Below are 144,179 nucleotides of genomic sequence, written 5' to 3' on the forward strand. Positions count from 1 at the left end.
TCTCAAAATATGAATGTTCGCTTTTTATTTGCATAAACTAATTCTATATGCAAATTATGTTGTTCAAACTTTCATGTAATACACTTCAGGTATTGTATGTATCTCACAAACACATTTTTTGTACTTTTGCTTCACTTCTTGATTGCAGAAAAAAAACTCGTTATTAACTAACAAGGCTTCATGTTGAAGCGACTAGTCTGTGTTTACTATAAATATTCAAAACAGATCGAAGGTTAATGCAAACAAAAAGGGTCAAAACAAGTGGTACCTGAAAATCTAAAAATGAAAGCTGTATACTACTTTCTATTTACACATTATTTAGGCTTGCACAGTAAACTATTATACAAGTACACTTGTGTTCAACCGCCACTATTTACAACATGTAAGTATCGTAAAATGTTTTAGCGTCGATAAAAGCTGTTAATTTCGAAATCCTAAAATATGCAATTTTTTCGCGTTAGCTTAAAGCAACGGGTTCGTTCTTGCATCTTTAAGTAATGATTTCACATTAATATTCTATTTAAATGTGTTGTACAGTTCAATCTTTTGCATATATTTGTGAATGTTATAAATGACACTTATATCATTACCCTTGCTTTTTGTAAACCGGCGCCAGTGTTTTATGCTTATTACGTATTTTGTTATTGCTATTAAGGCCTTGTGTGCGATGAATGTTAAATCATTGTAACAAGTGTTATTATACAATGTATATGTCAGTCCTTTTTTCACAATAAACATGGGAAATCTTTGTTTGTTTTATATTGGTTCAAACTGTATATAAAATGTGTTTTAATTATGCGTATTATTTAATAAAGATTACTTTATTGGTGTTATATTGCAAACTTCATGAAATCAAACACGAAATCTTTTACATGTTGGTAGCGTATATTTTTTTTTAAATAGATCCAAAAGAAATTCTGCCATTAGCCCATTAATTAGATAATTATATTTTCAATACAAGACGAATAAGTAAAATGTGTATCCGAGTCTTTGTTCTGTTCAAGCCCAAACGTTCATGCTTGAGCATTTTTCCATTCACAATTGTTTCCGGTTTTATCTTATCTATAAACACGTGTACACAAAACGAAGACAAGTCTTTGACATCATTTTTCTATCGTTATAGATAATTATCCAAACTGATTACGTTTGAAACGTATTTTATTCGCGACGTTTCTACAGGACTTTTTGCAATTTATGTCCCTTATGCACATTCAAGTGATACTAATATTTTATCACACAACATTACCTCTGACGATTTAAATTGGTATGCTTTTATAACAAACTTAATCAACAAATAACTATGAATATTGAGTTAAATTTTGATGCCTTTGTTCTCTGACTTGAATACAGAATTGTAAACATTACAAAATTTACCGGTAATAATTATATATGAAATACTGTCGTGTACGCTATATTAGAACTTGTTTTGTTCCTTAAATGTATATGTTACTTTAAAGGGCCCATCAACCGCGATTGACGAAAAAAAAAGTTCTAAAATATCTATTTTTTACAATTATTAGTTTATATTGATTAATATATCACGACTGGTATATTACATTGCTTGAAAAAAGTTGTTAAGTTTTCATATTTTCAGTATATTCGGTAATTAATTTTACTGGGAACAGGTACCAGGTAACTACCATTTAACAATAAATAACGCAAGTAGATTGATCATCATCGGTAAACCCAGGAATGCAAATTGTGCATGCGTAGTGAACTGTATATATTTTATTTATAAAATGATCAATCTACTTTCGTTATTTATAAGTGTGTATATCGTTGTATCACCTATTTTCGCGACGTACTTTCGATTTCACATCGCGAAATTTTATTACCGAATATACTGAAAATATGAATTTTTTGCAAGTAATGTAATATACCAGTCGTGATATTTTAATCAATATAAACTAATAATTGTAAAAAAATACGGTAATTTCGAACTTTTTATTTTTTGTAAATCGTGGTTGACGGTCCCTTTAAACTAAAGAGCCATTTTTGCAACGCTGATTTTATTATCATATGATCCTATCACATTCAACGTTCAGTATGCGTGGGTAGAAATATCACCGTTATAATTTGACAAATGGCATGCTTTTTACTATATTTGTCTTAAGTGATCAATTAAATTACCATATTGCAAATATAATGTAAATAATCATTAATTTATTAGATATGACTTAATGGCTTTGAATTATGTGTCGTAATATTATCCCCAAAAGAAAAGCAGTGATAATTTGAAGCTATTATATCCGGAATATTTCCATTCTTGCGTTTGTTTTATACGCCTACATATGTAATCAGAACTTCAGTTTCTGTAGTTTTAGGATTCATATATCTACATTAGTACTTTCTGCGATGAATACATATGTATACAAGCAGTATGTAGCGGTTTTCAGGGATGCATACTTTAAATAAATATATGTGGTATTGTATGCACAATTATTTTCTATACAGAGAAGAATAATGGGGTAGAGTTTTTAAGTAAAAAATGTGACACTTAAAATGCTAAACACAAAACCAAATTATATAAGTGAAAAAAGATGTAATTACATGAAAACAACTATGCTAATCATGCACGTTCTAAAGCGCAAACCGAACCCAAAACAAATGTGAAGAAAAATCAATCGAATGCCCTAAGGACGTGTGCCCTATGTTCCCTCAAACACATACTTTAATGATAAAAACAACATAGACGTATTTTTAACTACATCCGCGTGTAAAGAGAAACCTTTTCAGCAGATCGTGTTTTCGTCTGTCAATTTTCCACCATTGTATACCTTTTTAGTAAGGTATATTTTATCAGCTCTATGCATAAACTAACTGCATTTATGTATCAATGGGATTAACAGTAGATGGCCCTTTGTCTGTATACTTGACTGATAAATAATCTAACACGATAAATATTGGAGGAAATGTGCAAGATTTACATTATTATGTAATGAACAACGTATTTTCTATATTGAATTATTAATGCAAGTGTCTCAGTAACGTTTCGCGGTGGACATATGTCTATGCTTATTTAAATTATTATATTTCAGCACTGCACTGCGCTTGAAAGTTTCTTGAACATTTGCGTTTTCAGTTAACATGCAATCAAGTTAAAAATATAATTTTGTTTTTATGCACATGTTTTTGATGACAAAGCAGATTGTTTAGTAAAAGTAATCACTTATATTAATGATTAATGATAAATGGCGTTAATGTTTGATTCGATTCAAATGATATTAAATAATATATAATTGACAAAACATTATTTATCAGCATGTGAAGTCCGTGTGTTTAACGATTAACACATAAGATAAACGCTTCGCAGTCGTTATGAATTACTTAACCTTGTTCACGAACATTTACATTCAACGACAATAAAACATGCACAACCATAGTCGAATGGCAGCAAATGTCTTTTGAGCAATAATAGCTATTTACAAACGATGTTTCTTTATTGTATATTTTAGCGATTGTTATAATGTTTGCATGAAAGATTCACGTGTAATATTATTTATGTAATGATAGTGTTATTTAAATTTCAAGATGAGTGATTTTTAAAAATACAAATAAGCTGAGGATAAAATTTATTTCATTTCGCATAAAGTCCACGTCTTAGTGAGAGATCTTGAAAGAATTACACATATTTCGTCTTAGTTGTATGTTATGCTAGATGGAAGATGGGAGATTCAAATACATTGCATGTATCTGAAAACAAACGTTTTTGTTGCAAGTATGTAATAAAGATAAACGCTTTTATTATATACCTGCTTTATGATCCCAAAAAATACAAGTTGTATCAATCGGTAAAATTATGCTAGTCTCTAGTTTTCCAATTCCGTATTGCCATACTAGCCGCACTACTTTTAATGACGTCACTTTGAATGCAGAAAATTATAAGAGCATTATTGGTTAAATATGAACACTTAAACTCATTTTTTTAACTCAAATGATTCAAAGTTGCATATAATAAAAGGAATATTACGCAAACAATTGTTACAAGTGTTTATATCAGTATCGTGGCTTGCGCTATTCCGTATCACACTCGAGGCTCCGCCTCTCGTGAACTACGTCTTCACACAAGCCACTCGACTGATTCAAAGACATGGAGCAATTGACTGGCGTAATATTCCGTATATATTCAACTTTTATTATCAGGCACGCCCAGGATACCTAGAACACCCCAAAGGGTATCGTTGCCCTTCGTGACTTCATAGAAATATAGCGCCATGAGACTCAACGATTATTTGTTAAAACCTGTGTTTTAAAAAGTATGCTCATTATTGTTTTCAAAATGTAACAACATTGCAAGCAGTAATTTGAGTTTATCTGATTGCATGGACTGAACATGATCAACGACCTTCGCATAAACAAACGTAATGCAAACGAAACATTTATTTAATATCGCTGATATCGATATGAAGGGTTATGAAACAATGAAACATTATTGTTTCTTATGTTTAATAAATGTTATGATTACCAGCTTCTTAGTGATGTGTTAACGAAACGTGTTTTCCTGTGTTACGTTTTCTTTTATATTGTAATAGTAATAATGTTGATGAATCCCATTTTAAATTGTTATTTAAATGCATTCAGCTTCAAAAATTGTATTTTAAAGATGTAGTAAACACTCTTAGCAATTATACTTGTTGGCATCGTGTTTTATGTGAGTGTGTTTTCAACATCAAGTTTAGAACTGAAAACTTAAGTCTTTTCCCGATTCCGTTTCCATAGGTACCGCATCGTACTATGACCTGCCTTGATAGGTTACCAGCATTATGCGATCTTAACGAACATGAGTCGCATGAACATGTATTGCTCTGCTTGATGGTTGCATCCGCGGTAGCAAGGTTGTTGTTACAGACAATATCTAAGTACATTACATGCCTATGTCATCAAAAAACGATAAATCGTCAACATCCACAATAATAAATTCAGAAACTAACATTGAACTGTCTCAAATAACACTTACGAAATCAGTTTGAATTATTTATTTTTTCGCAATTGCGTACAATGTCGAACATGTACTTAGGCATTTAAGTATATGCATCCATCATTTATATTGTTTCCACACATAAGTTATTTAATAAACGAACATACGACTGACATAATAAAGAAGAATAAACATATAATTTACTTTAAATGCATAATATGTTTGATTTGTAAAGATACAAAACATGCAGGTTAATGGAAATTATAGAATGATAAGGTGATATAATTGTTTACCTTGTTAGAAAAAAAACAGACATCTCTACCTTATACGAAGAAAATGATTTTATACAAAATTCGTGCGTTTAATACCTATATCGAACATTCACACAATCGTTAGGAAATTGTAACATGTACTTAGTTTAAAACTTTTTAAGAAAGTTAGGATAATAATAGTGTGATACCTTTCGCCCACGGCTTTGTAAATGGGAAGAAAAGCATAACCGTCAAACTTTCCATGTGTCATTTAACATACAAGTGTTCCATATGCAAAACATTTTAATAACTTAATAAACATAAACGTTTCCTAATTAACTACGATTTGGGCGCAAGTTTAAATGAACGAACTTGATATTACAGTATTACCGTAATGTCACATGTGAGTAAAATGAATAAGTTATATTTATCCGCATATGTGACAAATATTATTTTAGCAACATGCGCAATACGCTTAAGGCATGTAGTGCTCTTCCTTCATGCGTATTTACAATTTAAATCATACTGATTGTACAATTTTGCTGACAAAAGCGATAAATTCCTTTCAATATTTGATTGTCATATTACAACAGTACATGTTTTCGTCTTGCAAATAATGAATATGAACAATAGTGTGTTGACAATACATACAATATTACAAACAGTATAACAAATGACACTGTTAATTGTTAATTCCACAACGCTTACAACACGTCATATTTACGCTTCAAAGTTTTTATTATACGTCAAAACAGTTCTAAAATAAAAATGTGGTAACAATCTCGTAAAGATTGTCTGTTAAGACACATTTCGAGGTATTGTAAGACCCTGTGTCTGTTAAGAAAATCATGCTCTTAAAAAGTAATTCATATAATTTACGGCGTTTGAAATTTGTCTAATGAACAGAAAATTAAATTATTGTTTGTTTGATAAATACGGTATTGTATGTGTTTTATATATGCTATTTAGAAGAGAGATTATGGTAATGGTTAACGCGAAAAATGCACGGTTTTTTGTGGGGGATTTAGCGCAAAAACGCACGGGTTTCTCGTTTTGGGGTTTTTATGATTTGCAAATCTATTGAGTCGCAATTCGAGGTGTGTATTTGACAAGCACAAGGTATGGAAAAGGAGAACGAAAGTATGAAGGGCAGTTTGTCAATCATGACAGAAATTCAGAGCCGTTTTGACAGATTTTTTTCTGACCTTCGAAAGGACTTTAAACTGGAAGCAGAATGGGTTGCGGAAAATTCAAGGAAAAGGGTTAGACTTGATAATTCTGTTTCGTGTAATAACATAGGAAACAAAAGGCAATTTGATTTTAATAATTGATTAGTTGACGTTGCAAACATGTGTGAAAAGCCTTTTTCTTTGAGAGATGTATCCAAGGCCATTTAATTAATGAAGGAGTTTTAAGAAATTAAGTATATAGGGTTATGTTTCTTCTAAATATGGACTTCATTCTTTTCGTGCTCTAGACGCATTATTACGTGTAGACTAATAATTATACTGTGGATAGACTGTGGCGTAGGCAAAGTAAATGGAAGTGTTTCCACTAAAGACGGTTATGTAAAAAAAAATGAAAGACCGATTATCGGTGTCACTAAATTTAGATTTGTGAAGAAGTCATTATTAATGTATGTGTACTTTGAATTGTATGATGTGTTGTTGGTACATGTAGCACATGTATAGGAACTTTAAGTTATTTTGATAAAAATTATTCAAAAATGCTTTTTATATGTAGTAAGTTATGTGTGTGTTATTTGTGTGTGTCTCTTGTGGTCATTGGACCAATTTTGTTAAGTCCATTTGTACTGAATTCGAAAGTCAGTTGGCTTTTTTGGTCAGTTGAACATTATTTTAAATCCAGTCGATCTGGTGTCTGAAAGCCAGTTGGCTTGTGTTGTCAGTTGACCGAACTTTCTTTGAACGCATGTCCACATTTAATGAACAATCTTTGCAAGTTATTTGTTGCAGTTACTGGACGATTCGAATGGTATATTAAGTATTGGAGAACATAAATGTAAGGTTTATGGAGTATATTATAATCATTACTGTGATAATGATTTTTTTATAATTATAATTAATTGTATAAATATTGTTTTTATTATATCTGTTTTATTCTCTTTTGTATTATTTGAGTGGTCAGGTGACCGTTGTTGAAGGCCATAGTGTGCCTGATGTGGATAAGCCAATTAGTTTGTGTGGTCAGTTGACCGTTGTTGAAGGCCATAGTATGCCGAATTTGGTTCAAAAACCTAACTGTTTTGCTTTTGTTAATGTTTAAAATTTATCTTTTCAGTTAAATGACAGTTCGAGAGGTATATAACATGGTGGAAAATATTTAGGTATTCATTTTATGTTTTATATTGATATTAATAATGTGTATTGTAAGTCCTGTCAAATACAAACACCCACTCCTATTTTGTCTTAGGATTATGATTTGTATGGAAAACATTTATTAAGATTAACGAGGATAACAAATATGTTTTTATCGATGATTATGATGATGATGACATAAATGATAATGATGGTAATAGGATGATAATGATATGATTGATAATGATGATGAGAATTTTATACAATTTTGAGAAGCAGAATATTATCATAAAGTTCTATGAGTACATTACTTTTCCTTCATTATGTATTTGCCGCTAGGGTGCGATGTAGAAGCACGAGGATATTCGTGCTTGGTTGAACAGTGGTAAGTGTTTTGCCATTCAGCCTTGGGAACTCACATGGTGTACATGTTTTGTAATAATTTATTAATATTTTATATTATGAAAATGATATATGGAATTGAATAGTTGATAGAGGTATCAAACTAAATTGACATAGAATGATACTGTATGATGACTTAGGAAAGATTGTAGTATTATACGCGCTATTATGCGCTATTATGTGATGTATGTTTTACGGTTTCATGATGGCTATAAGGATGTTAACGTTTAATAATAAATGGACAGCCGGTATGTGAGTCCGTCGGCTAGTACCAAAATCCAAGAGTTTTGTTTGTTCGTTATATAGGCAAACGAGGGATATAAGGGAACGTGGGTTAAAAATCTTGAGGTACTACTCTCGGTTTGCAGATCAAAGAGTTTAACAACGTAGTATCCTCGTGTCAAGCCACTGACAAAACGCAAACATGTAAGTGGTTATACTTTTCGTTTGTTAAGACCAATGTGACTCGATATTGATCTCGACACTTAATTACACTTAATATTTAATATTTCCTGAGATATTATAACAAAATGTATGAGAATACGGGATATTTTCAGTGTAATTATACTTTATGTAGGGAATTTCATGACCTTGACAACTGTTAACCTTAAGTCTAGATTCGTGGTGTTTTTGTATTAGCACTTATGAACGAATGTATATGTAAAAGCATCCTAGAAGCAGAAAATTCAGCAACAATTAAAAAAAAATATCGATCAATTCTAAGTCAAATGCGTAAAAATAAAATAAGCTGCGGTGGTGACTGAATGGTTGTTTTGCAAAATTATCATATTTTCTGGCTATTTTCCATTCGACGCGTATTTTTAGTTTACTTATCTACTACTTTATGTTACTTTAATGCTGATTGTGGTCAATCGTTCAACCTAATTGTAAATTTTTTAATTGTAAATATACATTTACTTCATGTTGTTTACTCTTCAATCGATTGTTTTGATTATAAAAACAACCATCACAGTATGTAAGAAATATCATCAGAGATAGGTAAGTAAACTCTTTATTACCAGATCAGTTTCCAAGAGATTTGTTTCCTTACACTGAACACGGATGATGCTTCATTGAAACAGATAATTACAGGGTGCCCCAAAACGCAAATAAATGACTGTTCCTGAAGTGAAGCCAATAATTGCTGGATTCTCCTAAAACGCAATTTAACTAGTCGATGGAGTTAATCGACCTTAATACGTCTTGGGAGTGAACAGAGTGAAGAAAGCACTACACTTATAACATTATGGACATACGTTTTGTTGCATCTAAAGTGCTTTAAGTAATGAAGCTGTATATTCAGAAGCAAGTTATTTTCCTTCATGAATTAAAAAATAATAATAATAATGCTTTTACATTTATACATTATGATTCGCACGTATACCTTACCACAACTACTTATAACTTAATCCGTCATTTTTCACTGCAGACGCAGATGCATTTATTCTTGAGTCAAATGCTACCAGTCACCATATTTTAAAGGTACCGATATATTATGGTATTTTGAGTGATATTCGGATCGAGTTGCAAGAAAAAAAATCGATTTATATGTGATTTCCTCTTTGTCTAATGTATTTTCATTAATCGACAACCCATTTAAATAAGTATATAAATGCATTTAAAGTTAGATAGGAAAATAAGACGTTTGGATTTTAATTCATTTATAAATTATATGGACGTGTGGCAACGTATCCAGGCAAACTGTTTTGCCTCGAGCAAAATAGAAACCTCAATTATGTTTCATGTGTCACACAATACAGGGGGGATCTCACCATGCATATACTTTAATACTGAAGATGCGGACTTTATTTTTTATTTATGTTGAATATATTTCATACAGCAAATTGTTTTCTTGAAGAACAATCACTTTGGAACAAAAGAAACCAAATGTTGCAGTCTGTATATTACTCCATAAATACTCCGTGTATTTATACAAGGCAATGTTCATACACATTCTGATCAGCTGATGTATTGTTTTGTTATTATTTGCAAGGTATTATCAAGACGATTTGCAGCTCATATTCAATATTTCTTTAACAAATGCTCAATTGTGCGGTTTGCTTGCAATGGCAATGTTATCCTAAAAAGTTATGTTTATTTCTCTATTTGTATTAGGCTAGCATAGATAAAACCAAAAGAAACATTTGTACATTATAAGTGCCGTCCGCTATGGGAAAAATGTTTATTATATATGGGAAAAATGTTTATTTATGTTAAAAGATTATATATTTTAGAATAGTTTAAATGTTGTGCAATAGGGCAATACGTGATTTAATTATAGTGAGTTGGTATTCATATATCTTTGTTACATGTTATGTGGGCACTGGCGAAATTTTATAACCGTGACTTGTACCAGTCTGAGAAGAAAACTCAAACTTAACTCTACTGACGGAGAATAATACAAAACTACAATTGTCAAGATACACTGTTGTTTTCCAGTTTTCAATAAATATACTTCATAATATCGTCCATGGATTTGCGCTTAAATGGAAAATGTCTGCCTAAGGTGTTCTGGCAATCAAACATTTACACAATTACCATGATTTGATTTGTGCCATAACGCTTAGAATGACAACATAATCTGATAATTTATTTGATTAATAAATCTCTGTCATTTTTTACGTACGGAGTGCATACCCTCTGTAGACTTGATTCTAAAGTTTGGTTCAGCATAAAACACTCAAATTTCAGAAACTAATCAGGAGGGCAATACTGTTTATTTATATTTGAGAGAAGAGTATATTATTGTATTTGACATGAGGGTTCTGGTGTACCAAATATCTTTTTGCAAATTATATTTTCCTGGCATGCGTGTTAAAGCAGCTCGGATTACATTGTAATTAATACGGTATATATCATGCACATATAAAACAATATCATTGTCTTAAGACAATTATAAGGCTGTTTCACTTTAAACCAAGTAAACCGTTAAAGGGAAGTAAAATCAAAAGTACATCGCGAAAATAGGTGCCATAACGATATACGTACTATAAATAACGCAAGTAGATTTATCATTATATATGCACAATTTGCATTCCTGGGTTGACCACGTGACGATGATTTATAGTTAACTGGTAGTTACCTGGTACCTGTACCCAGTAACATTTATTACCGAATATACTGAAAATTTTAAAACTTAACAACGTTTTTCAAGTAATTTAATATACCAGTCGTGATATTTTAATCAATATAAACTAATTATTGTAAAAAATACGGTATTTTAGAACTTTTCTTTTTTCGTCAATCGCGGTTGACGGTACCTTTAAGTTGTTTTAGCTCAATTGTATTTTAATATGGCTTTTTTCGCGCTTTCAATTAGAATAAGAATGGTACATGTATTATTAAGAAATTCTGAAATGTGTACCATTCAATGTATGTATTAAACATGTATGAAAGATATTTTTAAATCGTATGCCAAATGAACAAACATAATTTTAAAACGTTTCAAATGTGCATGTCTATATAGGATTTATAAACAGTATGTAATGTATCTATATATGTTTTTATTATTTCGACACGGTTCAGAACTGTTATCATTACATATCTTATTTTTACTCATTAACAGACTCTCATACATACATTTTTCATACAGTACCATTAATAAAAATATTTCAATTTAAACACCTTTCGTTTTTTATTTACTTTCCTTGCCAAAGTCATTTGACAACGGTTGTTTGGCCGATGGATTAAAGCATTATTCTATTCAACAATTTAATATATCGATATTTTGTTTTTATCATTTAAATCCAAAAACATAATGTTTTTAAATGTTTTCGCTCATTTGAAATTGAATGCCATGGGGGTGTAAAACTATTGTTTCCCCGAGTGCTAGATTTAAAGATACCTTTCAAAGTAGCATGGGTTTTGTCAAAAGTAACTTTTAAACCAGAATATTCGGATTTTTGATGTAAAATATCGAGGGTTATATAAACTGTGTGTAAACTTCGATCTAGCATTAATGTTGCATCATCTGCAGACTGTGTTATTTTACATTGTTCGATTGATAAAACTACCTTTTAAGTTCATTGTTGAAGAATTCTAATGTATCTTTTGAGATATATTTACAGATATTAAAAAATATTTAACCACGCACTACCACCAGCAGTGTGTGGGTGTGATTGTTTCGTTACAACGCAGCTAAAAGGTATCAAAATGATAATCGGACGCCCACAAAAGGTCATGAACGATTCGCGGAAGTTATTGAGTTCTCTTTGCTTTTGTCTGGAAACAAAACCTGCATAAACTGGCGATGAGCAAGATTATTTATTAACAAGCCCCATTAAATTCTGAATCTGTACCTTTTCAGAAATTGTTTGAAAACTCGTGTTTATTAACATAATTTTGCCACTGTTTCTGATTGCATAGGATATAAATAAATCCCTTCTTGCAATGTTGATAATTATGAAAAAAGCGATAACAAACTATTTCGAAAATAAGCCGCCAGCCGTTTCTGTCCTTCTATAATTACCTTGAACGGAAAGCTGCGAAGACTAGGGGAATTCATCGACAACAATCAAATAACCATCGCAATGAAACCTTAAGTACGTTTTGACTCGCCAGATTGATAGATAATAAATCACTCTTTAGTTGTATGATGACTTCTAATCCTTGCTCACTTTTCAGTTTCAATGTATATATTTCTCGAAACGAATGCTGTTATATGCAAAACAATTATATTATTATACAGGTACATCATTAATATACGAATACAATTACTTTGACCTTGTGCGTGTTTACAAAACTTGATTCATTCCGCCAAAAGTAGGTTTATATATCTAAACGATTTGAAACTCAATTCACGCGATTAACGTTTTCTTTTTCACATATGTTCGTTTGCAATTTTTTCCAATATAAAGCTATTCAATCATAAAAAATATCTAATCGAAAATAATGCATGTATTCATTCGTTAATGTTGTTGCATGGAGAAAACACCAAACAGTAATTTCAATCAACTCGTCGTATGTGTTCATATACCCGTTGTGTACTCGCTTTATCTCAAACTAATATTACCATTTACTTCTTGTGACAAAGTCTCTATGCATATACAAACACGTGCTAAAAAGTCGCGAATACTGAAATAGTATGCGAATTGTTATTCAATAATATGACTTCTGTTTGTTACTTGATTTTAGTCAATTATTTTACTTTAAATACAAATATTGGAAAATTACTTTATTTGTTTGAGAAACAACAATGTTCATAATCGTTATCACAGCCTTCAAGTAACAATAATAATATTATTTGATTTGTTAATTGTTTATAAAACACAAATGCACATTTATCGCGTGTCATTCTTGCCCTTCTCTTTACCGACGTCTGATATAGTGCTTTCATGTGTTGACACTAATTTGGTTAGGATAGACGTTGTGCGGCCAAAAGCAATATGTCGATGATCACTACGTTAAATATTTCATGATCGATGTGACGAACGGTCTTTGACGGAGTTCAGCATTTACTCGGAACAAGTATTTATTTTGAGTGTTATCAAAAACATAAATGCATTATTATCCGAAGTATAGAGGAAAGAAACATTAACCGACGTCTTATATAATGCATTCATGTGTTGGCACTAATTTGGTTACGATTGACGTTCTGCGGCCCAAAGCCATATGTCGATGATCACTACATTAAATATTTCATGATCGCGTGTGACGAACGGTCTCTGATGGATTTTAACATTTACTTGGAACAAGTATTTATTGTGAGTGTTATCAAAAACATAACTGCATTACAATCCGAAGTATAGAGGACAGAAACTTCTCAAAAGAACAAGACCAAAGACCTGGCTTCAGTATCAATACAAATAAACCCAACGTAGCAATAGTAAAATAAGGTTCATGTAAATAGAATGTTACAATGCAATTGCACAATGGGTTTTCTGATGTTGAATAAATGTCATGATTATGTTTAAAAAATAATCATGTTTCGTGTTACTGTTATTCTATGCTAGACAGTGTTTCAAATACATGGCGTGTATATTAAAGAAAACGTTTTTGTTGTAATTCAGATAAAAGCTTATACCCAAATAATATCAACAGGAATTTCCATGATTCAAGTCATCACCCAGAACATCCGAAGGGGTATCGTGGTCTTTAAGAATTTATTATGTCAAAGAAATAAGATACAATAAGAGTCAACTATTATTTGTACACATGTTTTGAAAGGTAAACCGATTATTGTTTTCCAAATTAAACGCACTAGCATAAACTAATATTAGTTTATCTAAATGAAAGGACTGCACAAGATCAAAGACGTGACATTAGCTTCCATGCATGTAAAGCAAACGAACAATTATATCATATGGTTCTTATTTATAGAATTGGTTATGAATAAATTGCACATAGATGTGTCTGCTGTTGAACTAATGTCATGATTATCAGCTTCTTGATGATTTTTCCATTCATGAATTTTAATGTACCGTGGTTTTCAATGTGTCGCATGTTCCTATTGTTATACATATAACCTTTTTACATATTTTGGCATGTATTGAAGTTTGTCATTAAATGCTTTATATTGGTACATGTAAGCATGGTAAATCTTCAGTATTACTGTTTCCCCACAAATATCCTAACTACTGTACAACGAAAATGTGACAATCTTTAATAAAACAAAAATAATATGTCAATTTACCAAAACGTGAAAAGGTCCTTTTTATGTTGTTATCTCTCCGTAAACGAGGTATTCATAGTATTTTTAAATGCATGCAACCTCCACAATTGTTAGTTTTATATGCGCATAAATCTCCCATCAAATTAATGTGTTGTCATCATGTTTTCCCGACGGCGTTCTTCCGCAGCAAACTTACAGCTGAGAGCTTAAATCTTTACCCAATGTATATATAAATGTATCGCATCATACCGTGGCTTGTCTTGATAAGTAACCAGCATTATGCGAACTGTAAGAGCATGTGACACATTTATATAGCTTCCTCTCCTTGTAGGTTTTGTCAAGTGACGTGGAGTTGTTGTTACAACCAATATCTAAATCACGTGACATTTGTATGTCGGAATGTTTCATTCCGAAAAAGCTATGACACTGTAGTCCACACCAGTGACATTCAAATTAAAGCCCTTTAAAACAGACACCAAATTATTTGAAATGACAGACAGACAGACAATTTTATTGGCGAATACAATCAGTACATAGCCATTTAAACATAATACATATTTCAATTAAATAGCATGTCAAGGAAATGTGATTGATAGAAATTAGTTTACATACGGAGAATGTTCTTAACATATTCGATGTGAACTTAATATTTGGAATCTTACTTTTACTGAAACAATAGATATTGAGATATAAGTATTATAACTGCTATAACATTTAAACGTTCCTATTAAGAGTGACAAACGAAGACAATACCAAATAGATATTAAATTAATTATAATAATTACTGAAAAAAAAACATTATTCCTATATAAAGAATGACAGTATATTTTTCACCATTGCCTACAATTTACATTAAAAAAACGTTGTATAGAGAATGATTCCATCATCATTTGTTTCTTTAAATATATGTAATTTTAAATTAGAAAAAAAACGAATGACGTATCAAATGAAATATGCATAATATGTTTTATTGTGAAGACACAAAACACACAAGTGAATGGAAATTATATATTGATAAGATGGAAGCACAACTACCCTTGGTAGAAAAAATGCAAACAGTGTTGACTTATCAAGCAAAACATTATTTTAGAATGTGTGCGTTTAATCTCTTTATGAACATTTACAAACGCGTCGGAAAATATTCACCAAAACTCAGCAAAAGACTAGTTTGAAGTGACAGAGTTAGTCCACGGCTTTGTTAATGAGAAACAAACAACTAACAACATCAAACTTTAAACACTGAATTGTACATACGGGTGTTGTATGTGCAAAACAATATTGAATTAAAACATATCCATTGAAACGAACTTGCATTACATCAACTGAGCATAATGAGTGAAGATATTCGCGACAGTTAAAAAGAACGCACTTGCTATGCATATACATTCACGTTATCAAATGATGATTATGAAAGGGAGTCATAGAGACGCTTTTATCACAAGAAAATATTGTAATAATTTGAACAAAGAAAGAAAAGCATTGATTTTAAATAAAACAGTTCTCTGTAAGTGACAAATTTTCATTTTCGCCATGTACAATGTTCAGATATAATTAACCTTTGACGACGTACGTTAAAATAGTAAATGATTTAGTTGGTTTACGAAATTCAACGTAAATATGAATGCTGAAAATTAGCTTAAATTCGATATTACGAAAATCATCAACAAATTTAAGCGTGATTACATAGCAAATATATAAATGATGTAAGAAACCTTAAATATAACCACTTAAAGGTTTATGATTCGTTATAAACGTAATGCTATTTGTGAGTGACATTAATGAGTTTTATTTAACAGAATACAACAGTAACACAATTAATTGGTTCAGCGCATATATTTTTCACCCTACATGTGCTTGTCCTGATTTAAAGACTGCTGAATTATTTTTAAAAAAAACAACACAAAAACAATTATTCTTTTCCATATATGATCGATGCATTACAACAGTACGTGCTTTCGAACCGCAAGCAGTGAAAATGTGCGATTGAAAGTTGATCAAGTATGCTTTATTACAAACAGTATAACAAAGAATATGTAAACGCAACGCGTTAGATTTACATATCAATGTTTACGGTAGACTCCAACATAGTATGCTCATGGTTAGTGTTAATACTATGGAATATCTTATTTTCGCTGATCTCGCTACACGCCCAAACCTTTGCGCGAATTCGTGACATCCTTTTAATTGATAACATTATTAAGATAACACTGTTTTAATGAATCGTATTTTGTTTTCAATTGAAAAGACATTACCCTCTCTTGTTCAATATATATGCAATTTTATATGAGTTTAAAATCCCCCTCCCCCTATAATGTTTAAGGGTAGGTTGATAAATGGAAAAATAGCACACGTGGAACCTGCAAACTCTCTTGCAGTGCAAAGATTTTATGATGCTATGACACGTGTCTATTATCATTAGTCACTTGTGTCATTTTAGAAAATCATTTTAGCAATTATGAAGTTATCACGCGGGTTACACGATCGTAAGTTACTATACTCAGAGTGCAGATCGACCCGTTTTGCAACCCCAGTTCCTCGTCTCAAGCCTCAGACACAAAGCAATCACGTTGTTGCAAGATTGCCTTTGCTTTTTGTCTCTTTAGAGAAATGTGACACGAAATTGATATTGACACTTACGATTCCAAGTTTCCTGAAATGCGAAAACGAGATTTATTATTAAATTAACGAGTTCATGCGAAGAGTAATTATACTTAATGTCTTTTATCTCTTTTAACTATTAAGTGGACATTTATCTAATTTCGTGTTGTCTTGAATCCAAGAGTGTTCGAAAGTACAAGTAAAACCACTACACAGGATAGCACAATTGTAAATCACTTTCAATCGAAATATATAAATCTTATCACAGACAAATGTATACAAATTAAATAAACTATACGGATGACTGGGTGTTTTTTGTACAGTTTCCAAGTTATCCTTGTTATTGTCCATTCGTAATGTACTTCACGATAACGCTGATTCTGGTAAACTTCTTGATCTTATTGTAAATTCTTTCATTCTAAATATACATTGAATTTCGCCTGCTGATTTTGTCTATCGAGTGTTCTGTGACAAAAAGCCATTTACATAGTATAAAAGAAATATCAAGAGAAAGATAAGTACACACTTTATTACGAGATTAGCTCTCTGAGAGACGTATGTTGCCTTTCACTGATGGTGCTTAATTGAAACCAATAATTACCAGACGCCCCAAAACGCCAATAACGGATCGAGAAAATCAAGCTCAATACAATGAACACAGAGTCCGTTTAATAACATATCTCTACTGTTATAACATAAGGGCAACACTGAGTTGAGCAGCATCTTTAGTGCTGCAAGAGATTGAGCTGAAAATATGTAATTTATTTTTGTCGAGGAATAAACGCATTGTAAGTTTATGCACTTTTACACTTACTCATTAAATATGACATAAAAAGCCGACCGAAAAATACTTTTCAAGTATATCCGTCAGTTGTCAATTGAGACGCAACTTCGTTTATTTTGTAGTCAAATGAAACTAGTAGCCATAACATAAAGGTACTTCCATGTCTATGGTTTTCTGATTTATATTCGGACAAATAATCGAGCTTTACCTAATTAACAATTTTGTCTAATCACTTTAATTCAAAGAGTCTCACAAGACATCTTAAGAACTTGTTAATTTGGATGTATACCCGTGTATTAAGAAGCCACTGTTTGGTCTTCTGAAGATATATAGACTGCAATTAGTTACTATATCAATCGATTGGTGTTTCGGTGGTCGTTGTGACGACATTATTTAATTATGAATTATCATGGCATGGAAAGACTATTTAATGAGTTTACCGGAAATAATAAAATCTCATTTGCGGCCAGTGTATTTTTGCTAAACACTACACATTATATCAGGGTCCTTTATTTCGAGTTTTACACACGACTTAGTCCGCCGAATCAACAGTGGAAGAATTCAATGTAAATCATGAAATAAAAGCTGGTACTTATCACAATACAACTTGATCTCATCTGAGAAATATTTGAATATATAATTTTCATTTTTAATTATGATGGCTCTTGTTTGCTTTTCTTACTTTACGAGCTGAAACAATTGTTTTGATGATATCGACAAATCATCAAAATGTCTCGAATGTGGAGATTTGAGTGTGGTTTTCGGCTTTGCTGCAATATTGAGATCACATCTGAGTTTTTAGAGAATGTATTGGGATTATTATTAAGCAGAAGATTAATGAAAAAACAACAGAACAGAAAAAAAACAGAATTGCATTCATATAAACCAATTTAAATGTTAATGGTTTATGTGTAACATGCACACAAACTTTCATATTTGGAAATCATTTAACAGTTTATGGATTAGAACGTTTTATTTTTAAGTTGCAGGATATAGCAAGACTTACTAAATTAGCGAAACTCCGATTCAAACTACATTCCATTTTGATGGGACAAAATACAACATAATAATGGGATATAACATACAAATGCAATTGCAAACGAAAGCCGTGTTCGAACCAGTGTAGTTGTCTGTATTGAAATCAGTTACATTTAGATTTTGATATTGTAATCAGATATTATATAACTTTAATAAACTGTTTCCCAATAACTAAGAAACAATTACAGTAAGCATTAATTTGATCAAAACTACAAATAAGAATGGCAAAAAAAACATCGGATAAACATTATTACTTTTTTCCTTTTAAATATTAGTTATTGCATACGCTGTCGATAATTTATGTATACGATTAAGTAAATTGTTAGGCTATTAAATATTTTACTAAATAACTCGCAAGTTAATAGACGGTTACCAAGAGGTTAAATTATACAAGTTTATAATTTATTCTGACAATATAATTTGAGAGGACGATTTCAATTTGATGTATTCTGCGAACTATATAAACAGTGATGTGGCACTATTGTTTCGTTTACTGCGTGCATACAATATCAGGAATACATATTGTGTTAAGTCTTCATACATAATTCAATGTATAGAAATTATAATGCTAAAATCCATTGGCTGGGTGGTATTATCGTCACCGTTGTTTTCTTTACGATTGTAAATTAATATTTCAATTGTCTTTTCGTGTTCATACCTTCTGAAAAGACCAGTCAAACAATTATGGCCATGCTGTCTTGAAATACTTAAAACTGTGTCCGGAATAACACTACAAAAGTCTTTTTTAAAAGATGATTGGCGATTAAACAAAGATATTTGGAATTTTATCATTCTTGTCATTAATATATACAAGCCGGTACAATGTGAATATATAGTGTTGGTTCATACTAAACTTTACTAACAAAAAACAAATAACATTCCAATTGAAATAATATTGTTTATTCTTAGACTTAAGTCTAAGAATAGTTTTACGTAGTTTTTCCTTTCGGATAATATCGATTAATTGGAGAAAAATAAAATGTTCTTAATCCTGTGTATTATTTATTTCCAGAGAAGGTTATGTTTACTACACTTTCTAAGAAGGTAGATTTGAAAACACCAAATTAGAAGTAAATTAACACAGCCGTGTAATATGATCAGAAGAAATCGCCCGTTTAAGGTTTTTATTACGCCGTGGTAAATACAGAATCAGGTTGAGAAGTCCGTTACAACGTGAAATAACAGTTATACACAAGAATAGTAGGTTATATAAGCTCTTTCTCATTTGCTTTAATAACATGTATTGCATCTATATTTGAAAAATTTAAGAAATTTAACATTTATGTTAAAATCCTTTTAAAAATAAATGAACATTAGTTATAGGCAGAGCTGGGGCACTCGGAATAACGGTTTATAGTAACCCTCTTCACTAAAATGAATACCTTCATTGAAATTTCCATGTATACAATGTGCCTTTATGTAGGAAAACAGATAAGTCATTCATTTCTGTGAATGAATAAAACACTCTAATAATAATAAACATTTAGTAAAACATATTTTTAAATAGTTTCAAATGTAGAATAAACGTAGAAATATAAACCGATACGATCTCTTTTTTAATTGATTTGAACTGCTAATCTTGTTAATTGTACTGAAATTTAAAATTCACGCTGAATTAAATTATCGCACGAAAACTTGGTCAAATCTCATCTTAGTCAGTGAGTTGTGTCAGACATTTTCAACAACAAAAATCTGGCGACATACCTTTTCAACAGAGACTCACTACATTGTACCAGCATAGTTGGATTTCAAAGCAAACAAAAGTATACATTTTGCCAACCTCCAGTTAAGCCAACTATAGCGGGTATTCTTGACTTTTACAGTAGAGTTCAAGTTTATTCAATGGCTTACTTCCATTGATGTTTGCCTGGCATTCGTGTTAATAGATCTCAGCTATATTAACATTAGGAAAATCATGGTAGTATATATCAGGCATATTTTAAAAAAAGACAATGTTGTTTCACTTTAAACTCAGCTATGCCGTAAGTCTTAAGTTTTATTAGTTCTATTACATTTGAAACGGCTTTGTTATTTGTTGTGTTGGACCACTAAAACAATCAAAATTATCAATATTAATATTTGCTCATCTTGAATTCCAACTTTTCAAGAAAATACGAAGGTTTGAATAGGAAAAACTGAAAATATTTGCAAATGACGACAAAATGGGAAAGACACATTTTCCGTTTAATATTGTTGAGCAGAAAAGGCCAACTCAATTAAGATTTCATAAGCTAGATACCACAAAATACATTTCGTTTAACTTTCGTTCCCCATGGTGCCATATTTTTAGAAACCAGTCCAAATGGATTTTCTCAAAATTACTTTAAAACCCGAATATTGGTTAAATTGATGCTCACTTCCATCTAGCAATAATGTTGTAACATCTGCAGACTATGTAATTTTTTATTCATTGCAATTGATAAAAATACCTGATTACTTTTGAAGAATTCTATTGTATAAAATAATACATTCGTTCCGATATAGATTGCAATATTTTCGTTTTAACCAAGACAACAAGCAGCAGTGAGTAAATGGTCATTTAAGCCACATCTATTTAGAGGTAGAAATATTAGTCGAAATAATTGCCCCAAAAAAGGCCATTAGCTATTCACCAAAGTTATTGAGCGAGCACTCTATTTCTTCGGAGAGAATATTAAAGATATCCGTTCTTATTGTTTTTATCTGAGGAAACAAAAACAAGCAACAACTGACGATAAGCAAGATAAGTTATTGCCAAGCCTCTTAAAGAGGCGTAATGTGTATATTTTAGTAAATTTGTTGATATCTTTGTTTGTTTTTTACTTCTTTTTTAATCTGGGTAACATTCTAAAGAGTATCTCCACTCGAAGTATTGACACCTTGAAAAAGGAAAGGATACAGAATAACTTTCATAGAAAAAAACTTCCGGCCTTTTCTGTCTCTCTTTACTTACATTTCGAATCGCCCATCTTGACGATTATCTCGGAAGTATTATTGACATAATTGTACTGTTTACTAGTGCTCAAACGGACACCCGAAAAAAACGAAACCGTGGGTAAAAAAACCCGCGATTCCGGGTCAAAGTTTTCGCAAACGGTACCGGGTTGGGTCAATTTTTTTCAAAAGAACGGCGTAAAATCACCTCTGCCGTTTTGTTCTGGACGTTTTGACGCGCAGTGTTTACCGACGCGCAGACACGGAACAACTCGATATCCGGCATTCATTGATAGCAATCGGATAACCATAACCATTACCTAACAGACGGTGTCACGGGCCGGATTAATATAAAATAAATCACTCTTAAGTTGTAGGATGACTTCAAATCTGTGATTTATAGTCATGTCAATGTATATGTATCGGAAAGTATGCTGTTATCAAAACAATAATATGTGTACATCTTCAGCATATTAAAGGCTCATACAAATACTTCGACGGTGTCCGTGTTTACACAAAACTTAATCATTCCGTCAAAAATATGTGTCTGAATGTTTTCACCTGTTTTCATTATAAGGTGCTGTCCCATAGAGAAGCTTTTCAAAAATTAAATAAGATCGTACCGAAAATAATGCATGTATATAGTATGTATATTTAAAGGAGAAAACACCAAACAGTAATTTCAATAAACTAGTCTTGCGTGTTGATTTACCCGTTGTGTAGTCGCATTATCTTAAAATCATAGTACCGGTTACTTCTTGTCATGACAAAGTTTTAAGGCATACATGCACATGCTGAAATTCGCTGAATAAAGATAACTGAAATTATATGAGCATTGGTTGGTCTTCAATAATATGAGGCACGTTTGTTATTCGTTTTTAGTCAATTCTTTAGTATGTCTTAAAACAATAATGGGGGACTCTCTCACGGTTTTACTGGATCTTAGGAAAGTGTTACATTAGCTTTATGTGTCTTAGGAGACCATTTGTAAAGAAAACTAAACTACACTTGGAGACTTTTCTAACGCATCACTTAATCATATCAATATAGCTCCCTTATTTTTGAACGGATTGTGTTGACATTTGGACCAATAATAATTCAACGCATATCAAATATTTCCTGAAAATTTAATTGAAATTGAAAAACAACAAAATATCAAGCTTATCAAATTAAAAACATCACTTCAAAAGTCAAATTCGCAAACTTGTACAACGTAAAATAATAACAATGTGAAAAGTAAAACGCATAAACTAACACGTCTCAGTAACTGACCGGCTTGCAACATGCCGATTGAGCCGTTGCGCTTCTGAATATTCATACGAGCCATATGTTTTTTTTTAATCAATGTTAGTTTTTTCTTGTTTAAAAACTCACCTAGAATAATGAAATTGAAATTAAATTGGAATACCATGTATATCGAGTTTCAATACACTTGGTGACTTTTCTAACGCAACACTTTTAAAACTTACATATCTCAGTAATAAGTTAATATTTTTATTTAAAATTGCACATGTGATCATTTGACTACATTATGTGCAAGCTAATGATAAAATCATTCATCCGTGACGATCGGGCGCTTTAACAAGTGGGGAAGGTAGCCTGCAAAATGCAAAGTGCGCAATTGCGCTGCTGAATATTCATACGAGCTGTATTGTTTTGTAAATTAATTTTATGTTTTCCTTGTGTAAGAACCCACCTAAAATAACTAAATTGAAATAAAACTAGAATTATATCGCGTTTCACCATTTTCACGTGCAAAAATATGGAACCACACCTACGTCACTTGCTAAAGCGTCCAATCGTCAAGGATGAATGATTTTATTGTGAGCTTTCATAGAATATAGTCAAATGATCATATGTAAAATTTTAAATCAATATCTTTACTCATAACTGAGATATTAAAGTTTGAAAAGTGATGCGTTAGAAAAGTCCGCAAGTGTAGACAAGTTACCGGAATCAGGCAATCTACTGCTCACAGCTTGTCGTTATTCCCGAAAAAAAAAGAGAGATATATTCTTATTATAAGCAAGTCAATATATTTAGTCCGCGTATTAGTTTTGAAATAGGTCATGAACTCGCTTAAATTTAAAGATAAGAGGGTTTAAATAAGAATCTCTCTATCGATAATGATTTTATATAAGGAATTAAATCCAGTATTCGAAAGATCGGCTTATATTGATATTGTTGAAAATAAAAAAAAAACATATAGCTAAATTACGTTTGTCATCTCACAAATTATTTATTGAAACGGGTAGACACCAGAACATTGTTAGAGATCAACGTAAATGTGTTTTATGCAACCTTAATGATATTGAGGATGAATATCACTTTGTTCTTACATGTCCTTACTATGCCGATGTTAGGAGAACATTTATTCCAAAGTATTACAGATGTCGCCCAAATATGTTTAAGTTTATCGAATTACTTAATAGTTCAAAGAAAAATGTGTTAAGAAAATTAGCCATGTTTTGTTTAAAAGGCTTTGAAATGCGAGAAAATGTCTTATATATGTGAACATGTTTCATTGTAGTATATTTTATTTACTTGATTGTATTTGTAATTCATAGATGCACTTTGACTATACTGTGTTTACTTGTTTGTCAATGGTCAATGGCGTTTTGCCGATTTTTCCAACAAAAAAACTTGAAACTTGCTATATATTATATATCTTTCATAAAGCCACTAAGCGTATAATAATGTAATACGTGTTGCAAGCATTAAACAACGTTTTTACAGTATGTGGTCACCCAGTATTAACCTCTGCTATGTGACATTCTCACTTAAACATGTTGTATTTCATTCTTTTTTAATCGATCTTCCTTCGAATGATGTATATTTTGTATTTAATTGTAACGCATGCTGTTATTGTATATGTATGTTAACGATGATGAGCTGTATATGCTTAAGTCAAATAAACTATTCTGTTCTGTTCTGTTCTGTTCTGATAATGTTTGGCTTCATTATTCTGGCTATTATATTCAATAAACAGATCATAATGTTTGTTCATATACTTATGTTCTTTGTTAACTGCAGCAAACACAAAGGTAGATGTGATAAATACAAATTTTTGACAAGATTTAAATAAATGCAAATATATCGAGTGCAATTCTTGCCTTTCCGTGAGCCAACGTAAAACGTTATGCAATAATTGTTGGCACTAATTTGTATGGAACGCCATAGCTGTCTTACGTTGTTACATTTCTTTCTGTCTTCTTTAGAAGGTGTCTTATTATGTCAAATCGTCGTGATATTTTGTCAATATTTGTTGTTGTCTTGTCAAAACACAGTCGTTTTATGTCAAACCGTCTTGTTATCTTGTCTGAATGTGGTGCTGACTTGTCTAAATACAGTCTTATTATATCAAACCGTCGTGTTCTCTTGTCCAACTGTGATGTTGACTTGTCATAACACAGTCTTATTACATGTATGTCAAACAGTAATCATGTCCAAATGTGATGTTGACTTGTCAAAACACAGTTCTACTATGTCAAACCGTCGTGTTATCTTGTCCAATTCTGGTGCTGACTTGTCATAATACAGTCTTATTATGTCAAACCGTTGTGTTATCTTGTCCAAATCTGATTTTGACTTGTTAAAACACAGTTCTATTATGTCAAACAGTCGTGTTATCTTGTCCAAATTTGGTGCTGACTTGTCAAAATACAGTCCTATTATATCGGACCGTCGTGTTATCTTGTCCAAGTGTGATGTTTACTTGTCAAAATACAGTCGTAGTATGTGAAACAGTCGTGTTATATTGTCCAAATCTGGTGCTGACTTGTCAATATACAGTCCTATTATGTCATACCGTCGTGTTATCTTGTCCAAATCTGGTGCTGACTTGTCAAAATACAGTCTTATTATGTCAAACCGTTGTGTAATTTTGTCCAAATCTGATGTTGACTTGTTAAAACACAGTCCTATTATGTCAAACAGTCGTGTTATCTTGTCCAAATTTCGTGCTGACTTGTCAAAATACAGTCCTATTATATCGAACCGTCGTGTTATCTTGTCCAAATCTGGTGCTGACTTGTCAATATACAGTCCTATTATGTCAAACCGTCGTGTTATCTTGTCCAAATGTGGTGCTGATTTGTCAAACTACAGTCTTATTATGTCAAACAGTCGTGTTATCTTGTTCAAATGTGATGTTGACTTGTCAAAACACAGTCCTATTATGTCAAACAGTCGTGTTTCTTGTCCAAATCTGGTGCTGGGTTGTCAAAATACAGTCCTATTGTGTCGTACCTTCGTGTTATCTTGTCCAAATGTGATGTTGACTTGTCAAAATACAGTCTTATTATGTCAAACGGTCGTATTATCTTGTCAAAATGTGGTGCTGACTTGTCGAAATACAGTTCTACTATGCCAAACCGTCGTGTAATTTTGTCCAAGTCTGGTGCTGACTTCTCAAAATACAGTCTTATTATGTCCAACCGTCGTGTTATCTTGTCCAAATGTGATGTTGACTTGTCTAAACACAGTCGTATGATGTCAAACAGTCGTGTTATCTTATCCAAATCTGGTGCTGACTTGTCAAAATACAGTCTTATTATGTTTTCTTGTCGTAATCTGTATGGCGTTCCATAAATTTGGTTAGGATTGGCGTTCTGTGGCCAAAAGCCGTTTGTCGATGATCACTTCGTTTAATATTTCATGATCGCGTGTGAAAAACGGTCGCTGCCGTATTTTATCAATTACATTACACAAGCACGTATTATCTAAACATAACTGCATTAATAGAGAGTGAATATTTTCGGAGCTGCTTCAAATGTGTCCTCATACTCAACGTGTCTCGAAATATTCGCTTCGGCCACTTCTTGGTCGCCTCAATAATAAATTAATAATACATAAATGCTATCATATGTCGGTTCAAATTATTTCTTAGAAAGTACAAACACCGCATCCAGGCGACCTTGTACCACCAAAATGTGGCACTCTGGATTAGTAGACGATTTATTGCATAAATCTGCGGTGGGGTCCGGAGAAAGCCGATGTATCACGATTGCAAAATGTGGGCGTATGCCGCCCAGCGCGTGGTGTTAGACGGTTTAAATTCTTCAACGTTTTCTTCAATCTCCTGGTTTCTACGCTAGACTCGGGCCAACAGTTTCAACAACATTCATACAACCTGCCTATGCCGTCAACAGCATATGGCTGGACAAACATTTGCCGGTGCTGTTTGGAGAGTCGGAAAGAATTTCGTTGGGCAATCGGAATTCAGTTGACTCATTGTATCGCAATTTGATGTAGCTCCCCAGTGGGCATCAAACGTTTTGCGAACGTTGCTGCAACGTAATGTTTAGGTCGCAACGTCGGCAACCATTACCGAACGTTGCCACAAAAAGCATACAAAACATTATCCGGACGTTTCATCAAACGTTGCAGTTTGGTTGTCACAATGGTGTATATAAAAGTTTTCCCGACGTTTTTTTCCAACGTTGCTGCAACGTTGTATTTTGGTTGCATTCAAATTTTCAGTGCCCCAGATAAGCTGCGTATCTGCGTCTTTCACCCTATTAAAATGTTTAAAAACGCAAAGAAATACAATATCATGCGTATTGAAAACGCACCCGATTTGCCTTTTACGCACATTCGTCTTATTTGATGCGTACGATACAATAGCTTTGATCGAAAAAACTTTGCTCATTTTCGGTATTTTTTGTGATTATTTTTGTTACGCGGCGACGCTTTTATTCAGCAAGCGCCTGGATGACGGGGCAATAAAACAGTCAAAGCTATTCAAACGCTCTGCGGACTAGATTCCATAGTTAAATAAAGCGGCTGACAAAATTATTTACGACGACATAACTGTTACAAGCGTTTTCAATCTGACTTAATCCGTCGTTCATTGTGCAAATATTTGTTAAGTGTCTGTACTTTCAGTTTCTAATACGATGCGTAATAAAAATGTCTAAGAGAAAGACGTCCGCAATTGTTGCGCCAAAATATGTGTCGATCGCTAACTTTATCGAACCAAGAAAGCAAGAGTCAATAAGTGCCGAATCATTCGTGTTATCGATTTTTTTTTAAGTTTAAAGTTTATATTATTGACAGTTTCAAGGATTAAAGATGTTATGAAACATCAGTTTATTAAAGATAATTATATTAGTTTACGGTTTTATTGAATCAATACAATTGTGTGCAGCTTCAACAGAAGTAAAGCAGCAATGGTTTTACTGTATGCATCTTATAACTCATTTCACCCTATTCCAAGAATGAAATCACCCTATTTTTCAAAATCAGTGGGTGAAAACCCTATTACCGAAATAATTATCTGGGGCACTGCAAATTTTGCAGTTTGGTTGTCACAATGGTGTATATGAAAGTTTTCCCGACGTTTTTTTCCAACGTTGCTGCAACGTTGTATTTAGGTTGCATTCAAACGTTGCAGTTTGGTTGTCACAATGGTGTATATGAAAGTTTTCCCGACGTTTTTTCCAACGTTGCTGCAACTTTGTATTTTGGTTGCATTCAAATGTTGCAGTTTGGTTGTCACAATGCAGGGCTTCCGCTGTCGTTCGCCAAATTCGCCGTTGGCGAAAGTTTCGCAAATTCGGCGAATAAAATTCTCGGTTGGCGAAAATGCTCGGCGAAACGTTTTTAAAATTCGGCGAATAAAATTCTGAATATGAAAGTTTTCCCGACGTTTTTTCCCAACGTTGCTGCAACGTTGTATTTAGGTTGCATTCAAACGTTGCAGTTTGGTTGTCACAACGGTGTATATGAAAGTTTTCCCGACGATTTTTTCCAACGTTGCTGCAACGTTGTATTTAGGTTGCATTCAAACGTAGTATTTATTTATTATTATTTTTTTTAATAATATAAAAATAAAAACTATTTACTGCCAACCGCCCTTTCGGGTATTATCGGCAGATATGCACACTGTCGAGTCCGTTTCCTAGAAAGAACAAGTACTTGGTGTCTATATAGGGGATAAAGAAACGCTCCCCGAGTAGGAATCGTACTTTATAATAATAAAGTTCATGCATAGCATCAATGAAAATATGATTTCTTGTAAATTTTAGAAATTCAATTTTTTAAATTTTTTACAAATCAGTTGCTTAAACTTAAAGATGCTAAAGATGAACTTTAAAGGGGCCTTTTTTAGCTTTGGTAAATTGACAAAATTGACAAAAATTGTTTCAGATTCGCAAATTTTCCTTGAAGTTATTATATTTGTGAGGAAGCAGTAATACTGAACATTTACCATGCCCTAAAATATCCATTATGTGCATCTTTTGACGATTTAAAAACCTGAAAATTATAAAGCGTTGCAACGCGAAACGATTGAATAATTTGAAAAATTCTGTTGTTGTCGTTGTATTTTTTGATACTACGAAGATTGCATATATAAAGTAAAAAATACATATTTCATGGCTGAGAGCGGATGGTCTAGTGGATAGAGCGGTAGACTTTTGCGCCATGGCTCAAGGGGTCAGTGGTTCGAGCCCCGTTAAGTGTTACTTTTTTTTCTTAAATTTAATTATATTCTTCTTTTTTACTTGAGATTTTTAGAACCAATGTTTACATTTATCAATATAAAGCATTTAATGACAAACTTCAATACATGCCAAAATCTGTGAAAAGGCCCCTTTAACTCAAAATCGCCGGATAAAATTCCGTTTCAACCAAGAATAAATAGTCAACATTTTTGTCTGAATCTTCCAACAGTCGCCATGGTGAAGTGGATTAGGTGTCCGCCTAGCGATCGGGAGATGGTGGGTTCGATTCCCAATCGGGGCACATTTATATATATATAAATACTGCGTTTTTATGCGACCTAAATACAACGTTGCAGCAACGATTGGAACAAACGTTGCAGCAACGTTTGGAAAAAACGTCGGGAAAACTTTCATATACACCATTGATACAACCAAACTGCAACGTTTGACTGCAACCTAAATCCAACCATGCAGCAACGTTTTGGTGCCCACTGCGTTGTGTGCTGCGATGTATCAGATTAAGTAAAAATCTAATCTCAAAGAAAGCGTTGAAAATGCTGACTTTCTGACCAATGAAATTTCCTTTAAAATATTCATCAATATGATAGTACAAGCATTGTATAATCTTTAAACATTTGAATCGCTCATTACACTTAATCATTCAAATTCGTCCAAAGTAGTGGTTTGTTAATTGTTTGACACATATCTTAAGATGCAAAAATAAAAGCAAAGAAACATAATTTGTTTAAACATTTTTCTTTTAGCTTAGATTGGATCAACGCCTTATGCTTATTTGAAACGCTCTCGAGTCCGTTTCCTGGTACTATATAGAACCAGTAGGTGTCTATGGGGGAGTTCTAAAGAACGCCCCCGCAGTGGGGATCGAACCCGTGAACTCCCTGTCGCTTTGTGGACACCCGAGCCACTACGCCACGGCGATTTGAAAGCTAACTTGAATAATATTTGTTCATGTTCAGCTTGTAATTTGTAGGAATGATGTCGTGAGCCAAACATTCAATAACAAGTCTATAATCAGCCCGAGGGCGTTACACTGTAAGGGTCGATAACAGACATCCGGCTTAGCTAGGTCGCATGTTATCCTGTATATTACGTATCGACATATTTTGTTTCTTTAATTGAATTAATTACGTACTTATATCCTCATTCAACTAATTACACAAATTATGCAAATCCTGTGACTTAATTCCGTCGACAAAACATACCAGATCCGACCCAATTTACGTAATTGTGTAGAACAAAAAAATATGAACGCAAGCTAAAGAACTGGCAACGATCCGGTTTAAAGCACTATCTAGACCTGTTCCGTTTTCTTGCACAAAGTAACAGCATTTAGATTGCGAAAAATGTTGGTTATTAAAACCAGAACTGCATATGTACGCAACTGTAAGCGCAACTTAAGTTTGCGATTCGTTCTGTGAGTCCGAAAATATATTTAGTTTTCTAACTGGGAAAGCTGTAGGCAAATCAGCAATAGATTCTGTCGAGCTCACATTTTCGAGTCATCTGTTTCTTGCCATCGATTGCTGGCGCTTGTTTACATTTCACGTTTGTTTAATTCAGTATACGCGGTGACAAATGCGATCTGTCTTATTTCTCCTCCGTTCGTCGCCCGTGGTAATTTCTGGCATCAATGGAATTCAATTACAAATGTAAATGGGGCTTTTATATTGGTTAACACCAGTATACCAGAGCTTGCATTGACCTAATCGTCGGGTCACATGGGATATCAAAACGTTGATGGACTCAAAATGCCACGTGTTTATTTTTTATTAATGTTAAATTCCACTGGGACGTTCCATTACTGAACTTCGCGTATCTTGTCAAACGTTCGTGGGCATGCTATAGTCTCAACCTCTTTCAATTATTCAACGAAATGTAACTCAGAAAACAATTCGTAGAGAAACGTTCTTTGAAGAATGCGACACCAACATTACAATTTGTATAAATACGTTTATGAATTTTTGATGGAGTACTTGCTCTTAAAAGAAAACCTAACACACATTACGAAGAAATTTTAATACTATAACACGACTTTTTTTATCTAGTAATAACCCTCCTCCCATATAAACAAGGTTTTGACAGTATCGCACGCAAACACTAACGGTCGGTTAAAAACCATCATCATGGAAGATGAATCATGAACAACCTTACTTCTAAAGGTATCTTTAAATGATGAGATCTAACTAATGCTCATTTCCCAAAAAACAAATTTTAAGGTACATACTAGCCGAAAAGTTATACATTTTGAACTAAAACTTGTTTTTGCTAAACAAAAACGCAATGGGATTTCAACGCGAAACAAAGGTTGCACTGATAACGAATTGACATAAAGAGTTAAATAATGCTCTAAGCAAGTCAGTTTGATTTCAAATTCACTAAAGAACTGTCTAAGAGAAAAAAAATCGTTATTTATGTTTCGATACAAATCTATACAAGTAAATGCAAACTATGGTTTTATATGGACTTGACGAAAAAAATCGATTCAAAGTCATACAAACGTACGGAAGGATAGACCACGCACATAGACATGAAAGACAAACGGTAAACTAAAGATCTATAAATACACGTGTTTCTTGATAGATCTTTGGGTAAACCTACATTTCCCTCCAATGAAACATGTTGGGAACTATAAAGGAACTGGGGTGAAGCGTGGGAGATTTCAAAAGCACCAAATAGTGATTAAATGAATTATTCTGCATTCTTGAAAGCGTTTGTAAGTGGTAAGGCTGTTGCTGATTTATTACATAAGGAAATCAGAATCAGCTGAAATATGCATGATGGCTTTAAAAGAAATAGACACATAAGCTTTAATCGCATAATCCTCAATAAAAGAATGAAGAGACACATATTTAACGCTTATAATTTTATTTCTAATAAATAGCACAAAGTCAGATCTGAGACTTAAAAAATATATATATATAAACGTATCGTAACAATATGATGAACTTATCAAATAACTTTATGTATGCTTACAAGTATTTCAAAATATTCCAGTTATAAGGCATAATTCTTCAGAAAAAAAGCACACTAATACCTAATACTGAGCAATCTTACGGCAATTTTCACTATAATAAACTACTATACATTACTGATATACAGATACAAAGAACAGATCCGGTCGATGTGGCCTACTATATATGATGACTGCATGTGGACGCATTTATAAGTTTTTCCCCTAAGAAACTTACTACTGATTCTGCCAACAAAACAGACTCGGTAATGCTGCAATAAGCCGTATAAGGCTTTCCATGCAATCGAGCTGAAATAAATACCAGTATGTTTAAACTACACTAAGTACAGATCATGGTGTCACAACGCGCATTTTTCACAGTAATTATTCTTGAATTGAGCAATAAATAAAGAGAAATAGTTAAGCATTTACATCAGCATGTATAGTTTAAATCAATGGACTTGAAAGCCCTTGATTTATTCTTCAATCAATGTAATTTATACTAAATATGTACTTACATTTCAAAGAGATGCTTACAGCTACAAAAATAGCATCAAAAGCATATTTATAATAAAAATAATATGCTAATTAAAAAACAAATCAGTTAAAGCATCAGTGCTTCATGGAAAACACAAGCTATCAAAAGTACTTTGTCTCCATTAATTAATACACAAATATACAAATATTACACGTAATGGACGGACTTAATTAAAACATAAGCAATTATTATCAATTTTTAAAAAGAGAGAGTCTTTTAAACTGGCATTTCTGCATTTAAAGTGTGACAAATAGGGAATAATGGTTGTAAATTTGCAACAGCAACCTTGTCACAAAACTGTCTACAATGCCATTAACATTCTAACAAACTATACCAAAATTGAAAAATATCAATAGGTAAGCGAACACCGCTCTCTGTACACTTATTTGCAAAATATCTAAAAACATGTATTTAGTAAGCTGCTTAATGCCAAACAGTTATGATGACACTGGTAATATCTAAACACTACATTGTTTATTTGGGTATGAAATGACATTTTTACACAAAATGACAGGCAAAAGTATAAAACCAGCAAAAAATTGGTCAATAGAGTATATTTCCATGGGAGACTACTGAGTTTCAGTCTTTTTTCACACAAGCCATGGCAAATGATGTCAAATGAGGATCACCACAGCAAATTCAGTATTTTTTCTAACTAGATAAATGAAAGTGATATTCAAACGATGGTCAATGAATATTATTTTCAGATGTTTTAGTGAACCTTTTTCCTATTCCGAGAGAAGCCAACACAGTGAAGTTCAGTTCACTCTGGCCATGGTTAACAAAACAATACAGATGTTTCTGTGTGCAATGTTTACTGTTTTCTTTATTATGCCATTTGTTCTGGGTTAATTCCCCATTTGTTCTGGGTTAATTCCCAACAATGGTCTTAGCTCCAGAGGTGCCGATCAGAAAATGTTATTTCCCAACAAACGGTCTTCTTATTTATTTCAAGAGCTGCCAATCAAACAGTGTTATTTCCCATCCAAATGTCTTCTTATTTATTTCAAGTGGTGTCAATAAGACAGTGTAATTTCACAACAAATAATGCACTTATTTATTTCAAGGGGAGCAAAGCAGACAATTTCATTTCCCAAAACAAGATGTGTTTGAGAAACACAATGTCCCCCTATATCACGTTTGACCTTGAAGGATGACCTTGATCTTGACCCTTCACCACTCAAAATGTGCAGCTCCATGAGATACACATGCATTTCAAATATTAAGTTGCTATCTTCAATATTGCAGAAGTGACATTACATGAGCAATTTTGACCCATATATTTGACCTTGAAGGATGACCTTGACCTTAACCTTTCACCACTCAAAATGTGCAGCTCCATGAGATACACATGCATGCCAAATATTAAGTTGCTATCTTCCATATTGCAAAAGTATTCATAAAATAAGCGATTTTGGGCCACATATATTTGACCTCTGACCTTGAAGGATGACCTTGACCTTGACCTTTCACCACTCAAAATGTGCAGCTCCATGAGATACACATGCATGCCAAATATCAAGTTGCTATCTTCAATATTGCAAAAGTACTCATGAAATGAGCGATTTTGTCCACATAATTTTGACCTCTGACCTTGAAGGATGACCTTGACCTTGACCTTTCACCACTAAAACTGTGCAGCTCCATGAGATACACATGCATGCCAAATATCAAGTTGCTATCTTGAATATTGAAATACTGCAAAAGTGTACATTAAATGAGCGATTTTGACCCATATATTTGACCTTTGACCTTGAAGGATGACCTTGACCTTTCACCACTCAAAACGTGCAGCTCCATGAGATACATATGCATGCCAAATATCAAGTTGCTATCTTCAATATTGCAAAAGTTATTGCAAATGTTAAAGTTGGCGCAAACCAACCAACCAGCCAACCAACAGACCAACAGACCAACCAACAGACAGGGCAAAAACAATATGTCCCCCACTTCTATAGTGGGGGACATAAAAATAGCATTATTTATTTCCCCAGCAGCTGTTTCCTCTACAGTGTTAGATGTTCAGTGTTATTTCCCAAGTGTTATTGCCCAATCAGCTGTTTATCTGTCCCGGCAGCTGTTAGTTTTACCATTAGCTGTTTATCAGCTCTTTATTTCCAAACTACTGTTTCATCTGCCATGCCAGATATGCAGTGTTACTTCCTGTCATTTCCCTATCAGCTGTTTCCTCTGCCATGCCAGATATTCAGTGATATTTCCCAACAAACAATGTTCTGTTATATTTCCAAATAATCAGGTCACACAGTGTTATTTCCCGAGCAGCTGTTTCCTCTGTTGTGCCAGCAGTCCCTCGAGGTGGTCGGCCCGTTTCTGGGCGGCCTGGTACTGCTGCTTCATTTGGGCGACCACCTCCTCCTTCTTCACGATTGCCTGCTTCACTCTGCCCAAAGAAAATGTCGCATGTGCGTAAAGTGTCGTCCAAGATTAGCCTGTGCAGTCTGCACAGGTTAATCTAGGATGACACTTTCCGCCTTCAATGGATTTTTTTAGAAATGATTTCTTTCAAACGAAAAAGAACAATAACAGTGGAAAGTGTTGTCCCTGATTAGCCTGTGCACAGGCTTATCTGTGACAAATCTTTATGTGTATGCATTAAGCCCAGTTTTCCCAGACTCAAGAGTTAAACAATACACACAATATAATTATTGTATAATATTATACGCTATCTAGAAGATCTAATAATTCAAGTTTCATTAAGATTATGCACAGAACCTAAATGCCAACAAAATGCATTTTATAATTAAATGTCCTTTTCACAAAATACCACACTATTTTTTAGAATTGGGAGCGCCATGCCCCAAACAAAGTACTGAAAAAACACCTGGATAATGATCATCCCATAATTACCAGTGTTCCAGCTGGGCCTTAATGAAAGGTCCTATCCTGCCCCCTAAAATCCCCCCCCACACACACACATGCCCTTCTGTGATGTAATCATATTATTGTACAGCAAATTTTATTAGCAGTATGAATTAATTGTCTATGTTTTCATAGTAAAACTTGTTTAATTAATTATGAAAACAAAGTTATTCATGAAATGCACCAAGTATGAATTATATAACACATGTTACGCTCTATTTTACCACATTGATAATACTGGAACAAAGTGTTCTAAAGTGCCTCTTGTAACAAAGGACCAATCTGCCCTTTAAATTCCCATCTGGAGCACTGACTACACCTACACCTACCTCTTATGAACTTCCTCCATCTCCGCGTCCTTTGACTTCTTGATTTCCTCTATTTCCTCCTTGGCCTTCTCCAGTTCGATCCTCTGACGCGCCTTCAGTTCAGACATCTCGTTCTTGATGCGCTTGTTCTCCTCGTCAGTGAACACTAGCCTGTCTGCAAACTCCTGACGAATGATGTCCGACACACGGTCCCTCTCCTTGTGCATCTTGTCTGTGAGCTGAATACAAGATAGACATATGAGCCAAGTTAAGACTGAGAATAAAATGTGCAAAAATTACATATCAAACAATCAAGCTATTTTATCCCTTGTCAACTCAGAAGCAAAGTGAAAATGGCTATGTGCAAACAGCATAAAACCAGAACAGCCGGCAAGTAACTCGCAGTCTGTTCAGGTTTTATGCTGTTTGCTGCTCATCAGTATCTAAGGTACAGAAATGAAGCCTCTAAAACTTGAATCTCGTAATAAAGGTCTTTTATTAAATTAAGCTTTCTAAGGGACTTCAAATGCGTCAAAATACGTTTCTAATTGGTAAAGGGTTTAACAATGAGGTATTTGTTTCTGTCAAAGTTTTCATGTTGAAATCAGTGAGGAAATGAGCCACACTCTGTGCAAACTGGGTTTTATGCATGTGCATTAACCCTTTGCATGCTGGGAAATTTTTGTCTGCTAAAATGTCGTCTGCTGAATTTATAAAATTAGCATTTTCTTCGATTTTTTTCAAAGAATACTTTCAGAATATCAAACAGTTTGGATCCTGATGAGACGCCACATTCTGTGGCGTCTCATCTGGATCTAAACTGTTTGCAAAGGCCTTCAAAATTCGGTTCCCGCACTGAAAGGGTTAAGGCTTGTCCCAAATTAGCCTGCGCAGACTCATCAGGGATGACACTTTCCGCTTTTATGGAATTTTTTGTTTTAAAGAAAGTTTCTGCTATACGATAATCCACTCTAGGCACAAAGTGTAGTTCCTGATAAGCATGTTAAGACTGCACAGGCTAATCTGGGACGACAGTTAACGCACATGCATTAAGCCCAGTTTTCCCAGAACGCGGCTCATATATTCTCAGCAGCATAATTAGAGAAATAATTTGTGTGACCATCAACAAAAAAAAATCTTATTTTTAAGAAATGAAAATTTCTGGTATTAATTAGCTTGCAATGTAGTTCCTGTACTTCAGAACTTATTTTCAAAATGTATTACTAAAATATGCTGATAAACTGTTTTAAATATTTATCAATTATTTTTATAGTGTTAGCAAATAGATTTCATACAAAAATACATTAAATAAATTTCATTTACAATGACACAAATTTTAACTTGGTGATCTCAACTATACAACTATGTAACTTAACTATAAAACTAAAAAGTCAACCTCTTCTCTAAGTTACCTTTTGCAATTCCTTTATTTCTTGATCTTTTTGTTTCTGTAACACTTTGATGCATTCATTTTCCCCTTCCACTTCCGTTAAGCGAGCCTATAATCATGGGACAAAAAATTATTCGTACAGCTAACAATCATTAAAATGCATTCTCTACTGAATGGTAATACACCTGATATTCTTACCTGCCACAGAGAAAACTCAGTTCTTATTTAAAACTGTGATAATACAAGAAAATGTGCATTTTACTACAATTAAAATGTTCTTAACAGTCACATTTCATATTATTTTTCAAAATACACTAAGGGAAGTAACTCCTTATCAATTGTGATAAATATTGCTATTTCCTCATCATAAAAGCATTAAAAGAAATCATACCCAATCTAATGTACTTTATTGTATTAAACATTTATAAATACAGCTGCAACATGCACAAATACAAAAACGTCATATTGTTTACTTTTATTATATCAATTGTTGTATACTAGTGTTGTTTTCAGACATTTTCTTTTGTTTACTTTTGTGAAAAAAAACAAGCAAAAAAATACTAAAACAATGGGACGGACTGAATACAGTGTAAGTGTCAAACACTAATAAGTTATTTTTCTGAGCCCGAATTGCTCACCAAAGCTAATGAACATAGTTTATTGACCTAGCTAAATAACTTATCTGTATTCAATACTTACCTACTATTATCTACATAACCTTCACTGGCAGTATGATATCTGCATAGTGAAGTATAAACTTCTACACAACATACCTTCATTTCATTGTATTTTTCCATGGCATGTTTTTCATTCAGTTCAACTTCCTTCATTTCAGACTCATACTTCTCACGAATTCTCCTGTAAAGAAACAATCCCAATATTGATCAGATTTAATATTAAATTAAGGCTTATTTATACTCATATTGAGATATTTTATAATTTCTACATGTTTTTACAGTGTTTTTTCATTGTTTACAATATACATTTTACCTTTATTTGGTGATTTGATGTGGGTGACATAACAATTATTAAACAATTTTTTCATTGATACTATTTAGCATCAAAATCAACTAAGTAACCTTATGATTAACCTTTTTTTATTTTTTCATCCATAACCTCTAAATAAATGCCTTATTTGCACCATACCTTGAAATTGCATTTATTCAAAGGTTGCAAATAAGCCAGATAAACAAGTATCATTATAATCTCCTACAAATACTGCTTCTTACTCTAAGAATAATCAACCAGTTCACACAAACGTATCCATTCTTACTCAAAACAACATTGCTCATACATTTAAACAAGTAAAAAAATCTACTTCCTGTATCGTGATGAACTCTTTCCTACTCAGAAGTGAAAATGACAATATGCAACCAGATTGACTCGCACGCTGTTCAGGTTTTATGCTGATTGCTGTTCATTAGTATCTTAGGGTTTGAAATAAAAGTTTAAAACCTTGAATCTGTTCAGAATAGTCTGGTAAGGGTTATGATTTTTTCTACAGCACATATTGCCGCAAACAAGATTTTGCTACTCACTTGATCCTATTCTCTGCCACACATTTTGCTACTCACTTGATCCTATTCTCTACCACACATTTTGCCACTCACTTGATCCTATTCTCTGCAACACATTCTGCTTCTCACTTGATCCTATTCTCTGCCACACATTCTACTACTCACTTGATCCTATTCTCTGCCACACATTCTGCTAGTCACTTGATCCTATTCTCGGCCACACATTTTGTTACTCACTTGATCCTATTCTCTGCCACACATTTTGCTACTCACTTGATCCTATTCTCTACCACACATTTTGCCACTCACTTGATCCTATTCTCTGCAACACATTCTGCTTCTCACTTGATCCTATTCTCTGCCACACATTCTACTACTCACTTGATCCTATTCTCTGCCACACATTCTGCTACTCACTTGGTCCTTTTCTCTGCCAAAAATTCTGCTACTCACTTGATCCTATTCTCTGCCACACATTCTGCTACTCACTTGAATCTATTCTAGGCCACACATTCCGCTACTCATTTGATCCTATTCTCAGCCACACATTTTGATACTCACTTGATCCTAATCTCTGCCACACATTCTGCTACCCACTTGATCCTATTCTCGGCCTCACATTCTGCTTCTCACTTGATCCTATTCTCTGCCACACATTCTGCTACTCACTTGATTCTATTCTCGGCCACACATTCTTCTACTCACTTGACCCTATTCTCTGCCACACATTCTGCTAGTCACTTGATCCTACTCTCTGCCACACATTCTGCTACTCACTTGATCCTATTCTCTGCCACACATTCTGCTACTCACTTGATCCTATTCTCTGCCACTCATTCTGCTGCTCACTTGATCCTATTCTCTGCCACACATTCTGCTACTCACTTGATCCTATTCTAGGCCACACATTCCGCTACTCATTTGATCCTATTCTCGGCCACACATTTTGCTACTCACTTGATCCTATTCTCTGCCACACATTCTGCTACTCACTTGATCCTATTCTCGGCCTCACATTCTGCTACTCACTTGATCCTTTTCTCTGCCACAAATTCTGCAACTCACTTGATCCTATTCTCCGCCACACATTCTTCTACTCACTTGACCCTATTCTCTGCCACACATTCTGCTAGTCACTTGATTCTATTCTCGGCCACACATACTGCTACTAACTTGATCCTATTCTCAGCCACTCATTTTGCTACTCACTTGATCCTATTCTCTGCCACACATTCTGCTACTCACTTGATCCTATTCTCTGCCACACATTCTGCTACTCTCTTGATCCTCTTCTCAACCACACATTTTGCTACTCACTTGATCCTATTCTCTGCCACACATTCTGCTACTCACTTGATTCTATTCTCGGCCACACATTTTGTTACTCACTTGATCCTATTCTCGGCCACACATTCTGCTACTCACTTGATCCTATTCTCGGCCACACATTCTACTACTCACTTGATCCTTTTCTCAGCCACACATTCTGCTACTCACTTGATCCTATTCTCTGCCACCCGCTCACAGTCCTCCCGTGCAGCAGTGGCGTCCTCCTCCAGCTGCCTGATGACCAGCTCTATCTCCTTGTTGCGGTCCTTCTTGACGCCCTCCTTGAGCTCCCTCTCCCGCTGCATCAGCCACGCCTCCTGCTTCTTGCGGTAGTTCTCCTCCCATGTCGACTTCTCGATGGACATACGCTCCTTCATGTCCGCTATCTCGGCCTATGGACGAGGTACAAATTTATGTGGAAATGCTTCCCTCCACACACTTATTACATTTTATGCAGATTAACTGGTTCAGTGCAATTATACGTAACCACCATTGTCCTAAATTTGCCTTAAAATGATAAAATGCTATTTTTGTTGCAGCTGATTTTGATCAATACAGATGTTTTCATTAACAACACTTAACTTTTTGTATTTATTTTGTGATCATTCAGTACTTCAGATTGTTAAGTATATACGACCCGAAAATGTTAATAAATGACATGGGGGGAATTTATGCATCATGCTGCCACATTGGCAACGTTGAGGTTCCGCATTCTGTCCATGACAAAATCAAAGCATTGTTCATGTGCTTACACCTTTATAGTCATAAAAGTGCAAAATAAATGCACAATTTATACATCCTTTTATATCAGGGTGTTCTACAAAATGTGCATTACTTCTTTTCTTCACACGGGCATCAGTTATGCTTATTATTGAAGGTTGGGTCAAAACTATAGGCAACATTATGAAGAAAACTTTTATAACAGTTTATATTCACAATTTTACACAATAATGTCCATTCAAAATGCTAGTCATTAGTCAAGGAATAATGTACAAAATAATGTTGTTTTGTTATTTTGAGAAGTTGCTTTGTTTAAAAGATAAAATGATCATATTATTTTCAAGACGTTTGAATTTTTTCGTATAAGGTTGGCAGATTCCGGCTCTTTCCTAGTCATTATTTATAGGATTAAAGTATAATTATTTTCCTTTACCTAATAGAAAAAAAGCCAGCCGCTGGACATGGAACCTAACTTGATTTAAGTTATTTTTTGTGCTGATCCATTTCCTAAGTTTTAAAATATCTTTAAATTATCTTCCACACACGGCAGATGCCTGTTCTTCCTACCTTATGCCTGTTCTCTATGACCTACTTTATGCCTGTTCTCCCTACCTTATGTTGTATTCCCATGACATACCTCATGCCTATTCCCTCTACAGTATGCCTATACTCCCAACCTCATGCCTGTTCTCTTTGACCTACCTTATGCCTGTTCTCCTGCTCCTCCCTCGCCTTGTCGAACTCCAATTTCATGGCGTCCATGGCGTACGAGTGCTTGTCCTGGAGCTGGGCCTGCAGCTTGTCGATGTCGGCGCGTTGTCGTGCCGCCTGCACAGCGATGCGGTCCTTCTCCTCCTGGATCTCCGTCAGTAGCCTGCGCCGCTGTGCCTGGTACGCCTCCTCCTCCTGCTGCACCTGCTTCTCATATCTATGGGGAAAATAAAACAAATCAAAAGTGGGTCTTATGCCATATGCAGCTACAGACAAGCCTGCGCATCCTTACAGTCTGGTCAAGAGCTACTCTGTCCCAAAACGCTTCCTCTTCCTGCTGCCCTTCTCAAACCTGCAGAAAAGGGATGACAAAAAGTCACCAGTGATCTTTTAGGTTAAATTTTGGGCTGAAATTCAGACCCATTTCCAATCTCAAAAAGTATATATATTTTGCAAATGACTGCCTGTAATTCCCAGTTGAAGGTCCCCCCCCCCCCAAAAAAAAAAACACAAGCAAATTCTTTGAATTGATATCCCTTGCCAATATGCTTCTGGACACAAAAGTGTTATATTTGACACTCAAAAAAGCAATTTTTCAAGATACAAAGGGCCATAACTCCGTAATTAACAGATGGTGTACAATGCCATTTGGTGTGCATCATCCTCTTATCCATATATATACTCATACCAAGTTTCAATGAAATCCGCCAAAGCACCTCGAAGATATGGCTCCGGACTGACGGACGGAAAGACGGACGGACGGATGGACGGACAACGCCAAAACAATATCCCTCCGCCTATGGCGGGGGATAAAAAACACAAATATGGTCAAAACTGAGAACAGCGGTCAGTCATGGGAAATGGCAAAAGTGACCGTTGTCGACGAGCGACCGCTATTCTCGGATCACCACTTTTTAGATGGTTGGTCAGTTTGTAGTATTGCCATGTCGTTACCCAACACAGTAGTTCGCACACAGTGTAAAACAAAGGCTCATTGCGGATAACTAGGCCTCAGCATAATAACATAAATAATTTATATTAATCATACAGAATAATGTCTTATAAATTCATTTAATTTCATAACTATTTTTAAACTGAATCTATGATTTTATCAACGATATAGTTGTTGTTTACTCATGCTTCTCGTTCATTCAGTAAATCCGAGAGTTCATATTACATTCATTGGGACAAGTAAAGATTGTCAGATGTCATTGACGTCACGTCCAAAAAAAATATAATAAAAGCAGATTCGCTGTCATAAACCAAAAGAACAGTATAACTGTATCGTTCTAATTCATAGAAAAAGATGCCACAATCTTGTTAAAAAATATTTAGTTAGTTATAAAAGTTGCAATTCAATGTATTTTTTGTCCTGAACAGACGATCACTTATCCTTTTATCGCCTTCTTATAACAACACTCGCCAGCTAAGTGCTGTTTTTAACACCTTAATATCAGCAATAAAGATCTATTGACTTTGTAACGCGCTCATGCTTATTCGTTATGAATACAGCCGATAATGGCTTTTTTTATACACATTTCTATTGTTACGTGCACCTGTTTCGTTTGTGTTCTTAATTTTTGCGACTCAAACAACTGCATGTGACCGTTGTTTTCAGTTCAAACATGACTTTCAGATTGAAATATACTGGCCGTTGGCTGTTATGGACAATTAACTATTATTCACTATTAGTGCAATCTAGAGTGATTTTCGTCGGGGGGAGAATCCAGACTGACCATTGTCTGCAATTGACCGTTATTTTCAAGTGACCGTTAGGACAGTTTTTACTGTATATATATTAATGTCAAATTTAAGTTCATCTCTCTTCCCAGCTGTATCCGTTTGTTAAAACAACTGGTCACAAAATGAGAATGTGATTGCCATTCAAAATTTTCCCTATCGCAGTCATACCACCAAGAAAGGACAAGGGACATTAAGGGCCGTTATTTGCTTTATGCTAATTATTTCCAACCTTATATCAACATAAACTGCAGAGAGTCATCTTTTAAAAATATCCTGAATGCACGCATTTGTTGAAAAGACCTTACATGTATCTCCAACCCTAGACAAAGAAGCTCACTGTTTTTTAATTTTGACGTCGTTGAACGTTGCTTTTTACGGCAACGTCACAACACAGAATTAAATAGACGGGGATTGCCGCGCTTATTATTCAATCAGCATTTAAACGCTCTAACATGTGATAATTTATTTAAATCACTTTGATCAATCAAGTTAACAGATTGCATGTCATATAATATCAAAAATATAATGGATATTAAAATATCTTTGTGATTCAAATCGCCGCATGTTTTACCAAAGCAGACAAACATTGTTAATAACATTCAATATTTTTGTTTTTGAATCACATCAGAAAAAACTATTACATTTTTTAAAGTTATTAACATAAATATTTATAAAACAACAACAAATACGGTTTCATAAATGACCTGTTGTATACACCTATTGAGTATGCACATTCTGATCTCTTAACCCTTAAAGCGCTGGAGCTGAATTTTAAAGGCCTTTGCAAACAGTTTGGATCCAGATGAGACGCCACAGAACGTGGCGTCTCATCTGGATCCAAACTGTTTGCTATTCTGATAGTATTCTTTGAAAAAAAATCGAAGAAAATGCTAATTTTAGAAATTCAGCAGACGACATTTTAGCAGACGACAAATTACCCAGCATGCAAAGGGTTAACAATAAATTAAACATATAACGTATACTGTGTAGATGCGTGTGTTTTTTTCTCAGAAACATTTTTTGTGCCGCCAGAAAATGATAATTTTAAAAGAAATTTATTAACAGATATTTATATTGAAAAATGATACATTGTTTAATGTTCTATACAGTAAACTATATTTTATTTGCGATTTAAATCTTTCAATAAGTACGAATGAACATAAATACATTTGCCGACACTTGTTTATAGGTAGTGTAGAAACTGATGTGTAAGATGTGTAAGTAATATTGATTATGATTAAGCGCTGTGGGAAACAATCCCTCTTAATTTATTAAACAAATACGATTTAAAATAATCTAGTTTGCATCATTTTTTAAATAACACCACCAGCTAATTAATACAACACGTCAGCAGCATCTGAAATGTCTGCAGCCTAATTTCTCGGACCATCAGAAATTTGATCGGATTGGTGGCGCCAGAAACAAGGATACCACAGCGCACTTGTAACCTGCGCACATGTTCCAACAACACGTGATCCCACGGGGCAGCTGCAATACCAAGCATCGACTGACCCCTCCTTGAAACGTATGTATGAATTATATTTCTTTTGGGACACTTGTCGACTTTGAAACTTTAAGCAAAGCTAATTCCTGTTTTGCATATAACCGATTGGTGAAACTTAAAATTAACAGTGTTTTATTAGACTTTATAATTACGCAAATCAAGGATATATAAACTGAATTTTAAAGCTACTATATAGATTCCTCAAATGCTGGTTTCAATTTTGTATCTGTGTGAATAAGATGGAGTTATTGAAACCAGTTAATTTACTTAAACATTTTAAACACATAGCAATTTATGTGATAGACTTTTAAGATGGAAAACTATGGATTAAGGATAAACAAAGAAAGGTATGTTTCTTTGTTGATAAGATCATGAAAATGTATTGCAGTTTTTTAGAAAAATCTATTTGGTAAACGTATGTGCTGTTGTCCTAAACTAATGATAAACATAAAAATATGCTCGAAATTGGCGTTTTTCAAACAAACGCACAAGTTTAGAATGTTCAATGTGATGTAATATATGCGGCGTACGATGTAATGTCAACTTAAAGCGCACGTCAGATTCTTCACAATATGTTATTAAATAATGCAATAATTAATTTAAAACAAGAGCACCGCATAACGGGTGCAAACGCTCGGCTGCAAAAGCTTGTCAGAATTTTTTTATTTTTTTAGAGGTCACAGTGACCTTGACCTATGACCTAGTGACCCAAAACTGGGTAAGGCGTGTAGAACTCATCAAGGTGCATCTACATATGAAGTTTCAAAGTTGTAGGTGCAAGCACTTTGATTTTAAAGCCAATGTTAAGGTTCTAGCACGACGCCTACGGCGGACGGCTGACGGCGGACAACAAGAAGAGCTGGCTATGACAATACCTCGGGTTTTCTCCGAAAACAGCAAGGGCCAAAACACAAACTTTGGGGAAAGGGCCACAGCCTTTTTTTCGGGAAAAAGACACAATTTTCTGGCTTTGGAGAATGAAAAATACTGACATAGATTGGAAATTTAGAGAAAATTGCATGATTTTAAAGAAATTTCTGTATGGTTAAGGGCCTTTTTTGTTAAGGGGAAGAAAAAGAGGCCCCTTGCGAAGAAGTTTTTTTTTGCCCTGACAGCCGAGCTAAAAATCAATATTTTCCAGGCAAATAACAGCCCTTAACGTCCCTTGTCCTTACCCGCAGTTCCTACATAAAGAGGGGGAATAGGGCCTCGATCACTCACCTGACATCAGAAGGAACTTGCCTGTATAGTGATGTTTCAAGAACCCTTTTAGTACTACTATTCTGAGAAAGTTTCATAATGGCTGGGAAAAAACAAGCAAATTCGTTCAATTGATATCCCCCGCCAAATAAATTTTGTTTATCGATGTAGGGTGTAGAACTAAAAGAACAGGTATAAGTGAAGAGTTGTGCCTTTTGCCAATTTTTTGTTTAAACTCATTTGTATTGTGATGGGTTTGCAGACAGTAAAATGCAGATAGTATATTTTTCATGAATAAATTAGCATTGATAGTATCATGACAAAAGGAGAAATTGCTTGTTATGAGCATTTCTTAAATAGATATCTTACATACTGAGTTATCCCCCCCGAAAAGTAACAACATACAAATAACAAAGCACAATAACTCAACACTAAGACAGAGGAGGGTTCTTGAGCTTTCAATATTTATTTAGGTGAATTAAAAAGTCTTGCCTTTTCCATGAAAACATTCAATCTTAATATACACTAAATTTTTAGAGTGTTGCAGAGTGATAACAACATCCGCTATGACATTCGTGGCAATAACATAAATAAGTTTTTTCAGGTTAATCATCCATCATTGAGTACATGAGGCATTTGTGTAACCTCGACCCTTGATGTGAATCGTATGACCTTACATGAAGTATATTGTGTGACGTTGACCTTAACCCTAGACATGAACCTTGACCTTAATCCTAGACATGAAGCTTACATATGACACACAGCAAGGAAGAAGATGGAGAATAAATATGGAAGGTTATTACAGAATCCACTGACGCATAGTAAAACTAGAAATGACGCGGCAGAGGCCGACGCATATCCCCACGCCGCATGTTTGACCCAGGGGCTCCCCAGGGTTGGTAATGGGGCCATGCATAGTTGAGATTGACCGAATTGTCATAAGAGAAGTTCAGTATCAATTAGAAGTGAATCGGTGTAAAAATGAAGAAGTTATAGTAAAAGGCAATTTTGGGTGGGTGTGACCTATGTGGGCGGGATGCCCCAGGGTTGGTAATGGGGCCATGCATAGTTGACATCGACCGTATTGTCATTAGAGAAGTTCAGTATCAATTAGAAGTGAATCAGTGTACAAATGAAGAAATTATAGTAAAAGGCAATTTTGGGTGGTCGTGGCCTGGGTGGGCGGGGCGACCCAGGGTTGGTAATGGGGCCATGCATAGTTGAGATTGACCGTATTGTCATAAGAGAAGTTCAGTATCAATTTGAAGTGAATAGGTGTAGAAATGAAGAAATTATAGTAAAAGGCAATTTTGGGTGGGTGTGGTCTATGTGGGGGGGCACCCCAGGGTTGGTAAAGGGGCCATGCATATTCGAGATTGACCGTATTGTCATAAGAGAGGTTCAGTATCAATTTGAAGTAAATCGGTGTAGAAATGAAGAAGTTAATGTAAAATAACCTAAAAAAATGAGTGAAAATCTCTGACCCGGCCCCACCCCAACCCCCATAACTTTTGACCCAGGGGTCAGATCAAAATTCCAACTAGTGCAGGGTCGCACATATGCTCATAGCTACCATGTGTGTAAGTTTCACGGATCTAGTGCTAATAGTGTAGGAGAAGATAGTTGCCAGGACGGACGGACAGACAGACAGACGGCAGAGATAACCACAATATCCCCACGCTTTTCAAAAAGTGTGGGGATAATAATGGTTAAATAATAAATATTTCTACAAATGTGTGACCTTTGATGTGTGACCTTGACTTTGGTAAAAAACACATAGGTCTTGCACTGCATGATAATTGAGTACAATTACATCAGGACATTTTGAGAATCCAAATGAGTAAGTTGAATCCTTACCAAATAAGGCATATTTGATCAAAATGTGTGATTTTGACCTTTGTGTGTGACTTTTACAATGACCCTAGCAACCTGGATTTTATATTTGACACTCAGCTAGATAATGGAGAACAATTGTGGACAGTTATTACAGAATCCCTTGATGCATAGTAAAGGAATGACTAAATAATGAATAATTCATCAAATTTGTGACCGTTGACCTCAATGTTTGACCTTGACCTTAGCCCCTAGGATTATGGGTGTTGAATGTAAAGCACCCTCAGATGATTGAGAACAACTAAGGCAAGTTTCATGGCTCTGGCTCATGTGTTAATGGAGATAAAGCTCTAAGCTTATATTAAAAAGCATTTTTTCAATATACAAAGGGCCATAACTCCGTTATTAACAGATGTTGTACAATGCCATTTGGCGTGCATCATCCTCTTATCCATATATATATACTCATACCAAGTTTCAATGAAATCCGCCAAATCACTTCCAAGATATGGCTCCGGACACAAAAGTGACGGACAGACGGAACGATGGATGGACGGACGGACAAGGCCAAAACAATATCCCTCCGCCTATGGTGGGGGATAAAAAGCTGAAACTTTTGACCTTTAAGTATATAAATGACCTTGAGCAGGAATGACTGACTGCATCCTGCCTTCAGCACATTTCCTCAATCACATTTAATAACAGGAAAGCCAAGTTTCATGAAAATCCTTTTAAGAGATATGGAGGGTATACAAACATGGAAGCTCAAACCCTTGACCTTGAAGTACAACCTTGAACTCAAGCAGGCATGACCACCTAATGCCTTATGCACATATTTTCAATGCCCTTAACATTTTAGGCGTTATGAAAATCGTTCAAAAGGGTACATGTATATGGAGCAGACGCAAAAATAATGGAGGCTCAAACCTGAGCTTTAAAAATGACCTTGACATCAAGAACTGAAAATTTCAGCCAAGTTTCATGACAAGAGAGGCTAAAGGCTCTAAGTCAATCACCTGATATATGTAGAAACTAACCATTTATGTATAGACTTAGTGATTTTTGTGTCATAAATGTTGTTTTTATCTAAGTTTTTTACTCTCTGTGACACAGACTTAATATGGTCTGAGTATTAGAAAAAATATAGTTTTAACTATTAACATTTAAAAAAAAACAACAACATAATTATAATCCTAGAAGGGGGCCAATTTTGACCCCAGGAGCATGATTTGAACAATTAAGTAGAGGACCACAGCACATCAAATATTAAAACCACCACAAGAACATACAGGCCAACTAACAAACATAGGTACCTACCTTAAAGCAACATACACTTTTCTTTTTCCCATTTTTGGTTGTTGTCTTTCTATCTATATATTTAAGTACTTTTGTAATTCAATGCCAATGTTGGTGAACCTTTAAACATATTTATTCATACCAACCATAGTCTTCATAGATGCTTTGTACCATAATTATATCGAAAAAAAGTGAAACCAATATACTTAATATTATGTATTTCATACATTATGTGTTCGGCAAAATATATTATGTAATAAATATATTACGATGGAAACAAGAGCACCGCATAACGGGTGCCACGCTCGGCTGCGAAAGCTTGTCAGAATTTTTTATTTTTTTTATATTTTTTTTAGAGGTCCCAGTGACCTTGACCTTTGACCTAGTGACCCAAAATGGGTGTGGCGTGTAGAACTCATCAAGGTGCATCTACATATGAAGTTTCAAAGTTGTAGGTGGAAGCACTTTGATTTTAGAGCCAATGTAAAGGTTTTAGCACGACGCTGGCTGATGGCGGACGGCGGAGGACGAGCAGGCTATGACAATACCTCGGGTTTTCTCCGAAATCAGCCTCGCTAATAAAAAAAGGAATAACAAAAAAAAATACAAAAACAAAAACTAACAAACGTTAGGGTCCTGCGATTACAGAGATGATTTTTACAGTTTTCAATATACACATATATTCAGACCCTAGAGGCATCATTTCAACAAACTTGGTCAAGAACCACCCTACCATTGCTAAACACCAAATATTAAACACCTGACCCAAGTGTTTTGGTAGATTTTAAAAGTTATTTACTAACTGGTATATGAATGTATAAATGGTAGAAACAGAAAAAGAACACTATACCAACATCCAATCCAAAGGAAAAAGTTCAAATTTGGTTACCTCAAAGCAAAAGACACTTTAAACTTTTTTTACGTTTGTGCACTATGGAAAAATAAGAAAAATACTCTTATATAATTATTTCCAAATGAAAACCTTAAATAAAGCAAACTTAAAACATAGCAAATATATTAAAAACGCCAATAAAAAGGGGAACATGTTATAATCAATAATATATTCAATTTACTGATGTAATATGTATTTATTCATGTTTTGTTAACTTCCATCATTACAATCATATGTCTTTACACATTATTTAATTTATTAATGTGTCAAAAAGCTTTGTATCTTTCTCTTATGATAACAAATGTTGTAGTTGTTGACTTCCTAAATTTTGATATGGTAACTCTCTAGTGGAAATTTTATCTTCAATTTAGCTTATGTTTGCAAATTTGATGATTCAGTTCTGAACAGAAAAGTTAGTTGATAAAAATGCAAGTAAAAAATGTTTTAAACATAGACCAATCAATACAGGTACATAAGACTCATTGCGAAATACCACATTTTGTAACTACCAATGACAGAAACATAATTGTTAAAGAGAAGTGTTCTTTGTTTAGAAAAATGACAACTTTCCCCAAAATTGTCGTAGGTTAAAATAATAATGGATTCATTTTATTCACACAAGTAAAATAACAACCATGCCTAAATAAAAATGGATCATTTATGCATATCAAGCGATTTATTTTGTAACATTAAAGAGTGTGTGTAATACCTTTATTGAACATTTGGAAAATGTGTATATAACTAACGTACTGTTTGAATTTTGGAGTAAAGTATTAAAGCCTCAGTGGTGTTGTTGAAGTGTGTTTTACTTCCTTAATCAATATTTTGTATTAACCGTGTTTTCTTGCTTTTCAATTAGTTAAGACTATTTCTGATATTGCGTTCTTAAAATTAGATAATTGTTCAAATCTAAATTAAGCGACTCTTTTCAATACAAAAATCTGCAAACAAGTCCCTTTAACTTAATGCATGTATCAAGTTTAAACCATTTTCTGAAAATGGTTTATACCACTGTTATCTGAACATGTTAAATGATATCTATGAACAAGATCGTTTTGTAACTTGACTAAGGACGTTGTACTTAAGTGTGTATTCAAAGTAGGTTGTTAGCTTAAACAGACAACATAAAGCAGCCTTTTCCAGTTTAAATTTCAGGACATTGTGTATAATACTTACTGAAAACTGTGCCTGTCAATGTGTAACACATTCTGGTTTTGATACCACAAATTGTTTTTCATAAATGTAGAGAAAATAACAGTGAATACAATACTTTTAAATATAAGACAGTTCTTGATTCCTTTTGAACATGGCAACTTCTGTAGATTCAGTTCATAAATCTTCAGATTCAGTGAAGGACTATTTGTGTGGCTCTTGCGAAAGTAAACATATAGAAGTAAGTGCTGCAATTTTTTGTGAAACATGTTTGAAGTATTTTTGTGAAGAATGCCTTCATCATCATGATCATATATTTGTAAACCATTTGAAATATGGAAGAGGGGAAACGAACAAATGGCCTTTAACAAAGACAATGGAGGATTTGCTTATGAAATGTGAGGTTCACAACAACAAGAAACTGAAAATGTTCTGCCAGGACCACAGTCAGCTGTGCTGCTCTGATTGTGTTTTACTGAATCATAGGTAAGTGATACTGGGAACTATAGTTACCATAATTACTCTAAGATTTCGGACACTCTAAATTTTCAGACAACCCCTTTTATAGCAAAACTAATATTTTTTCCTGATTCTAAATTTGTGGACATTTGGGTTTTCCTCCATAATTAATGACTTCAAATTTTCGTGCATTAAGCGCTATTTTTCCAGATTCTTGCCCTTTTTTTCGCATATCTGGTGACCGTTCGATCAAGAGTTTTTAAAGCCGGATTAAGGTGATAAAACCTGGCATATGAATGCCTTAGCGCAATGGACAATTATATTTGCGTTATTCGGTAAATTACCATGTACACGAGTGATAAACAATTGTTTCACCCAAACAGCATTTAAAATGATATCATATTAAGCAAGCAGTACCTTTTAACTTTTGTAATACCATTTAAGGTAAGAGATTGCAAAGATTTTAACTTTATTTATTTATTTCAAAGCAGAGAAAGAAGAGCACAACACAATACAATTATTGCATATTCATTTACTAGTATTACTTTTATTTCAATATAATTATTGACAAACAAACATAACATACCTGTCTCTAAATTTTTGGACACCTGTATTGTTTATAAATATTTTGCGTTTTTCTGAATTTTTAGACAAGAAAAATAATTGCTTTTAAGAGTCCGAAAACTAAGAGTAAATGTTGCAAGTATAATATTTGTGGACATTTTTTCTATACATCTGGATTAGAAAATGGGAGATTCATTGTTTATTATTCACACTCTGTAATTGATAAAGGTTTTCACTGATAAGGGACTTACTAGACTAAATTAGATTTAAAATATTAATAAATATGAGTAATAAATATGAACACACCTTCCTTTGAAGGATTGTCAATTTTTGAACATTATTATTAATATGATCTATTTCACCAAGATATTGAATGTGTCAACTTGATAATTAATTACTAAAATTCATGTTGCTATTTCAGACAGTGTACCAATTTGACTCCAATTTCTGAATCAGTAAAAATGATGTCAGTGGACTTGAAGCAGTTGTCAAACAAAATTCAAACAATTCTTGATGAAATAAATAAGTTAAAGAGAGCACAAGAGGACAACATGCAGTCAGTGGAGGGATCATACAGTGAAAAACTGGAAGAAATCAGAGACCTGCGTAAGAAATTAAATGCTGCTTTGGATGAACTAGAAAAAACTACTTTGAAAGAATTGGATGAAATTAGGACCACATTGCAAATCTCTCTTAAGAAAGATGTTGACAACTGCAGCAGACTGAAGGATGAACTCCAACAACTCAGTGAAGCTGTACAGGGCCTTTGTAATAAGAGCAAGAAAGAAATGGAGTTCATAGCCAGCAGGAAATGTCTGGACAAAATACACGAGTCTGAGACGTATCTAAGAGAGAACCCTGTTAATGTTAAGAGTTCACTGATATTCCAGGCAAACACTGACATTGAGCTGTACCTGTCTCAACTGTCTAGTCTAGGGTGGATTGTAGACAGTATGCAGTCTCTCACACTCAAAATGAATCCTGATAAGGTGATGACTGTGAAGAGGAAGTTCGAGTATAATGTGAAAATACCAAGTGACATAAATCAGACTTGTATCATAGGCATTTGCAGCCTGCCTAGTGGTTATGTCATTGTTACAGATTACAATAATAAGAATGTGAAACTGTTGGACAAAAGTTACAATGTGTCCGGTCACTGTGATGTGTCTGGTCCTCCATGTGACATTTGCCTAATCACATCTTGTGAGGTGGCTGTGACTATTGGTGGTACATGTGTGCAGTTCATATCTGTGAGCAATGGGCAGCTGGTGAATGGGAGGAAATTACAGTTACAACATAATGCTGTTGGCATTGCTCACCATCAGGGAGCATTGTATATCACTAGTCGCACTGCTCTCTACCACTACACACTGACTGGGACACTTGTGAAAAAGATTTATGAGGATGCAGGAGGTGCAGTAACAGGTAAATGTATTGTACATATATTTGAATATTGAAGAAATTGAACATTTTATACACATTTATATATGATCATTTAAACATAACATATGATTTCTGCTGTAATGTGGATAATTATAATAAAAACAATAATGAACTTTCATGAGATTATATTTAGATTTTTTTTTAAGTGTCTTTGTCATTATTTCTTACAGTGTTAGTATCAAACATGTTTTATGTTTTGTAGTGTTCAAATGTGCACTAAGTCCTGATGGTGAACGGATCTTTGTCACTAACTTTACAAACCACAAGCTCCTCACACTGGCCAAAGATGGAGCCCTTCTGTCGACCTTCACTGACTCTGATCTACAGAAGCCACATGGTCTACATGTAACACCTGGTGGACAAGTTCTTGTTTGCGCATGGACCTCCAATACTGTGATACAGGTGGATCATGAGGGAAGAAAGAAGCTGGCGACTCTTGCTTCAAATAAAGATGCAGTGAGAGGACCATTGTCTGTCTGCAGACCATTGTCTGTCTGCTACAATACCAACACTGACCAGATCATTGTGGGACAAGAAAATAACAACAAAATCATTGTTATGGAATTGAAATAGCTCGTCAAGTGGAAAAGAAAACATTGATATAAACACTGTTAAAAGTAATATTTCCATTTTTTTCTGTGAATTGTTAATTAAGTCATGGCATTTTATATCTAGTTAAGAAGAAGAGCATATTCATAGAGTTTATCTTTTATAATTAACAAATTAAAAAAACTTTTTTTGAAAATAAGATATTTCAATGCACCTTAGATAGCACCATTTAAAACAAGCATGCATAACATATATCTATGTTGATGCTAATAAGTAATTTTGTCTGGCTTCATGTCAGGTGTTGTTTGTCACAAAACAATTGCTATAATTACTGTAACATATAACATGTATTATGATAAATAACTATTGAGATGTATTAATATTTGAGTATTTCAATTTGTGCCATTTTCGTATGTGCGCCTTTGATAGCCTATTGAAGTCATTATACTCCAATGCTAATGTTTAGAAGAACCATATTCTAGAATTCAATAAAATGTTACAATTAGTTGGACACATTTCTTGACAATTAACTAACATCAGGCTAACATTTTTAATGTACTAGTGAATCAAAATATTGAGGTTCATTTTATCACTTTAGTAACACTATGTTACAATTGTTTTCTGTTAATGTTGCTTTCTTTATTTTGTCATTAAACCCAAGATAATCTAAGTATTAATTGATGCGTTGAAGTTGTCCTCATTTTTTGTAAAATAAATATTTATAGGTGATACATGTGTATCATTATAAAATGATCGCAATTAGATAAAAAAAATATACTTGGAAGATGAGAAATTATAACTAAACAAGGGCTGTTTGTAAAACATGCATGCCCCCCCATATGGGCTGTCAGTTGTAGTGGGAGCCATTGTGTGAATACGTTTTTTGTCACTGTGACCTTGACCTTTTACCTAGTGACCTAAAAATTGATAGGGGTCATCTGCCAGTCATGATCAATGAACCTATGAAGTTTCATGATCCTAGGCTTAATTATTCTTGAGTTATCATCAGGAAACCATTTTACTGTTTCGAGTCACTGTGACCTTGACCTTTGACCTAGTGACCTGAAAATTAATAGGGGTCATCTACCAGTCATGATCAATGTACCTATGAAGTTTCATGATCCTCGGCAAAAGCATTCTTGAGTTATCATCCGGAAACCTTTTTACTATTTTGAAACACTGTGACCTTGACCTTTGACCTAGTGACCTGAAAATCAATAGGGGTCATCTACCAGTCATGATCAATGTACCTATGAAGTTTCATGATCCTAAAGCATTCTTGAGTTATCATCCGGAAACCATTTTACTATTTTGAGTCACTGTGACCTTGACCTTTGACCTAGTGACCTAAAAATCAATAGGGGTCATCTGCCAGTCATGATCAATATACCTATGAAGTTTCATGATCCTAGGCCCAAGCGTTCTTGAGTTATCATCTGGAAACCATCTGGTGGACGGCATAAAAATGCAATGGTTAAATGGTGGTTGGGGTAATGAATTATTATAATAAAAAGTGAAAAAAAATACATTTTCATTTTAAACTATTTAATTGCTGTTTTGAAGATTATATTTATTATATCTCAAAATTTTAATTTCAATAATGTGTCTAGTTGTTATCAATATTTTGTTGAAATGCACTGTAAAATGGTAAATGTATTTTGTATATTTACTTACAATTAAGCACTTCAAAAATGGCTGTGCCAAAAAATAATTTGTTGTGATCGTTAAATTTCTTTGACTATATTTTATGCTGATATAGGTTTTTATTGTTGCAATAAAAATCAAAGCACTTTTGTATAGAAGAAACAGAAAAAATAAAAATACCTATATTGGATGTTTAAAGGACAGGAAAGAACCCTAAATATCTATTATGTGTGTATATTTTTGCTGTTCAGTTTGTTGAATTTGCTTGTTTATTCTTTAAGATATTTGGTGAATTGTTCAAATTTATATATTTAACATACTTTTTTACCACCATCCCGTATCAGTATAGTATTGCTAAAAAAAAACAACTGATAATCTAAAAATAATTTGCCATGACCCCTTTTTTTAATCCCACATTTTGAACAAACAGACGTGACAATAAGCATTCAGCATAATTTTAAATTTCTGGATAGTTTGAAAAAATGTCTTAAACGATCATACATCCATAAATAATATCAACCATGTTGTTGATCAAACTTTTTGCAGAAATATACAATAATTGCTGTAAAATGCTATCATTCTGGAACAGAAATAAAGACTATAAAGCAGAACAGATGGAAATATTTTAAAAAAGTGCCATTTGGAAGTTGAAGCACAATGGTATAGCCATTTGTATTTCTTACAGGCTTATACTTTCACTTTAATACATCATGAGCTCATGTCTCGATCACCGTATTGTGTTCTAATTATCAATGTACTGGATGGATTTTAATAACACTTTGCAGGAAGGTCCCTTCATTGGTCATATTATACATTCATTTAAATCATCAAAGTATGTGGACAAATTGGATTGAATGGTCGTCAGGGTTTTTATGTGATTTTGGGGAAAGGGCCTGGCCGGATTTTGGGGGAAAAAATCACGCGAAACGCCGGATTTTGGGGAAAATAAGGAAAGTCTTAAATAATCAATTCAACATATTTTGCTGTTTTTAAAACAAAATTAAGGCAAAAGATAATTTAATTATGCAAAATGTTATATTTTCTACACTGGATCAGGTTAACTTATGTATTTAAAGTTTAAAAAAAAAAAAAAAAATAAAAAAAATTTTTTTTTTTTTTTTTTTTTTTTTTTTTAGGGGAAAAAAATGAAGTCTGGGGGAAAATTTACCTGCTGAGGGGAAAAAAAATCTGAGGGGAAAGGGCCGATTTTCGGCGGGTCCCAAAGAAGGAAAAAAAGCCCTGGTCGTCACCCAAGGATCATTCCTGTGAAGTTTCATTAATATATTCCTAGCAGTTTAAGAGAAGTTCTTAGAAGACAAAAGTTAAAGAACGATCCAATGTACTGACTGATGATGGTAAACACAATATCCTCAAAGATTGCCATTAGCACTTTGTGCTCAGGCGGGCGAAAAATCCTATAAAGGCTATAGGAGTTATTGATCAGACAAACAAATGCAGACTCAAACCCTTGACAGTGAATTATTACCTTGACCTTGAGCCAGCTTAACTGAATTGTGCCTTCTGCACATTGTCTCAATGCCCTTAACAACTGCGGCAAGTTTCATGAAAAGCAATCAAAGGGTAAAGGGGTTATAAGTAGACATGAAATGTTACAGACTGACTGATGAACTGACTGAGTGACTGACGGATGAAGGGCATTTCTATAATCTCCCCAACTACTTTGTGGCGGGCATTAAAAAATGGTTCATTGGTCCAGGGGTGTGTATAAGTCTCCAGCCACTTGACGACCTACGCCAAAACAATATCCCTCTGCCTATGGCGGGAGATATTAAGGCCTGTGTAGTGTCTGCAAGCTTTCTAGTTAATTTGTCGTAATGACTTTGTTTGATACACCATGGCCCAGTTTCACACTAGACAAAGATATAATTGAGAAAAACTTTATGAAAAACTACATTGACATATAATAAATGAGGCCTCAAGAGTGTTCACAAGCTTTTTTTACCATTTGACCTTGTGACCTAGCTTTTGAGATCATGTGACCAGTTTAGAACTTCGGCAAAAAGTATAATTCGGATACATTTTCTTACAAAGTTTCTTGAAGATTGTGCAATTAATGTGGACTCTAGAGCATGATTCACACAGAACATCATTAACCAAATTAAATTTCAAATACTCTTTAAGGACTTTTCTGTGTTGTTTAATTACTTTTCTCAATCACTTAGTGACAAGTAAAGTTGGTGATTCTTAAAAAATTATGAAAAATTTTTGCTTAAGAAGACTTAAAGACTGAAAATTATAGTGTTTTCAATATCATACTAAATTAGGTTCAACTTATAAAAATGGATACAGAAAATGAGCTTAATGTTACAATAATTTTAAAACAAAACTAATTAAAACCTTCAATTTCATGCTATCATTTGTAGAAAATATATACATACAGACATTTGGAAAAAGACCAAATTTCAGCCCCAAATTAGACCAAAACGAAACACTGAATATACAACTAAAAGTACCTCTGTTTGGCAAGTTCGCGCTCCCTGGCGCAGGCTGATTCCTTCTCAGACGCGAGCTGGTCACGCAGCTCCTCAGTCATGCGCACGTACTTCTGGGCTGCGCGCTCATCGGACTCGAGCAGTTCTGCCTCGTGGATCTGCTTGATCTTCTTAAGCTCTGACTTGTGCTTCGCAATCAGACGCTGGATCTCCGGCTCCAAGCCCTTCACGGTCATCTCCTGTGAGAACGAAGGATATTGCAGCTGTATACAGCAGAGCTCCAGATAAGAGGGTTGTTTGTTTTGATAGCCTTTAACACTTTCCCCCATTAAAAGCAAAGTGAAAATGGCTTTTGCAACCAGCATAAAACCAGAACAGCCTGCGAGTAACTCACAGTCTGTTCAGGTTTTATGCTGTTTGCTGCTCATCAGTATCTAAGGGTTGGAAATGAAGCCTTTAAAACTTGAATTTAGTAAGAAAGGTATTTATGATGGACGAACCAGTTATCGAACACCTAAGAAATTATGTTAAAATTGAAACACTAAAAATAACAAAAACATTTTATTTTAACAAATGACTAACAGTTCAATCATTTAATAACTTATCTGTAAAGTTTTCCAGCAAATATCCTTCAAGAATTCATAACAAAGATTCCCTGGTTATTGTCGCCTCTAGCAGACAAAACAAATTTGCGGCCGATGTAAACATGACCTATTACCGGACAGTTAATAAATACTACTCCAGCATATAAAAAGTCACATGATAATCACGTGACAAGGACACGGCGAAAGAATCTGTGTCTGCTGCAATCAAAATTGCAAACGGAAATATGCTTTTTGGTGTCTAAATGCACGTTTTGATAAAAGCATTCAAAAAGTTATAGCAAAAAACACATCAAACTGTGTAAATAACAATAAACGCATTCCTTTTACCTGTTTTCGGCGCATTTGTGTCAAGCTAAGTAGGCAAGTAGATCATGGACTTAATGTGCGACCATTTGTTTATTGATGTGATGTCATGCGCACTTTTGCGCATGCGCATACAGAACCAAAACAACAAATAAACGTCCGATAATAGGTGCTGTTCGATAACAGGTACTTACACGATAATTGAATGTAACTTTCTAAAGGACTACAAATGCGTCAAAATATGTATCTAAGTGGTTAATGGGTTAAAACTTGGGAAATGAGTCTCATCTATGAAAACTGGGCTTAATGCATGTGCATAAAGTAATCTCAATGACGGAAGGTAAAAAAAGCTAAAGATGTTACTCTTAAAATAAGAATATTCCTAATGGTCATACATAAAGAGCAAGGAATACCATGCTATATAAGTTTGTTCTAACTGTAAATACTGTACATGAATTAACTTGTATTTTTTACATTGAATGCACATACCTTAATTTTCTTTGTCTTGTCTTCAATCCACTTCTCACGGCGTATTTTCTCTGCAGCCTCATGCATGTCCTTTAACTTCTGCATCTCAATGCTGTGACTGTAAGAATGATAAAGACATGCTCTTGGAAAATGGGGTTAAATGCATGTGGGTAAAGTGCCACTCAGCCATCTATGCTCATACAATAAGTAATGCATTTTATACTTTATATAAGCATTCCTTGTAGTGTCACAAAATATAACGACAACAACAGAACTCTCCAAATGATTCAATCGTTTCGAGTTGCAACCCTTTATAATTTTCAGGTTTTTTAATTGTCAAAAGATGCATATTATGGTTATTTTAGAGCATGGTAAATGTTCAGTATTTCCTCACAAATATCATAACTACAACGAAAATTTGGGAATCTGAAACCATTTTTTTAAAATTTTGTCAATTTTCCAAAACGTGAAAAGGCCCCTTTAATAACCCTTTCTGTGACAGCCTTCAGCTTGTCCTAGTACTTTCTGTCGACATGTCTCAGTTTCTTTACTAGCATCTGATAATGCTCATTTTAATCATTTTTCACTATTTCCTTTATTTTTAATAAATGATTTGTGCTTTGTTGAAATTAGTACTACTTTTTAAATAAATTTCTTGAGTTAAATATGAATCGCTAAGTTTGTTTACATTTAATTACAAGAGCAACATTCCACACCAACAACAAAACTACTTCTCAGAGTGGGCGAGACTAAACAAACATCTAACACAGTGTTAACATAATCATAAATGTTAAAATATGTTACAACTGGGCGGAGGTTATAAGGAGTGTTATCGGCTGGGGGTATGATTTCAATTAACAATATCAGGTCAGCATCTCAAATGTAATTGTGCACGGGTGGCATAATAAATATGGGCAGTCCGCACAGGCTAATCAGGGACGACTCTTTATGCCTTAACTAGATTTTTGCTCAAGAAGCGACATTTTTTAAACGAAAAATATCATAAAAGCGGAAAGTGTCGTCCCTGATTAGCCTGTGCGGACTGCACAGGCTAATCTGGCAAGACACTTTACGCACATTTATTAAACTCCAGTTCCACAAAGCACAGCCCATATTATCTTTTTAAGCTAGTGTCACCTCTCTGTGACGGCCTTCAGTTTGTCCTGGTACTTTCTGTCGACCTGTTTCAACTCCTTCACGAGGGTCTCACACTTCTCACTAAGCGTCTTCTTGTCGTCAATCAGCTGAAAACAGGCAAAGGGGGCAGGCTTCAAACAGAAGTATTTAAGAATTTGTACAGAATTTAAGCGCTATTTGACCCTTTCACTCTCAGGAGCAAAAAGAAAATGGCTATATGCAACAAGCATAAAAACACAAAAGCCTGCAAAAAACTTATGCTGTTTGCTGCTCACCAGTATCTAAGGCTTGGAAAGGAAGCCTTTCAAGCTTGAATCAAGTAAGAAAGGGCTTTAATTTATAAAAAAAAAAAAAGGATTACAAATGAGACAAAATGCTATTCTGAGCGGGAAATGGTCAAGCACTTCCGCAAAATTCAAGCACTACTTAAATACTTACCAAATAATTCATACACTATTTGAGCATTTTACACCATACATGTTCCAATCATTTGTTTAGTTTGTCCTTTTTTCATTTTTCTGAAGTTTTAAATGAAATTGTTTGCTAATAATAAAGATATTTAAATTGCCTTATGCGTATAACTATTTTGAGAATCCATTCACACAAAGGAGTAAAACAGTCTCTGTGGACCACATTATGTTTATATTGCAATACATGTACCACAAAACCACGAAGATTACAATTTGAACTACCTTTTATCACATGCTATACCCTGTTTCCCATGTAATACAACCATTACATATTTTTTTTATATTACACATGTGTAATACAACATTTTTAAACGTTTTCATTGGCTTAGTTTTCGTTTATTGACCAATCGCATTTTGTTATTTTGCTGAAATGACGTTGCAACGTCAAATGACGTCACGAAATGTAAACAACATTCGGGATTTATCATTATATTTGCGTAAATATTTAATTAATTTGCTCATTTAAAAGCATGTGATAAAAAAGATCTGACACTTGTTGTCATATCATACCATATTTTATTAAACTCGGATAGGAAATTTGTTAGTAAGCTCGCCAAAGGCTCGCTTACTAACAAAATTCCTGAACTCGTTTAACAAAATATGGTATAATATGACAACTCGTGCCAGATCCTATATGTATAACGAATTCTTACGCCTAACCACTGAAACTGATTGCTATAAAGAATTCATACATGGAAACTGATTTCAACATGCATAAAGGGCTTATCTAAGCCTTTAACAGAAACCAACACCTCAGTGTTTAAAACAGTTTGAAATATTTTTCATCCAATTTTATTCCCGGTCATTTCTTAGCTCCCAAGTACAAATATAAGAATTCAAGCTTGTTGTTAAGGCCAAACTGTTCAATTAGATGACTATTTAAGTACCTGATCAATGAAAGAGAGATGCCTCTTGATGGTCTCTTCATATTCGTCTTTCTGCAGGTCCAGTCTGCGTTTCATCTCCTTGTCGGTTTCACGCGCGTGCCTCACAGTCAACTCTCGCTGCTGGTTCTTTTACAGAAAAGAACAGAAATATTATTTGTGACTTAAGCATGTACAGCTCATTGTCATCAACAAACAAGGAATAATGTCAACATTAATACGGGTGTCAAAATAACAACAACAAAAACAAAGCAAGAAAGGCGAGAATAAGAATTAAATTTTTATGCATTTTTTACATATGCGATGCAGATGTTAGAGACATGCGGTGTGACTGAAAATTGAAGAGTGTACTGTGACTAGGTGAAAATGTTTTACAATATGCTATTAGTCAAATATGTGCTCTATTCTGTAACACTAACTATACAATCTTTTATATTAGTCGGTATTAAATTTCATGTTTTTTCTAAAACTGACTTTTTTGATGTGGTGAACATGCAAATTTGTTAAATTCTGATTTTGAAAAAAAAAGGAATTTGTTTCACTCATTTTTGTGCAGTATGTTTTTGTGTTAAATTCATGGATAGGTCAACCCACAAAAGCAACAAAAAATGATGTCCCACAAATAATAATGTGTTCACAGTACTAGGGTTTTGTCACAAAAGTGATCAATACCTATACAAAACTTTGTCAGCCATGTTCAAGGGCAAATAACTCAGGAATGTGAGGACCATTGTGCATGACCAGTATCTTGGACATCTCCCTCCATAGCAATCATATGTGTCTTGTTCTAAGAAAACTGGGCATAATACATGTGCGTAAAGTGTCGTCCCAGATAAGCCTGTGCAGTCCACACAGGCTAATCAGGGACGACACTTTCCGCTTAAACTAGATTTTCGGTAAAAAGGGACTTCCTTGTAACTAAAAATACCATAAAAGCGGAAAGTGTCATCCCTGATTAGCCTGTGCGGACTGCACAGGCTAATCTGGGATGACACTTTATGCACATGCATTATGCCCAGTTTTCTCAGAGCGCGACTCATATATTTAAAGTTTCAGCTTAAATGTTTGAGAAATGTGGAAGAGGTTAACGCCAACTTAAAACATTTTTTGACCAAAAACCTACAATCAATACTAAAGGTTGAGAGACACCAATACAGGACCTTCAAACTTCATTTGCACAGTAATAAAATGTATAATCATGATTCAATATGCAAAATGTCTTACAAAGAGTAATTAATATAAAATCTTATCAGCATTTTTTTAATGCAAGGTTTTTTACCTTAATATGACAGCAAAAATTAATGTTTATCACATTTCATATGTAAAATCAACAATTACATCCAACATTTAAGAAGGAAATTGATTAAGTTTAAATACACACAAAGTCCCATGCAAAGGCATAGAATAACAAAAAAACTGAAGTCAATTATCAGACTCAACTTTCATTTTTTCACAATTTTTTAGATGACTTTGACCATCAAGCTCAATTCTGTCTTCATTAAAAAATGTGAGTCTTGAGTGCGACTCAACCTTGAGTTTTAGGAGGAATATTTGCATATTCCTGTAGGCTGATGTTTGAGATTGTTCCTGAGCTGATCAACATGTTCATACCCAGCACAGTAGATACCCAAATCTCATCTTCACATTTGAACATAATATTAATAATGTTCTTTATAATGGCGAAAGCCGTTTAACCACATTGATACGTATTTTTTAACTTTTGTAGTCCCTGAGAAAGTTAAATTTAATGTAAGACCTTTCTTACAAGATTCAATTTTTAAAGGCTTTGTTTCAAACCCTTATGTACTGATGAGCAGCAAACAGCATAAAACGTGAACAGACTGCAAGTTAATGCACATAGCCATTTTCACTTTGCATCTGAGTGGGAAAGGGTTAAATCCCCAACACATCCAAGTACTAGAGAAACACCTACTAGAGCTTTCTGCAGCATGGAGACTGTTCGTTTCTTCTCATCTAGCTCAAGCCTCTGACTGATGACCGTGTTGGTGACCTCGGAGGCGGCCTGGTTGGCGTGCTCCAACTCTGCCAGCTCGTCAGCACTCGGGCCAATACGAGGCATCTCCAACTCGGCGTTCAGCTTTGAGATCTCCTGTTAAATGATTGGACAATGAGATTTGAAATTGACATTCGTGATTTTGATACACGTCATCTTTAATTCAGAGTTCAGCTTCGAGATTTCTTGTCAAACGATGGGAAAATTGAGCTGCAGTCTGGGAAAACAGTGCTTAATGCATGTGCATAAAGCGTTGTTCCAAATTAGCCTGTGCAATTTGCACTGGCTATTCTAGGACAACACTAACCCTAAACTGGAATTTGGCTCAGAAGACTATCCTTAAAATAAATATACATAAAAGAGGACTCTGTGTGGACAGCTGACTTTATCTGATCGATCAACACTAGGCCTACTTGATCTACACTTAGTTTACCAGATCTACAATCAGCTTAACTGATCAAAATACGCTTAAGTGATAGACATTAGGATAACCTTATCAACAATAGGTTTAACAGATTGACAGTAGGCTTAACTTATCCACACTACAATTAAGTGATTGACACTAGGCCTTACTGATTATAAATAGGCTTAACTGATCGACACTAGGCTTACCTGATAAAAACTAGGCTTACCTTTTCAACATTGGGTCAACATGTCAAAAAATGGCTTACCTTATCAACACTTGATTTACCTTATCAACAATATGATGACCTGATTGACAATAAATAGGTTTACCTTAGCATTACCTGATCCACCATAAGCTTACCTGATCCACAATAGGCTTACCTGATAAGCAATAGGCTTGAATGATTTGCAATTAGCTTACCTGATCCACAATAAGGTTACCTGATTGACAGTAAGCTTACCTGATCCACAATAAGGTTACCTGATTGACAGTAAGCTTACCTGATCCACAATAAGGTTACCTGATTGACAGTAAGCTTACCTGATTCACAATAAGGTTACCTGATTGACAGTAAGCTTACCTGATCCACAATAAGGTTACCTGATTGACAATAAGCTTACCTGATCCACAATAAAGTTACCTGATTGACAATAAGCTTGCCTGATCCACAATAAGGTTACCTGATTAACAATAAGCTTGCCTAATGACACTATGACCCATATTTACCAACCCATTCTTATACTTAAAGTACTTAAAACCAAGAAAAATACTGCCAGTATTTGAATATGTACAGGCTAACACTGGTGATTATGCAATTGAAGAAATATTCATCATTAAATAAATGTAGATAGAAGTGGTTTAAGCCAAGTCTGACTCAAAATTCAAAACTAAAGCTGTTATTGAATATTCAAATTTAATAAATATTCTTTATTCATAGACTTAAGTTGAAGAATTTGTTGGTGTATAAGGGCCAAGACCTACCTGATCGACCGCGCTGAGTGACTTGGAGGTGTTACCAAGCCTACAAGCCTACCTGATTGACACTTGGTTTGCCTTATCAACAATACAATAAGCTTCTCCCCCACTATCACATTGCATGGAAAATATACTTATATATAAATGAGAAATCACAACACTTAACCCTTGACACAAAAAGGTGTGTAACATATCAACAATACAGTAAGCTTACCTGATCGACAGTGCTGAGCCTCTCAGAGACCTGCACCTCGTCAAGGAAGGCCATGATGCTCTTCATCTTGTCATCTGACAGCAGGCTGGCTTTGGTGGGCAGATCAGCCTTACCAGTGTTAAACTGGCGAAGGTTCTCAGCATTCAGACTGTGGTTGTCTCCAGAGGCGTCACTCTCAAGGACTTTCTCTATCTCCTCCACTGTAAGAAAAATAGGGGCTTTATGCGTGAGTGTAAATTGTCGTCCCAGAGACAAAGCTCTCCTATTTTATGGTATTTTTCCTTTTAATAAAGTATATTAGCAAAAATCTTAAAAGTGTTAAGTGTTAAGTCCCTGATTAGCCTGATTAGGAGAACTAGACTAACACAATGATCAATAAACCAACACTCAGTGTTCTTTTTCTTCAATAAACCAACACTCAGTGTTCTTTTTCTTGAGCTTGGATGTTTGAATTATCTCAGAACAACAACTCATTGTTGTTTTATCACTATTTGTCGAATGGGGCTGTGGCCATTCCGATTAAGAAAAATCTTGTCTTTTGACTAAATTTGGGAAATTGATATAATGTTTTTTTTGCCGCCCTAGTTGCAATTTATTGAAGACAAGAGGTCCTGAAAGGCACAAAGTCGCTTACCTGAGATAACAAGATATTATTGGGACAAATCTTCTGACCAAGTTTCATGAAGATTGGACAATAAATGTGGCCTCTAGAGTGTTAACAAGGTTTTACTATAGCCATATAAGGAAAAATGCCCCGCCCCTGGTGGCCATGTTTTTAAAGCAACCAAAACCATTTTCGAACTCATCCAAGATATCATTGGGACAAATCTTCTGACCAACTTTCATGATGATCTGAAAATAAATGTGACCTCTAGAGTGTTAACATGGTTTTACTATAGCCATATACGGAAAAATGCCTCGCCCCCGTGGTGGCCATGTTTTTCAACCAACCGGCATCATTTTTGAACTCGTCCAAGATATTATTGGGATGAATCTTCTGAACGAGTTTCATGAAGATCCGACTATAAATGTGGTCTCTAGAGTGTTAACAAGATTTTACTATAGCCATATAAGGAAAAATTCCCCGCCCCTTGGCAGCCATGTTTTTCAAGCATACGTAACCATTTTCGAACTCATCCAAGATATCAATAAGACAAATCTTCTGACCATATTTCATGAAGATTGGACAATAAATGTGGCATCTAGAGTGTTAACAAGGTTTTACACAAGCCATATATAGCCATATAAGGAAAAATGCCCCGCCCCCTGGTGGCCATGTTTTTAAAGAAACCAAAACCATTTTCGAACTCATCCAAGATATTATTGGGACAAATCTTCTGACCAAGTTTCATGAAGATCGGAAAATAAATGTGGCCTCTAGAGTGTTAACAAGGTTTTACTATAGCCATATAAGGAAAAATGCCCCGCCCCCTGGTGGCCATGTTTTTTAACCAAAGGGCATCATTTTGAACTCGTCCAAGATATTATTGGGATAAATCTTCTGACCAAGTTTCATGAAGATTGGACAATAAATGTGGCCTCTAGATTGTTAACAAGATTTTACTACAGCCATATATAGCCATATAAGGAAAAATTCCCCGGCCCTTGGCACCCATGTTTTTCAAGCAAAGGTTATTCTTTTCAAACTCATCCAAGATATCATTGGGACAAATCTTCTAACCAAGTTTCATGAAGATCGGAAAATAAATGTGGCCTCTAGAGTGTTAACAAGGTTTTACTAAAGCCATATAAGGAAAAATGCCCCGCCCCCTGGCGGCCATGTTTTTCAATCAACGGGAATCATTTTCGAACTCGTCCAAGATATCATTGGGATGAATGTTCTGACCAAGTTTCATAAAGATCAAACAATAAATGTGGCCTCTAGAGTGTTAACAAAATTTAACTATAGCCATATATAGCCATGTTTTTCAACCAACTAGCATCATTTTGGAACTCGTCAAAGATATAATTGGGATGAATGTTCTGACCAAGTTTCATGAAGATCGGACAATAAATGTGGACTCTAGAGTGTTAACAAGATTTTACTATAGCCATACATAGCCATATAAGGAAAAATGCCCTGCCCCTTGGCAGCCATGTTTTTCAAGCAAAGGTTACCATTTTTGAACTCATCCAAGATATCATTGGGACAAATCATCTGAGCAAGTTTCATGAAGATCGGAAAATAAATGTGGCCTCTAGAGTGTTAACAAGGTATTACTAAAGCCATATAAGAAAAATGCCCCGCCCCCTGGCGACCATGTTTTTTTAACCAACCGGCATCATTTTTTCGAACCCATCCAAGATATTATTGGGATAAATCTTCTGACCAAGTTTCATGAAGATTGGGCAATAAATGTGGCCTCTAGAGTGTTAACAAGATTTTACTATAGCCATATAGAGCCATATAAGGAAAAAAGCCCCGCCCCTTGGCAGCCTTGTTTTTCAAGCAAACATAACCATTTTCAAACTCATCCAAGATATGATTGAGACCAATCTTCTTACTAAATTTCATGAAGATTGGACAATAAATGTGGCCTCTAGAGAGTTAACAAGGCAAATGTTGACGGCGCACGACGGACGACGCATGACGGACAAAAGGCGATCACAAAAGCTCACCATGAGCACGTTGTGCTCAGGTAAGCTAAAAACGAATAAGTGAATAACAATCAACCTACACCAAGCGTTCTTTTTCTCAGGTCTGGCTGTTGCCAACTGCTCCTCCTCCTCCAGTTTCTTGAGGGTCTCAAACAAGTCGTCTAGCGTCGTCTTGGCAACACTGTCGCTAGGGGCGACATTGCTCCTGGCATCGTTGTCTCGGTTACCACCGTCTGCGTCACCATCGGCATCAGCAGCTTCCAGTTGACTCTGGATTTATAAAAGCTTCACTCTGGGCAAACCGGGCTTAATGCATGTACATAAAGTGTTGTCCCAGATTAGCCTGTGCAGTCCACACAAGCTAATTAGGTACAACACTTAACGCTTTTATGCAATTTTTCGTTTAAAGGAAGTCTCTTCCAACTACAAATCAAGCTAAGGCGGACAGTGTTGTCCCTGATTAGCCTGTGCAAACAGCACAGGCTAATCTGAGAAGACACTACGCCTATGATATAATCCCAGAGTTCCCAGACCAAGGTTCATAAGATCATCAAGTGGTTACAGTTATACAACTTATGTTATATTGTCAGTGAGGACCACTAGGATTTCTTACTGACCTTAGACTTAAAAAACTTAAAATCATTACATGTGTCATCATATGATAAAAATATTACTTAAAGACACATGTTGCATTATAGAAGAAAAAATCTTGTTTGACATATTTGATCTAATTTTGCTGAATTTACCTTAAAACATTTCCAGATATTCTGTACAGTAAATCAGAAACAGAAAACTTTCTGTCTGGTAACTATTAAGTTGGGTCAATTTTACAAGAGCGAAAAAAAAACACTGTGGCCGAAAATAATTCAAGGACATTCTCACCTGATAATATTTAAGTATACTACTGACCTGATAATATTCATCCATGCTATCGTCGATATTTCTATTGCTGGGCTGGTTATCTCTCTCCGGTGAGCTGCCGTCATGTGTGTTGATGTTGGCGTCCTCCTCAGTTTTGCCCTTACGAGACTGTGGCTTGCTTGGACCTTTCTTCTTCCCTAGAACATACAAAAAATACTTAGTAAAGCTTTAATTCGTATTAAGTATTGGCTCTAGTAAAGGATTAATTCTAGTAAAGGACTAATTCTAGTTAACCCTTTCCTACTCAGAAGCAAAGTGAAAATGGCTATGTGCAAACAGCATAAAACCAGAACAGCCTGCGAGTAACTTGCAGTCTGTTAAGGTTTTATGCTGTTTGCTGCTCATCAGTATCTTAGGGACGAAAATGAACCCTTTAAAACTTAAATCTAGTAAGAAAGGACTTTAATTTAACTTTCAAAGGGACTATAAATGCATCAAAATACGTATCTAAGTGGTTAACAGTTAGTTCAGAACTTTTCCCTTAACAGCCCTTTCTTTTGTCTTCTCTAGAAAATATGAAGGTAAGCGCAGATTTTTATCGCACCATTAGATCCAATCCAATAAGACATATATTACATTGTATTAAACCCTTTCCCCCTCAGAGGCAAAGTAAAAATGGCTATGTACAAACAGCATAAAACTAGAACAGCCTGCGAGTAACTCGCAGTCTGTTCAGGTTTTATGTTGTTTGCTGCTCATCAGTATTTAAGGGTTGGAAATAAAGCCTTTAAAACATGAATCTAGTAAGAATGGTCTTAAATCAAATTTCTTTTTCTAAGTGACTACAAATGCTTCAAAATACGTATCTAAGTGGTTAAGGGTTAAGAATACATGTATAGTAAATATCTGTAAATGTCTTAGAACTCTAATAAAATGCCTTCTGCCTTCTGTATTTAATTTATGTTTCTTCTGAATGAAGAATCTGACAACAATTCTACACTTAAATTGTCAGTCTATAAACTTAGTTATTGTTAATAATTGTTTATTTCACTTAGGCCACAACAAATTGATCAGTTCTTTGAAAGACCTTTTCCCAAAATTTTGGAGCAAGCAAATGCAAAAAAAAAAAAAAAATTTTTATTGAATGTTTGATATAATCTGAGATGAGAGCATTCAGCAATGTTCAAAATAATACAAGAGAGCCGTGATTGCCCTCATGTGCTAACCTGAGTTCGTGGTAAATAAATTGTTGAAGACTTGACCAGGTGATCAGGTTTTTGACCACACTAGATCCAGATTCAATGATGTCCCACATAATTTCAAGATCACCAAGTTTCATCAAGACCAAGTCATAAATAAGGCCTTAAAGTGGTAACAAGTTTTGTTTAAGATTTGACCTGGTGACTTTGTTTTTAGATGCATCTTCCCCAGATTAAAACTCTGCCTTGATATTGTAAAGATAAACAATCGGACCAAGTTTCATCAAGATTCACAAATAGCCTCTATAAAACAGAAAGGTTTTTCTAGTTTGACCTGGTGACCTAATTTTAGGACACTGATGATTCAGATTGAAATTCAGCCAAGAAAATGTTTAAAGATAAACATTCTTACTATGTTTCGTCAAGATAGAGTAATAAATGTCGCCTTTAGAGTGATAACAAGATTTTTGTCAGATTTGACCAGGTGACGTAATTTGTTTGAACGAATGTGACCCAGATTTGATCTAATGATAGAAATTGTCAAGATAAATATTCTGACTATTTTCATCAAGATTGAGTCATATATGTGGCCTCTAGAGAAGTAACGAGCTCAAATTTAACAAGCACACCCCAACGCTCATCAGACACCACATGACGCCAGACGTCAGAGAAAGAGTATCCAAAAAAGCTCAGAGAGCTAAAATATTATTGTGCAAATATTTTTTTAACATTTTTGCCAAACACATTCAGCTTAAAGATGCTGCCATTTAGTTCTATTTACTATTTTACAAACAATGAACAGTCCATGTCACAATATATTTAGGCTTAGCCAAAATGATTAGAAATAAAACAAGAGTGCCAAAGGCCCTAGGGCACTTAAGTGAAAACCTACAAAACAAAACAGTTCTAAGCAGCTTTTGTGATGTTTAGATAATAAATGTACCTTTTGACCTTTCTTTTAACCTAAAAACAATTCCAACTTGGCTGAGATATCATTAGACCAAATGTTTTCACAAACTTTCATGCTGATTTGGCAAAAGCATTTGACTTCTTACGGGTTTCCAAGGTTTTACCATAGCCATATAAGGAAAAATGCCCCCCACCCTTGTAGCAATGTTGTTCAACAGATAGGAGCATCAGCCAAGATAACATTAGAACAAATGTTCTGACCAAGTTTATGAATAATGGACACAAAATGGGACTTCTAAAGAGTTCAAAAGGTTTTACTATAACCCTATAAAGAAAACTGCACCACCCCTTGACCGACATCTTTCTCAATTAACTGGAATCATTTTCTAACTTGACAAAGATATAATTAAAACAAATGCAGCGAGTGAGTTTCATGAAGATTGGATAACAAATTATTTTCCAGATTGTTTACAAGGTTTCACTATAGCCATATATAGAAAATTACCCCGCCCACTCGTGGCCATGTTTTTTCTACAACAGGAACTATTTGTGAGCCAAGAGTTAAATATATCAAATTTTCTGCGTATGTTTCATGAATCTTGGACAAAAAAATAATAACACTTCAAAAGAGTTCACAAGCTCATTCAGTGATTTGAATTAGTGGCCTAGTTTTTAACCCCATTAGACTTACTGCAAACTCGGCATAGATAATATTGGGACAAATGTTCTGAACAAGTTGAGTAAGGATTAGGCTATTGCTGTGGTTTCCCTACAGTACACAAGGTAAAACTGTAAATATTGACGACGCACCATGATGATGCAAAAAAAGGCAATCACAAAAGCTCACATGAGAATGTGGTATCCAGAGAACCTTATAACTTCTTTGCTTTAAGAAATTGTTTTAGGGACAAAATAAGAATGCAGGCGAAATATAAAAAAAAGAAGTTTAATATTACAAATTTTAGATGCGGCATATAAGACAGATATCTTATCAAATGCGGCCTTACCAAGTCCAGTTTTCTTTGTTATCTTTCCGCTGGTAGTAAGGAAAGCTATTTCTTCCTCTGCCTTTTTCTTCACTTCTTCTCTTTTTTCATCCCTTTTCCTCTGCAACTCCTGGCAAATCCAACGAAAAGGCAAAATCATTTTCCAATTCAAAAGCAGTACAAGTGATTGTAACAAAACCAAAATTTGGTGTTTATAATATTTAAAATCTTTTTATAGCCATGAATCACCCCCCCCCCCCCCCAAAAAAAAGACATCCTTAACCCATTTATGCCTAGCATCTAGAAAAAAGGCCTTGGCAAACAGCGTAGACCCAGATGAGACGCCGCATCATGTTGCGTCTCATCTGGGTCTGCGCTGTTTGCTTAAAGGAATTTCTGTAAGAAATATTCTAAATATAGAAATAAATATACTATACATCCCTAATTTTGGAAATAAATTGATCCAATTTAGAAGGCTGGGAGAGTCCACTAGGCATAAATGAGTTAAACTAATACACAGTTAGTAACCTAATTTGATCTTTTAAAATGTACATATAAAAAAGAGCTGTGTTTGTGAAACACAATGCCCCCTACTGCGCTTTGAAGCCAAATATTTTACCTTTGACCTTGAAGGATGACCTTGACCTTGACCTTTCACCACTCAAAATGTGCAGCTCCATGAGATACACATGCATGCCAAATACCAAGTTGCTATCTTCAATATTGCACAAGTTATGACCAAGGCTAAAGTTTTGGGACAGAATGACAGACAGACAGGCCGAAAACAATAATACCACCTACCATTCGATCCGGGGGCATAAAAAGTGTACCTTTTCAGCTTATGCAGGAATATGGGTGTTAAGTCTTTGCAGTGTGTTTTTTTTTAATCACACACATTTTTCTCGTATCATTTAATAAAAACACACACACAATCTTCGAACAAACAATATTTATTGTTATCATTTTCCCCAAAATGTAGGACACAGTCACCATCTTTTTCTCAAACCTCTATAATAAAGCCTGGGTAAAGATAATTTACTACCAAAAGCCTTATATTTAAGACCCAGTTAAATAATAATATAAGCCGGCATGAAATTTCATGGGTACTTTAAAGTACATGTTAATTTGTGAATTTCTAATTTTAGAAAAGAAGAGAAGAATTTGTGTCTGTCATTTTAGGATGTATTTATGTTAAATCGTGGATTGGTCTACTCAACCCTTAAAATCTATAAAAAAAATAAAATGATTGTACAGTACATGTAATTCTTTAACACTCACTTTTATGGCCTGTTGTCTTGCTACTTTTGCTTTCTCCTCTCTGACCCTCTTCTTTTCATCTGCGCGTCTTTCTTCCATATCTTTCGCAAAGAAATTGCGTTCGGACTCACGCAATCGTTGCTCTTCAAACATATCCTTTTTCGACTGAAGCAGCCGTTGAATAGCAGCCTGACCAGCTTTTTGACGAGTGTTATGCCGCCGAAACCACCGCTGGATCTTTGTTGCAGCAAAATTCACCCTTTTTATATGATCTTCAACAAGTGTATTAGCACCAACTGTCTTTCCTCCATTCTTAGACTGTGACTTCCTAGTTTGGTTTATGGGCGTTTTATGCTTAATGTTTTGATAGGAATTCTCTAGATCGGATAAACCAACTTTCACACCCTTTGACATTCCCTGTAAGGTCATGTTATTTGCTATTGCACTCTGGCTTGGTGTCCTAGACTTGCTATCTGACAAACGAGGAGACATTCCCACTCCTCTCTCAGATTTATCTCTCTCTCTTTCACTCTCCTGTTTGGGAGGCTGGAAGTTGCGAGTGTTTGTGAACTGCTGCGCTAAACCGTCTTTATAATTGAACACTTCTTCATCGGAACTGCTTCTGGCACTTTTCTGTTGGAAGATTGAGTGTGTGTTGGATTCATTGGTCACCCATTCTTCTTCGTCGTCAAACAGATCTGCATTTGCCAGGGCACCTGTTGTTTGCTTTGGTGGCTTGGAATTCACAGATTTGGGGGTGAACTTGTTTTTTAGAGGCTGAAATAGCGATGATACACAGTGTATACTAACCTTCAATTTTGAGCAATGAATATCATTAAGGTTAAGAATAAAAAAGATAAAACAAAGTAACCAACCTTGAAATAGGTCTCAGCTTTGAAAATTAGACAGAATCGTCAATACCAGTTCTCATACACGTATATTCAAATAAAACAGTATTGCTGGTATCAACAATCTCTTACAGCTGCAGATAAGGACTGAAGTGGTTAAAATGAGAACAGAACCTGTCAAATGTTGTGCTAGGTTTGCTCAAATTCACTGTTTTCTGTAGAATGACAATGCAAAGTCTACTTACTTGTAAGTAAAAATATAACTACATGTTTCAGTGAAAACCAAAACAGTCAAATTATCAATCACACTCTTTTTTTATTGCAATCTTTTGAGCACGTGTTTGACAAATTGTATCATAACTATTACGGTTGTAAGAATTTCAAGCATCCTCAGTCCCTTCTCAACATTCTGAACATGTTCCAAAATAATGGTCAAACAGGAAGCATGTTCCAGTTTTTCAACAATCCATGACAAACATTTCAGCCATGCTCTTGGGAAACAGGGCTTAATGCATGTGTGTACAGTGTCATCCCAGAAAAATACTGTGCAATCCACATGGGCTAATGTGTGGCGACAATTTCCGCTTAGACTGGATTTTTGTGAAAAGGAGACTTCATTTAAACAAATAATTCTATAAAAGCAAAAAAGTGTCTCCCTTATTAGCATGTGCAGACTGCACAGACTAATCTGGGATAACACTTGAAGCACATGCATTAAGCCCCATTTTCCCGTAGTGTGGCTCATAAAGTACCTGTTTCCCAGCGGGATCCTCCCAGGGCAATTTCACAGCATTAGGGGCTGGCTTTTTTGACCCCACGGTGGCTCCCTTAATCTTTGGCTGGCTGCTGTTCTCAAACAGGGCCAGGAAGTCGTCACTGGGGAAACAAACAGATAGGAATATACAGATGTTTATCTCACATTCAGGCTGAACATGCTATTACGCAAGAAGACAGATCACAAAATGAAACTCCGTCTGAGAAATTTGGGCTTAATGAAAGCATGTAAAGTGTTGTTCCATATTAGACTGTGCAGTCCACACAGGCTAATCAGGAACGCCACTTTTTGCCATAACTGGATTTTCATTTAAAAGAGAATTCCTTCGAATAAAACAAGAGATGTGTTTGTCAGAAACACAATGCCCCCTACTGCCCCGCTTTAAAGCCATATATTTTACCTTTGACCTTGAAGGATGACCTTGACCCTTCACCACTCAAAATGTGCAGCTCCATGAGATACACATGCATGCCAAATATCAAGTTGCTATCTTCAATATTGCAAAAGTTATGGCCAATGTTAAATTTTCGGACGGACGCACAGACTGACAGAGTGACGGACAGTTCAACTGCTATATGCCACCATACCGGGGGCATAAAAATTCCATAAAAGCTGAAAGTGTCGCCCCTGATTAGCTTGAAGACTGCACAGGCTAATCAAAGACGACACTTTAAGCAAATTTATTAAGCCTAGTTTTCCCTAGCTTACAGCTCTTTAAGATGAACCTTCTCAATTGTAAAGTATTTGCTAGCAAAAATTCAACAATATAAGTCAAAACGACGTGATTTTTCCAATTGCATAGGGACCCTATCCATTCCCAAAATGGTGAAAAACACTGAAAGATGCCATTATCTTAAATGAACATGTATAGAAAGATAGAAGTGCTTTGTGAGTACCCTGGGCTTTTCTGTCCCCTGGCAGCAGCCCCTTTCTTACTGGTGCTCACAGAAGAAATGTCTGAAAACTCACTGCGATGCGTAGACACTGCACTGCCTTCAATACAGAATAAAGATTTGGGAAACTAACTAAGCTGTGCTCTGGGAAAATGGGGCTTAATGCATGTTCCTTAAGTTTTTTCCCATATTAGTTGGTCAAGTTTGCACAGACTTATCAGGGATGACACTTTCCCTTTAACTCTATTTTTGCTACAAGAAGACTTGATTTAAACCGAAAATACCATAAAAACTGACAGGTGTCATCCCTGTTCTTATCTTAAGACTCTTTCCAACAATGCATCAAGCCCCATTTTCTTAAAAGCGGCTCAAATAAAGTAAAAGCTGTTGGCTGAACAATGACATGATGTTCTACTTTATTATCATCTGTTTATTTGATTATAGGATAATCAACAACAATTTGAGTTTTTAAGCATAATAATAGATCACAAGGATGCTATCATGAGTTGTTTAATAAACATGCGTTTGTCACGTAATTGCTAAAAGGAACATTGAGTGTTTATGTGTTAACTTTATTTTTCAAAATATTCTACAAAATATTTGATGATTTTTAGTGTTTATGTGTTTTTAACTTTTTTTTTACAAAACTTCACTTTCTGGAATGTTTATAATACATATAAATCAACAATTAAAATGTTTTTGCTGTTTTTCTATACATAGGGATGGGAAAAAAACATTTTATATTAAAAACATTTGAATAATGGCAGCAACAAATGTGATATTAATTTTAGCTACATTAGTTTACACAAACCTGATGCAGTTTTCTTTCTTCCTGACCCCGGTTTTGACTGGAAATAAAAAGATACAAATATATAGACAGCTATCCATTTTAGACAGAATATTCATGTAATGTGAAGAATATCTGTTTTATTGCTATCTTTCATCGTGATCATTTTCCATATTGTTATTCTTCATTGCAAGAAATGGGGTGTAATTTAATAAAAACAAACAGGATTTAATGATAAAACCTTTCAATGACCATCAACTGTGCCAGCAACCTTAGTTAAGTTGTCAGAGTGTTGGACTACCAATCCAAGAATCCCAGGTTTGACCCCTAGTCCGGACACATATCTTGTGTGGTATTTGTTATTACATCTTTTCTACAGCAATTCTCCCCCTACCTTTGATTCAAGAAGGGCACATGTCAGTTGACATAAGAAAATACTGTTAAAACCATCTAGCCATGGTGTTGCAAAAGGCGCAAAACCCAACAAAACAAACAAACAAATTAATAAACAATGATCTTATTTTTTTAAAGTCTTTTCTGCCCACATGTGCTTTCATAATTGATTGTCAGGAGGAAATGTAAAACTTTGAACATCAGGTTGAAAACTTAATACCTGATTATTGCAAACTCTACTCCAACCCAAAACCTAAAAGAAAGTTTTAACATCCCAATCAACATGCATACCTCAACTGGGAAGTCTGAGACAGAATTGGGTCGCTTTGGTTGTTTTGCCGTGCCTGGTCGACTGCGACTTGTAGAGGCTGCCGACTGTATGCCTGCCCCTGTGAGGCTCAGATTCAGGTCGTCCATTGCTTGCTTTCCTCTGGTTGCCATGGCAACAGATTAAGGCAAATCTAAAGGTAACACAAACATATGAGTCTCTCTCCAGGAAAACATGGTTTAATGCATGTGCGTTAAGTGTCATCCCAAATTAGCCTGTGCAGCAAAAAACTTTCAGCCCATATGGAATTTTTTGTTTAAAGAAAGTCTCCTCTTAACAAAAATCCGGTCTAGGCAGAAATTGCAGATTGCACAGGCTAATTTGGGACAACACTTTTCGCACATGCATTTAGCCCTTTTTCCCCAGAGTGAGGATCATTTAAAGGCCTAGTATAATCCTTCTTTGTTTGACCTTTCCCATTCCTTACTCCTAAAATCTGGTGTATTAGACCCGAGTGTATTGGCACATGCTGTGGTCACAGTGTGGCATATGATTTAAGGTGATCATCAATTCACTATTACACAAGAAAAACAGCACTTTGGAATTGCTCAGTCAGTTATGAAATGTATTACAGCAGAGAATGTAAGAGATTTAATGGCAGACAATAACACTGAATAAAATACCCTATGGAGAGACCACTTCAGTTTGTTGCTGTTGTTGTTCAGTTCTTATCAGAAAAATAATTACTGAAAATCATGCTTACAACATCTTGACACCCATAGATTGTATGGCTCAAACGGGAAAACAATCTTCAGGTCAAAAGAAAAAAACCCTTAAAATTTCGGTTCTTGTCAGGTTAGAATTTAAAAAAATAAAACTACATTTAACAATGCTTTTTCTTCAATGCATTACATATTGTACTGTTCGCCATGTCAGAATTATAGAAGTTTATCTATAAGAAGCAATAGCATAATTAATTTAATAATGCTTTAACTTTTAAAATATGCAACTATTTACTTAGTATTGACCATATTATTGAAAATAAATGTTAGTATTTTATGACGCTACGGAATTCTGTTCACATCATTTACACCCCCTGTACGTCGATAATCCAAACTAAGTTGGATAATTCAAACTGAAGAAAAAACTGTCGGCCGAAACTGAAACTGAAACAGAAAGTTAGGTGATTATTTTATAATTTCTGCTAATTTAGTAACTATAAGGACGTAATTGTTCTACACATGTGATAATGAATGTCTGACACACACATGAGTTTTGAGTTGTGCAATGATTTAATAGTTTTCTAGTAAAAAACAATAAATTTGTCTTTGGAAAATGCTAATTTTCACGAAATGCGACCTATGTGTTGAATTATTTACACGTCAATTGGCAAAAGAGCAAACGAAACTGTAACAGAGATATGCCAAGTTATATCATGAATGTCCTATAAAAATTTACTTGTAAAACCTAGTGTGTTTCTGTGTTAAAATCACGTGTTTGCAGGACGGGTATAACAGTTCATGGATAAATCCAAACTAATATGAAAATTTCTGTGGATAATAACCAAACTCAAAATGGATAATTCACAAACTGCGATGTATTGAACATGTTTTCCAAACACAGATTAGATATTTCTCTTTGAAAACAACTTATTTATAACAAAAAACTCACACGATGTGTATAATGGAATATAAAAAATACTTTCAACGAACATCAACATTCATTTATTTGTTATTTGTGAAATTAATTGCAACGGAACTTGCATATATATATAATTGAGATTAGAAGCAAAATAAGCATGCGAGATTTGCATTCCACGTACACAGAGATGCCATAACACGTGTTCCATGTCATTTTGGATAGCATGAAAAGCATAGAAATGTAAAAATGTCCCTACTTATTATTGAATCACTTGATTTAAAGGGATTCGAGTTGAAGCTGCATTTAAAAGTGGCACTTGCCCCGCTGATTCATGTATTTGTTACCATATTTGAGGTTTCGAATATTGCTTTAGGCATAACTGATCTGATTCATTATACATAATGTCAGAAAGATTGCATCGAATGGCACACAAATATTCAAGGGGCATATCGACGGCTAGTATAGCATTTTATTTTCCGAAATATATTTACACACTGAACAAAACATTTTAAATGATTTCTCTATACACAGACATAGATATAAAAACCTTCTGTAAATCATGTATTTTAATAATAATAAAAAAAGTTTTCACCGTGACCATGTTCGCCGGCGTGGGAAATTTGAAGAAGTAGTAAAATATTTACGAGTTAATTGTACAGTATCCCGCTATTCGCATGCTCACTGACATAAACGACTTTTAATGGTTTAGCATAGAAAGCTTGGGATAATCTAATTTGCCGGTTGTTTCATCTAAGTTCTCTTTTTTTTTTTCTACGTAATGGTACATTGTGTTATGGATAAGTATTTCTTTCATGCATTTAAAGCGAGATTATACAATTTTTATATGTGTTAAATAATAATATATTGATAAAATATGTTACAATAACACAAAATATGCAAGACGAATTATACATTGAAGACGAATTTCATAAAATGCAGCAAAGACAAATTAGCGCCCCGAGCCGAGCCGTACATATTTTCCTACAATTACCGAAGATTTCGTCTTTTTAGTTAGTGTTCGTGTATCGTATGAATAGATATTGTTGCAGGAATTTACAAAGAACCGTTAAACTAAATTTGGATTCACATCGTACATGCATGATTTACATGCTGGCGAATTCGACTGTACAGACATTTTTTCGATTTCAGAATTGAATATCTGGCTTATTTCGCATTTTTCGACACATGTTCTTCTTAACTTTTATTTTAATTTATATTGAAATATATGTTTAATAAGTATTTTACAAATTTTATATAAAATAATAGGTATTTGACAAAATCGTACAATCTCGCTTTTAAGGACTCTGTACAAAAATAACATCTGTAGTTTTCCATTATCTTCTGTTTTACCTGAAAAGCAAACAAAGTCATTTTGTATGATGATTGTTTAACAATGTGCTAAAATGCTTTTGTTGTCAGCAACTAAATAAATCTCGAAATATTTTACAAGATTGGTCATTTTACATAGATCTTTACATAAAGACATCTTGCAGTAAGGTCATTATCCATCGACTTCCACATATAAGTTTGGAATTATCCATACACTAGTTTGGTCATTATCCAATTTGTATATTCTTGTCCTAAACAAATAAGAATATATTGCGTTATCGAGCATTAACGCCATTCAAATTTTTTGCATACATATATGAAAGGTTAATACATAAGCCCAAGCATTTAAACATTGAAAACATTCGATTATAATTGTTTTTGGCCTAAAACTTTCGACAGTTTCATTTACTTTTTCCAGATTTTCAAACATATTCATTTTATTTCGACGTAATTGTTTTTAATTGTTATGGGTTTATTAGCGCATTGTATCCGGCAAATTACATTTTACCAAACAGAAACATTTATTATGTCACAACTATATCGTAAATAAACGTGTTCTTACAAATAAATGACTGGAGTCTTTATTTCTGTCGACATTTTTTTCTTCAGTTTGAATTATCCTTCTAAGTTTGGATTATCGATGTACAGGGGGTGATTTACTGGCGAAAACAATAACAAGGTCAGGAAAAAAATCAACATATTTTCATCCTATATTAAAGCTTCTCTTACTTAATGTGAAGTCAAGGAATGACCTTATTAATAATGGCTTTAAATGATTTTTAATGTTTCATTTTGATTCCGTTTAAAAAATTTGACTTTGTCAAAAATATTTGTATTATTTTCACAATACCATATCTGGACTTGCTTGCCTTATATTGTGTATTCTCTTCATTTGTAATCAAATAATTACCAAATTCAGCTTCAAATAAACCCTGAATCTTCCTTCTTGTGAATCAGCAAACCTACTCGCTATTTTTGGCAAAAGCTTCTTTCCAGGATCGACGCGTATTTATATAAAAAATACTGATAGTAACGTAAGTTTTATATACAGCCCAAGTAATGTTTTCTGGAAAATATATCAATTTGAATTTTTACAAATACTCATAAATGTATGCTACTTGAACAAGAGATGTGTTTGTCAGAAACACAATGCCCCCTACTGCGCCGCTTTGATACATGTTTTTTTACCTTTGACCTTGAAGGATGACCTTGACCTTTCACCACTCAAAATGTGCAGCTCCATGAGATACACATGCATGCCAAATATCAAGTTGCTATGTGAAGGGACATAGAAGTTATGAGTATTTTTCAAAAACTAAACGCGAAATCTAAACGCAAAGTGTGACGGAAGGACAGACAAACGGACAGACAGACGGACGGTCCGATCACTATATGCCCTCATTTGGGGGGAAATTAAAAATTACTAAATCAGAAAATCATTTTATGAAGCATATTTTGAAAACTTACTTCTACTGGATCTTAGTCAACATTTGGAAGTTTCTTTATCATGCATCCCCTGGAAACAAGACAAACTTAGAGCTTTGTCAGAAGTGACATATACCCCCACATGCTGCATTGACACAGAATATTTTGCATGCTGTCTTCACAAAACAAGAGAAGCTAATTTATGGCGATTTTTATGAATTATTATGCCATTATCATGTATGGCCATTTTGACCTTTGAACTCTTTAATTTCTTTTGCATGACACGCTGCCCAATGGCTGTGAACAAAATTAATGTACAGAGTCATTTTAAATCTCACAATTAATGAATGACATAGTTATGGCCCAGACAAGCTCATTTATGGCCATTTTTGACTTTTGAACTACAAGTGTGACCTTGACCTTGGAGATATCGACGTAATTCTTTCGCATGACACACCATCCAATGATTGTGAACAAATGTATCGAGTACATGTTGTTATTTAAAAATCTCACAATGAATGACATAGTTATGGCTAGGACAAGATCATTTATGGCCATTTTTGACCTTTGAACTCAAAGTGTGACCTTGACCTTGGAGATATCGACATAATTCTTTTGCATGACACACCTTCCAATGATTGTGAACAAATGTACCGAGCAATTTTTAAATCTCACAATGAATTCAATGACATAGTTATGGCCTAGACAAGATCATTAATGGCCATTTTTGACCTTTGAGCTCAAAGTTGACCTCGACATTGCAGATATCTACGTAATTTTGCATGACACACCGTCCAATGATGATGAACAAATGTGCCAAATGATTTAAAATCTCACAATGAATGACATAGTTATGGCTCGGACAAGCTCATTTATGGCCATATTTGACCTTTGAACTCAAAGTGTCACCTTGACCTTGGAGATATCGACAAAATTTCTTTCGCATGACACACTGTCCAATGATTGTGAACAAATATACCGAGTAATTTTAAAATGTCACAATGAACGACATAGTAATTGCCCGGATAAGCTCATTTATGGCCATTTTTGACTTTTGAACTAAGTGTGACCTTGACCTTGCAGATATCGACGTAATTCTTTCCCATGACACACCGTCCAATGATGGTGAACGAATGTGCCAAATGATTTTAAAATCTCACAATGAATGACATAGTTATGGCCCAGACAAGATCTTTTATGGCCATTTTTGAATTTTGAACTCAAAGTGTGACCTTGACCTTGGAGATATCGACGTAATTCTTTTGCATGACACGCCGTCCAATGATGGTGAACAAATGCGCCACATGATTTTAAAGTCTCACAATAAATGGCAAAGTTATGTCCCCGACAAGCTCATTTACGGGCATTTTGACCATTGAACTCCAAGGGTGACCTTGACCTTGGAGATATCGACGTACTTCTTTCGCATGATGCACCGTCCCATGATGCTCAACAAATGTACTAAGTCATTTTAAAATCTAAGTATAAATATCATAGTTATGCCTAATGGTCCGGACAAAATTTCGGTTTAAAACGCATTAAGTGACCCCTTGACCTAGTTTTTGACCCGGCATGACCCATATTCAAACTTGACCTAGACATCATCTAGATACAACTTCTGACCAAGTTTAGTGAAGATCGGGTGAATTTTTAGGGAAAGACAGACCGACCGACAGCGACAAAGTGACTCCTATATAGCTATTACCAATCGTAATGGGGTATAAAAACTACCAGGTAAATTTAATGATAATCAAACAATCCTATTGATAACAGTAAAAGTTACAACATAACATGACAGAAACATGCATCAAATTCTAAACATTAGGATTAGACTGCAACATTCACTTCTTCCACTACTGGACAGTGGAAACTAATTCCTCTTACCAGATGGCTTTTTGTATATCAGAACACATACATATGTAAAATATTATATACCGATAAGTTTTAGACTGTCAAATTACACACACTGAGTATTGAAAGCCGTGCGTGTGTGTAATTCGACAGTCTAAAACTTATTGAATTGTCATGGAAACCACGCAGTCAAACTTTCATCGAATATTATATACTGGTATACATATTTCAAATATAACCACTCTGACAGTTCATTGCAACTGTTCTGTATATTTCCAATGTCACGGCTTTTTGCCGCTGTTACAACGTATTGCCAGATTGCAACTGTATATATATTCATGTGTTGCATATTTGACAGGATATTGGGAAAGTCTTGTTACGTATATTTATAAAGAAGGAGAAAATTTGCTGGTATTGTAAATTTGTCAGTGTATTGCCACTTACTGTATGTCTGTGACTGTTTATTGTTACTGTTGCAGTGTATTGTCACTCGCACACTGTGACAGTGTATTGTAACTGTAAGAGTGTATTGTCGCTTACTGTGACAGTGTATTGTAACTGTGACAGTTTATTGACACTAACTCACTTTGACAGTGTTTTGTAACTGCAGCAGTGTATTGTCACTCACTCACTGTGACAGTGTATTGTAACTGTAAGTTAAGAGTCTATTGCCACCATGTCTATGCCAGTGTAATGTTGCTACAACCGTGTGACAGTGTAATGTCAATATGACAGTCTAATGTCACAATGACAGTCTAATGTCGCTATTACTATGACTGTGTATTGTCACTGTGACAGGGTATTGTTACTGCAACAGTGTATTCATGTTACTGTGACAGTGTATTGTCACTGTGACACTCTGTTGTCACTAAGTGTACTGACTATTGAAACTGTGGTGTGGGACAGATGATGCACAAATGCTTAGACATTTAGAGAACATATTAAGAGCTACAGTGTGGGTAGGCATCAGTTTTCACAATGTCTGACACTGATCTTAATACTTACAGGACCAGGAACACCACATCATAAAAAAAAAGTTGATTGTTTATTGTCACTGTCAGTTTGATACTGTATTGTTATGGTGTCAGTTCATGGTCATCGTTTGGTGTCATTTCAACTGACATTTGTTTTGATAGTGTTATAAAGTTTCGCCACTGTGACCGTTCTAAAAGAATGCTTATCAACTGTCATATTTATTTATACTTCTTTTGTACATTTTTTTTCATGCAAATTGCAGAACAGTCATTCAAAACTCGCTGACAGTGACAAATTAAATGCATGTACCACAAAATGTCACTTCAATAATCCGACAGCATGTACCGACCGACAGAATGTGAACAATACAAATAAAGTATAAATGTACAAGCGTCTTTATTGAAAATGTTAACAAAAATATGCTAAGCGCAGTATAGTAAACAAACCTTTCCGAATGTCAACTTCCGGCGCTCATGAATGAGAAAACAAGTGCTGGCGGAAAGAAAAAAACACATTAAAATGAGGATAAATACAAGGAAAATGCAACAAAATAGCTAAAAAATGTCGTCAATGTTATTTTTTAAATATGCTATCCTCAAATTAATGACACAGCTGTCGTCAATCTGCGGACTATTTTCAAAGCGCTCCGAGATCTCGAAGTCAAACGTAAATCGGTTAAAGTCGGCCATCTTGATTTATCATAAGTGATAAAGACTACAGAAAATCAAAGCTTCTTCCTTGTTTCTTATATTTTGTGAGCTTTTAGTGGCTCCCTTAGCATGCATTTGTTACTTTTCTACAAGTATTCCTAGCTATGTCAGACAAGCGGAAGCTGCAAGGTATGCTACAGCCCCGATATTTGTCACCATTTAGCAGCGCAGTTTTGTGTGCTAAGGCCTGTACAAACTACACAATTAATTGAGTGTGTTTTCTATGCATTACACTTCTCGTATCGTGTCATTTATTTTTGACAGCATTTTTAACAAAGGCTATCGTTAATGTCTAGAATGACACTATGAAAATAAAACATACACATCGCAGCCTTTGTTTACTTTGGATCTTCATTATGATTGTGCATTTTGGCCATTGTGCTTTCATTTTCATGCTGCATAGATGTTTATTACATCTGGTGCTCTCAATCAATATTCCTTTCAAAATTTACAGAAAAATAACTGTTATAGTTGATGGTTACATATTTCAGATTAAAACAATAATTATAGAAATCATAAATCAGTTCTAATGGGCTGTTGTGTTTCAGCAATTTGGGCCACATTGACCCAACATCTTTAACATTTTACTCTGTCTGCCTCAATATGAATTTTAATTTTAATATCAAATAATATTAAAATAGGTTAATGACAGCAACATTAACAACTGTTGATGAGAATCAAGTAAAAAATAAATTAAAAACAACTCCAAAATAGATATATAAGCTTCACTGAAAAGTGTTCTATTATCATAAAGATACCTTCTTTTACAAAGTAACAATAGTGTATGATTTCTTTTCAGGAGAAATAGAGCGATGCCTTAAAAAAGTTCAAGAAGGTGTAGAGACATTCGAAGACATTTGGCAGAAGGTAATTTATACATTTTAACCAGTAATAAAATCAAATACATTCTGAATTAGAATACCCATGTAACTTATGGCAATAGGCCAGTTCATTGTTTTTGTTTTGATTCCCGATTTTCGCGCATGCGCAATGCACTGGTAGTCAAAAGCATTGCTTACAGCTAACGCAAAGCATATGGATAACGAGACTTGTTTAGTCAATAAATCGAAAAGAAACTAAAAAAAACAACACCTAAATAATATTTAAAAAATATAATGTTTAGTGCCAAAAGAATGCATTAACCCATTTATTTGCATTTTAAAAGAACGCGTCATTAGCATAACAGTAATTAAGATTGTCTGAAGACTGAACGACAGACAACTCGACGCAACAAAGAGCTCTATGCATTAGCCGTATAATTATTTGCAGAAATGCTTCAATAAAAATAATGATACATCTAATTATAAAATTATAATTATCAATTGCATGTGTAAACTAGAGTAATAAAAAATTACTAATTTTAAATTAGTGATAGAATGTGTCAGTGTTTCATTGAAAATAAACGTACTACAAAGCACTATTAAAAGCGAAGTTCATGACGGTATTTACATGTAATTTTAATTTGGATGGGTGTTGTTCAGAGAATGACTTGAGGAATATTAACATACAACTGAAAAACACAACCTCACATGATGCAAATTGAACTGTGTATTCATGTATATTGTAAACTCGTTACTAGTGATCGAGTACAAGTGACAACTATCTAACATTTAACACAAACACACAACATAATATATATACATATATTATATAATATATACATATTGTTTCATTATTATTTACCCCCATTGATGTCAAACATAATTTCTTGTTTTTATGATGTATTTCGTGCATTGCCGCAGCGATTTTCCTTGTCCAATTGGGAAAAGTACCCGTACCGGTCCAATTGGGAAAAATCGAGTCGTGAAAACCTCAAAATTGAGAAAAATCGAGTCGTGAAAACCTCAAATTGGGAAATTGGTGTATTAGATTTTTTGCTCCCAAATACTTTAAAATTGATAACCAAGTGTTTTCAAGCTGTCAATATTATATAAACCTAGGTTCAAGCTATAGAGCTGCAAAGGGAAACTAACTAAATGTTGCTTAAGAAAAAAAAAAAAAAATTTTTTTTTTTTTTACCTTTAATTGGGAATTAAAGGACAGCAATTGGGAAATTTGTATTTTTTTCGTAATTGGGAAAGTGCCGTTTACCGGTACTTTATAAAGAAGGAGGAAAATTGCTGTGCCGTAACATTACATCTTTATACGGAATGACGTATTTATAATTAACCGATGCCCGCTAAATACGTTAAATATTTTTATTTACATTTTATAATTCATAAATACTTTATTTTTTTATAAATAAAACGGGCTTCTATCTTTACCGTGTTCAATTTCCGATAATCTATAGACTTCAAATTTGTACAATATGTAACATATCTAATTTAAGCAACTGTTAAGTATGTCGGCGGTAAATTTATTCGACCAAATGCCTAGTTACTTAATACTACCAGAATGAAGACATGGTGGCATCACCAATTTAATGACCAGACTGTCATCTGCCACCTAGTGTGATTTATGACACCATGTTGTTAGTTAGGTCTGGACAATATCTGATCAAAACGAGATAATCGGATTAGGCAGAACAAAGGGGCAATTAAACACCGGAATACAAAGGCTTAAACGATTTTAAGATTGATCAGGGTTCCCGCTGTCGATCGCCAATGGCGCCAATTGCGACAAAATAAAAAATCTGGCGACAAAATTTCGAGAATGGCGATTTAAAAAATATCGTCATTTTTCTGCGTTCATATTTTCTTAAAATGACAAAAGACGCTGTGTTTACCAGCTGTTTTACGGCAGTCGTAATACTATAGATTTCCATGATGTAAGCGATACAGCTGTTATCAATGGAGCGTGGTGCTGACTGCAGACTACCGCAGAGTGGCATGTTATGGTGATAATTGCGATTATCGCCATATCGGGGGTGTTGTTGCAAGTTATCTTAATTGGTCGGCAGTTTTATTCCTTCAGAGATAAGGCAATATTGAAATATGCCGACTTTACGCTTAAATGTGAAGTGTTTGTCACAGTGTTCGAAGCAGATTCAAGACCATTAAATTGACAACAATGACAATCAAAAAGGTAAGTATCGATTGTTTTTAGATAAATCGGGTGTAAATATAGAAAATAGTAAAACATTTTACATGTGTTGGTTTTATTAAAACGGTGACCTATTTCTGTTTCACTCGTCAAAATGGCAAGTTTAGAGTGTAAAACGACTTTTAGAAAGTGAACATTAGATTCTGCTAATTTTGAGACTCATTCAAAATGCAAACGTTAACATACAAAAACCAAACAAAGACAGTTGTTTATCAGAATTTCATTTCCTTCAATATGATTTCCAAAAACACAATCTATGCTGTGTGAACTCTTTATATCCTCAACACTAATCACTTCATTCACTACCTAATGTACTGTAGGTAAAGAAAGGTAAACATAGTTAAGCACATGGAAATCAATTTGACATTTGATATACATAAATGCTTATTTTATTTGACTGTTGTGTTAAGGGCTCTATGTAGTAGGTCGTATGCTAGCACACATTTATATCATTTATATACTACACATTAATTGATTATTATTTGTATTATATTAATATTATATCTCCCTTTTTGTATTTTCAGAAAACCATAAAGCTTCTGAAGCACCAAAACTGTGGCAACATATTCAGGCTGCTAAAAAGGTGTCAATCAACAAGAGTTACAACTGAATGAATGTGCCTTTATTTAATGAACAATGTTAAATGTGTTAATTATAAATACTAATGTTATTAAATCAATTCCTTTAACATACTGTAATGCTCAGTTTTTTTGTATTATAATAACATGATCTTCATTGCCTAAATGTTGCCCCAGTGTGGCGACAACTTTTTTAATTTGGCGAAAGTAAGTGGCGACAACTTTTGAAAGCCCAGAGGGAACCCTGATTGATGCAAACAATCAAATGAAAACTATTGCATTTAATTTAATTAAATGTTTATTTAATGAGTCAACATGTTAGTTTTCCCGGACCAGGGTATAGGTCCCTGCCCAGACAAATACCATTATGGTTAATTTGTAAATGTTTTTTATTTGGAATTGCTCTATGTATTCATTGTGTTCAATCTTATTTGTTTCAGTAACGTAGAACAACTTGTTGGCATGTTGAAAAATAAATTCTAAATATAATCGTTTAAATATAACCGATCATGCTCTATTTCTCCCCATTGATTGTATCTTTTTTTGACTACCAATATAGCCCGGATGTAAACACGCAGGTGCGCGTGACGTCACGCGTGAACTGGTCTATGGTATTCCAGATTCATTTCTGTCAGCGATTTTCTGTAACTAAGTTGGAAAAGTACTTTTGCCAGCCGAAAAGGGAAATAAAAAAGTCCAACTCGCTGTTTAATAGACCAGTTTCACAATACTACCACTGTTGCAAGTTTTAGATATCATGTGACGCTTTAAATTTTAGAACGAGGCTGAACGTGTAACTTTCTTTAGCGAAGAATATCGATGATTTTATACCTGTTCATTGTTATTGTTAACATTCGGAAGTTTCATGAGCGCTAACAGTCTAACACTGGTTACAATGATGTCAAAATATGCATACAGGCATGTGTTAAGTCAATTATATATTGACTTAATAAATTAATAATAAATTATAATATAACAGGGCCCTTGTTTGGTCATCTTTGGGGCCGAAAGATCTTCTAAAATTCCCCTTTTCGCTCAAAAGGAGGAAATTCCCCCCTCTAAGGGCCCCGGCCCCAATCCCCCAAAGTGTAGCAAGGGCCCTGTATAAACATGATGATGAAACATTCTAACACATAACTAATAATAACACCTATCAATAAACAAGATTATTGATGGATCTTTGATTAAACACAACGATAAAAGTGCTTAAACAAGTAGTGTCAAACTGTGTGCATACAACTGAGTAAAATAAGAATACTCAAAAAAGTTTATTTAATGCATAAACGCTAAAAAATGGGAAGTATATGCTACTGCTAATTCTGACAATGTCATCTTGTGTTGACAATAACTTTACGTCGCTGAATGTTTAAAAGAGTGAATGATTGAACTCAGATGCACTATAAGCAATGGATACAAGTTCAGCCTCGTTCTGGGGAAAAAACTAGATTTCTTTAAAATAAGTCCCCAAAAGCACAGCATAAAACTGTTGAATTTCTAATTTAGTTTCTTCATTGATTTGAAGGTCTATAGCTCCGCAAATGCAAACCAAAAGGAAAAGTATGAGGCGGACCTTAAGAAAGAGATTAAGAAGCTGCAACGACTGCGTGATCAGATTAAAACCTGGTTGGCAAGCAGCGATGTCAAGGACAAACGTATTCTTACAGACTCTAGAAAGTTGATAGAGACTGTAAGTGTCATTGTTGTCAGTTTCTTTTTACAGAAAATATGAAGTTGATAAAAACTGCATATAAATGCCTCACTCACTTGCAGCATAAAAAGTTGAAACTGTTATGTTCCCCTGAATTATGTTCTTAAAGAACAATTAAAGGTGTAAGACACTGTAAGGTCTCCCAACAGAAGCCTATTCTTAAGTTTATAGTGAGATGCTCACAAAAAAGTATTTTTATTGCAAGATGATGGAATCTGCATTGGCTTTAAAAATGGTTAGTGCAGATAAGATAAAGTTGATATCAGTTTGGTCATGCAGAAATATTACGTTTTAGCAAGTTGACAAAAAAATCTGAAGTCCATCAAGGTATGTATGTAATAGCAGAAGATAAATGTTATAAATGTAAGTAGGAAATAGAACAATTATTTTCAAAATAATACAGTTCTCTTCTACTAAGCCAGTGCAAAAAGTTTATGAGATGTATAATTTCATCCTGCATGTCACTTATTCATGATAATTGATATTCTTTTGGTTGTTTATTTGCATATAATTTCGAATGATCTAAGGAAAATGATGCTGTGAAGTTGTGTGTGTGTGTTTTGTTTTCAGCAAATGGAACGTTTCAAAGTTGTGGAACGAGAAACAAAAACTAAAGCATATTCAAAAGAAGGGCTTGGATCTGCGTCAAAGTTGGACCCTCTAGCAAAAGAAAAACTTGAAATGACCACTTGGTTATCGGTGAGTACTAATAAATTGATCATATTGTAGACTGTTTAAATATAATAATTATCAATTATTAGCTGTACTGGTATTTAAATGAGATACTTTTTGTTGAATGCTTGATACACCTGCATGAAGTATTGAGGGATAGCGTTTGCTGTCCTTAAAAGCCCTTCATCCTGAAATAGAAAACAAGTCTGGCTTGTGAGAAAATGGGGCTTGATGCATGTGCGTTAAGTGCAGTGTTTTTTTTCACCGTTTTGGGAATGGGGCTGGGTTTCTTTGGATTGGGAAAATTCACAGCGTTTTGACTAAAATTGGGAAATTACTGTTGTTTTTTTTGCTAAAAAATGCTTTAAAATTGAGAATACAAGTATGTCCAGTATTATATTTACTAAGGTTGAACTTATATGGATGGGAGATGAACATAATATTGAGATCTAAAAAAAAATATTTGGAAAGCTTCCATTGGGTATTTTAAGCTCCCATTTGGGAAAAATATATAATTTTTCCATTGGCAATGGGTCCGATTACCGGACCCGATTTTAAATAAAAAACACTGAAGTGTCGTCCCTGTGGCATGTGCAGTCCATACAGGCTAATCAGGGACAAGCCTTTCTGTCGAGAATGGATTTTCATTAAGAAGAAACTTCCTTTAAACCAAAAATTTAATAAAAGCGGAAAGTGTGTCCCTGATTAGCCTGTGTCCACTGCACATGCATTAAGCCCCATTTTCCCAGAGTGCGGCTCAAATGCTTTAGAAGCATTAAGTCTCAAATTTTATCAGGCTCTGAGCATTTATTGTTAAGGCTGACCTGGGAAGAAACTATGCACTTGCATTAAGCCATGTTGTCCAATGAGACATTTTCTCAAATATTTTGTGTTGTGAAAACATGGTCATTTTATGTTTGATTTTTTTTATTGCATTGTGATGATTCTTTGTGTTTAAGCAGTATTGTAATAAACAAACAGTTGTCTTAATTTTTGAGTGTGGACATGATATTTTAATATTGAGTACATTTTTTAATTCAATTGGATTTGTGTCCAATTTTAGGGAGTTGATTAAGCCGTTGTTTGTTATTTTAATTGCTGTTGTTTTTGTCAAATTTGGGGACAGAATTGGAACTCATTCCCAATCTTAATAAGTATAAGTGGTTTTTTTCCGAATGACTGCCCCAAAATTCACAATTGAAGGTTTAAAAAAAAACAACATAAATTTGAATTAAAACATTGAGTTCATGACCAGCTCTTAAAGTGGAACCTTATAGTTTTATATTGAAAACATGTTTATTCTATTTTTAAAGTATTTGTTCGCAAAAACGGAAAACAAACTAATATCCCAATTTGATGCGCCGTCCCATTCCCAAAATTGTGAAAAATAACCTCTGGTTCTGTTTCAGCGCATGATTGACAGTCTAAACATCCAGATGGACAAGATTGAGAGCGAAGTGGAACAACTAACTAGTGGCAATAAAAAGAAAAAAATGGACAAAGAGGTATGCTTGCCCCAATGGAAAGTTAAAAAGTTAATATTTGTCTTTCTTATTTGTGTTATACTTCTATAATCTATTCTACAGAATTTTAGATCTAGTATATCAAGATCATTTATTTTCTTATACTCAAGAATGTATTCCGTAGTATAAGCATGAATTGGATGTTGGTATCGCCAGTAAATAAATCAAAATAAGCAATTATTGTGATGAAGGTCAAATAGCTGTTTACAAAAGACAATATCCTACTTGTTGATTTTAAGCTCACTTGAGCTATTCATTCTCATGACATACTTTTTATGCCCCTGGTGCGGTGGCATATAGCATTTGAACTGTATGTCCGTCCGTCCGTCAGTCAGTACGTCCGAAAACTTTTAACATTGGCCATAACTTTTGCAATATTGAAAATAGCAACTTGATATTTGGCATGCATGAGTATCTCATGGAGCTGCACATTTTGAGTGGTGAAAAGTCAAGGTCATCCTTCAAGGTCAAAATAAAAAAATACAATCCAAGGGAAGTAATAAGCTTTAAAAGGGAGATAAACCTGCCAAATGATAAATTGAAATTGTATTTCAAAGCGGAGCAATAGGGGGCATTGTGTTTCTGACAAACACATCTCTTGTTGTGATCATCCTTTGTCCGTTGTCAATAACTAGGTATAGAGACCACACACATTGTACAAACCTCATGAAACTAATTCAGAAAAATAGTCCAAGTGATACCTTGACAAAATGTAAAAAACTGGTTCAAGTGAGGTCTAAAACTAGATCAGTTGGTAGTTGGAATAAAATTTATGTGAACATATTTGCAGTTGCTTAAAAGTTACTTGCAAAACAACAACAACACTCATTGCCCAATTTAAGTTAAAAAAAATTCCCAATCCAAAGGATTGGGAAAAATTGCGGCTTTTTAATAAAATTGTGAAATAATGTGTTGTAGTTGTTTTACTTTAAATGCTTCAAAATTGAGAATTTAAGTGTTTTCAATATTATATTTACTTAGGTTCAACTAAAACACAGCTGGGTTGAAGAATAACTTAATGTTGAGATCGTGCAAAATAAACTGTTGGAAAACCTTAAATCGGGAATTTTCAGGTCCCATTTGGAAAAAGTATATACTTTTTTACCACTAGGAATTGCGATGAATACCAGTCCCGAATTTGAACATAAAAAACAATAACACTGGATCAGTCAGAAAATTTGTCTTAATAATATCTGGGCTGAGTTCAAAATAAAAAAAATGTGTGTAGAACTTAAATATCTACTTAAATATCTATGTTTCATAAATAAGTGCTTTTATTATTTTGAACTCCACTTTCTTGGAATATTCTAGTTCCTTTGGGTCTCATGTGAGCGCCTATGGGCCCATTGCCCTCTTGTTTTACCAAACTGCATAACTTTTGATCAAATAATTAGTCACAATAATAACTTGAGAATGAAGTCTGCACAGGCTAATCTTGGACGACACATTCCCCTGTTTTTGAGTTTTTAGTTTCAAGGAAGTCTCTTTTAAACAAAAATCCAGTTTAGGATGAGAGTGTTTTCCCTGATTGGCCTGTGCAGTAAATCCAGTGCCCCAGATAAGCTGCGTATCTGCGTCTTTCACCCTATTAAAATGTTTAAAAACGCAAAGATATACAATATCATGCGTATTGAAAACGCAACCAATTTGACTTTTACGCAAATTCCTAAAATTCGATGCGTACGATACAATAGCTTCAATCGAAAATTCTTCGCTCATTTTCGGTATATCCTCTTTGCAATTATTATCGTAATGCGATGTCGCTTTTATTCAGCAAGCGTCGTCTTGAAGGAGCAGGAAACATTTAAAGTTATTCAAACGCTCTGCGGACTAGATTTTATAGTTAATTACAGCATCTGACCAAATTATTTACGACAAACATGCGTTTTCAATCTGATTTAATCCGTCGCTCATTGTGCATGTATTTGTAAAGCGTCTGTCCTTTCAGTTTCTATAACGATACAAAATAATAATGTCTAAGAGAGGCCGAAAGACGTCCGCGATTGTTGCGCCAAAATATCAATCGATTGCAAACTTTTTTAACAAAGAAAGCAAGTGCAATTAAGTGACAAATCATTCGTGTTATCAAATTTTTAAGTTTAAAGGTTATATTATGGACAGTTTCAAGAATTAAAGATGTTATGAAACATCAGTTTATTAAAATTAATTATAATAGTTTACAGTTTTATTGAATCAATACAAGTTAGCTTCAATAAAAGTAATCTGAATCTGAATGGATACGTTGAAGTGACCAAGATTGGCTTTTATTAAACGGGCAAAGCAGCAATGATTTTAAGGTATGAATTTTTATAACTCATTTCACCCTATTTCAAGACCGAAATCACCCTTTTTTTTTAAATCAATGGGTGAAAACCCTATTTCCCAAATAATTATCTGGGGCACTGGTAAATCTGGGACAACACTTAAAGCACATGTATAGTCTCATTTTGCAAGAGCCTGGCTCAAATTTTTGTAAAGCAAAGGCTGTTTTAGCCCATTTAAACACAATCCTGACTCGTGGCATTCATTTCTGTTTCAGAAACATGACCGATACGAGTCATTGAAAACCCAACAAGAACGACATACGTTTCATGTGCAAAAGTTAGAAACCATAATGAGAATGCTGGACAACGATGCAATCTCAATTGACAGGGTATGCTCTTAGTAAATTAATGTTTATCCTTTGCATTTGGTTGACATTATGTTCATCCATTCAAAAAGCTTGTATCTGATTTTTCTCAAGAGATGTCTTTTAAAACATTTGTTCTCTCTCTAGATTGGCACTAAGAAATCTTCAGTAGCCAAATAGAATTTTATTTAAAACGTACGGTAGGGCTTTAAACAGGAATTTTGTTTCCACATAAAACATGGTAAACGCTTGGACTAGAGGATTCTTAGGTCCATATACATTGGTATGCTGGTTAGTCTTGATGTAGTATAACCCATGGTTTTCAAATAAAGAGATCAAAGGTCAAGTTAACAGGGCCTACATCTTGCAAGTGTGTGTGTGGGGGGGGTGCATACATGTCTTACAAAACATCCCATGGTTTGTGAAAAAATCCTCTTCACTTGTAATGTTTTTCATTTGCAGATCAAGCCTATCAAGGAAGATGTAGAGTTCTATGTGGAATCCAGTCAAGATCATGATTTCGAAGAAAACGAGTTTGTTTATGATGAGCTTGACTTGGATAACATAGGTAATACATGGATAACATAGGTGACGCATAAAGCTCAATTTTGCGATTGCATCAATGTAGTAATCTCGCCAATTAAATTTCAAATTATAAACATAAATTAACACTCAAACTTATCTTTGAAAATACTCATTCATTGAGATTTTTAGCTCGGCGTTTTCGGAGAAAACCCGAGGTATTGTCATAGCCAGCTCGTCGTGTCTTCTGACGTCCGCCGCCGCGTCGTGCTTAAAGCTAAAAATTGGCTCGAAAATCAAAGTGCTTCCACCTACAACTTTGAAACTTCATATTTAGATGCACCTTGATGAGTTCTACACGCCACACTCATTTTGGGGTCACTAGGTCAAAGGTCACTGTGACCTCTAAAAAAAAAATCTGACAAGCTTTCATTTATTAAGAACTGCACCGTTAGCCGAGCGTGGCACCCGTTATGCGGTGCTCTTGTTTATAAATTCTTATTCCTCCTATCCATTCTTTGTTATTTTTGGTATATATATATATATATATATATATAATGAGCCTTGCTCTTAGAAAACAGTGCGTAAAGTGTTGTCCCAAATTAGCCTGTGCAGTCCCCACAGGCTCATTAGGGACCACACTTAACGCACATGCATTTAATCCAGTTTTCTCTTAGCGCGACTCGCATTTAAATTCTGTGTGTTATAGCAGAGCCGGCACTGCTAAATGCGACATCGCCGCCCCATGACGAAGACCGATTCTCAGACAAGTTGTCAACGACGCCAACGTCAACAAACTCCAGTTCACCTTCACCTAGTCCAGGAATAGTCCTTAATCATTCCAAGGTAAACCTTGTTGTTGAGAAGTCCCAAATCATTGTGAGTGTAGTCCAGGAAGTCTTAATACCAGGAATTTTTGTGGGAATAATCCTAAATAATTTCTTTGTAAACCTAGTACAGGTGTCCTTGATCATTACAAGGTTAACCTTGACAAAAAAGCAATAAATCATTTAAATCACCTTCACCTAGTCCAGGAATATTCCTTTATCCTTCCAAGGTAAAGATAGGTGAACCTAGTCAAGACATAGTCCTTAATCACAAGGTTAATCTAGTCAAGAAATAGTCCTTAATCACAAGGTTAATGTAGTTCAGGAAATAGGCCTATATACCAAGGTTAATGTAGTCAACGAATTGTCCTTAATCCTAAGGTTAATCTAGTCCAGAAATAGTCCTTAATCCTGAGGATAATCTCATCCAAGAAAAGTCCTTAATCATAAGGTTAATCTAGTCAAGGAATAGTCCTTAATAATTTCACTGTAAACTTAGTATAGGATTGTCTCATTGCAAGGTAATCCTAGACCGAGAATATGAATAAATCATTTTAAGCTAGTTAAGGAATAGTCTTTTATCATTCGAAGGTAAATAGTTCTTAATAATTTTACGATAACCGTAGTATAAAATTGTCCTTGATCATTCTAGAGTAAACCTAGTCCAGAAATAGTCCTAAATCAATTCAATGTTAATATAGTGGAGAAATAGTCCAGGATTGTCTTATATCATCCCAAGGTAAACCCAGTCCAGGAACAGTCCTTAATCATTTCATCTTAAACCAAGTTGAGGAATGTCCCTAATCTTTCCAAAGTGTTGTCCGGGGCCCGTATTCACCAAACAATTCTTAGACTTAAGTCTAAGAATAAAGAAAATTCTTTAAATTAGAATATTCAATAATTTCTTTAATTTTGAGTCAAACTCTGCGGTAAACATTTCTATCTATATTATTCTTCATAAAGAACATTTTGTTGATGACATAATCACCAGTGGAGGCCTGTATATATTCAAACACTGAACACATTTTTCTTGGTTCTAAGTCTATTCTTTATTCTTAAGTCTAAGAATAGGTTGGTGAATACGGTCCCAGGAATACTCCTTTAATCATTCCAAGGTTAACCTAGTTGAGGTATTGTCCTGAAACATTCAATTGTAAGCAGTCTTAAATCATTCCAAGGTCTGCACAGGCACATAAGGGAAGACACTTCCCGCTTTTATGGAATTCTTTGTGGAAGGTCTCTTTAGCGAAAATGAAGTTAAGGCAGACATTTTCTTCGCAATAAGCCTATGCAGACTGGTCAACGCTTTTTGTACATGCATTAATCCCCTTTTTTCCAGAGCAAAGCTCATATCCATGTACTGTCAGTGGTGTTTGTTGGAGAAAGACTAAAGTAATTCTGGTGATCATTTGAAAAAAACACTGTTTTTTTAATAGTCCTGAAGTAGTCCAATGGAAACAGGATCATTGCTTCACTCAAAACATCTCAAGGTTAACCAAGTCTTGGGAGTTCTGTCTCAGGGCATAATAATTTATGATATAAATAACAAGTATAATGGCTCTGATTAAATGGATTCTTTGAATGCTTGTTATCACCTAATAACTAGAAATGCATGTTTTGTTTGTAGGAAGAAGATCGAAAAAAGCATAAAGCCATGGAAGAAAATGTAAGTGTTTTGATGCTTGAAACATTTGTTATAAAGTTTGGAAAAGTTGTTTCCTAGAACATTTGTTAGTATATTAAGTTTTCCTGTGACATTGAAAATTACACTTTTCGAGTTTATAGGGGTTTTCTGTAAAATAGAATATTTCCTTTTTAGCTCTACTATTATATATGAAATATATATATAGTGGAGCTATCCTACTCACGTCGGCATATAAACAAGAGCAGACAACTCTTATCAAGCATTTTGTCATAATTATGGCCCCTTTTCCACTTAGAATATGCAGCAAATGTTAAAGTTTTCGTACTACCCCATTTATTTTCATTTTCCCTTGACATATTGCTTTTATATTTTGCATACTTGTTTACCAACATCACCCCAACCTATAAACAAGAGCAGGCAACTCTATCAAGCATTTTGTTATAATTATTGCCCCTTTTATACTTAGAATATGCATATAATTGATAAATCTATGTTAAAGTTTGCGTACTACCCCAAATATTTCCTATATCCTTTGACATATTGCTTTTATATGTTGCATACTTGTTTACCAACATGACCCCAACCTATAAACAAGAGCAGACCACTGTATCAAGCATTTTGACAAAATTATGGCCCCTTTTACACTCAGATAATTGAACATTTTGCTTAAATTGCCATAACTTTTTTATTTATGATCACATTTTATTATTACTTTGACAAAACAACACTTACCTGAATACTACAATGGATTCCACCCAAACAATACCCCACGCCCCTACCCAGAATCCCTTCCCCCCCAACCTCCCCCCCCCCCCCTTTGTTTTTTAAACATCATCTTATAAATTACCCCACCCCACATTATACCCCCCCTCCCACCCCCACCCCCCCCCCAATTTTTTTTTTAACATCATCTTATAAATTACCACACCCCACATTATACCCCCTTTCACCCCCCCCCACCCCCCCAATTTTTTTTTAAACATCATCTAATAAATTACCACAACCCCACATTATACCCCCCTCTCAACCCCCACCCCCCCCCCCCCTCAATTTTTTTAATTTTTGTAAACATCATCTAATAAATTACCACAGCCCACATTATACCCCCTCTCACCCCCCCTAACCCAAAAAATAATAATAAAAATTTCCTTTTTTTATTTTTGAAAAATCGTCTAATAAATTATTGAATATGAACATTTTCCCCATGATGGCTTACGTTATACTGTCAAGCACTCGAATAGTCGAGCGCGCTGTCCTCTGACAGCTCTTGTTTATGACCCAACTCTAAGAAGGCAGCATTTAACAGTCGCATCATCCATATGTGGTTGTGTTTTAATGTCCTTGCAAATATTCCTGTCTCCACCATAAGTTTGCCATTTGTTGATAATTTTGAAAGTAACTTGCCATCGATGTACACCATCATAAGACGCCATTTTATGTGTACATTCGTCTCCCTACCTCAAAGGTCAAGGTCACACTCAGAGGTTAAATGTCAAACCATAAGACAGCTTGAAAATGTCTGTCTGAGCCATAACTTTGATGTACATGTATGGATTTAAAAGAGCTTGCAGAGCTCCTGATAAGGTTTTGTGAAATTCTTAACGTTACTACCAGATTTTCAAAAAGAATTCTTACTCTGAAATTTTATTCTTAACGTTACTATTAAGTTTTGGAAATCAATTCTTAACTTTTCTAAATGACCTAAAAATAAATAATAATGGTTATTTTCATGCAAAAAATCAAAATAAACATACGAGCAACTTTATTTATACGAGTTCAACAGTGTGACTGTGTCTATTCAGTATTATACAATTTTATTTTTCAAATACCTTCATATGCCCAAACTGTGCTTAGATTGCATGCCTTCGATGCATTTTTACATATTTCACAATTAAAACGGGTCTCCCTTCAATCTTTTCAACGATTAGCCATGGGAATAGTCCCTTTCACTTGTTCAATGTTTTTTTGTTTAAGTTTGGATCCGTCGTGTCGCGTTTTTTTTTAGCTTTTTCGACTGTTGGCAACTGAACATACAACATTGATAAGATCTTTTCTATTATGTCTTTCTTAACATTCAACTTCGGCTCACTTTGCGTACAATATGTTAAAAGCGTGTTTTTGCACGCTTTGCAGTTTTTTAGGACGCTCTCTGGGCGCCGATATTGTTTTTTGACAGATAGACTGTACACGCCGCTTTTATTGGAAAAAATGCACTTTGTTAAACAAACCTGATAACCATTCTATATAAGCACCAAAAAGATCTTTAATACGCGAAAAGAACTCAATAAAAATCAATACAAACCGATGTGAAAATAATATTCTTAACTTGATTTTGTAATTCTTAATGGTACGACAAGATTTTAAAATAAATACGTAACGGACTTGAAAATAATTCGTAATTACGAAAATACGAAAATACGACCCTTATCTGGAGCTCTGAGCTTGGCATTACTGTTAAAACCTTATTAATACAATATTATGATTTTAACAACAGTCTCCCACCTTCAAAGTCGAGTTCACGTTTAGAAGTCAGAAATCAGATATGGCCAAAAAAACACAGCTTATCTGCAACATTTCTTTGTCATTCATCATGCAAATTAAAAATACCTTCCCATATGGGACCTAAAGATTCCCTACACTCAACATTTAGTTCCCATCCAGCTCTATTAATTGAACCTTAGTTAATATAATATCGAAAACACTTTTATAATCAATTTTGAAGCAATTGTTAGCAAAACAACAACACTAATTTCCCAATTTTATTCAAAACACCACTATTTTTTTCTCAATCCAAAGGGTCACAGCCCTTTTCCCAAATTGACCCAAAATGTTGAAAAAAACACTGCTGTTTCCTTGCCTCAAAAGCTTATGTCACACTGAGAATAAAACAGCTTGTCCATTATCAAGCAATTTAAAACAAACATTGACACAAATTACCATCATGAAAAGACACCTTGTCATACATGTTATCATGCCCCCATCTGTAAAATTAAGGTATCACTTAAAGGTCAAAGGTCAAAACAACTTGTTTTTGACATCAGTGGACTTCTGGTACAAAAGTGGAATCTTAGAGCACCCATGTCCTCTAGACACATGTCTTGTTAAATTGTCAATTGCTTGTTTCTCATAGTTACTGTGACATATTCGGCAACGCTTCTCACATTAAAATGCATAAGGTGCAAAAAAGTATGCTGACAGGCACACATCTGATTGTAGCAGTCCGGTTCATCTTTCAGATATGCAGAATTTCATGTATCCCAACCTGAAAATGAGGTGATAGTATGTGCAATTGTGTCTTGCAGTTGATCAATTTTGTTGCTATTTCAGAAAAATAAAAACAACAGTACAAGTTCATCATCAAATAGTTCAGATACCAGTATCTCCAAAATGCCTAGTACACCAACAAAAATGTGAGTACTCTACGTAATTTCATATATTCAATTTTAATTAAACAGAATTATGGTTTCAATTGATGTTTGTATATTAAAAGTTCCTTTCAATGAATTAATCGATAAATCATTCAACAGTTTTATAAGTTCCAAAAGCTTAAAACAGTAAAAATAATATTAAAAAAAAGGAATATTCGAATGCATGTAATTGCATTTTATGTTAATACAATCTTTTCCCATTTAACCTGTGATTTTAAGGTATTTCAATGAGTAAAAATGATATAAAACAATAAGTTACTATTAGATTGTATATATCAAAAATGTAATGAATATACTGCAGTTTTCCATTCATGAATCTGTCATGTTCTACATGTATGTGTTTTTGATGTTGTAACATCCTTTTTAACGGTGTGTTTCTCCCATAGCAATAGCTATGACTTTATTTTAAGTATGAACAGCCTGTCGGCAGAAACGAACAGCAATCACCTGCCAAACTCGACACCTTCGAACCATAGCTGGCTGGATGGGATGGACAGCAATTCAGGTGCGTAGAGAAAGTTGTTATTAACAACCAGAAATTTTTACATATCAAGCACTGTTGGAACACTGTAGTTTTTGATGAGAATGTGTTCTTTTTGTACATTTTATTTGGGTTTTATCAAATTGAAAGGTATCTTGCCTTTTATACCATAACAGGTTACATTTCTAATATTTGGATATTCAAGTTAAAGTGTTCAATTAAAAAAAATGCTGCCTTTAAGTCGGGTTTGTTGCAATACTTTTTGGTATGAAAACAGAAGAAAAGCCACAATGTAAACCGTTGTGCATCAACATGCTTGCTATGTAAATCCCCTTTAGTGGCGTAATTACGAAGCACATGCTGCAGCTATAATCAAAATGAACTGTTCTCTGGGAAACTGGGCTTAATTCATGTGGTTAAATTGTTGTTACAGATTAGCCTGTGCAGGTCGCACAGATTCGTCAGGGATAACACTTTCCGCTTAAACTGGATTTTGGCTTAGTAGAAACAACAACCATAAAAGCCGAAAGTGTCATCCCTTATTAGCCTATGAGGATTGCACAACGTTCTTAGCCCATGTATTAAGCCCCATGTTCAAAGAGCGCGACTTCATTTCATGTGGGTGTTGCAAATTGGGCGGCTTTAAGTCAGTGTTGCATACTCGCATTTAAATTGGCGATATGCATTTCCTATCAGGATTTGAACACAGAATTTTACTCTGCCTGTTTTATTGTCTCCCAGAATTGTTCAAAGTGTTCAGCTGATTCTGTTATCAAAATATTTACCAATCTTTATAATAAACACTGACATAATTACTTGTATTATATTTAAATCATATGTTTGTAGTAGACATGAAGTTGCTAGCAGGTTGCCAATGTAGATGTATATAATCATATCCACTTATGGTATTGCTTTGTTCCTTTAATTCAAGATTATTAATACTGATGAACTTAAAAACCAGCGTGAAAAAAGACGTTGAACATTTGTCTTTTGTTGAACATTGTTTTGTTAAGGCTTTTGACATCAAGTGTCTTAAGAAAGATCAACACCTTTGAATACTTTTGAAATTAAGTGTCATTGTTTTGTTGTATTTATATATATATGTGGGACTGAGCATTGTTCATAGTTTATTTCTACTAGTCACAATTTCTTACTAAAACAACAAACATTGTCACTTTTTATGCCCCCGGTAGGGTGGCATATAGCAGTTGAACTGTCCGTCAGTCAGTATGTCAGTCTGTCTGTCCGTCCGAAAAACTTCAACATTGGCCATAACTTTTTAAATATTGAAGATAGCACCTCGATATTTGGCATGCATGTGTATCTCATGGAGCTGCACATTTTGAGTGGTAAAATTTCAAAGTGAACATCATCCTTCAAGGTCTAGGGTTGAAAAAGCAAAGTCAAGGGAAGTAATAAGCTTTAAATGGACATAGTTATCTGACCTGCCCAGTAGGCGGCATTGTGTTTCTGACAAACACATTGTGGTAAAAGGTCAAGGTCATCCTTTACGGTCTACGGTAAAAAATACAGATTTAAGGGAAGTAATAAGCTTTAAAAAGGGAGAAAATTATTCAATATTGAACAAAGCCACTTTATATATTTGGCATGCATGTGTATCTCATGGAGCTGCACATTTTGAGTGGTGAATCTACAGTCATGGTAGTGGCTTTTAATTATTTGCTACTAAAAATAGAGATTTATTACAGACAATTATTTTCAAGGGAAGTAATTAATATAATTATAAATCTCATATTATATATTTCCTTACCAAGAATTGAAGTTCTTTTCACAGTTACTGTACAGATTAATTATTTTGATTATTTATAACCCAAATGATTGATTTTTCAAAGTTTTTTTTTATAATGATATAATTTCTTTGATGTTCAGTACATACCTGTGGACTTATGTCCATAGAAACATGATCAACTCTGGCTATGATAGATTTTATGAAAAAAAAAAAAAAAAAAACTCTGGCTATGATCTCTTTTAAACCACAGCCCTTGGTTGTCAGTGATGTCTGACATGGTCATAATTGACTGTGAGACCCCCCCCCCCAAATTCAAGGGAAGTAATAACCTTTAAAGGGAGATGATTTCTATACCTGCCAAATGATAAATAGAAATTTTATTTCAATGCGGCGCAGTAGGGGGCATTGTGTTTCTGACAAACGCATCTCTTGTTTGTAACAGACTTAATATTTTGTAAAATCTTATTAACAATTATTGTATGGCCAGGATTAATGTAATAAATGTTACGTTAGACTAACATACTCACTTGCATGCAAATGGATATTAGTTTGTCTTTTTGTAATCAACTTTTACAGAAAGGGAAAAGACTGTCTGGAGTATTTTGTGTATGTCATTATCAAAAATTCAGTTCTCTTCTAGAAATATGTAAACATTATCTGCAATAATGAATGTACATAAATTTTTCAATCATCTACAACAGGCTTTCCGCTTGCTCAAAAAATATGTAACTACAAAATTTGGCTACTTTCAAAAACTTGTCACCTTTTATTTTTAGTCATATTGTACATGATTCAGACTCTGTTTAAATTGTTAACTAAAATAATGCTTTATTTAATCATTGAAAAAATGAGGGAGAACTTAGATTTTTGGGGGACCATTGAATATCAAGCTCCAGGTAGTATTTGAGGCGATCCGCAGCTGGCAAACGCTTGACCTTCTTCTGTTATATTGTAGGTTCCCCCTTACCTTCACGAACACAAAATATAGTAGTCCCGCCTTCTTCTGTATGGCAGCGAAACCCTTCTACATCCACTTCTGGCTCGAGGCATCTAAACTTTAGCGAAAATGCCTCGCAGTCAAGCGGTAAGGCGATACCTACCTCGCGCATGTTTTCTGTATCCGTTACTGATGAATCCTCCTTTCCTGACCTGTCTGTAGTTTATCCTTTCTAGTAGCTGTAGTGTATCCTTTCTAGTAGCTGTTCAAGTGTTGCCTGTACTGTTGGTGTATACAGTTAATTTTGTCAATACATGTATTGTTTTCCTGAAGGTTCATATGGGATTTGTATCATCCTGATTAACATCAAAAGTAACTTTTTTTGTTAATTCATAATTGTATTTGTCCATAAGAGTAGAGCATTGCAATATTAAAACCCCATAAGAAGCTCTTAAATTAATCAATCATCAATCTGAGAACTATACAAAACACTGTACCATTTTGGGAATAGGGCTGGGTCCCTTTGGATTGGGAAAAAATTTGGCGTTTAGACTTAAATTGGGAATTAGTGTTGTTGTTTTGCTAACAAATGCTTCAAAATTGAGAATTAAGTGTTTTTAACCAGGTTTTCCAAAGGAAAAAACTGGTTATTAGATTGGCGAATGTTGGCTGGCGGGCGGGTGGAACAATCTTGTCCGGGCCATAACTTTGTCGTTCATTTCGAGAATTTAATATCATTTGGCATGTTTGTTCACCATCATTAGACGGTGTGTCGCGCGAAAGAATTACTTCAATATCTCAAATGTCAAGGTCACACTTTGAGTTCAAAGGTCAAAAATGGTCCAAAAACTGGTTATTAGTTTGGCGAATGTTGGCTGGCGGGCGGGTGGAACAAGCTTGTCCGGGCCATAACTATGTCATTCATTGTGAGATTTTAAAATCATTTGGCACATTTGTTCACCATCATTGGACGGTGTGTCGCACGAAAAAATTAAGTCAGTATCTCCAAGGTCAAGGTCGCCACAACTAAAAATAGCTTATTTTGAAACAAAGAGGGTTAATTATAAACAATCAGTTCAGTTTGAGCTGTCTCCCTTTATCAGACTTTTTTTTCAAAGTGAAAACCTGGTTTTGTGACAATTTTGTCCCTTGTTTATATTATATTTACTAAGTTTCAATTAATAGAGCTGGATGGGAGATAAGCTAAATGTTGATCTAAACAAAAGGGGGGGGGGGTTTCAATTGGGAATTTTGAGGTCCCATTTTGGAAAATACACACCTTTTTCCATTGGAAATGGGGCTGTTTACCGTACTTGAATTTTAACACACAAAAAAACGTACTGCGTAACCCATTTAACTGGGCTCTTTTCTTACTCTTAAATCTTGATTATAAATTTGAAGAAGTTCTTTTATCAAGGTAAATTATAAGGAGAAACAGTTTATAGAATTACAGATATACATTGATGAAATAATAAAAACCATGGATTGAGTCTCGCAGACTATGTTAAAATAAAGAATATATAATGAACTGGAATTATGCTCTCAAGTCTGATATTTTTCTAAATATCTTGGTGAAACTAGGACCCTGTGGTCTTGTTTCTATTTTAGTGCTTCTAAATCAGTTGTATCACCTAAAAAATGCTGTCTGTTCACGGATTGTAGCAATGTAGAAGTTTGACATTGATGTGATAAATAAAATGCAAAATGAATAAAACACAAGTATAAACATATCAAATAACGTTATGTTTGTTATTTAGCATCATATGTAATTTTATGTTAATTCAGGAGCATTCATTGGTTTTTGTTTTCTGGTTTTCCTGTGTCAATTGCGTATTTCCTTTAGCTATTGATGGCTTTCATCATTCAAAGTGTCTCGCTGATTATCTAAGTAAATATCAAATGATTGTTTTCTATTGTTCTCATTGATAAGTTATTTGTTATTGTGTGCCTTTTTACCATTTAGAAAGAAATTCAATTGTTTAAACGTCTGAACCATGGTATGATGTATGGTTTGTTGGCACCTTGATGAATTCGCCATAAATTGGATTAAGTTTGACTTTATGCCTGCTCAATTTTATTTTATGGTATATCATTGTACCATGTATATTATGGTCATTGGTAATTTCAATAGATCATTACAAGGATTATGTTAACAATCTTGAAGCTAATATTTGTTTGCATCCTTTTTTCTCTTTCAGCTACCTTGAAAGTCTTTATAATTGATCACTGCATGTGCATTTAATACTAACTTATATAAGCCAGAAGCTGTTATTTAAACTCAACTGTTTACGTAACATCATTGGTTTTTATTTCATGACAATATGGTTGTGGCGTATATGAAATTAAGAAATATTCATGAAGTGTTTTAAATGGATTAATGACGTCCATGTTTTACATGTAGACTTTGTACAGGTTAATAAATATTTTCTATCGTTTAAAGTTTTGTTGCTGTGAACAAGTAGTCATATGCAAATAATAATGTCACATTTTTCTGTACTTACTGTTAATTTGATGTTCGATAGTATTTTTTAAATGAACATCAACTTTTATAAACTGTTCTATTTGTTTTCCAGATTCAAAGAGCCAATCAAATGCATTAACTAATCATGTAAGTGGACATACAAGTGCAAGTGTTTCCAACAGCATCAGCAGCAGCAATGTGTTAGTGAACAGTGTAACGTCATCTAAAAACGCTACGATGAACTCTGTCTCAAGTAACAGTGTGGGAAATCCCGCCATTCCGCCCTCAGAATCTCCACTGCTTAGCAATGGTCCAGCAAAGGAGCCCACCCCACCCATGTCTTCTGTGTTACTAACGGCATCGTTTTCATCGTCATTATCTGTTTCGAGTTCTCTTCTTCTCAACAGCAACAACAACAGTATAGTAAACTCATTATCGTCATCGATATCACCTCCCACCCCTACTCAGGCAATGAACGCAGCAATGAACGGTTTAAGTGCGCCGAGTAAATCAGATATTCTGCCAGCAGGGGTATTGAATGGACCTTCGAGTGCAGGTGGTGCATTGCATGACAAGGTAAGTATTAAACTGTAAGTTAAATACATAATTCTGGCAGATTTTATCATTTAATACAGTGTTCTCGGAATGCCGCAAAAAATGCAGATTTTATCCCATATTCCCATATATTTTACAAATGTCTCCAAAAAAAATGGGTTGAGTTGCAGTTTATATAGCACAAAAAATTCTTGGGACATATCGCCAAAAAAGCAAAATAAAAAACTTTTTGACCACAGTTTCCCAACACTTGTGTATTCATAAATTTTGTCAAGAGGACATGCTCAGAAAATCTAGGGGCCATCCCAGCTAATAGAGGCTTATAGTAAGAAGTTTCTGCTGATTTTTATCAAGGGATGTGATTTCTCCTTTTTTGCTTATTTCCTCCCTTTGAATTTCAAACTCATTAAACAAAAAGTTATTGATTTTGCTGGATCTACAAACAAATGAATATTGTCCCCTACCGTTGAAACCGGAGGGGACTTGTGGTTTGCGCTGGCTGTCTCTCACACTTTTCTGGATCCTGTGATAACTTTTAAAGTTTTTCATATTTTTTCATGAAACTTTAAATATGGATAGATGACAATATGGAGATTATGCATGTCATTTCATTTTGTCCCTACGTCAATAATTCTGTTTGCTATGGCAATAAATAGACTAGAAATATTAACAAATAGACTAGAAATATTGCTGAAAATAGTGGATTCTGCGATAACTTTAAAAGTTCTTCATATTTTTTTCATGAAACTTGAAACATGGATAAATGGCAATATGGAGATTATGCACGTCATTTCATTTTGTTCCTACGACAAGAATTCTGTTTGCTATGGCAACAAATAGACTAGAAATATTGCTGAAAATGGTGGAGTTTCAACGGTGGGGACTTATATTGCTTGGCAATAGTCTTGTTTTAGTTTAACACTGTAATTGGGATAGTATATTTTCCTTCCCTGATGTGATTCTTATATGATGCCACTGATGTCCCTGCCTACCATTGCAATACCAATTAATACCAATTGCAGGATTCATTGGAGTCAATGTCCTCTCTCAAGTCCATTGCACAGCAGGCTGTGATGAATGCAGGTCTTGAAAACCAGATCCCTTCCTCTACTGTCCCCAGCGCTACAGCTGACACGAAAGGTAAAGGGCTGGTCTTCAAATGAGCCATGTTCAGGGAAAACTGGGCTTAGTGCATGTGTATAAAGAAACACCCCAGATTAGCCTGTGCAGTCCACACAGGCTAATCAGGGACAACACTTTCCGCTTTTTATGGACAGCACTGAAAGAAAATCCGAACAGCACAGGCAGTGTTTTTTTTCACCCAATTGGGAACGGGTCCGGTACCTATGCCATTGGGGATTTTTCGCGTCGTGAAATCACCAAATTGGGAAAAAAATTGGGACAGCACTGAAAGAAAATCCGAACAGCACAGGCAGTGTTTTTTTTCACCCAATTGGGAACGGGTCCGGTACCTATGCCATTGGGGATTTTTCGCGTCGTGAAATCACCAAATTGGGGAAAAAACGAGTCACAAAATTTTCCAATTGGAAAAAATCAAGTTAAAAATTGTACCAATTGAAAAATGGTATTTTAATGACTTTGTATAACTTTTGTCAGCTTTAAATGACACAGGAAAGCAACATAAACTTTTATTCACAGTCTTGCACAAACAACAACATGCTATCGGAACACAGATTGTTACAGAGTTCTCTGATTTTATCTGCTTTAAATCTATCAAGAATGGCGTATCGTAGGACTTGTACGAATAGCTTAGTCATGTTCATCTTCAATCTGCATTTGGCTACTGTCATCTTAGACAATTTTTGTTGCAGTGTACTGAGGGGAATGGGTGGACGAAACAGACGCGGAACTTTTTACGAAGCCAAAATCGATTATTGATTTGCTTTTGACTTCACTAAGCTTTAATTTCTGTCTGTAATACTTACTATTGTGACTCATGGCCAATATTGCCGGAAACGTAAGAAAATTCAGACTGGTTTATATTTTGCAATAGAATACATGTATTTAATGAACCAGTGTAACGTTAAATGTTTAAACCAGTCAATGATTGAGAAGTCAAATTGGCCGCAAGTTAAAACGGTCCAGAAATACGTCAAGTTGGCATTTTCGGGGATTGTTTACTCGATTTTGATTGGGATTTTTTGTATTTTTTCGGAAATTGGGACGGGTCCGGTTCATTTTGGGAACGGGTCCATAGGTCATTGGGAAAGGGTCAGTTAACCGGACCCGTCCAAAGAAGGAAAAAATCACTGGCACCGGCTAATCTGGGAGGACTCTTTACGCACATACACTAAGTCTTGCTTTGCCAGAATGAGGCTCAAATATGTACGAAGTCGGATGATTCTATTCATGTTCAGTGGCATGCATAGGAAAAAACTGGCTGAAATGTCATTTTTAGGAATGTGGTTCACCTTATTGCAGGCTGAAATGTGAATCTGAGGAAATTGAATACGTAAGTGCAGGCTGGTGTGAATCTTAAGAAAGTACAGTTTAAAAAAAGTACAGGCAGAAATGTGAATCAGAGGAAAGTGTTTGAGATAAGTACTGGCTAAAATGTAAATCTTTGTAAGGTGTTTATTAAGTATGTTGTTAGCTGTACAGGCTTATATTAAAATTTAAGGAAATATATTTTACACAAGAATGGCTTAAACGTTAATCTAAGCAAAGTTCAGGGGTTTTTTTCCCTTTTTTGGGAAGATAGCCCATGGCTTTGGAATTGGGAATTTTATCGGCATTTTCATGAAATTGGGAAAATTAATTCATTAGCCTTTTTTTTCCACACGAAAAGTCCACTAATTAGGGAAATACTAAATTTGATATAACACTTTATAATCATTAAAATTAAAAGAACAAAATCATAAAATACTTTGTTAGATGTAATTGAATTAAAATTGAGATAAAATATGCATAAGACACTTCTTTCTAAAAAAAAAAAAAAAAAAATTTTTTTTTTTTTTTTTTTTTTTTTTTTTTTTGGAAATTGGGAATTTTTTGTCACATTTTGGGAAAAAAGTATACTTTTTGGGATTGGGAACATAGCCGAATTTCGGCTATAAAATCGGGCAAAAAAAACCCCTGAAGTTTATATGCGTATTTTATCTCAATTTCATTTCAATTTCATCTAACAAAGTATTATAAAATTTTGTTCTTTTAATTTGAATGATTATAAAGAGTTATATCAAATTTAGTATTTCCCTAATCAGTGGACTTTTCATGATTGTGGAAAAAAAGGCTAATGAATTTATTTTCCCAATTTCATGAAAATGCCGGTAAAATTCCCAATTTCAAAGCCATGGTGGAAAAAAAAACCTGTATATGTTTGAAGTGTTTTATATAAGCTGGGACAAATGAGTGCATACTGAAATGTCATTCTAAGGGATGTTTTATATGTAAGTGCTGACTAAAATGTTGTTCTGAGGATAGTGTCATTTAACTGACAAAAGGGTCATTTAACTGACAAAAGGGTCAATATAATGATGCTTGCGTAAGGTGATGTTTCCAGAAAATGCACTGATTTCACCAATTTTTAGCTCGGCTGTTTTCAGAGAAAACCCGAGGTATTGTCATAGGTGCTCTTGTTAAGTTTTTGTCAGTGCTCCAGCTAGGATTTCAAAAAGACACTGTGCTTATTTGTCTAAAGGGCACATTAGGGGGTACAGTCCTAATATTCCTGTGGCATATTTTCAAAAAAGCAGGAGTTATGAATGAATATATGTATTTCATGTTATATGTATTTGCATTAAAAACATTGTTTATATGATTAATAAAACTAGATTTAATGTAAAAATATAATGCATTTATTGACATTTCCTATATACTTATGTGAACAGATAGAAAGAACAGGGTGGGATCTTAAAGCTGCGCTTAGCTGGAGTACTGTCAATTACTCATGTGAAACCCTGATTTCATTGTTTCCAAATTTCTACCCCTTAATCAACAATTTGAGTTTAACATTTACGCCACTTTTTTCTCGCTGTTCCATTTTAGAGTTTAGTGAGTCAGCTATGGGAGCTTATTTGAAACACTGATTTCAGTATTTCCAATTTTCTTAACCTCTACCACTGATGCAATTTAAACATTTAATTTTGACCCCTATTTCTTTTCTCCTTAGTGCCATTTTTGAGTTCAGTGAGTCAGCTGGGAGAGCAGGCTAGTCCAGGGTCCCAGGATGGCAGCAGCCTGTCAGGAGGCATGCCTGTGCCCCTCACCAAGGCCATTCAGCTCAATCAGCTGTTCTCTGTGGCCCCTCTTGGACCAGTGCCCTTGCAAGACGAGCACATCTATCAGCTTACCATGGGAAAGGCTGGCTTCAGACATTTGCCATACCCTTCAGATTCCGAGCGAATAAGGTACTGGATAGGTTTTTGCGAAATATTTTGTAGGTGGCATAATCTGTCCTTTGTGATTATTATCTGTACAGTGAATATAGTTATTATCCGCCGCCAGAGGCGGAGGGATATTGTTTTGGCGCTGTCCGTCCGTCCGGCACTTTTGTGTCCGGAGCCATATCTTGGAAGTTCTTTGGTGGATTTCATTTAAACTTGGTATGAGTATATATATGCATAAGAGGATGATGCACGCCGAATGGCATTGTACACCATCTGTTAAAAACAGACTTATGGCCCTTTGTATCTTGAAAAAATGCTTTTTAGTGTCCGGAGCCATATCTTGGAAGTTCTTTGGCGGATTTCATTGAAACTTGGTATGAGTATATATATGCATAAGAGGATGATGCACGCCAAATGGCATTGTACACCATCTGTTAAAAACAGACTTATGGCCCTTTGTATCTTGAAAAAATGCTTTTTACTATAGGCACTTATGTGTCCGGAGCCATATCTTGGAAGTGCTTTGGCGGATTTCATTTAAACTTGGTATGAGTATATATATGCATAAGAGGATGATGCACGCCAAATGGCATTGTACACCATCTGTTAAAAACAGACTTATGGCCCTTTGTATCTTGAAAAAATGCTTTTTACTATAGGCATTTTTGTGTCCGGAGCCATATCTTGGAAGCGCTTTGGCGGATTTCTTTGAAACTTGGTATGAATATATTCCCCCGCCAGAGTGAAGGCTTAAGAACCTTCCATTGTCTTAGTTTTGTGTTATTGTCCTCCGTCTGTCCATCTATCATTATGTTCATCCGTCCAATTTGCACCCATCCTCAAACAAAGCATATGTTGCGGGGGATACCTTGGGCCTGAAAGGCCCTCTTGTTCTTTTAAATTCATAATTTCAACATCCACATACTAAAACAAGAATTTGTTGCATCCATCTGGTTTAGAATAAACGAATCCATTAGATTACAAAACAATAAATAAATTTAAGTACAGTTCATGTTTTAAGTTTAAAACTAGTTCAAAATCAGTCAGTTTCCTGCCCATACAATGGACTATTTTCACTTAGGGTGGAAAATAGCCCTATGGAATTTATTTACGAAAATTAGCTAAAATAATTATTTTATGTGTGTAGTTTTGAAAAACATGTTTTAAAACCATTACAACATATATGGTACGGTTGCCATGGCAACGCATTCAAACATGCTTATTTTACAGAATAAGATAATAATGCTACATGTATCAATTATTTAAGTGTGTTAAATATCAATATTAAGAACAATGCATAGTATAGTCAATACAAATATCAAATGTGTATTTTAAGCATGGTAATTAACATTCTTAAACCTTCGTTTCCATGGTAACCATTTATTTGCTGAGACAAATACATGTTCATTGAGTGTTCGCAACTTAACTTTTATTTATTATTATTGGACATCATTACATGCATGCATTAGACCCTCTTTTCACAGAGCGCGGCCCATTTGTTTTTCAGAGTTCATCTACCGCGTAAGCCATGTCCCACGCCGTCGTATTATCCACAGTTGCCCCCCATGCATGCAGACACTGTTGAGTTCTTTCAAAGACTGTCTACAGAAACACTGTTCTTCATCTTTTATTACATGGAGGTAAAAAATGTTTACACAATTATGACTTATTCGTGGCTCTTATGTCTAATAAATTCTGGGGTCTAGTTTGCGAGATGAATGCCCCTATTTTGCTTTTTAAAGAACATACTGTTCCTCTATTTGTATGACCCAAAACATGTGGAAGATAGAAGTCACACTGTCCGATTTTTTGTATCAAGATGAGTTACACTGTAATAGTTCGCACTTAAAATATTGACCTATGAAATGTCATACACCAATAATTATTCTAATTTTACATATCAGCTGTTATGTTCAGTGAATACAAAATGTATATATTATAGTATTAAATTTAAGAATCTTGTTGGGAAACTTGTGTAATTTAAGGTAAAGTCATGTAACTGCCCTTTGCTGGTTAACCCTTTTACCCCTTAGATACTTTTTTAGAAAGTCCCTATTTTCCCCCTTAGATACGTTTTTTTGAAAGTCCCTAAGAAAGTTTAATTTAATGAAAGACCTTTTTTACTTCATTCAAGTTTTAAAGGCTTCATTTCCAACCCTTAGTTACTGATGAGCAGCAAACAGGATAAAACCTGAACAGACTGCTAGTTACTTTCAGGCTGCTCTGGTTTTATGCTGGTTGCAAAAGCCATTTTTACTTTGCTTCTAATGGGGGAAAGGATTAACATACTGAGTGTATCAAATTATTATTTCACAGGGAACCAAGGCTCAATATTTGGCAGCAAAAGCATTGAAGAAGCAATCATGGAGATTTCATACAAAGTACATGATGTGGTTCCAAAGACACGAGGAACCAAAGACAATAAATGAAGATTACGAGCAGGTGAGCACTTTCTGTCCTTGGTTCACATGTAAAACCATGTAATACCTGCAGATTTTTTATGTCAATTAAAAAAGTGGGTACAAATTTTGCTTTGATCCAACTATTGTACAAAAGTTAATACATTTGAGGGTTGTTTCTTCTTAGAAAACTGTTTTCCTCCCATTCTGGAATATAAAAAAATTGGTGTGCGTAATACATTGTTGTGCCTTATACTTGGTTAAATATGGTAGTTGCTTTGATACTCATATGTTTATAGTTATATTCATAATTAGTGGACAATTACACTCTGTTGAATTTTACTTCAGTCTATCCTATATTTACTCCTTAAAAATTTAGTCGAGAAAAAAACAATTTAAAATATATTCACAATCATCACAGGAAAGGTTAATGTACATGTTTTGCAATAATTATTATGTCCCCCACCACTATAGTGGGGGACATATTGTTTTTGCCCTGTCTGTTGGTTGGTCTGTTGGTTGGTTGGTTGGTCTGTTTTCGCCAACTTTAACATTTTGCAATAACTTTTGCTATGTTGAATATAGCAACTTGATATTTGGCATGCATGTGTATCTCATGGAGCTGCACATTTTGAGTGGTGAAAGGTCAAGGTCAAGGTCATCCTTCAAGGTCAAAGGTCAAATATATAGCTTCAAAGCAGCGCAAAAGGGGACATAGTGTTTCTGACAAACACATATCTTGTTAAATATGTATTCATTGAAGGTTTAAATAAATTCTAATTTACAAAGGAATTTTTATCAGAACAAACAGCTTGTTTTAGTAATTGCTGAACAATAGAGAAATCAGGAATGCTGTTTATATCACAAGGGTTGTCAATTGTCTGAAATCCAGATTTGAGCAGTCATTAGCTCAGCGTTTTTCGGAGAAAACCCGAGGTATTTCATAGCCAGCTCGTCGTGTTGTCTGACATCCCACGTCCGCATCATGCTAAAACCTTAACATTGGCTCTATAATCAAAGTGCTTCCACCTACAACTTTGAAACTTCATATGTAGATGCACCTTGATGAGTTCTACATTCCACACCCATTTTGGGGTCACTAGGCCAGAGGTCAAGGTCACTGTGACCCCAAAAAAAAAAAAAACTATTCTGACAAGCTTTCATTTATTTAAAACTGCACCCGTAGCCGAGCGTGGCACCCGTTATGCGGTGCTCTTGTTTTCAGTTTTGAGATAAGTGTAAATCTGATGATTTTTTTTAAGGGGGGGGGGGGTAGTGAAATTGTCCCTAGGTACCGATTTTGCCGGGTCTTTTATTTATTGGTTTCTGATTGGTAACTGACACAGACATGAACGGTACTGCTGAAACCTTTTCGCTACTTTGCCAAAATCTTTCAATTCTGCAAAATGTTGAATGTCCGCCATCTTGAAATGTCAAATTGTCGATTTGCAAAGAAAAGCACTGCAATAGCATATCGTAAAACAATATGTTAACCAAACTATGTATTGATTGCATATTTGCTAGGTTACTGGTTTTCATTTTCTGCAGTCAAACGATATGCATATTTCATTTCATGTATCTCGTTATGTTTTCGGACATTTGTTTTTGGATACGGTATGGTTGGTTGATTTTCATTTATTTTTGGCGTTTTTTATTACACTTTTAATAAAATGAAGAATACACATGTGATGTTATGGATGGTCTGGTTTATAATATTTGGCATTGTACTCACCAGAAATTGCACCTAGAAAGACTATAAAAGACCTACGGCTTCAGACTCGCATTTCAAATTTGGGACAATTGACACCCCTGATCACTGATATATCGTGAGCATAAAATTTAACACAAATCTGTTACAAAAAAGAAAGTAATGGTTAGTATATTTGTCAACTGTGTGTTTTGCTTTCATTTTCAGGGCACATATATTTATTTTGACTACGAGAAATGGGGCCAAAGAAAGAAGGAGGGATTTACATTTGAATATCGATATCTAGAAGACCGGGACTTGAACTGAACAAGGGGGACTTCTATAGCATGTCTGTGCTCACATACAAATATTCGTTGTTACAGTGTTATCACTGCTGGAGTTGAGAGGATTAGAGGAGACATTGTCGGCAGGGAGGGTTTGTTACTATGGTGATCCAATGGCTTTATGTGCTCACACATGTCACACAGATGTCATCCATTTGGGTTGCAGGGAGGGGGTGGGGGTTTCTGGGGCCGGGGGTAGGGGTTGGGATACAAAAATTATGGTAGCAGAGATTTTATTTCCTGCGAATTTTCTACAAGGAAAGATGCTGTGCAAAATATCGAACTTTACCTGTGATCTGAGTTGTGAAAAAGCTTGAATTCTGGATCTTGTTTGTAAATATGGCTAGAATTGAAGCATTTACAAAACCTATAGTCTATTAAAGAGTTGTTTTTATTTCTACAATTTTATCCGATGGAAACAGTTTTCAAGGAGATTCACAATTCTGCAAAGGTTATTTTAAGCATGGCCTATAGGGCATACATTATAAGTGAACAAGAAGAAAAAATGGATTGATATAAATGTGTTTTGAACTTGATGCTCCATATTGTTGTCGGACCTTTTATTGTGCTATATTTGAAACCGAATCTCAAGTGCCTTCACTGCTGTGGAAATAACGCTGCTGGGCAATAAAGAGGCACAGTGAAAAAAGCTACATGAATGACAAGAAGAAAAAAGTTTGAAGTTTCATACAAGTCGTTATCATTTTCGATAAATGCTTTCCTGAAATCGATCATAAAATACTGCCAAAATATTCGGTCGTTTCATTTTCTCATTCACATCGCTACATGTACAAACATAAAGGTTGAGCTTTCGTTTCATCGATTGCTCATTGTTTATGTGAACCACATTTTCGACACAGCTTCACGTGAAGTGTGGCACTGATATTTTACTTTATGGACCTAATGCTAGGATCCGAATTTGCGTTCTGTGATATGACCTACATGCAGATTTGTCGCTATTGAATGATGTGGAAAAATGGGTATTCTGTTTCTTGTTGCTTTACTTGATAAACAACGTTACTTTTAATGTACATAACAGGGTATATTTCTTCCTTTTTTTATTTGAATTGACCTTAACTATATTTCTTCAAAACAAATATGTTTAAATTTGGAATAACAAGTTTTCTTTGCACATAATAGTAAATTCAACATACAATTCTGAAAGAAAGACAGCAAAAACATTTTAACATGCCATAATATTTGAAGAAAGTAACAAAGAAGAATGGATCAACTGAAATACTATTAACAACTCTGGAGTATTCCACCATTAACGTTTTGCTTCTCTGTGTGGATCATCTCATTGATGGCAGAATTGGTTCTGGCCTGATCTCATATCGGCATATTGTGAGGGATGTACCTCCCCTGTATACAGTATTGTGTGTGCATAATCATGTGCACCTTGGTATTAAAGTGTGTAGTAGAGAGTGTGAACAAGAAAATCACATTGCAATGTTGCAAATTTAAGTCTATGTTGTGTAACTTTTTTCAGCTTTCTTCGTTCCCTTCTGTTCTGATTTGGTTGCTATAAATGTTTCTTTTCTGTAGATTCCATAGTGGAAAAAGATGTTTTTGCAATGTTATTTTCATCGTCTCAATTAGCATATATCTTTTAATTGTTTTTCAATTTCAATTATTACTTTGGATGAAAGAGATTTTATACCGGTTGTAACTTTTAGTTATACAAAGTAATGTGCAAGAGTCCATTTTTTGTTGGCTTTAGTCAAATCAGATAATCCTTGTAGGCTTTAAAGATTTTCTTAGACTGTTCAATTTAAGAAAGTGTTTTTCTTAATATTGTCTATTTCCTCAATTATTTAATAAAAGTAAGTAAACAACTATTCATGGTTTGCTACTGTTTAATTGATTTTCTTTTTCAGTAATTTTAAACTTATTGGTCAGAACTTTTTAAGTGTTTTCTAATTGTTTTCTATTATTTAATGGTATTACATGTATTACTGAATTGAAAATAAGTTTTATCCCCAACTATGCTGGACTACTTTTAAGTTGACAAAGTGCAGAGTCAGGGTTATTTTACTTTTGCTCAAATACATAGTTTTCTGTTAAATCTTTAGATGCTCTTCATTTTTATTGCTTCAGTTGCTGGTATAAATATTCAAGTCCAGCTTCCTCTGTTGCAAATGAAAATTAATAATGGAACAAAGAGCTTCATAAGTACCATAGCAAACAGTACTGCAAGCAAAATTTAAACATAATCGTGTTTAACAATATGTTGTAATTTTTATCCTTCATTTTTTAAAACAGTAGTTTTATTTTACTTGGACATGTATGATCTCAAAAAGAAATATTTATTGTCATCTTTTCATTTGTAAATCATCTCCGAAACTTCATTTGCACAATCGTAACCGCATGTATTTGTTAAGTGCAATTGATAAATTTTAAATAACAGTACGAAATTTTTGTAGTTTTTGAGAAATTATAATAAAATAATTAAGGTATTCCGACCCTGTTTAGACAAGTTTAATGTTCTTTTATACTATGTGTGTGTGGCTGAAAACAGGTATGAAGTGAATTAGGTTTTTCCCATTTTTCTTTTGCAGTTATTAGAGAAAAAGCATCTTACAAAACAATATTTTTGTATGTTTAGACTTTGTGTCTTAGCACAAGTCTATTAAAAGCCTTCTTTTTTTTCTATAAAAACTATAAAATGTATTTATTCTAGTGGTGATAACATGTTAAAATCAGTGTATTGTCTTAGATTGCATTAATAATTATACATAAATATCAACTTAAATCTGTCTCATATATACTGTCGAAATATTATGTGATGTAAGCATTTCTCTAAGAATATTTGAGACATACTTTATGTTAATATTTATGTTTTGTTGTTAATTGCATATCCATATACATTCACAATCTGAAAATGTTAAGACATTGTGTTTTATTAGAAATAACGAGGGTATAAATTCTGCAATCAATACATTGTAACAAATGTAAATGTTGGAGGCATAGAAATATAAAGAGTTAAGTTGGTGTTGCTAATGTATGTGCACTTGTTTTGTGATTTTCATTGTTCGAATGGATAAATAAGTACAACAGCCTTTGAACAGGTGATTTAAACGATGTGCAATAATGATGATGTGGGTATTTGTGGCGAGTGTGCGGAAGATTTATGGAGAGAAAAAAGTAGGAAAAGTTCCATGTGTCCATGTAATAACAGAGGTTAAGTTCTAATTTATCTAAATACTGAGAATAGGTAGCACAAATGAACATTGTATTTCCTTTATTGAGGCTGTTTTTATACAAAGAAGAAATGTATTTTATGATTGGAAGTTTCTCAATAAATTGTTCAGTTTTAAATGTGACCAAAGAAATCAAGCTTTTAGCAAATAGCAGATAAATATTATTTTTCAGTTGTGTTAAATTATGTTTGGCCAGGATTAACAGCAAAAAAAACTTGAGAGAACCATACTTGTGTCTGTGCTGTGATTGTTTTTGATGAAGTGCTAATTTGGATGAACAATTTAAGAACTTCTATCACTGTCTTGTAATAATTGAGTTTTTGCAATTTACTAAAAGATGTATACCCGTGATATTGTAATAATTTTCTAGATAACTGCGTGTTGTTTCTGTTGTTTTCCGATTGTACATTATGGAGCATTGAGTCCAGACCAATCCTGTGTTGGACTCGATCATTGATCACTCATATCAAGGGGATGTAACTCGTTCTCTCGCCATTGTGATAATACCGTTATTTTCTGGTTTCAGGGGAGAGAACTCCGCTGGGCTTGTAAGGGCAACAACTCTTTCAACAAATCCTGCTTTTCAGGGGTTGATGGAGTTGCTGGTGCTTGCAGGCCCGCGTGGCATGTACTCAATCCGGTTCCCAGATATTATTGGAGACTATGATTATGACTATAAATTGGTTTTAAGTGTACAGTGAATGTTTCTAGTAGATTGTCTGTATGCTGAGAATGTCCTATTTTTGTACAGCATGACTTTTGTGATACCCGGGTGTTCCTGCGCCTCTATCTTGGTGACCCAAGTCGCAGGCGTGTCCTGACGAATTGTGGATTGCTAATTGTACATATTTTACTGGGGGCCAAAGCACAAGGGTGATCAGAAAATAATTGCTGGAAACTTAAGACAAAAATAATAAAAATGATTTTGTCAGTATGGGCATTGTTGTTAATTTCATTTAACTATTTGACCATTGATGAACATGTAGCATTGGTATTGTCATGTTAGAATCTTGTTGTTGCATTTGACGCACATGAGAGCCAAACATTCGCAATCTAGTGTAGCATGAAACTGATTCTAGCCGCGGCAACGTTTATTAAACGATGTATATTCTAAATGTGTGCAGCGAAGTTGTGTAGCTGGATGTTGGTCGGTCGGTCTGTCGCTATACCAGTTCGTTTCCGATCAATAACTCTTCAACAAATTGACGGATTGGCTTGATATTTGGCATGTGCATTGGGCTTGGACAGTAGATGACCCCTATTGAAATTGGGGTCACTAGGTCCAGGCTGTCAAGCGGTCATACTTTTTCCTACTTTTTCCTACTATTTCCTACTTTTTCATCAGGATCCTACTTTTTCCTATTTTTTTACCAAATCTTCCTACTATTCCTACTTTTTCATTTTCAATAGAGTATATTTTTTTTAAAGAGTTTATTTAGTAAACTTGCAGGATGAATGAATCAATGGCATGACTGTATCCCTGTTAATGTGCATTCATCTAGATGAGACCTGACAATTAACCCATGCTGACTGTCTTCTAGCACCTCTTCAGGAAGCATAAATATTTATTTCTTATGTAACTTTTGAAAATATTGACATTTTTTTTTTAAGTAACAATAGTGCCTTGTTTACTTCCTTAGCATTTGTACACTGCAGACTTCACATACCTTACACAGTTCCCAGTGATTCAAGAGCTGAGGGCACCCATTGTTTATTCCAGTTTTATTTTGTCTCTATTGACAACAATTTGACCAAACCTTATGCATGTTTACATGATATTGCTGTTTGGAATGTAGAGATATAGAGATACATGTATTGTATGAGTGGTTATGAAATATGGAATTTATTACACAAGTTATTGGAAAAAGATAAAACTGATGCTTTGCTGAGTTTTCATCATTTACAAATATAATGTAAAAAATTCTGTATTACATGACAACAGATATGATGTTCTATTGATATCATAGGTACATCATGTTTAGTAATTGAAGATAAATGCACAGAGCCTAAATGTCCCGATACATTTTTATGCTCCGGGTAGGGTGGCATATAGCAGTTGTACTGTCAGTCCCTTTGTCGGTCTGTCTGTCTGTCTGTCTGTCAGTGTGTCTGTCCGAAAACTTTAATATGGGCCATAACTATTGCAATATTGATTTGAAGATAGCAACTTGATATTCGGCATGCATGTGTATATCATGGAGCTGAACATTTTGAGTGGTGAAAGGTGAAGGTCATCCTTCAAGGTCAAAAGTAAAAAAGTACAATCCAAGGGAAGTAATAAGCTTTAAAAGGGAGATATTTTCTAAACCTGCCAAATGATATATTGAAATTTTATTTCAAAGCGGCGCAATAGTGGGCATTGTGTTTCTGACAAACACAATTCTTGTCTAATGATGCCATAGCTAGTGAGGTAACTTCAAGGTGTTACAGCGTAGTATTAAAATTATTTAACGGCATTATTACACTCCGGCGAAGTAATCAATAATGTAAAAACCATTATTTGAAACTGGAATAAACAATGTAGTGCAACTGTTTCATTGCCCAATCAATGATGTCATAAAAGATGTCAGGTGATAAGGTCCTATCTCCAGTATCTCCAATCTGCTCTACAATGACCAGTCATTTTGAATGTAACTTAAGTTATTATAACTGCACCCTATTGTCAATTTAAAGGTTTCACAATGTAGCTGTAGCAGAGCATTGACACTGGTTTATATACTAGTATTAATCTTGTACAACAAGTTGGTGTATCACTAAATAAATTTGGTCTTCTGCTTAAGGATATAACATGCACAATATATTACCATTTTTATATCCATACACAGAAGACCTCAAACCACTTAATTATTTGATGAGACACCAAAATGAACAGCATCTTATTATACTTCTTTATCAGGGTAGCTTTGCTTGAAACTTAATTATCATAGATACACTAAGTGCTAAAATGCCTAGTGGGAAAACAAAGTTTAACCCTTCATGGATGGAGAAGTTGGACAACAGTGGAAAAACACTTGGATCATGGTGCAAGAGAGATACCGGCAATGAGTTTGCAAGATATTTTACTGTCTAAATGAAGTCCATCTTGTTGTAATTCTGGTGCTAATCAACTGATAAGTCATGCAGATGGATAAAAACACAAGGAAAACATGAAATACATGCATGATAATTCACAAAAGCGTGGAAGTGCCCCAAAGCCAAGCAGCTCTCAGGGTGGTGGGGATAAATCTATCTGTATGCAAGTACAACCATCACACAAGGAACAGATACAAAAGGCTGAAATCTTCTGGGCCCTTAAGGTAGCTTCAAGTGGGTATCCATACAGAACATGTGATGGCACTCCTGCTCTTTTTCAAGCTATGTTTCCTGGACCTGTGTCTAAAAAATTAGTATTATGTATTCCTACTTTTGAGGGAAAAGTTCCTACTTTTTCCTACTATTTTCCTACTTTTCTTGCAAAAGTAGTTCCTTTTTTTTCCTACTTTTTGAAAAAAGGTCACTTGACAGCCTGTAGGTCAAAGGTCATTGTCTCAATAAGTGTGACAATCGTTTTCGAACAATAACCAATCAACGAATAAACCGATTGGCTTCATACTTCACATTTGTATTTGGCTTGGAAGTAGATTACCTCTATTGAATTTGGGGTCACTAGTTCAAAGACTTGTTTGGAGGGCATATGTCTCTGACCGCGGAACTATTGTTTCAATTTTATATTATAAATTCAGAAGTTAAACGAAATTTAACAACAAAATCATTGAGTTAATCAACTTACACTGATTTGGTTATTGTGTGTTTTTCAGTTAATACTTTTCTGACCAAAACATTTTCAAATTAACAAGTCCAACCTTAAGCCTAAATGTTCCAATAAAATATCCAGTCTTGTATCTGAACTGAACTACCGCATCACAGAATTTAGTGTGCTTCATATACTGAAACACCAGACGGCTATCGGACGATTCATAAAATGCAAATAGCCAATTACTTTTAAGCAGAAAGATCTATAGTTAATACGTTGAATGATAAAACTCGGGCGGTTTTTCATCACCATCAATAAGTAATAATGTAACCCTACGACTTTTTATGTCCCCCACCACTATAGTGGGGGACATATTGTTTTTGCCCTGTCTGTTGGTCTGTCTGTCTGTCTGCGCCAACTTGAACATTTGCAATAACTTTTGCTATATTAAAGATAGCAACTTCATATTTGGCATGCATGTGTATCTCATGGAGCTGCACATTTTGAGTGGTGAATGGTCAAGGTCATCCTTCAATGTCAAAAAAACTAAATCAAAGCGGCGCAGAAGGGGACATAGTGTTTCTAACAAATACATTTCTTGTTTTTAGCTCACCTGAGCACAACGTGCTCATGGTGAGCTTTTGTGATCGCCTTTTGTCCGTCGTGCGTTGTGCGACGTCAACATTTGCCTTGTTCACTCTCTAGAGGCAACATTTATTGTCTCATCTTCCTGAAATTTGGTCAGAAGATTGGTTTCAATGATATCTTAGATGAGTTCAAAAATGGTTACGTTTGCTTGAAAAACATGGCTGCCAAGGGGCGGGGCATTTTTCCTTATATGGCTATTTAAGGCTATAGTAAAATCTTGTTAACACTCTAGAGGCCACATTTATAGTCCGATCTCCATGAAACTCTGTCAGAAGATTCATCCCAATAATATCTTGGACGAGTTCAAAAATAATGCTGGTTGGTTGAAAAACATCGCCACCACATTTTCCTTATATAGCTATAGTAAAACCTTGTTAACACTCGAGAGGTCACATTTATTTTCCGATCATCATGAAACTTGGTCAGAAGATTTGTCCCAATGATATCTTTGATGAGTTTGAAAATGGTTTTGGTTGCTTTAAAAACATGGCCACCAGGGGCGGGGCATTTTTCCTTATATGGCTATATATGGCTATAGTAAAACCTTGTTTACACTCTAGAGGCCACATTTATTGTCCAATCTTCATGTTATTTGGTCAGAAGATTGGTCTCAATGATATCTTGGATGAGTTGGAAAAAAATTATGTTTGCTTGAAAAAAATGGCTTCCAAAGGGCGGGGCATTTTTCCTTATATGGCTATAGTAAAATCTTGTTAACACTCTAGAGGCCACATTTACTGTCCGATCTTCATGAAACTTGGTCAGAAGATTCATCCCGATAATCTCTTGGATGAGTTCAAAAATGATGCCGGTTGGTTGAAAAACATGGCTGCCAGGGGGCGGGGCATTTTTCCTTATATGGCTATAGTTAAACCTTGTTAACACTCTAGAGGCCACATTTATTTTCCGATCTTCGTGAAACTCGGTCAGACGATTTGTCCCAATAATATCTTGTTATCTCAGGTGAGCGACTTTGGGCCTTTCAGGCCCTCTTGTTTAAGTTTTTAGTACTTGGGTTCTTGTTAACTCTTGAACAGGATAACAAATAAACAACACTTTCCCTTTCTAATTAATGTAGATAATTTTAACATATACTATTTTCAGTCCATCTGTTTACAAAAAGCAAAAATACATGTTTGATCGTATAGCGGTTATCTTTTTAAAATTACTTCTTTTATACAATATAAAGAAGTGAAACTCCAGCTGCTGGAGCAGTATTGAATTTTCATTAAAAACAATTAGTTGGTCCTTTATTTAAGGCAAGTGACCGATTGCCCAAACAGTACAAAACAGCACAATACAGCACAATACAAACCAACATAAACACAAAATATGAATAAAGCTGGGGTCACCGCCTTGGAACGGTCAATGCAAAGCATTGGGGGTTTAAACCTGGTTATAGAGCGCTCAACCTCACACTTGGCCCAGCAATATTCATAATACATTTAAGTGTAAATAAAATTTAACGTCATAGCATTGTAACTCAAATTAAACAATAATAAAAGGGAAATAAAACGCATTCAATTTAATTACTATTTAATTACTCAATTGCATTGAAGATACAAGAGTAACAGTATACAACACTTATTGTCCATATGTCCAGTTTCTTAATATATTCAGATAACGAAGCGTGTTACAAAAAAATAAACAGAATAAATCCAAATATCCCCTTCACTCCGTTGACGCTACTTGGGATGATCTGGCAGTCTTCTCGATAGAATGGCGCACTATGTTTTTTTTTTTTTTTTTTTAATTTTTTTTTTTTTATTTGAGATTTATTTACAGGTCGTCCAGCGTCTTCTCGACTACAGATGTATCGACCTGCCCCTGTGACCCTTCAGGGGAGAAAATAAGGTCATATTATACATCATAGCACGATGGCCAATGAGACCTTAATGTGACTAGATGCTTTTTTTTTTTTTTTTTTTTTTTTTTTTTTTAATGGATTATGTAGTGGTTTGCCTTTTATCAAAGTGGTTTTTGCAGTATTCCTATAATCTCTAGATTATCATTATCCTTATTGGCATTAATGTTAATTCCTTATAGTTTGTGTGTGGTTTTTGTGCTCTCCGCCCCAAGAGGTGTTAGTGGGGGTTCGAGCGGGATACAGAGGGCGCCCCGATTCCAGAGGCGCCCCTGGTTCTTTTAAGTGCCCGGTGTACAGCACCGATACACTGCACCCCCGTTTAACGTCCCTCGCGGAGGACTTGTTAGTACATAAACATAGATTAGTACAGATATTACTCTATTGCCCTGTGTCTTGGTGTAAATTCTCATGGGCGCTCTCTGTTGTGCTGGTGGATATTGTCAGGTGTTTAATGGTGTTGCAAGGGTCAGAATAGTTTTGAAGTTTAATATAGTAGAAAAGGGGCTGCGTTTGTGTGGTTGGACCGAGATGACTGGTTGTTTGTTGGTGGTACAGGGAGGACAATATCTGGTTCTACACTTTCGTTCTTTGGGAGACAATTTTCACGCGCCTTTATTTGTTTTTACGAGAGAGAGAGAGAGAGAGAGAGAGAGAGAGCGCACGTTCTTCTTCCTGTTTATATTGCTAGTGGTTACACAGATGGTAATTATATGTATTAGTGCATTTTGTTCAGGAGGGAATAGATCTGGGATGTTAATGCTGACCATCCCTCTAATTCGATCTGATCCTCATAGTGACAAGGGTAATACGTGCAGGTTAGCAATACAAGGTTTGCAATTCAACGTCAAACGTAACAAGGCACAGGCATGCAAGGAAAAAACTTACACTACTCTACAAGAAAACATCACCTACGCTACAGTAGGGGAAACAACAACAACAAATACCGTCACCATTCTCTTTTTATTTTTATTTTTGTCATGTTGGGTATGTCATGTCAACGGGGCCAGAGTGCACGGATGTCATGTCAACGGAGCCAGAGTGCACGGGCGAGAGATATCTCTTCAGGCGCGCCCTCTGGCCCAGCTGACACGCTCTACTCAACATGTTTAAGTCTTGTACATATGTGAAAAATGTTAACTAATCACATTTAATTACAACAATATTTACACCTATAGGGGTTGCACTGTGGGTAAATTTGCCCACGTGCGCACTTACTGCGTCTTCCGATCCTGCGTGGAAGTATGTTGTCTGTGTGCTTTTCCCCTACCTTCGTCGTTGTTGCTGATTACAGCTTAAGAGAAGGAAAGCGAGGGTCTCGCGGAACCCTGGGTTTTGTTACCTAGAGCGCTATTTGGTTGTAAAAGAAGGCTTAGAGCTTATCCATAGTGGTCGAAAGGGGCCAAGTGACATATGTATTGGGGGGGGGGGGGACGTACCCTTCCGTCGTTTTAGTATTATTAGTCTTTATCTATTTATTTATTGGTGTAATTTTCCTATATATCATCAAGCGCAGACGAGGAAACCGCGAACGTTCGTTATAGACAGCTCCCTCATCTTTGCCTTTTTTATAGTATTGTTTATTTATGTATTGACGTCAACAAGGTGTTATTGGACACTGCATTGTAATGTACTACCAATCCAAAGTACATTTGGACCCCAAATACAAATATAGGTTCTCGGCGTGCACATTACATGCAGTGTTTCTATATCTATTTATTTATTGATGCAATTTTCCTCTTGTCATAAGTACATAAGATACTGATAGTCATTATTAATTGGAATCTTTAAAATTACATATATCATGGATTGTTTTACGGTACAGTTTAAGAACCAAATTAATTAATAATAGTATATAAGTTCGAGCCGGGCCCAGACGAGTGGCCATATGGACAACACCGGAGTGACCATCGTCCGAGGCCCACCCGTCATTAGTACATAAAGTTGCCATTATTGATCTGAGTTTTTATTTATTTATTTATTTATTTTAATTTTTCCTATAGGGCCGGGATAATATGGTTAGGTTCAGTTCGGGCCCAGAAGAGTGGCCATATGGTGCACACCGAAGTGACCATCGTCCGAGACCCGCCCGTCATTAGTACATAAGATTGCTATTATTAATTTGAATAAATGAAGCAGTATATAACTGACGGTATGTGTTGTTATTTCTATCTACCGCTAATAGTCCAACGGAATATTATATTTTATCTAAGTAGCCCGTGTCGCGCAAAAATTTAAACACGTGCAGTCGCACAGCAGGAGCGATTCCGCTTGGAGGCATCAACAGTGAGTCGCGATTAATGATAAGTGGGTTTTTGTAGGCCGCTATTACCCCTGCACTTAGTTCTAGTCTCTGTTCAGCGTGTTTAGGGCATATAAAGAAAAGATGTTCAAACGTGTTATGAATGTTGCACTGGGGGCAGAGGACAGTTTTGTAATAGTCGCCGTGCAATCTGGTCACCCTTAGGCGCATGCGCGAGTAAGCCCTGTCCTCCCTTTTAATGGGACTATAGATGTTAATCTTATGGCTAGGGTTGGTTAATATCGGTAAATTATGATCGGCGCAGTAAATTGACCATTTGTGATCCTGTTCATTATACCCTTTTTGGTTAATGATTGCAATTAGTTCGCGCGCGCTAGGCTTTAAATCAGAGGGTAGACCTTCATGGGAACCTATTCTGGCAAGTTGGTCAGCGTGTTCGTTACCCGGAATGCCTACGTGACTCGGGATCCATACGAATTGGAGAGTGATATTGTTGTTTGCTAGTTTTGTGATTCCCTTTAATGTTGCACATATAAGGTCGGGACGCGTTTTCGAGGATCCTGCATTAAGTGCTTGTAAGGCGCTGAGAGAGTCGGTTAATATCGCGTAGTTTGAGCGTTCGTGGGTTTCAAGTTCATTAAGCCACTTTATGGCGCTGTTTATTATAGCTAGTTCGCAAGCAAATATAGACAGTTCTTTATTGTATTTTACCTTGCACTGATGTATAATGACATTTTTGGGTTGATACACTACAAAAGCCGCGCCTGCTATTTCAAGTTCCTCATTTTTGCTACCGTCAGTGAAAATCTGGGTGTAATCCCCATATTTATCTGTTATATAGTTTTGAGCTATAGAGCCACTGTTTGGGTCGTTGTCGGATTTTTTAATAAATGTTGTCAGATGTAAGTCAATATTTGGTTTTGATAGATTTCTTAAGCTAAAGTATGTAGGTTCCTGAGTTTTAATGTCAATAGTCTCATAATAATTTCCTAGCTCGAGCACGTTCTGCGCGTACGGGAGACCACTCTTCTTTTTCCTTGTTTGGTAGGCCGGGTCTTCAGTAACACTAAGGTTAATTGGGAGGTGTGGTCCCATAGATAGCGTGCGCGCGCGGTATTTTAGTTGGTTAATTTGCCTTTGTTGACCCAGTTCTATCATTCCACATTCAGCGTGCAGCAGAACGGTGCTTGTAGATTTACGTGTACCAGTTATAATTTTAAGTGCCGTATTTTGGATTACTTGTAATTTATTGAGTAATGTTTCACTGGCTGAATTGTACGCAATGCTTCCGTAGTTTATTTTTGCCCAGATAGTGGCTTTATAGATACGCATAAGGGCTTTTTTATCCGTACCCCAGTTGTTTCTTTGGATGCATTTTAGAAAGTTGAGGTCCTTTTGGCAGCGTACAACTAGTTTAAGGATGTGGTCTTTCCATGTTAAATATTTGTCAAATGTCATACCCAAAAAAGTAATGTTGTCAAGAAGCGGAAGAGGAGCACCACATAGAGTAAGTTGTGGGGGGTTAGGGGTTTTCTTAGATCGAGTTGCTTTACGTGCATTGGCCGCTACTTTTTGTGCACTGGCAGGGAATAAGATTGCTTGGGTTTTTGTTGGATTTATTTGGAAGCCATACGATGCGCTCCAGTTTTCTATTGCAGTTAGGGCTTTTTGGATTTTAGTAATTGCTAGATTCGGTGATTTAGATGTGGTCCATATTGCACTATCGTCTACAAAAAGTGATAAATTGATTAGATCAGTGTTATTTTGTGCATTATGTGCCTTAATTTCTCTGTCTAGGGTGTTCATAGTCACGGAAAATAATATTGGAGATAGGACACTACCTTGGGGACAGCCGTTTATAGTCTCAACTGATTCTGATGTCGCGTCATGCAGTCTCACTTTTATTTTACGCGTTGTAAGAAAAGCTGCAAGCCAGTTGAGCATTTTACCCTCTATTCCTAACGTATTAAGTGTTTTAATGGCGTTTTCGTTCCATAGTTTATCGAATGCGGCTGTGAGGTCTAAAAATACGGCTGCTACGGTTTGACCAAGATTTTGGGCTCTTTTAATATCAGCTTCAAGGCGTACTAAATGATCTTCGCAAGAGTGGTTAGATCTACAGCCCGATTGGACTTCTGAAATTTTGTTATGTTTTTCTAGATACGCGCAGAGTCTCGGTTTTATCATTTTCTGCATTAGTTTGGTGAACGTAGAGGTTAAAGAGATCGGCCGATATGAGGCTGGAGAGTCTTTAGGCTTATTGATTTTAAGGATCGGAATTATTGTGGCCTCGTGCCATTCATCAGGAAGAGTACCTTCAGACCATGATTTATTATAAAGGGCAAGTAATTCTTGTTTCCCCGAGAGTGGAAGTTGTTTAAGTATCTTATAATGGATGTAATCGTCGCCCGGCGCGCCGTTTTTGCATGTAAGGAGAGCTGATTCGAGCTCGAACAGGCTAAAAGGAGCATTGTACTTGTGAGTTTTTTCCTCGGTAAGAGATTGTAACCAGACAGGAAATTCATTTTTTGTTTTAATTTTCTTTGCAATAAACGTTTCAGAGTATCCTTCGTCACTGCTTACTTTTTGATAATGTTGTACCAGAGCAGAAGCTTTATCAGCGTTAGATACAAGAACTTCGTTGTTAACCCGAAAGATAGGTGTATTAGTAGGGGGTCTGCCTTGCATGCGCTTAACTTGATCCCATAGTTCTTTGCTAGTTGTTTTATGTGAGAGATTATTACAGAATTCGTTCCAGCTTTCTAATTTTGCCTTTTTTAATACTTGTTTAGCACTTTTGCGGGCTTCCCTATATTTGTCATACTTAGGTCCGGTTCTGATTCGGATACATTTTCTCCTACATTTTTCACGATATTTAATGGCGTCTGTGCATTCTTGATTCCACCATGGTACAGACCGTTTGAGTTTTTTAGGTGTTTTGCTTACAGGGATTGAGTTATCAAGCGCAGTTTTAAGTTTTGTTATATAGGATTTAAAGTAAGAGTTGGTGTCAGTATTATCTACATTAGGAAGGAACTCATTATTACACTGAGTTTTAAAGTTGTTCCATTGTTCAGGTGTGGCTTTGTGTATTTTCCATTTGTGTTGTGTGGACGGAAGGGTATTCTCTATTCTTGTCTTAATGTTTATTATGATTGGAAGATGGTCACTTCCAAACGAGTCGTCAATGACATTGAAATCGCTTATAGCTTGAAGATGGGCTGAGGTAAGAGCTAGATCGATCGCGCTGTCGGGTTGATCTTCGCGATCAGACAATCTCGTTATTTGACCGTCGTTTAGGAAGTTTATGCTGTTATTGTTAATTAATTTTAGGAGATTTTCAGAGTTATCGTCGCATCGTGGATCACCCTCGGGGTTCCAGCAGGGGTGTTTTAGATTGAAATCGCCAACAATAATATTATTCTTTCTATGTTCAACTGAATGGAATATTTTTGCATAATTTTTACACGTATTATCTTTAGTTTGAGCATATACGCATTGAATGCGGAATGATTGGTGCTTAGTCAAGTACAGTGTGAGGGCACACGATTCAATAGGGCAATCTTGATCAATGTTTATTTTAGTAAATGAAATGCCCGATTTTACATATATTGCTACCCCAGTGCCTATAAGTTTTTCTCTTTGTTCACCTCTCACAGGTTCTTGATATCCTTTTAAATGAACTTGTCTGTGATTACTTTTGTAGTTCGTTTCCTGGAGACATACTACATGCACTTCGTTGTTATTAACATAATTTTGAAGCTCGTACATTTTTGCATTTGAGTTATGAGTAACCCCTCGGGCGTTCCACGACATAATTGTAAGACTGTTTATATTATGAGTATGAACTGTCGCAGACATTTGGGGTTTGGTGTGTTAAATTGACCTAACGTACGGGCTTAAGGCTACTGGATTAACTTAATATATTCCGTACGCGTGGCGAAAGAAGACCGGAAACGGCGGTGCAATCGCGTGTCCTTTGCGGAGGCTATGGCGCATGATCGGGGTCGAGCTGTTACGGGCCATGCGTAGCCGGTTTCTATGTATAATGAAGGGAGAATACGCGGGGTGGTCGGATATCCTGTGTCGTTGCTGATGATGGCGTTGTTGCCTAGGTTGTTGTTGTTGCCTTGTTTGTTGCGGTGATGGTATAGGATTGAGCATTTTTTTAGGGTGATCTGAAGTTTGTGAGCTGGAGGGTAGCTTATGCTGTTGTTGTTGCTGATGGCGGATTGTATGTTCAACATTGTTTGTGGCTACATTATTTGTGGTTGATGTTGATGCCGGTTGTTCGGGCGGAGTAGGAGTGGTATGCTCAATATTATATTGCGCCTCATTTTCGGGGAATTTGTATTTGAGTATGGACAAAATTTCTGTTTCAGATTTACCAACTAACTGTTTAGCTATTTGGGCAAGATTGGGTCGCTTATTTATAGCTTGAAGGTTATTGATGTATTGATTTGTAACCTTTAAGTTTTTGCTGTTGATAGTAGATTGGTATTTGAGATAGATCGGACACCCCTTATACGCCGCGCTGTGCCCGCCGCCACAGTTTGCGCATTTCCTAGCGTGCCTGGTATTGCACGACGCGTGCGAATGATTCCCCGCGCAATGTGGGCACTTCGCGTTATTGTTACAAACATTGGACGCATGGCCGAACATCTGGCATTTAAAGCATCGAAGAGTTGCTAGGAGCGCGGGCTTAACATTGTGGCCTAGTATATTTGTTGGGGCGTTTTCCGTCTTGAATGTGACCGTAATGACATTGTTTTTAAGACCACTATGGACTGCTTCTACATTGGATTTGTTTTTTAGATCGTTTTTTAATTTGTCTATATCCGCGTTTTTGGGAACCTGGATGACACCCCTTGCAAGTTTAGTTTGAGCAATTAGCTTGAAGTCAAATCTATCAAAGGAGAAATGTTAAGCTTGGTTGAGTGCGTCGTCCCTAATTTTGAAGAGGAGACCAGCTTTGGACTCTTTTAGGGGTCTTACTCTCTCAGAGCCTAGCAGTTTGATAAAGGCTTCCCCTATTGCCTTAGCCTTCTCTCGCGGGAAGATCACCGCGACAGTGGTAAGGCAAAAGGTAAGCCATATTGCCGGGGCATGTTTATGGGTTTGGGAGCATGATGGCCCGTTGGCAGGGGGAGTAGTCTGCTTCGTGGTCGATGGGGTTTTGGTCATATTGTCATTAATTGTCTGGGGAGTCACGGTTACAGGGACGACTGGGGTTATTGAGGTGTCATCGGTAATACGCGTCGCTGAATACGGAGCGCCAGACTCGGAGTCAATTGAGATGTCCCCGGGGCGGAACATTGCGCGCTTGATTTTAGGGGTTTCCGTCATTGAGGTTTCCTTACTGGAGAACGACCTCTTCATTCTCCTGAGAACTTTCTTAAATGGCCCGGACATAGTAATGATAGGAAGTGCGGTAAGGTTTGATTTAGAATAATACGTGTACGGTAGTCGTTTTCTTAAGTTTATCTTAATTATTATTTCCCTTGTAAAATCTCAGTCTTGTTTTCCTTAAGCTGTTTGTATGTAATGGAAAGAAGCAATTGGGTACTTATGTTTGCGATTTCGCCGCTCGCGCAGTGATTGGATTTAAGTTGATTGAGGAAACTTCTTTGTTCTTTACTTGCGAGTAGTTAATTATCTATCAATTATTTGCCGTTCGATAGGGACTTCGCGAGTAGTCTAATAGGTCTTAATTGAGAACTAAATAGGGCCCTTTTGATCTGTTACTTAGTACAGCGGTAATTAGTAGTAAACAGATGGTCCCTGTTTTCGCGTTCTAGTTAGTTTATTTTCAGTTATTAGCGGTTTGATGAATGATTCGCGAGTAGTCGAATAGTAAATGGTATCTACTTCTAATTGGTCTTAGCCTAATAGGGGTCTTTGGGCGCTTAATTGGTAGTCCGATAATTGGTAGTAAACAGAGGGTCCCTGTTTTCGCGACAATTGCAAATTGCAAGTGCTAATTGTTACGCGATCTCTAATCTTAATGAGCGTAGGTTTTTATACTGTAGAGGGTCTTTTTGCATTACACTTAAAGCGCTTATTCTGTATCTTATTTTCTTATCAAATAGCTTTTCTTGGAAAAATATTGTATGTTGATTAACTGAATACAATATTGAATTGATATAAAACCATGTATTATACTGTTTTCTATTGTTTAAACTTTAAAAGCACACTCTAATGAAAAACTATTGAAATTGGCGTTATTATCTTTTAAATGTTAAATTGGCTAGATTCTTTTAGAAAAGGTTGGCGTACTACGCTATAGACTTACTACTTTTCCGTAGCCCTTCTTTTTCCCTGATTCTACCGATTTTATCCACACAATTATCACTTAAATATCACCTTTCCTTCTAACACTGGAGCACTTGCTTTTAAATTAAACACTTAGATTTAATTATATCCCATTAATTAATAAGATAATTTTCCTTCTTGCACTGAAGCACTTTAACGCTAATTACGTTTTTATTTAACTCCACTATTCGCCTTCAAATAGAAGATCTTATTAGACCCTAAATTTGATTTATTATTTCCAAATTAATTTTACTATTAATCCAATTTTATTATTTAATCCAATATTTCCAAGATAATCCGCTTAATTTCACGACCTAACCTAACGCAACGAAAATGCCGAGGTGCGAAGAATACGTCCGAACACCGCGAGATGAGCGACACGAAATGCTTTCCTTTGTTTGATTGATGGCGCACTATGGCAGATTTCGCCCGGTTTTATACACGATGTCGCCATCGGGCCGCTTGACTACAAGTACCTGGTGTACCCAGTAAACACAATTAAATTGCCAAATACTTAGATAAAAGGTGTCTTATGACCAAAATACCACTAACATGTTTCAAAATCATATAAATTTCTACTTAACCCCAAATGTGCTCGCGATAAAATTGCCAAAGAATGTTAAAGTAAATATCTTTACTACTTGAACAGAAGATGTCAAACATTCTATCGATAAAAGATTGTAACGGTTTCGCGCCGTCGGTTATACTGTTTCCTTTCTATCAACTAGGTAGTTATTATTTTATTAAAATGTTATTAGTCTGTGAATAGATGTCTTCTAGAATAAAGAAATGAATACAGTGAGACTTAATTTATTTATACTTCTCAAAATATACCAACATGAAACAACAAATGTATAAGAATATAATATAGTTACATTTTGTCCGACATCCCAGTCCTTTCTTGATTGTATTATTAATATTAAAGTTGTTAAAAGATTAAATAATTTTAGATGTTGTGTGGCCGAAAAGTTGAATGTGTCCTAAGTCGTCTGCGGCGCGTCTTTTATATGGATGTCCCTTCCTTCCCCAATTCCTCAGACTCCGTAAACGGTTATGCGACAGCTCCGACCAATCAGAATGCTTGAATCGCCGATTTGAACCACTGTCATCCAATCAAATATGCGCGACGAAATGAACTCTTCAAAACGCTTCCGCACACCAGGTAATAGTTCCAAATGTTATATCTATGCTTATCAATCAAATGACAATAACTTGAAGTAAAACAGTAGCAAATCGTTAGCATTAATAAAATAAGACATAGTTTACTGTAACCTTTAACTATATGGCACAGTCTTTTGCTAAAATCACAAAGATAAAGTTATGACGTCACAAGCATGGTCGACACTGTTTATGAGTGACATGGAAGTGATATTCTTTATGGAATTACAATCATAGGAACGAGGATTAATAACTAAAGTTGTGAGTAACATTTAAGGATAATAAGGATTAAGATGTAGATAGAATGATATATGCATGAAACCTCAGTAAACTGTTCAACATGCATTTGTCATGTAATTCAACGAACTGTCAGAATCTGTCAACATTCGGTGAGTAGGTCTTTGCCCATATCTTAGATAATGTTACATGTTATGCAACCTTATTATTAGTTTTGCTTAGGATTACTTGAAGTCCATTATATTACACTTCCCCTCACATCGGTGTCCTTCCACCTATCAGCCAGTTCAAGTCCCCGAACGATACCCTCTGCCATGCGACTCTCTTCCACCTCCCCGTTAACGATGGCCTTGAGATAGTTTAAGTTGTAGTAACGAATTTTTGAGTCCATCTTCTCTGCCTCTCCTTCCACAGTCGGCTTACCCTCAGCTTCGAGGGACATGAAGTTTTACTTGTCCAAGAGTGCTCTCCTAGACAAGGTTGGGAAGTTGGTGCACTCCACACGCTCAGGAAAGATGGCCACATACTCATGGGCCATGAGTTTCTGATCAGGGGTCATCTTCTTCCAATTTGCTGGCGGCCATACAATCCAGGGTTGGCATATTGACCGGTCAATTGAGTATTGACCGGGCCGGCGGTCAATACCCGGTTAAAACCGGTCAATACTGGTCAATACTGGTCGATTGAAAATTGTAGCATTTAAACATTACAAAGGAGCCATTTTATATTAAATCAATAATTATTCTGTAATTGATAAACTTTTTTCTGAGTTATTTATTGTAAAAAAAACCTTTAAAGCTGTAAAAAGTTACTTCTTTATTATTTATGGAAACAGCCTCAAATACATAAGGACTAAGGCAATATCTTTATCTCAGTGTATCACATCTGTTACTAAAGTATTATTAATATTGTAGGTACCATAGCATTTCACTTATCTATTGAAATATCTATTTGATAAGCAGATGGACAAAAAGAACTCTTGTGTATTCTAGGGTTATAAATCTGGCCTCTTAGTTGGTAATAAAATGCATGCAGTGTTAAGTCTCTGATATTGACAATTAAGCAAATCTGCCCTTAGGCTATTTCATATGACTCACACAAGAAGATTACATTGTACTTGCTATTAATTTAATAGTTACTTCTAACTTGTTTCCTTTCTGTATTAAGATGGTTGTTTTCCCTTTCATATTAAAAAGTTTAATTGGTATTCAAATGAATAAACAATCAAAGTTCTTGATTTTGCCAACAAATGATGTTTTCCAATTGTGGGTCTACTTTTCTTGTCAATTATTTTTTTCTTTTAATAATTATTTCTTATTATGTTTTTTATTCTTATAACAATAAAAATGAAAGTTTTTTTCACTATTTTGTTTAAAAAGTATTTAAAGAAATCAATGCAAGAATACATGACAAGTAAGGATTGTGTCAAAAAGGTGCCATTTAAGGCCTTTTTATCAGTTTTGGGTGCCCCAACCTGTATAGGTGAGAAGACTGTGTGGACAGTGGGGTATGAGAAACAACTCATACACAGTAATTGACAGGTTCTTGTTAAATCAAGCACAGAATTATCTGAGCATCATAATTCATTAGAATTGAAAAAAAGTTCAATCAACCAGAAAAATCAAATTGACCAATTTTGACTTACCGGGGTATTTGCAAAATTTTGAGAGCTTGGCCTACAAATTGCATGAATAGGTATTAAATAGTGGGTGTTAATAGCTTAAGACATTATTGGCAACATGTCTGTTTAATTTATATTATCAATATTGTTTAATTAGGCATGGAATATAAATTAAAATTGGGGGTAAAGTTCAATCGACCAGTATTGACCAGTAATGACCACTTCAGGAGTATTGACCGGGGCGGTTTTAACCGGTTAAAACCGGGGGCGGTCGATTGGTGCCAACCCTGATACAATCTGTTGGTTGTTCGCTTCCATGGTGAATTCATTGACCAATTACCAGTCCCTTTTAGCAGGCGTACAAGGGCATCAGCCCTTCTTCAGAATCCGGAAGGCTCTGTCCTTTAAGCTGCTGCTTAAACCCAGCATGGCTGAGCTACAGGACGACGCTGAAGAGGAAGATGAGGAGGAAGATATCTCACCACTTGGAGAAACACCCCTGTCTCGATCTGGGCCCATATTTCTCTTCGAAACCGCTTCTTCACCCAACTCTATGTTGTCCCTGTGATCAAAGTCTTGATCCCATTCAGACTCTTGCCTCCTACGTTTTAGTCCCTTTTCAGTTTCTTTTGGCCTTTCTTCTTCAGCTGCTACTTTCGAGCTTGTGCCTTTTTCCCACTGATCAACCGAACTGCTATCTTCACGTTCAACTTGTCTTTCAGTTCTAGTGGATTTTTCAACCACAGTCCTCTTGTCTCGCGACACGCTCCGCTCCCTGGATTCCCTCTTCTTCGCCATACCGCTTAAAATCTCCAATCCTTTCCTCCAACCGGCCGTCCATTGATCTCCCCTAGCTTGCTTGTCCGAAAATGTATCGCTCCAACTTCTAATGGCTTTCCTCGCTTCATAGGCCGCCTTGGAGTCGTAAGGGTTGATGTTGTCAACTACTTTAGCGTAGTCCTCAGGATACTTGGCGAAGTAAAACCCATTCGCCCTGGTGAACTGGTCCTTGCTTATTGTTACCTCTCGGTGGACTTTCTTCACATGGGATTCCAGATCCGCTATACGGTTGTAAACGTTCTCTTTCCCCTAACACCAAGCGCACTTCACAGAAAGTCGTCGATGGACCGAAGAGATCAGGTGAACATTTAGTGACTTCCTGTCGGGGAAGTAGGCTTCACACAACCAGCATTTTTCCCTTAAAATACCGACTTGAACAATAGACACATGGTAACCAACAATCCAATGTAACAATATTTAAAATGTTTAATTTGTCGTTGACAATCCATGCACAAACTTTTTTTAATACAACATATTAATTTGTAAATAGTTTGATAGACAGGCACATATCGATACCAGACGCACAGGGTCTCCACCATAGTTAAAAGTTTGACACATTTTTTTTAAAGTTTATTCATACATTTACAGTATAAACAGTTCAGGTTAGTTTTGTTAACAATGTTAATTATTTTCCATTAAATTTTGCAGCTGGACCTTCTTTATCCAACTTGGAATGCAAGTCCCTGAATAAGGATATAATCTGTCAACATGATATGCTTTTGGAGCCTTTCTTGACGACTGCTTTACTTTGCAAACGAGGTCGTCTATCATCCTTGTGACAAGAAATGGTCCTTTCCATTTCACGGCTAGTTTGGTACTTACACCAACTTTTTCTGGATGGATCATGCAACCATACAACCTGTCCTGGGAAAACCTTTTTCTTCTTTACATTGCTGTCATAGTGCTTCTTTTAATATAGAGCTGCAACCTTCAGGTGACTTCTTGCAATTTCATGACAACCTTTAATTTTCTTTTTCAGCAGACTAACATAGCCATCTACACTTGTTTCCGGTGTGTCCTCTTCTGGTACACCTACTACTGCTTGCAACGGAAGACGAATATCCTTGCCAAATACCATCTTGTTAGGGGTGAGAGATGTGCTACTTTGAGGTGAAGAGCGATATGCAATACATACTTGTTGCAGATAGACGTCCCAACAGGCTGGTTCGTCTTGACATTTGACCGCAGAATAGCAAGAAGTGTTCTGTTAAATCTTTCAACGAGTCCATTTGCCCGGGGTCGTCTAGACGTGGAATGCGTCTTTTGAATCCCAAGCAAATCACAAAGATCTTCAAGAAGTTTAGATTCAAAACTTCGGCCTTGATCTGTGTACACCTGTAGGGGAGTTCCAAATCGACATACACAATTATCCAAAAACGCTTTTGCAACAGTTTTCGACTCTAAATCAGGTATAGCGACACATTCTGTCCATTTGGTGAACCAGTCGATGATAACAAGTATGTAGCGATTGCCATTATCTGTAACTGGAAGTGGTCCAAGTATGTCCATTTGCACACGCTCCATTGGTTCACCAACTAAATAACGGCCAAGTGGTGCTTTGTTTGACTGTCGTGAAAGCTTGTTAACTGCACACACATCACATGTTGAACAATATTCTTTCACATTTTCTGCCATACCAGGCCAATAGAATGCTTTTCTGATTTTGTACAGAGTCTTTTCCACTCCAAGATGACCGCCACTGGCAACATCATGATGCAATTTCAAAACAACATCACGTCGATCAGCCGGCGTTACCAGCTGGTGTAAAATATCCCCATCGTTTTCCTCGTACTTCCGAAACAGCAACCCTCCAACAATTACTAGGCGATCCCACTGTCTCCACAAAGTTTTTGTTTCAGCTTTTGAATCTGAAATGTCTTTCCATTCCGGTCTGGTTTCATTTCAATCTTTTGCAAGCTAAATAACGCCTATTGCGCTGTCACTCAGTTGACTGTAAGTAATTTCTGCATGTGTCCAACCATCAATGAGATATTCTGCTCTCTTAAGTTCTGTTGACTGTGCAGCGACGTTACTTCTTGTAACGGCCCTAATTATTTCATCAGTCAATTAAGCATTATCTATCATCGCTTCTTGATTATCTTGTTGGTGCTTGCATGACTTGCATGGTCTTCTGGACAAAGCATCGGCATTCTTGTGGCTTGTTCCGGCTCTATGTTCTACTGTTAAGGCATATGTACTGAGTTCTTGAAGCCATCGTGTGACTTGTCCAGTTGGTGCTTTTAACGATCTTAACCAGCTCACGGCAGAGTTGTCAGTCCTAACAAGTATTTTCTGTCAATATAGTAGCTGTGGAAATGTTTCAGAGCGGTTACAACTGCCAGAAGCTATTTTCTTGTTACGCAATAAGACCGCTCATGCACATTCATTGTTTTGCTCATGTAAGCAATAACTCTTTCATGCTCGTCTTGAACTTGAGAAAAAACAGCTCCAATGCTTACATCTGAAGGATCTGTGTCTAGAATGAACTGAGAGCCCAGTTGAGGGTACGCTAGTTCCGGTGCTAATGTTAGCATCTCTTTGTGGAAATCAAAAGCCTCTTGGCACATCTGATTCCAAATAAATTTCGCATTTTTCTCACACAATTTGTGAAGTGGCTTGGCAATGTCAGCAAATCCCTTTACGAATCTTCTGTAATACGATGATAGGCCAAGAAAGCTCCGAACCTCCTTACTTGACTCTGGAACTGGCCATTCTTTAATTGTTCTGACCTTTTCAGGGTCTGTTTCAACACCTTCTGCGGATACAATATGACCCAGAAAAGACACTGATTTTCGAAACAATTTGCATTTGGAAGGATTCAGTTTGAGATGAGCCTTTCTTAACCGTTCGAAAACGTTTTTCAATCCGTGTCAAGCTTTCATCAACTGTTTTACCAGGGGTTATGATGTAGTCCATATACAGCAATGACTCTATCCACTGAAGACCCCGCAAAACATCCTCCATAACACGTTCGAAAGTAGAGGGAGCATTTACAAGTCCAAACGGCATAACTTTGAAGTGGTACAGGCCATGACTCGTTGAAAACGCTGTCTTGAGTTTGTCCTTCTCATCCATCTCCACTTGCCAAAACCCTGAACAAAGATCCATTGAGCTAAACCATTTTGATCCAGAAAGTGCATCTAAGCAGTCATCTACCCTGGGAATAGGGTAGGCGTCCTTGACTGTCACATCGTTAAGTTTTCGATAATCCACGCAAAACCTTGTGAAGCTATCCTTTTTGGACACCAGTACTATTTGCGAAGACCATGGACTGTTTAACGGTTCTATAATACCCTTTTGAAGCATCTTCTCCACGTCAGCCCGTTCCACTTCTCTTTTTCCATATGGGTGTCGTCTAGGTTGCTGCCTGATGGGGTTAGCACTTCCAGTGTTTATCTTGTGTTTAACGACGTTTGTGCAACCGAGATCGTCGGACGACTTTGCAAACACATCTTGGTACTTATACAACAATTTTGCAAACTTGTTTTTCTGTTCGGGATCCAAATATTCAACACCTTCGTCAAACATCATTTTCACATGTTCTGGCAAAATGACCTCTTCAGACTGCACACCCGTGTCTCTTTTGACTGTATCTGTTTGAATTTCTTTAGAAATTATGGGGTCCTAAACTGGGAAACACTCGCCAAAAAGATATCCTGCTTCTAAAGTAACTGTTTCATCAAAATCGTTCACAACACACACGGACACATCTCCCTGAGTTTCAACAATGCCTGCCACAACTCGACAACTTATATCCTGCAAGCCTTGAATCCCATCAACAAACACAACCTCTGGCACATAGCCTTTTTCTTCTACAGGTAACATCTGAAAGCTCCTAGGTGGTATTTCAACCCTCTCTTTCATGAGCACCCTGCATACACTCAGTCCAGTCCCTTCTGTAACACAATCGATTGTATTGCCATCCAGTGTGTGTAGTCTATGATTTTGAATGTCCCAGGATTTAATGTGGTTTGCCATAAAATCTTGTCCCAGAATTCCTTCAATATTTGGTATATCACAAACGGTGGCAACTCCCGACCTTCAACTTTAACTCTACAGAACCTTGAACGTTTAAAGGTGTGCCGTCTACGGTACAAACTGTGCGATTATAATCACGCAAATCACCTGTCTTCTTTCCTATAGCCTTAAGGGTGTCTTTAGATATTAAAGTGGTTGTTGCTCCACTATCTAATAGCAAGGTTACCGCAGTTCCGCCTATTAATCCTTCAATATAGACACCATTGTCTTTCGTTTTCATCAGATCGTTGCAGTGACCAACCCGCAATTACTTTTCATCTGGTCTACATGGCACCTCTATTTGTTTAGGTCGATTTTTCAATTGAACCGTCGCATCACGACCTATTTATGTGACGGTCTTAAGTTTTTCTGCTCCATTCCTCGTCTGTTTTCTTTGATGGGACATTCTCTGATAAAATGGTTTGTAGAACCACATCTGTAGCACGATCTTCCAGAGATTCTGCCTCCCATGGTAGATTCAAGTTTGTCCAATCGTTGCTCAATACGCTTAATGGCACTGGTAAACTGATCATAAGTTTCCTCATGCACCGGATTGGTTTCATAAGATCTTTCTCCGCTGTTTGTATTTGTAACACCCCTAATCTGCGCTCCTACACCTTGCCCTGAACGTCCCAACACCTCTTCATAACGCTCAACCAACTCCACAGCTTCACTAATTATCTGGCAATTTTTATGCATTAAACGGCATCTCATTTCGGCTGAAACATTCTTATAAAAATGTTGTAATGCAAGCATTTCTTGGGCCTCTTGATCTAGTGTTGAATAGGCTTTCTGCGACAGTAGTCGAATTTCATCCCCCAAAGCAGCAATTGTTTCTGTTTTCCCCTCATTCTGTTTTGCATCTTTGAAAGCCATCTGTTCTGTTGTCTTTTGCTTCCAAACCTCTGTTCTAATCTGTTTGTCAGGAGTTTGTATGACCGTTTCTCTGCAACAGGTAACGAACTGTAATGCACGCGTGCCTGCTGCTTAAGAGGTGTAGCAAGGTGTAGTAACTTCTCCTTTTCGTTTCATTGTGCAAGTATGCGATGTACTGGTCCCAATCTTCATCTCCGGAATAAGGGTCTGGTTTAATGTTTGGACGCGGTCCACGTCTGTAAAAGCCACCATATGCCTCGTCAAATTGGCCCTCTTGGTACTCTTGACCTTCCCCTCTTCCGTTCTCGTTCACATTAAA

At 35.3% G+C, this 144,179-nt stretch overlaps 4 protein-coding genes across 11 annotated transcripts in view; 3 read left to right on the top strand and 1 right to left on the bottom strand.

Annotated features, from left to right (window-relative positions):
• LOC127868038 (uncharacterized) overlaps positions 1-739 on the top strand; it is a 12,961-nt gene extending 12,222 nt beyond the window's left edge. The window contains exon 4 of the mRNA XM_052409599.1: positions 1-739. This exon is cut by the window's left edge and continues 1,484 nt beyond it. The gene's annotated coding sequence lies outside the window, so the exon portion shown is untranslated.
• Positions 740-33,647: 32,908 nt separating this feature from the next.
• Positions 33,648-85,426, bottom strand: LOC127868043 (centrosomal protein of 131 kDa-like). Of its 4 annotated transcripts, none has more exons than XM_052409606.1 (22): positions 85,291-85,353; positions 82,061-82,109; positions 77,647-77,816; positions 76,987-77,023; positions 76,179-76,275; positions 75,260-75,383; positions 73,681-74,436; positions 72,424-72,532; positions 69,357-69,505; positions 68,528-68,717; positions 65,850-66,049; positions 64,174-64,350; positions 62,244-62,369; positions 60,887-60,993; positions 59,771-59,867; positions 58,395-58,612; positions 41,633-41,858; positions 40,379-40,602; positions 38,138-38,222; positions 37,387-37,473; positions 35,996-36,213; positions 33,648-35,187 (listed from the first exon to the last, which is right to left on the bottom strand). In XM_052409606.1, the coding sequence occupies exons 3-22, from the start codon at positions 77,794-77,796 to the stop codon at positions 35,055-35,057; spliced, it is 3,510 nt and encodes a 1,169-aa protein (XP_052265566.1). In that variant the 5' UTR covers positions 77,797-77,816; positions 82,061-82,109; positions 85,291-85,353; the 3' UTR covers positions 33,648-35,054. The 4 variants fall into 4 exon arrangements, with proteins under 4 accessions (XP_052265566.1, XP_052265564.1, XP_052265565.1 ...); XM_052409604.1 differs by lacking the exon at positions 85,291-85,353 and adding an exon at positions 85,154-85,286; XM_052409605.1 differs by lacking the exon at positions 85,291-85,353 and adding an exon at positions 84,875-85,278.
• LOC127868045 (uncharacterized) lies at positions 51,148-54,946 on the top strand. The gene is made up of 3 exons (XM_052409613.1): positions 51,148-51,747; positions 52,706-53,709; positions 53,930-54,946. The coding sequence occupies exons 1-3, from the start codon at positions 51,416-51,418 to the stop codon at positions 54,298-54,300; spliced, it is 1,707 nt and encodes a 568-aa protein (XP_052265573.1). The 5' UTR covers positions 51,148-51,415; the 3' UTR covers positions 54,301-54,946.
• Positions 85,427-85,499: 73 nt separating the features above from the next.
• Positions 85,500-117,197, top strand: LOC127868044 (CCR4-NOT transcription complex subunit 3-like). 5 transcript variants are annotated; one of them, XM_052409609.1, is made up of 18 exons: positions 85,500-85,683; positions 86,354-86,421; positions 90,697-90,861; positions 91,453-91,581; positions 92,964-93,059; positions 95,617-95,730; positions 96,169-96,274; positions 96,941-97,074; positions 98,683-98,721; positions 102,028-102,110; positions 102,515-102,633; positions 105,315-105,443; positions 107,870-108,333; positions 109,335-109,452; positions 112,445-112,682; positions 114,169-114,301; positions 114,978-115,103; positions 116,976-117,197. In XM_052409609.1, exons 1-18 carry the CDS (start codon positions 85,659-85,661, stop codon positions 117,072-117,074), a joined length of 2,385 nt encoding a protein of 794 aa, XP_052265569.1. In that variant the 5' UTR covers positions 85,500-85,658; the 3' UTR covers positions 117,075-117,197. The 5 variants fall into 5 exon arrangements, with proteins under 5 accessions (XP_052265569.1, XP_052265571.1, XP_052265572.1 ...); XM_052409608.1 differs by having other exon boundaries at positions 85,501-85,683; positions 96,938-97,074; XM_052409610.1 differs by having other exon boundaries at positions 85,501-85,683; positions 96,938-97,074; positions 102,539-102,633.
• Positions 117,198-144,179: the final 26,982 nt, after the last annotated feature.

Source organism: Dreissena polymorpha, chromosome 2 (genome assembly GCF_020536995.1).
Source record: "Dreissena polymorpha isolate Duluth1 chromosome 2, UMN_Dpol_1.0, whole genome shotgun sequence".
Classification (NCBI taxonomy): domain Eukaryota; kingdom Metazoa; phylum Mollusca; class Bivalvia; order Myida; family Dreissenidae; genus Dreissena; species Dreissena polymorpha.

What these genes read in the sequence shown, in the direction of transcription:
- LOC127868045 (XM_052409613.1), top strand. Translation starts at nt 51,416, where the DNA reads ATGGCAACTTCTGTAGATTCAGTTCATAAATCTTCAGATTCAGTGAAG. An exon ending in TGTGTTTTACTGAATCATAG is followed by an intron (nt 51,748 to 52,705) that starts GTAAGTGATACT and finishes TTGCTATTTCAG; the next exon opens with ACAGTGTACCAATTTGACTC. An exon ending in TGCAGGAGGTGCAGTAACAG is followed by an intron (nt 53,710 to 53,929) that starts GTAAATGTATTG and finishes TATGTTTTGTAG; the next exon opens with TGTTCAAATGTGCACTAAGT.
- LOC127868043 (XM_052409607.1), bottom strand. Translation starts at nt 77,796, where the DNA reads ATGGCAACCAGAGGAAAGCAAGCAATGGACGACCTGAATCTGAGCCTC. An exon ending in AGGATCCCGCTGGGAAACAG is followed by an intron (nt 74,437 to 75,259) that starts GTACTTTATGAG and finishes TCGCTATTTCAG; the next exon opens with CCTCTAAAAAACAAGTTCAC. An exon ending in GTGGCAGAGAATAGGATCAA is followed by an intron (nt 38,223 to 40,378) that starts GTGAGTAGCAGA and finishes GTTTCTTTACAG; the next exon opens with GAGAATTCGTGAGAAGTATG.
- LOC127868044 (XM_052409608.1), top strand. Translation starts at nt 85,659, where the DNA reads ATGTCAGACAAGCGGAAGCTGCAAG. An exon ending in TAGTCCTTAATCATTCCAAG is followed by an intron (nt 97,075 to 98,682) that starts GTAAACCTTGTT and finishes TTTTGTTTGTAG; the next exon opens with GAAGAAGATCGAAAAAAGCA. An exon ending in TCAGATTCCGAGCGAATAAG is followed by an intron (nt 112,683 to 114,168) that starts GTACTGGATAGG and finishes TTTGTTTTTCAG; the next exon opens with AGTTCATCTACCGCGTAAGC.